The sequence below is a fragment of the Engystomops pustulosus genome, chromosome 2 (assembly GCF_040894005.1).
Source record: "Engystomops pustulosus chromosome 2, aEngPut4.maternal, whole genome shotgun sequence".
NCBI lineage: Eukaryota > Metazoa > Chordata > Amphibia > Anura > Leptodactylidae > Engystomops > Engystomops pustulosus.
The window spans coordinates 239,499,588-239,643,766 of record NC_092412.1 but is presented as its reverse complement, the minus strand read 5'-3'; the positions used below and the strand labels follow the sequence as shown (position 1 = coordinate 239,643,766).

Below are 144,179 nucleotides of genomic sequence, written 5' to 3'. Positions count from 1 at the left end.
TTCTCCTGCTCTATAACATGCTACCTGCAGATAGGACACTATGTACAGTATGCTAAGCTCCTAAGCTCCTCCTGCTCTATAATATGCTACCTGCAGATAGGACACTATGTACAATATGCTCAGCTCCTCCTGCTCTATAACATGCTACCTGCTGATAGGACACATTGTACAGTATGCTATGCTCCTAAGCTCCTCCTGCTCTATAATATGCTACCTGCAGATAGGATACTATGTACAATATGCTCAGCTCCTCCTGCTTTTTAACAAGCTGCCTGCAGATAGCACACTATGCACAATCTTCTCAGCCCTTCCTGCGCTATTACATGCTGCCTGCAGATAGGACCCTATGTACAATGTACTCAGCACCTCCTGATCTATAACATGCTGCCTGCAGATAGGACACTATGTACAATCTGTTCAGCTCCTCCTGCTCTATAACATGCTGCCTGCAGATAGGACACTATGTACAATCTGTTCAGCTCCTCCTGCTCTATAACATGCTGCCTGCAGATAGCACACTATGTACAATCTTCTCAGCCCTTCCTGCGCTATTACATGTTGCCTGCAGATAGGACCCTATGTACAATGTACTCAGCACCTCCTGATCTATAACATGCTGCCTGCAGATAGGACACTATGTGCAATCTTCTCAGCCCCTCCTGCGCTATTACATGTTGCCTGCAGATAGCACATTATGTACAATCTTCTCAGCCCTTCCTGCTCTATAACATGCTGCCTGCAGATAGGACACTATGTAGAATCTGTTCAGCTCCTCCTGCTCTATAACATGCTGCCTACAGATAGGATACTATGTACAATCTTCTCAGCCCTTCCTGCGCTATTACATGTTGCCTGCAGATGGGTATACAATGTGACTGTTTCCCTTTAATTTATGTTTTTTTGCACAACATTTCAGTGTAGGAGTTCCTTCTCTTGTAATAGTGTTTGTAACATGTAAATGGAGGAGACAACGTCTCAGTTATTAGGAAGAAACATGAAAGAGAAGCATATAATTAGGAGCAGTGAGTGCCCATCTCTAAAGAACCAATGCTTTTAAGAAAATGATTCCTCCTAAAAGAACAATAAAACATTAGTGAGAAGATTCATGGACAATCCCTCGTATCAGTTACAGGAACGGTCACTAATGTTTAGAAACTATTGGGAGAAGTAATGAGACCTCTGCCTGGAGCTATTACACAGAAATCTCCAAAACTGCTACATGTCATTCCAGGAGAGAACTAAACAGTAAGAGGTGAAGACCAACACGTTCTTCTCCATCTGATGTATTATGTGTTTCCATAGGGAGTTCCCAAGTACTCGAGGACCCTGAGGGCTTACAGGAGATGACTGAGATGTTACTTCAGGAATCGGAGACAATGTAGTCAAAGTAAAATGGAAAATACCAATACTGTCAAATAACAAGGTCAAGAACTGTATCAGACTACGGAAGATGAGGAACATGACTAACCAAGGTCCAGGACTGTATCAGACTACAGAAGATGAGGAATAGGACCAGATGGTGACAGACATAAAGTCAAACAGAGGTGAAGGTGGAGATCCCATGGACAGAACATCATATAGATGAAGTCTAGGTGGTTAGGACATGGGAGGAAGTTCACAAATCAGTCGTAATTAAGATATGTCTCGTCTGGTTTTGGAAACACTTAAGACAAATTCCAGATGGAATCCAAGTCAAAACAGGTTTTTTTTTTTACAAAAAGTTCATGTATTGTACGTTCTCTCAGTTTATGGCTATGGTAGATACATCTTCTCCACTTATTATCAAACAATTGTGTGTTATGATGGTTCACAAAGCGAGGGGGCTTGATGTAGACAAGTTCTTTCCGTAGTCTTATGAGGGTATTGAGAGTTCACAGAATGAGATCTTGATTATATTTTGGAGCCCCCTGTCATAAGTAACAGATGGTACCTGCTATGTTCTTCAAGACTAAATAAAAATCTATGGGCCACATTTATCACTTTTGTGCGCCTAAGTGTAGTAGTTGCACCTAAATTCTGGCGCACTGTTTTGCCAGAATTATCACAAGCTACAACCATCTGTGATAAGTATATTTTCTGCCTCTTATTAATCATTTTACTTTAAAACAGTTTTGGCACAATTTTGGCGCAGTTTTGGCGCAATGTTAGATTCGGGCACTTACATGTGATCCTGCTACAAGCTCCTCTCTGCTTCTCCCACAGCCCAGAATGAAGATAACACTCACAGCTGCACCCAGGTGTGTGACACCCAGCACCCAGTGACCTCCTCAGCAGAGGCTTCTCCTGGAGGGGATCCCCCAGTGCTGATCTCCTGCTGCACCCCTGTAATTCTGCACAGTATCCCCCGCAGATACAGGGGTGATACTGTGCAGAATTACGTGGGGGACACTTGTATGTCGTATCTGCAACATTCTGCAAACTTCTGCAAAGTTCTCTCCTGTCTTGCTCTGAGCTCAGGAGTTTGCAGAATGTTTTGTAAATAGAAGGTGATGAACTGTAAATAGAGTCTGCAGCTCCTGTCTGCAGTGTATCTAATGTATCTATTATCTGTTCCAGTGTCTGGCTGAGCTCTGCTGCTAGAAATGAGCTGTTCTGCACAGGGGCTCAGTGCTTTCATCTCAGATAACGCCACCTTCGGGCTGGAGTGTTTTTGCGCCCGTTTTTGCGGCAAAATGAAAACGTTGCAAGTGATGAATATCATTAGGCACAGCAAAACATCTGGATTGGTAAGATAGATGAGGGAAAGCTGGTTATTTTTGCTGCGCGGCTAGTTTGGCGTTTAATCGCAAAAATGGCGCAAAAACGGTGCGCCTGAATGAAAAGGCGCAAAAACAACAGAAAAAACGAGTGATACATGTGGCCCCCTATTTTCTAGTACATCTGTGTGGCCTGCCCTAGGCCATACATCACACAACATTAAGTATCATTATATTATTGGGTTCTGACCCTAACCAAAGTAATACAAAGTAATACTGGGCCTGGGTCCTGGAGAGGCCTAATTGAGACCTTTCACTAAGCCCTGCCCCCAAGTTTTAACTGTAATTGAGTGCATGCTCCATCTAACATGAGTTGTATTTCCCTCCAGTTTCCGTTGGACTTCCATGGTTTACCTTTACTGATTTACCATTTTTTTGTGAAAAACCTTCATACCGCCTTGTAGACCCACACTTAAAAAGGAAATTAGGAATCTACTTTCTGGTTTCCTGATTCCTTTGGGAATCTCTTTTCTGAAAGATTCCAACTTGTCATGCTTGATGGTAAGGGGACTTAAAGGAAACCTACCACTTTAAAATGACCCCTCTGACCCACAAATACCTTAAGCTAGCTCAGGATGAGCTGATGCCGGACCATATTTTCAATTAAACCAGAAACCGCTGTATTTGTAGAAACATTATTTTCTTGTGGTAGTAAAATCTCTCTTCGGCGCTTCTATAAGCGTCATACAGCGCGCACCCCGGACCCTGCTCCGCGATCACGCTGTCGTCAGCGCCGCTCCCGTCACTAATTTTGCTGTGCCCGAGAGCCGGTGACGTCACCGAGCTCTCGGGCACACTAGCGCATGCGCACCACCTCCTCCCGGCGCGTCGCGGCCGGATCCCATTGCGCATGGGCGAAGTCCCGAAGCCTCGTAGTATCGCGAGGCTTCGGAGAGAAGACCGAGAAGACCACCTCCACTATGCTCGCCGCTATACTTCGCCCATGCGCAATGGGATCCGGCCGCGACGCGCCAGGAGGAGGTGGTGCGCATGCGCTAGTGTGCCCGAGAGCTCGGTGACGTCACCGGCTCTCGGGCACAGCAAAATTAGTGACGGGAGCGGCGCTGACGACAGCGTGATCGCGGAGCAGGGTCCGGGGTGCGCGCTGTATGACGCTTATAGAAGCGCCGAAGAGAGATTTTACTACCACAAGAAAATAATGTTTCTACAAATACAGCGGTTTCTGGTTTAATTGAAAATATGGTCCGGCATCAGCTCATCCTGAGCTAGCTTAAGGTATTTGTGGGTCAGAGGGGTCATTTTAAAGTGGTAGGTTTCCTTTAAGGAGAGCTCATACTCCCTGAGCCTAGTGAATACTCAGCCAAACCAGTTCTCTGCACTGTTGTAAAGAGGTGAAACCACATTGGTTTGTCTACAGTTGGGAATTAGTTTCATCTCTAATCGATATACTGGTTTTGCTATAATCCTACATCATGCCTGAAAATGATGCTTGATGGTGAGGGCACTGCCTTAAAAGGTAGCAAAAGAGGCATGGGTTTTCTATGTCTCATCCTGGAAAATGTATCTGCATATTTTACAGAATCTCCTAGTGGAGCATCAATAGCTATAAGTCTCTACAAGCCTGCAAGGTGGCCTTAATTGGTAAAGTCTCCTTAAGGAGAGTTCATACTCCCTGAGCCTAGTGAATAGCCTCTTACTCAGCCAAACCAGTTCCCTACACTGTGCTAAAGAGGTAAAACCGCATTGAAACAGGTCTGTCTACAGATGGGAATCTATTTATAAACTAATTTTGCTATTGTTAGGGATTTTTATGCAGGGCCCCAACAGCCCTCTTGACTTTTGTAAGGTGAGTCCTAATTAACCCTTGATTGAACATAGAGACCAAGACATGTCAATCTCTTAGTCAAGATCTTCCCCTCTTTAATAATCAAAATGCATAATATATATCAGACAGAAGAGTCATCAAAGGGGTGTTGTATGAATGGAGATAAGGACTTAGATTCTATTGGCCATTATGTTTTTGTACCAGCACATTCTGGGAAAAATGACTAGACCTTGTTTACAGCCATGCTTATCTACACAATGGCTCCTAGAAGCTTCTTCATAACCAAAATAAATAACAAGAATACAGAGGCCCGAAGGACAGTAAGAAATGCCAAGGATATTGTGAAAAGGCAAACAACAGTTTAAATGAGAAAAATAGCTGAATTAAAACATTTAACTCTATAGGTTCTAAAAGGGAAGCATACCCCCCCCCCCAAGGTGGCCGCTGTATCTAAGATGGCGGACAGTAGTCAAGATGGCGTCCGAAACCAGTGCGACCTCCTTAACAATTCCCCCCTTTGAGCTTTGCTGGCCTGTAACTCCATCCTGAGCGACCTCCTCAAGCTCCAGGTACCCACAGGTAGGCTAAGCCCGTACCTGCTGGACTTGTTAACTCTTCACCAGATCCCCTGGAGGCCAGTCACTCAGGGGTTACAGGCCTGCATACTCAAATCACATCACTGAGTTCCCATAGTCCATAGGTTTGTAAACAGGCAGAATCATCCTCCGCTCCGGGCACTTCTCCTGTCGTGGTTCTTACCGCTTGGACGGCCATCTGGGACATGGTGGACTTGATGAGGGGGACTACACAACGCGCAATAAGTGACAAGAGCAAAATCACAATCCCCAATATTACCCCCACTTAAAGGAAACCCTTCCAATCCCCCAACCACAAAGTGAAGGACAAAGTGTCCACCCCAGAGTTTCTCTTGAGGTCCCTGGACAGTCCTTCAATCTTTTCACGAGCATGGGTAATGGATCCATAGGGGCGATGTCATCTGGGATGTATATGCGACAAGCCACTCCCACCATCTTACAGACTCCTCCCTTCTCAGCAAGGATCATGTCCAAAGCCATGCGGTTCTGGGAAGCATCTCGGATATAATTCACAAATCTCTGTTGATTACAATAAAAATAGTTAACCCAATCCAATCAACATCTTTGCTCATAGCTCTCTGGGGAATAATGGACTCTATACCTGCCCATATCTGATTGTGGGCCTTGTACTCATCTGGGACCCCCCTTGGTGCTCCCACTGTATCCATATAAACGTTGTCATCTAGGTGCTTCTCTCAGACCTCCAGAATCCTTTGGGATTCTCTACCTTTTCTTATGTGTCTGATCAACCTTATCCCTGGGGATCACGAGGAAGGAATACACAAGTGTTATCACAGTACACTCACCTTCCCAGCCTCTAGGCCTGACCTGACTCTCCTATCCCCACAAATCCAGTACACATCAGACACTGCTAATACAGGGCCACCTCTGCTGTCAATGTTAAAGAAGGTCATTGTCTTGTTGCACCAACCGTAGGTAAAGTCTCCTACCCTGGGGGCATCCTGGTCACCCCTATAGATACAGTGATAGTCATGGTTGGGGTGTCCCTGAGCATACAGTCAGTCAGAAGAGACCAGCTAGCAAGAAGAATAAGTAAGCATGGAATAGAAAGCGTGGAAGCGTGCTGACTTCCCTCTAGCTTCAAAGACGTGGCACTGGTCAGCAGGACTTGGAAAGGACCGTCGTAGCGAGGCTCCAGACTCCCTCTCTGGTCTCTTTACCACCCGTTGTCTCCAGGCTTCAGGTTATGCGTCCTGAGGTCTCTGTCTGGATCTGAAAAAGGAATCAGAAACACTTTTGCCGACCTTTTTCAAGGCCTGGCTCAACTGTATGGCGTGTTCCACCTGGTTTCCTGCCATCAGCTGCAGGGTCTGTGGGAAGTAGGGGCCTAGCCTGGGTGCACAGCCAAAAAGTACTTCAAAGGGGACAATCCCATCTTTCTGTTGGGTGTGGTCCTAACTGAGTAGTGGGCAGCAGGAAAGCCCTCGCACCATGGTTTCCCTGTTTCTTCCATGGCCTCCTGGCTCTCTAACTTAAGAGTGCAGTTTAGTCTTTCAATCCCACCACTAACTTGGGGATGCTGAGGGGTGTTCAGGGCCTGTTCTAGACCCAGGAGGGACAAGGTTTCAGGTCTTTACCTGTCCAGTGAAGTGGGTTCTGCGACCGGACTCTATGGTCTCTGGAAGTCCAAACCTGCAGAAAAAATCTCACTCACCAACTTCTTGTCTGCAGCTCTGGCAGTAGCCTTGGTCATGGGAGAAGCTTCTGGCCACCCTGGAAAGAGATCAATGCACACAAGCACGTACTCCTACGTACCACTTTTTGGTAGCTGGATAAAATCCATCTGCAGTCTCTGGAAGGGATACAGCAGCTTGGGTGTCACCTTCTGTGGGGTCTTTACCACCTTACCCGGCTGTGGCGGGCACAGACTATACAGGCTTTCACTACTCTAGTGACAGGGGTAGTAATGCCCGGGGCAAACCACTGGTGGTTTATGTGCACTAGCATGGCCATTTGGAATATGTGTGTGTGTCCGTGGGCTACTTGACTTACTGTCGGGTGCAGGGCTCTGGGCAGGCACACCCTCTCTCCCAGCATCCAGGTCCCATCGGCATCTGGGCTCCAGCTTTCCTCCACACTTCCTTCACTTCTGATGACACTCGGGCCACCAGGGACTGGAACACCTGTGTATCAAACTTTTAGCTCAGAACTCACCGCTGAGACTTCAGGACAGTCTCTGGGCTCCATCTGCGCAGCTGCCTTCGCCATCCCGTCATCCACATCCTTGCCCTTGGCTTGTGGAGTTACCAAATTGTGTGTGCTTTTACTTTTATTATCCTCACCTCTTATGGAAGTAAGAGAGCATCCATGAGCTCTTTAACCAGCGTGCCATGCTTATCGGGGGTCCCTGCAGAGGTGAGGAAAGCTTTAGCCTTCCATAAGGGTTCATAGTCATGTTTAGACCTCAAAACTATACCTTTAGTATAGATGTTTGCCCTTTTACCTTCCACCAGCTGTAGCGCTTCCCTGAGTGCCGTCACTTCACCTCCTGCGCTGACCTGTGTGGAGGGAGTGGTTCTGCTTGTACTACCTCATGTGCGCCACTGACCACTGTATATCCAGTGTAGAACCGTCTGTCTTCTCCTGCAGACCTGGAGCCATCTATGAGAAAAAACTCAACATCTGGGTTAATCACCCTTCTCTCCCCCCCTCTGAATCCTGGAAGACTGGTAACAGAACGGCAGGATTCAGAGCTGTGCACCTTATCAGTGTGTCCTGGGGCATCAGGAGTGCACACTGGAGTCTGAGCTGTCTGGCCTTGGCTCAGATGCTTGGGCTGTACTTGGGTGAGGACACTGTGCAAGGTATGTGGGGTTCGCACTGTAACTGAGTGATCTAGGGTCTCTTAGGATCAACTCACTGGCCTTGCTGAGCAGATTACTGGCTGCAGCTACTGACACATGAGGGTCTCCCCTCACGACTGAGTCTAACCGGGCCTAATAGTGGGCCACTGGCAAGGCCACCACGTTCCTGGGCTAAGACACCTGTCTCCTAGATACTCCGTGCAAAATAAAATAAAAGGTCTGGTTCAGTGGCATGTGCCTAGGGCCGGGGCAGACAGGATTTGCCAGCTTAGGGCTATGGAATGCATCAATTGCCTCCTGACTAAGGGCAAATGGGGAAGAGGCAATTCAGTCAGAAAGGGGCAGCATTGGGCTGGAGGTAGCAGACCTTATCCCAGGCTTGCAGGAGCTGGCCAGTGCTAGAAACATGTGAAGAGGCTTAGGGCCTCAGGGCAGGGGCATATTCTGGACTGCCAGCTTTCTTCCCTCTGTCAGGTATCTGCCTGTGGCTGAGGAGCAGTGGCCTAGGAAGACCACCTTCTCCTGGCAGTACCGGAGTTTGTCTCTGGGAACTTTGCAACCCTTCTGGAACAGAAAACACATAAGGTCAATAAATGCATCCTGGCAAACAAAACAGTAGGTCATCCGCATACTGAAAAGGAGAACATCCAGTAAGGGGCAGTCTGCCAGTCTATTCCCTGTAGGGCCGTGGGGTATTGGCTGGGTGAGTTTTACCCCCCCCCCCTTGTGGGAATCTACATCAGGTATACTGGAATACTGAACTGGTAAATGCAAATAGGTACTGGCAATCTTCATGCAGGGTCACAGAGAGGAAAACATTTGCCAAATCAATAACAGTGAATAATATGTCACTCTCAGGGACTGCTGCCAGTTTGGGCTAGGGACCACTGGGCTTCAGTGCACTCATTGGCAGCTTAGAGATCATGGACCATCCTACATGTATCCGGCTGTTCTTTCTGAGTCTTTTCTTGACCGGGAATGGGCTAAAATCATCATCGGACTAGCAGAGGAGAGTTCTACAATGAAAGGCGATAACTCTGTTTGGGGGGCTGTTCAGAAGGGGGACTGTTCTCGCTAACATCCTTGTCCGTAACCACCCCCCTTGTCTTGCCCTGTGGGGGCCGTCTCCGCCACTCACTACAGTAATGTCTCCTCCCCGCAACGCCCACTTGGGTTGGCCGGTTGAGACTTCCGGAGATGTTGTCAATCTCACTTCGGCGTGGTCTGTGAAACATCCTCTATTCCCTCTGTATGTCAATGTCAGAGTCCCTCCACCACATCTCCAGTCCAGTGTTCTGTGCTACCTATAAAGTTCTGTCCAGACTCCAACGTCTCAATAAAATCCAGGTACACTTAAGATGGTTTTTAATCAAAAAGGAACAAAAGTCAGTCATAGGTTCTGTAATACAGTTGGGGGGCTCGTTCTTGCTTAGTCTGTTCATGGGGTACACAGGAGGACATCACATCATACTGTATTCTTGTTCCACAATCAAATAAATTCCTTCAAGTCTTTTTTAGATTGTCAGGGAGAAGTCTAAACGCAGCGATCTACCCCTCCCAAATGTAAATGTTCTCACTAGCCTGTAAACCACGAGATAACAGAACACAGATTCCAAGCAACTCAATATGGAGAAATTCAGTTTTCTGTGAACATCAAGGTCACTATCGTCTCTCTCGTAGATAAGAAAGACACAGCATTCAGGCAAAGCCTTAGACTTACATGTCAGTCCTTTACAAAACAAAACGCAGCTCCAACAGCCCCCACCCTTTTGTTAACCCCTTTAATGCCAGAAAGCAGGTACCGGAGACATTGTAACACTTTTTCATAGTAATTTTTCTCTAATTGTCGGGATCAATAAATTTGAATAATACTCAAACAACCTCCATCCCTCACTCCAAGACCCCTAGCAGATGCCCCAAGCATGGTCAGCTGTTATCCTACAGAGCCCCACAACAGCTTTTATGGCTGCCAACAGCAATCAACTTTCATCGACTTGAAGGGAATATAACTTAAAATGGCCGCCACTGAGAAATAAACTGTCTTAAGATGGGCGCCACTGAAGAATGGTAGGGCGTGTCATCTTCTCTAACCACCAGATACAGGGGTGGAGTCTGCATTACAGGGGCCATTTTTCACTCCAAGGAAAATATAATAAAATCTCTTTTTCTCAAATTCTTTCCACATCAAAAACTTTGAAATGTCCCTTATCGCCTGTCTCTTTCTTAAACGGCACTCTGAAGGATCCCTGTCACTCTGTCCTGGTCCGTCCGTCAGTCAGAGTCTCTAAGTGTCTGTTTGCAAAGTTTTCTCACTTGTACAATCATCAGATCATCTGACACATCCCAAAACCTTCAAACCTTCAATACTTTTTACTTCAAAACTACCAGCCCTTATGTCCGATCATGTCAACTTGCACTTTTCCATCAGTTCTACTTAACTCAACAACCTTCTGTCTCTGTGCGTCTTTCCCCTCATTGTGGGACACAATCTGAGTAGCTTTTCTAGGTCCGCACCCTTGGCTTACTTTACTTTGCTTACTTCCCATCACAAATGTCTACAACTGCAACACTGCCAAACCTGTCCCCCACAGATACAACGAATCCGACACCTTGTGTGACCGACCCCAAAGAAACTAGATACCAGACTTCCACAGAGGACTCTTTACCAAGTCTCCCTTATTGACTCTTTACCAAATCAACTCTCTTTACTGAACTACTCTCTCATTGACTCTTTACCAAGTCAACTCTCTTACTGACTCTTTACCAAGTCACTACTAGTTCTTACAGTCATCCACAAAGTCGTTCAGACTCCAAAATGAAGCTAAACGCACACTTGATCAGAGTGGGTCTCCGCTGCACGTGCACAAATTGAGCTCTCTACCTCTATGGGCAACCTTATTGACACTAGTCAAACAGTACTATAGACACTATGATAATCTGACAATCACAACAAAGTATCTCCTACTTTAGCAGTGTGGACCTCTAAGTGTTACTCTTTCCCGTCCCACAGCTTCAGCTAACATCACAGACTGTCTGACCATCCGTCTCTGTCCAGTCTCTGTCCATCACCTTACAAAGTGGTTCTTTGCCAAAAACTATGAGCTTAGGTTACAGTGAACAACAGTGGCAAATACATAACACAGAGACAGTCTTACCCGGTCCGTCCAACCAGTGAACCAGAAGTGACATATCAAGGTAGACAAGAAAAAACAGCTTACCCTGAGAGCTCTCTGGTCAGTTCTGTTCACCAAGCCGGCGGGGACACTTCACGGAGGCTGTCTTGGTGTTGTTGTTGTTTACTCCTAAGCCCACCCAGGGACGCCAAATATTGTTAGGGATTTTTATGCAGGGCCCCAACAGCCCTCTTGACTTTTGTAAGGTGAGTCCTAATTAACCCTTGATTGAACATAGAGACCAAGACATGTCAATCTCTTAGTCAAGATCTTCCCCTCTTTAATAATCAAAATGCATAATATATATCAGACAGAAGAGTCATCAAAGGGGTGTTGTATGAATGGAGATAAGGACTTAGATTCTATTGGCCATTATGTTTTTGTACCAGCACATTCTGGGAAAAATGACTAGGCCTTGTTTACAGCCATGCTTATCTACACAATGGCTCCTAGAAGCTTCTTCATAACCAAAATAAATAACAAGAATACAGAGGCCCGAAGGACAGTAAGAAATGCCAAGGATATTGTGAAAAGGCAAACAACAGTTTAAATGAGAAAAATAGCTGAATTAAAACATTTAACTCTATAGGTTCTAAAAGGGAAGCATACCCCCCCCCCCCCCCAAGGTGGCCGCTGTATCTAAGATGGCGGACAGTAGTCAAGATGGCGTCCGAAACCAGTGCGACCTCCTTAACAGCTATAATCCTACATCATGCCTGAAAATGATGCTTGATGGTAAGGGGACTGCCTTAAAAGGTAGCAAAAGGCAATACTTTCCTTGTCCCATCCTGGAAAACCTATTTGTGTATTAACTTTGAACCCTGTAACAATAAGCCAATAATAAACTGCCCTACTGCTTCAGTCATCCACTCTAATCTATGGTGGAAACTGGTAGTAAATGTTCAATATCCCTGCAGCGCCCCCACAGGTGAAATTAAGTATTACATTTCTCTTTCAAATCAATTGATTTGTCTATGCAGGGTCGTCTCCAGATTTCAGTAGGCCCCTGGGCAACAGAACCTCAGTGGGCCCCTTTGGAGTGAACTCACGTGGCTGCATTAAAAATTCAGAGACTACAACAGTCTCCTGTTTTCTAAAATATTCCATAGTTTATCATCCCAAACAGCCCTGTCATGGATTATTTTATACAAAATAAAAGAAAAAAACAACACAGCACAACAAGGCTCCATACAAAACATATTAGGAAGTACTATAAGTCCAATGTTCCAGGTGATGGTGGTAAGGTATGATATTGCCATGTGTCCTGTGTCCTGGAATGTGTGATATGCCGGGATAAAAAAATATCAATCAATGGAGGTAAAAAACAGGACGTTAAACCGCGCTTCTCAACAGTGACAATTGTTTATTTCAGGAATATTGGTAAACGGACGACGCGTTTTGGGGGGTACGGCTCCCTTCTTCAGGTCCATGTGATGACACAGTGTTAATAAAAAGAAAAAAGAATACTAAAAAAATTGGTCCAGGAATATATGTAAAATAGACCAAGTACAACTTCATCATAGACCGAAGTCATTTCTATATAAATATAAGTACCACTTTCAGTTAATAAATAGTGAACAGTATGGCCGAAAAAATAATGATATTGTTACATTTCATAGTTCATATATTATAAAGGAAATAATGAATATAATAATCGTGCATACTCTATTTGATGCATAGTATAGAGATACTGGGGCAGATTTATCAAGCAGTCTGAAAGTCAGAATATTTCCAGTTGCCCATGGCAACCAATCACAGCTCAGCTTTCATTTCACCAGTTCTCATGAGTATTTTAAAGGGGAGCTGTGATTGGTTGCCATGGGCAATTGGAAATATTCTGACTTTCAGACTGCTTGATAAATCTGCCCCACTGACCCGGCGTTTTTAGGCTCTTTTGGGGAAAATGGAGGAGTGTAATGTCTGGATGTGAAGAATGAACAAAAGAAATATATATGTATACATATTTTTCAGGTGAAGAGACCAAATAGTTTGTGTCAAAATAGAACCAACCTACCCCGTTAGTGAAGGGGTCAAAGCTATCAAAGTCGTGCTTTGAAGGTATAGGTGATAAATTAGCTGTACCTGTATGAGGAGGTAATGAAATCCTCAGATCCTTCATTCCAATCGGATCTCGGTTACTTAATAGAGCTTGGAAAGAGCTTGGACATGGATTGTTTTATATGCAGCCCCCCTCATGGTTATTTTATATAAAGCCCCTTTATGGATTCCTTATGTACAGCCTTATGTGGGCCCCCCTAGCAGCCCAGGGGCCCGGTACTTGCCCGGGTTTGCCCAGTGCTGGCGTCTGCCCTTTGTCTATGTAATACAGTCAAAGAGATAGACTGAAATATCTACCTGAACATCTAATCCTATAATAAATAGTATTAAGATTGTAAGCTCCTCTGGTTCAGGAATGATTAAGCATTCTCCATCATGCTGTATAGGATATATTGGCTCTATATAGATATTGACCAATAGATATATTTCCGTTAACCAGTTCTATTGATTTAGATGATCTAAAAAAAATCTCCTAAAGTAAAGAGGAGTCTCATTAAGCAAACAAATCCTTCCTGACTCATTGGTTTCTTCCCTTCAATATATGGATGAGTCTGTCGTGGAGCGTAGCCGCGCTGCTCTCTGGCCTCTGGAACCATATATTTGGCTAACATGAAGTGTAAGTGGAAAGACGAATCCTCCGCTTCCTTCTCACTGAACCTGACGTGAGAATTGTTAAAGCAGATTCTCTTTTCCGTATCGCAAACAGCGACCGCATCCTCCCCAGATTTCCGTCTCGCAGCTCGTTAGACGTGTACAAGCTTCCTCTTTCTTCTACCAGAATGTCACTTCATTCCTGGAAAAAGTAACAACGATCCATCTGTAAAATTCACTACGGCAGCGTCAAGGTATCGGGTTATGAATGAATAACCATATGAGGCCGGGATGCATCACTATTATATATTACATGCGTATTGTATAGTTATCACAGAACCTTCTATTACACACTTGCCAGCTTCCTTTGTAGTGTCCAGAAGATTCTGGAAAATGAAGAGACCTCCCAGAATTTAGAAGTGAACATACGTCTGTTTCAAAGATGTCTGTTCCATTTTTGAACTAACCCTAACCCCATGCTTCAAATATGTAAAGATATGATCGAGGAAGAGAAGTTTTGTGAGACATTTTGTGAGGGGGTCATTTAATTAAGGATTCTTTCTTTTTTCTCATCTATTTGCAACTATTTTTGGCTCATTTGCCCCTTAGAAGGCTTGGGCCCCGGGCTACCGCCCAAACCGCCTGTATTATAGTCCACTACTGCCAAGGAATGTGATCATTGTGCAATCGCAAGATCATTGAGGTCACCAACTCTCTGCGCACTCTCGACGGTGCCAAGCAGGTGGACGCATGACCAGAGGACGTGCAGGACCAGGGGCGTGCAGGACCAGGGGCGTGCATAAAATGAATCACGGCAGAGCCAACACTGAATCTGTTGGTAGATGTCCATTAATGACAAGTTGTATTTTACAAAATTTGCCCAGAGCAAGCGGAAAAGATTCAGATTTGGATTTGGTGCCTGAAAAATGGAAAATTCAGGGTTCGAATAGATGGTGGAACCATGACTCCTCCTTGATGCAGTTGTGATTCGGTTGGCTGCATCATTTAAGAAACTGTGACAATAATTCATAACAAAATTATTATATAGTGGCAAATTTCATGTGAACAGTACATGAAACTGTCACTAAATAATAATTTTGTTATGGATTATCGGCACAATTCCTTAAATGATGTGGCCGGCCCCATCATAGCTGCATGACCGCTGCGTCATTACCACCCTGTTTATTCACACCCTCAGTGAAAATATACTAACCAATTTGTATATTTCACAGAATCTCCTAGTGAAGCATCAATGACTATAAGTCTCCACATGCCTGCAAGGAGGTCTTAATTGGTAAAGTCTCCTCAAGGAGAGCTCCCTGACTCTAGGCAGGAATCTACTTTCTGGTTTCCTGGTCTTTGGGAATCTCTGTTCTGAAAGATTCCAACTTGTCATGCTTGATGGTAAGGGGACTGCCTTAAAAGGTAGCAAAAGAGGCATGGTTTTCTATGTCCCATCCTGGAAAACTTATTTGCATATTTCACAGAATCTCCTAGTGGAGCATCAATGGCTATAAGTCTCCATATGCCTGTAAGGAGATCTTAATTGGTAAAGTCTCCTTAAGGAGAGCTCATACTCCCTGAGCCTAGTCAATAGCCTCTCAAACTCAGACAAGGCAGTTCCCTACACTGTGCTGGAGAGATGAAACCACGCTGAAACAGGTCTGTCAGTTTCAACGTAGACATTACATTAAAAATATGTTCTGTGCTCAGACCAAAAACCTTAAATCTGTGGTCTCTATATCATCAGTGTAGTTATAAATATGCTAATTAGGAAGTGCACATTACCGTTCAAATGCAGCCTCCCTCTGTATTTCAGTAGGCCCTGCTGGCAGGGTGCCAGGTAAACTTCACCTGTGAATATTACAACAACTATAGACCACTAAGGTATGATAAGACCATGTCTGCTATCCATATTACTGTGTCTACGGGAACCTGTCCCCACCGAAATATAGACTTCTGGTGACAGGTTCCCTTTAAATATTGCTGTTTCAAAGCATGAACCCTGGCCTGCCGCTAACATCATGGGACTCACCTGTGAATATTACAACAACTATAGACCACTAAGTTATGATAAGACCATGTCTGCTATCTACATTACAGTGTCTATGGGAACCTGTGCTCACTGAAATATAGACTTCTGGCAACATATTCCCTTTAAATATTGCTGTTTCAAAGCGTGAACCCTGGCCTGTCGCTAACATCATGGGACTCCATTTGACCATTTTTGCGAGAATCCATTGCCACACAAATACTTCAGGATTGCCCCAGGGGGAACCCTATTGCGGCGTCCCCCTCTTTTTCCATCCCCCACTGGTATTTACAGGCATGGACAAGGCTTGTTTCTATGGACCAAGTCACCATGACAAAATCCTGGCGCTAGACCGCACTACAGCCAGCCACTTCGGTCCCTGGGAATCCAGCTGCCCCAAAACTGCAGTCAGGCCCCGGTGGGATAATGATGCACAAATAACAACCACAGGCAGGAATAGGACCTGCTCTGAGCTCTACAGCCTCCTCGCGGATCCATGAAAATTAGCACATGCACAAAAACAAAGTTCATGTCCATAAAGCCTTTAGCCAGCGACACCACAACTAATACTTTTTATACATCTGCCCCATAGAGATGGATGATTCTCTCCTGGATGTCTCTTTAATTCCAGCTACGAGCATTTGTGCTGTCGCCAATATTTACATGAGCTCCAGTTGCCGCTCTAAAGAACGTATCGCTGTGGTATTTAATGCTCTGCATTATTTACCATCTTCTTGTTTTTTAGTGACTATAGAGTACATTATAGATAAAGCAAATGGAAAGGTGCGTAGAAACGTGCAGAAATGCAGACAGGCCGCACATTGCTGAATAAATTATCCTTTCATGTGCAAATTTTTGTTTATCAGAGAGAAGACTTTCATTTAGGCGCAGGTTTCTACTGACTGTCCTCATTCCCTCAATGTTTTGAAGAAAATGTTACTTTTAAAATAACATGAATTCATGAGATTAGAGCGGTGGTCGGCAACCTGCAGCTTGTCAAATGCTTCAGAAAATACTGTACATTTATACATTATGTTACTTTTTCAACGGGTACAATCTTACATGGATTAAGATTGATTAGGAATATTTGCCTTCCTGAAGCCAGCACTAGAGGGAGCTAGTAGAGTTCTGTGTATGCAGTAAGCTCTTTAGCTCCCTCTAGTGCAGTGATGGCGAACCTTTTAGAGACCGAGTGCCGAAACTTCAACCAAAATCCACTTATTTACCGTGAAGTGCCAACATGGAATTTTAAACAGTAACTTATTGCTCCCTGTTCTTCCACATATTTCAATTGTATTGGCTGCCTAAGGCCAAAAGTACAGTTGACAGAAGGAGTTCAAATTCAAACTATCATTGCTGCTTCTCTCCAGGGTCTCTCTATACAGGAAGAATGGTGGTCCAGCAGGAAAACCTCCAAAGATAATGCAGTTCTGTCAACACCTTCTTACTTTCCCTGCAGTTCCAAACAGCCAATTAAGTGTTGCTTTAAAATACCACTGAGAGCAGCATCTCATAAGTTGTCTGGGACTGTAGGAAGATTCAGTGTTTGGTGAACTCTGTCCTTGGATGATGGCCTGAGTGCCCACAGAAAGGGCTCTGAGTGCCACCTCTGGCACCCGTGCCATAGGTTCGCCACCACTGCTCTAGTGCTAAGGAACAATGGAAATGAAAGGAAACAAGGGAGATTTATGGAACCCACTAGATATGCACTAAATATCCGATATGCCGTAAATGGATCTGTCAGACACTAGACCGTGTAACCAAAGAACTTGGACAAAAAGAACAATGTATGTTGTATTACTAAGGATATTTATTAACATATACATAATTACAGTTTGGTATACTAATAAAACAGCAGAAATATAAAAAATGTGTGCCCAGAAATTAAAGGCAGAGATTACGTAAAAGGTTGGAAAAGTACCCCATATACTACAATATAATATGTGATGGTAGAGTGAGATTGTCACTTAGATCCTAATATATAGTAGAAACATATGTAATCAGGGCATGGAATAGGAGCATAGAAGGGGATACATCAATAGCATACCAAAACCTGGATTGCACACTGAATACCCTGACACCTATAGATACACTGATGGTGCTTCCTCTGGGGGAGTGCCTGATAAATGTTAACAATTTCCCTTATATACAAAAGCCTGACCAATAATAGAACTAGCAGAAATAACTGCACCTGATCCTATGATGACACGTAACACGCCGGAGCAGTCACAAACAACATGGCTATGAATTGAGCTACCGCGCATGTGCAGGATTTCGATGTATTGTGTTATATATCGCTTAAGCCGGGACGGGGATTCAATGTCAGCGCATGCGTCAGAAAATAGAAAAAGCGCTGGATACATTGAAAAGACACAGCAGCGTCTTGTGGTAGGATCCAATAGCCGAAAGATTATGATGGGACATAAGTGTAAACATCAAACATTATAATGCCCTGAACATGATAAAGTATACTATTGCACATACCCATGTAAATTAGTCCCATATGTAAATCAAATGACCCAATATATTGCTGATCTTATAAGAATAATTACCTATGACAATAAAGTGCCAATAGACCATGGCTGAGCCCCAGTCAAATACAGACTGTAATTTGTGGTCTCCTTTTGAAGAAAAGGTGCACGAATGGATAAATGAGTCACAAAAGAAGAGGGAGGAGGATTTATGGGAGGATAAGGGCAAAAAATGGGGGACCTGGTAGGGTTACCCCTTAATTCTAAGCTGGATTTGAGCCATGTTACAGCCTTTTTGACAGATTTGTGAACCCCTAATCATCAGGGTCTTTTTGGTATTTAGTAAAGGGGGCAAAGTGGCAGCCACTTGCCCCCAGACACCAGCTGCTACAGAGTCTGTGGGAAGCGGCCTGATACAATATGCCTTCGGCTAATGAATAATGTTTGACAGAAGTTTTCTGCACCTTGGGGGAGCTCAGGGCAAACATGATTTTCTAAATTTCCCTCTAGTATTGTTACACAGAGGTGGGGGTCCATAATAAGTCAAAATAATAGACCCTATGAGCTCTGTATAAGCCTCTGCTTCGGCACCTTCCAATAGTGCAAAGGTTTTTGCTACAGCCTAAAACAGTGGTGGCGAACCTATGGCACGGGTGCCAAAGGTGGCACTCAGAGCCCTCTCTGTGGGCACCCGGGCCATCGCCCCAGCACACCAGACAGGACTCAAAGAATCTTCCTGCAGTTCCAAGCAACTTAAAAGATGCTGCTTTCAGTGATATTTTGATACTGAATAGACAGGGCCGAATTATCTTTGGAGGATCTTCTGTGGCCCCACGATTCTCTGTGTACAGAGGATCACTGGAAAGAAGCTAAAATGATGCAAATTTTCCTAATTTATACTATGTTACTGTTCTCAGGAGGCCAATATGATTGTTGAAGAACAGGGAGCAATAAGTTACTGCTTTAATTTTTGGTTGGCACCTCGCGATAAATAAGGGGGATTTGGGGTTACTTTTTGCACACTCGGCTGCTAAAAGGTTCGCCATCACTGGCCTAAAAGCTCACCACTAATATGCGCCAATGCAGTCTAGCGCCCTCTCAGGGTTTGTCATGTGAATCATTATTATGTAGAATCACTTAAGTTTTCTAGTAACTGTGCAAAGAGCCATAAATTCTCTTTACCACAGACAAGAAGTCTCCATGGACCATGGATGAAATAGTGATGCACAAGAAAGGGTCTCACACAAATAAACAGGTTTCTGACAAATTAATTTACTTTTGAGACTCTTCCTATTTGCTAAAGCTCAGAATTTACTGTATTTAATAGACAATTTGATGCAAGACTTTACAATAATCTCGGCTCCTGTGAACCTTTCCCTTCCTGCCTGACCTCCCCAATATAACGCACATCAAGCATCTGACCCTTTTCAATAATTTACCAACAATAAGTGGAAAAGTCTGTCCAGAATAACTGGAATAGAGTAGATTTCTGTGTGGAATGGAAGACTGCTTAATTCAACTATTATGTTGGGAAGAGCTAAAATAATATATTATATAAAACAGGTATAAAAATGAGCTGGAAATCTAGAAGAACTTGTCCAGAACACAAGGGGGGTAATTTATTTAAATCAGTCTTAAAATTCATCCCATTTGTTTTAATGCAATGTGAACCAAACATACCTTGAGAATGCTACACTGATGCAGAAATATATCTTGTCTGAGCTGAGTGTTTTTGCTGAAAAAACAATTTTAAAATTCTGATAATGAGGTCCTGATGCTCCTGTGGCTGCCCCAGCACTTCTCCTCATACCCAAAGTATGCAGTGCTCCAGAGAATGATGTAATCACTGTGTTGTCCCTGAGAGGCAGAAGTAATCAATCACCGCACCATCCCCTAGCTGCTGTGTATGAGTCATCCTTCTCAGGTTGATCAGTCCTGTCTGGACAGTTTAGGAAGCTCCATGTGTAATGTGTTTTATGCACCGCAGGCAGGGCACCCAGTTTTCCCAAGGCCCTGAATTTTGATACTAGCAAAAATACACATATCCACCTCCAAGTCTATCTGACTATACACAGGTGAGAAAAAGGAGTTGACAATCCCTAGAAAAATTCCAAAATTTTATAAGAGCCTTTATCTTGCATATTGATATGTTGCTTCAAGACTATGACATCGACGACCTGCACTTAACCCAGCACCTCCATGGATGAGCTCTTGTACTGCGCTCCGTCTTTTATAGTGGCTGTGTCAGGTATTGCAGTGCAGTCCCACGTCATGGGTCTCTGAAGATGAAGGACTACTCATAGTGGTACCAATACAAAAAGGTGGTCGTGGGCCCTCTGTGTATCTGATTCCCCACTGATATGGATTAGATCTATATTATAATCCCCAAAAAGTTTTTCAAGGATGAGTCCATGTGGAATGTTGCTGATGGAGTGTAGTCATAACACGGCTATAGATTATAGCTGCCCCCCGGGGTCATGTGACGAGTTGTGGCCGTGATAATTCGGATTCTATTAAGTCTTACAAAGCAAACCCTTACGATACACCGGCAATGCAGTGGAATGGCGTCAGGTTTTTGTGACAGTTCAGGCTCGTGTTCTCGGGTTACTTTCTTATAATAGAATTATTTCAGATCTGAAATGCACCAACAGATGGTGGAACACTTGAGGTACACGATCTATCACATTTCCCTATTGCTGCCAGTTCAATCACAGATGTTTTTGTCTGACTCCCCGGTACGGCATCCATGACAGATTTGGAGTTGATTATTTAGCCTCGGGGGTTGTTAGTATACTTTCAGATGCTATTTTAGAACTTTTCCGTCTCTTGGCGCATTATTATGTGAGCTGTGAACATTGTTAGAGAGCGGCGGCGCAGGATAAGGTATTAGAAAAGACAGAAATACAAAGTATACAGTATACACTCTAGAATGGGATTGTAGCGAATAGTCAGACGGGATTCTGTGCACTTACCTTCTTATACTGTGATCAGAACAACCTGAGGTCCAATTTAAAGGTTTGTCCATGACTTATGATTAATTTAGTAGCTTCTTGTACAGAGTCAGAAGGTGACAGCGCCACACACACTGCAGTGGACAAGTTGTGCTATTGCTCTTCTTCCACTTATTTGAATAGTAGCTGAGTTGCAGTACCACAGCTTGGCCACTTGATACAGTGACTGCTCCATACATGCAAATAATACAGCTGATGGGTGCAGTACATTCAGCCCTTTGTAGATATCTGGTTACATCGTTAGTATAAATGATAAAACACATATGTCAATCAAGATCAAACGGCAGACAAGGGACCGGGGTTAGGGATGTAGAGGGGACAAAATTCTGATATTATAATATAACCATCAATGTTATTCTGCTGTTAGACGGCATCTAGATTATTTTTGAAGCTCTCTTCTGTCCTTGCTGTGCTCTGCCCCTGAGCTCAGCTATTCCCACAGATTCATAAGTGACTGAGAGAAGAACTGTTCTAGCTGCCTATGGCAACCAATCAGATCTCAGATTGCATTTATAAAATTAAAGCTGAGCACTGATTGATTGTCATATTTCCCACCCCTTCTACATGCCAAATGGGTGTGCCGGAGCTCAGTGGGCGGTTTGAGGTGTTCCTGCCCCATACCTGTGCACTGCCTATTGTGGAAATGTATGGGGCAATTCTATGCTATGCTGGACAGCTGTCCTTCTGGATTTATCAGGAGACCGGAGCCTGTGATGGATTTGCCGATTGCTAGGGGATGGGGGCACCATCATACACGGGCAACATATGATAATTGCGCCCCTAAATCTTTTTTTATCCGGATGGAGAGAATTGTCTTTTGAGCTGATTTCACATTAAATAACTTTTCAGCTATTTTTTTAGTACGAGCCGTTCATATTATAACCTGTGCCCCTCTCTTGCCCCGGCTGCTTTAGTAAATGCTGGAAATATATGAATTGTGGAGCATCTTCTCTGTGCGTTTCTCTGTTATTACTCCTAGAAATTAATGAATAAATTGGCAGGGGGGTAGGCATTGCTCTTGTCTGCAGACGCAGCATGATACAGTAACGGCTAAGTGCGAGGCATTTATCCAGATCCCATCTGTGCGCCATGTACAAAAAATCATGTTCCTTTTCCTCTGCACAATGCAGGAAGCAGATGATTTGGGCCGGGTATTGCTTGTGAAGTGGCTGCAGAATTACCTCTGCGTGGGTTAGGACTGTAACTTGCCAATTCCACCCAATTATTGTTCTTTCGTTGTAACTAATTGTATGGTTTGGTCGCTGTCATCTTGCATCACCCAGCGACTCTTATCTTGAGATCATGAAATCTACAGTTGAAATCAAACATAACCCTAAACCACTTACTCATGGATCCAGGCACTGTGACTTATATTTGTTATCCATGGCCTTATCAGAGCTTCTCCAGTAGCATACTGCAGCTTCGTGGGATGTTACACTGTCCCCCCTCCCCCCCCCCCTGCTCCCTCAGTATTTTCCCCCTCTGTCTTCTGTAATCTCTGGGCAGCAGAGAGTTTCAGCACATAGTGGGAGGGGGAGGTGCTCCTGCACAGTGTAACAGCCTGTTAGCATAATTTAAAATGTTGATTTTAAAAGGAAGGCCATGGATAAGAAATAGAAGAAGATTACCACAGTCACGGTGCCTGGATCTATGAGTAATGTCCTGGGATTATCATGATGGATTTCGGTTTTTTAAAAGGGTTTTCTGGGCCTAAGCTATTAATGGGCAATCCATGGCAGATGTCACTGATCGGTGATTGGTGATCGATGGGAGTGAGACACCCAGCACCCCCAATAACCTACACTATGAGGCAGATTTATCTTAATTTTTTCTATTTTGCTGGGGGGGGTTTAAGCTAAAATGTCTCTATTTTGCGCCATACTTGTCTAATGTCAAAATTTGCTTAGATAGATGTGATCATGTGGTTCTGCTGGCAACATACTGTACAATCAACATACTTCAGACTAATCATTATTTTATTTTCAGCACCAAACAACGATCTCACGAAGTGCTCGAGCTGTGACGTCTGCCGTTCGCTGACATCATAGTGTGTGCACACACATAGTGGTGACATATTGATCACACACACATATTTATACCAAAATGGAAGACATCACATGACTTAAGGCTCCGCCCACAGAATACAGAAAACTGTGCAATAAAGTGACAATCCATGTAAAAAATACCATCTTTATACATATACCCGTAATAAAGCGTATATAGTAGTATTAATCAATGATTATATGTGAAATTCATAAGACATAAAAAAAATATATTAGGTTGTTGGTAAAAAATCAAGTTACAGACAAGTCAATATATAGTAAAACCGTATCCACAAGGGGTCATAGATAGATAGATAGATAGATAGATAGATAGATAGATATATGATTGATAGATAGATAGATAGATAGATAGATAGATAGATAGATATATGATTGATTGATAGATAGATAGATAGATAGATAGATAGATATATGATTGATTGATAGATAGATAGATAGATAGATAGATAGATAGATAGATATGAGATAGATAGATAGATAGATAGATATGGGATAGATAGATAGATAGATAGATAGATAGATAGATAGATAGATAGATAGATAGATACATAGATACATAGATAGATAGATAGATAGATAGATAGATAGATAGATATGGGATAGATAGATAGATAGATAGATAGATAGATAGGAGATAGATAGATATGGGATAGATAGATAGATAGATAGATAGATAGATAGATAGATAGATAGATAGGGGAGGAGGTGGTAAGAGCTCCCCAGCTTGACTTCAGTGTTGAACTCTCCACCTCCTTGACTTTATACAACCAATTTACATCTCACTTTAAAGTTGATTTTCTGGGTGATTCAACCACACTGGGTCATACAAGAAACAATAATTAGAAGGTGTTACACTGCTTGACTTTATATTGGTAGTGGTTTATTAGGACAATTTCTGATGACAAGTTCCCTTTAATCAATGCAAATTTCTCCCAATAAGCAAGAAGCAAGTCACACCCCATGTATCCAATATGAAATAATCTTTTTAATGCTTATGACAATTCTGATGACACAAATCACACTTAAGTTATAACAAGTACAATCTTTGCGCCCAATTCCTCCAGATTTCACTTATTATTTTCAGGGTGAAGCATTTACAAGACCGAAAATAGCAATTTGTAAATATAATTTGATATTGTCTAGAGCTCTCCCCTCTCTTCTCTCCCATTATCTCCTATTGACAATCCCCCGGCTGGAGAAAGCTAATGCGGCGCATTCTGCATACTCATTACTGAATTACTTAAACACCGATCAAAATCCTTCCAATTTCGGAATAAAAAAATGCATTAAGGTAAAATCGCTGCAGAGAGGTTTCCGGGGTCTTGGGCAAATTGATCCCTAAAAGCTTATTTTATTGTTATTTATGACTTTATTATTTCATTGCATTTCCTGGACAGGCGGAGGGGTAATTTTTTTTTTGGGGGGGTGTAATTTTCTTCTCTACATTGATGTTTTGATTGCTTGATTCTCCCATGGAGCTTTCACTATAGACGTCCAGGTAGATGCAGCATGAATCACTGATCTGACCTGACAGCAGATTGATCCATTCCCCCCCCCCCCCCCCCCAGACAGGATGGATATTACTCCGCCGTTGTGATAAGGATGTTCCCAAATCCAACTCCCTGTCATTGAGGGAGTCGTCTCCGGTGAGATTGGCCATGTCCGACCGGTAGAAAGCAAATCGAAAACAGCCTTGTTACCGCTCGCCCCTTTTACTTATTTATGTTACTTGTTTGTAACTAAACATTGCTGGAACAACAGGAGCCTTGTGTAGCCTTGTAGCTACAGCGCCAATCCCTTATCTGTAGCATGATTTACAAGGATGAGGCATCACTGCCCCCTAGTGGCTGCTTCTAAAGTTACATAAATTGAGTTGAGTTCTAGGTTATGACGTTGAGTAATCAGGCTATTATTTCTATGTACTATACGTCACTCCTTTAAGGGATAGGGTGCTGGGGGTAGGGGTACCACCCCAATTCAACCAAGTCACAATAACCCAGCACTCCAAATTGTCTTGCAAAGAAATATTCTGATTAATTGTTAAACCGAAATATTTCTTTGCAACACAATTCGGAGTGCACAGGGCTATGATATGTGCCAGGTTTGGAAGAAGGGAGGTCAACATGAATTTCCCTTTCGTCTACTTTGAGCTAAACCAATTTAATTCTTTAACTCCCTTTACTATATTGTAAAATGTTATCATATTTTATTTATTCTGCGGCGAATAAATTATAAATAGAAGCAGTAAGAAGGAAAGTTTTGGTGGAGAAATTTGTATCGGGAAGAACAAATGAGGCGACTCCTATCAATTCTAACATCCTGCATAATAACATACTGACACATTCTGAATAACTAGAGAGGCATTCCTAATCTGACCTCTGTCTGAGGACCCTGATAAAGGGTGGGAGGTCCAATTCTGCTTCAGAGGTGAGTGAGGGTACATCAATCAGTCACATGACTACTTTGCAGTCGGTCAGTCGCATTTAATGGGATTTTATAGTCTGGGTATTGACCTTTAATTTAATTCACTAATTTAATACGCCATATAGATACAATTCTTCTATTGGATGTTATTTAAAAAAGTCATGATGACCCTTAGAAATGAGATTGTTGTCCTTGGATACGACCTCCGCTTCTGCAGTGATTGCACAAAGAAACTAATAGTTTTTGCATATGAAATGTCCAGGAGTTACTACATGACCCACAGCCATCCTGTGGTAATGAACACTGAATCCAGGTGGTCGGGCACCTCAATAGCACATGTGTGGCCACCGCTGCCAGGGTGCAGAGATGGTCGTATCCAAAGACAACTATCTTGTTTCTAAGGGATATCATGACTACATTTATGAGAAATAATCTTCACACAGGTATTTTTTATAGCATCCAATTGAAGAAATGTATTTAAAATTAAATGTGGATACCCAAATGGTTGAATGATGCTGAGCTGCAATACCAAGCATAGCCACAATGCCATTTACGGCGCTGTGCTTTAAAGGGTGAAAAGAATGCCAACAATTCATCAGCAAGAGTGTCAGGTGTCAGAAGTTTTCTGGCCACATATTAATTACCTGTCCTAATAAAAAGTAAAAAAAATACTGGAGAACCCACATTAAATATCTTTCTTAGGGGGTCAAGGCTTGAACCAGAAACAGGAGTTAATGGAATCAATAGTTATGAGAGGACCTAGCACATCCATGGATTGCACATGCAGCCAGTTGATTTTAATAAACACCATGCAATGCTTCATTTACCCTGCGGAGGCAGTGCAGGCAAATTATACATAAGATTCCAGGTTCAGAGATTACAGATGATCGCTGGGGGTCCAATCAGGAAGACATCCCAAATGTAGAAGGAAGCGGCATCATTAGAGAAAGGTCAGAATGAGAGTCCTAAAGAGGAGGGCACTCAATCACTGGGTTATGGTAAGGTTGGGAGTGATCGTTCAGGACAGGGTGTTGGTGTTATATCCTGCAGATATCGACTAGTTTCTGATACAGATCCTTACACAATTCTGCATCAGACTTGACATTACAATGATTGATTTTAACACAATGATCGCCAGCAATCAGTGTGTCACTTATTTGGTGCAAATTAAATTTTATATTGCATTCATACTACAATACTGCTGTATTACACTTCAGATTTTTTGTACGGCAAATCGTAAGATGATCCATACAAAATTTCCTTATGATGCCTAAACACGTTGGCCCAGATTTATTAAAGCCCCTGCACCAGTTTTTGTCTGACTTTACACATTCTTTTATTTGCAAACTGTTTTTACAGGTAGGGCAGGTGCTAGGCTACATATATACTGGGGGGTGCTGGCCTTGGCTACCTATATACTGGGGACATGTGCTGGCCTTGGCTACCTACATCCCGGGGCATGGGCTGGCCTTAGCTTCCTATATACTGGGGACATGTCCTGGCCTTGGCTACCTATATCCCGGGGCATGGGCTGGCCTGAGCTACCTATATACTGGGGTCATGTCCTGGCCTTGGCTACCTATATCCCGGGGCATGGGCTGGCCTGAGCTACCTATATACTGGGGTCATGTCCTGGCCCTGGCTACCTATATCCTTGGGCATAGGCTGGCCTGAGCTACTTATATACTGGGGTCATGTGCTGGCCTTGGCTACCTATATCTTCGGGCATAGGCTGGCCTGAGCTACCTATATACTGGGGTCATGTGCTGGCCTTGGCTACCTATATCCCAGGGCTTGGGCTGGCCTGAGCTAGCTATATACTGGGGACATGTGCTGGCCTTGGCTACCTATATCCCAGGGCTTGGGCTGGCCTGAGCTACCTATATACTGTGGACATGTGCTGGCCTTTCCTACCTATATCCTGGGGCATAGGCTGGCCTGAGCTACTTATATACTGGGGTCATGTGCTGGCCTTGGCTACCTATATCTTCGGGCATAGGCTGGCCTGAGCTACCTATATACTGGGGTCATGTGCTGGCCTTGGCTACCTATATCCCAGGGCTTGGGCTGGCCTGAGCTAGCTATATACTGGGGACATGTGCTGGCCTTGGCTACCTATATCCCAGGGCTTGGGCTGGCCTGAGCTACCTATATACTGTGGACATGTGCTGGCCTTTCCTACCTATATCCTGGGGCATGGGCTGTCCTGAGCGAAATATATACTGGGGGAATGTGCTGGTCTTGGCTATCTATATACTGCGTACATGTGCTGACTTACATACATACTGGGGGAATGTGCTGGGATACATTTATGCTGGGTATGTACTAACGGGATAGCTGTGCTGTTTAACTTTACAGGAAGGTGCTGGAGTTAGCCCCTTGCCGACATGTGTTGTATGCTGCCACCACCATGTCTCTCTGTTGGGATTGTATTCGGCAGGTGATGAGCTGTGTCTGGTTTTCTCCACATGTACCGGTTAGAATAAGCAACAAAAAGTTGAATCTTCATCTTATCAGACCACAAAAATTTTTTTATTTCTTGTGTCTTGAACTGAGAAGAGGCTTCCATCGGCAGACTCTGCCATAAAGCCCTGACTGGTGGAGGCTGCAGTGATAGTTGACTTTGTGGGACTGATTCCTATCTCCCTACTGTATCTCTGAAGCTCCGCCACATTGATCTTGGGGCTATGCTTTACCTCTCTCACCAAGGTTCTTCTCCCACAATTGTGTAGTTAGGCTGGACGGCCAAGGTCAAGAAAGAGTTGTGGTCGTCCCAAACTTCTTCCATTTGAGGATTATGAAGGCCACTGTGCTCTTAGGAGCCTTGAGTACTGCAGAAATTCTGTGAAGATCTGTGACTTGCCAGAATAATGTCTCTGAGCTTCTTGGGCAGTTCTTTAGACCTCTTAATTTTCTCATGTGCTCTGACATGTGCTGTGAGCTGTGAGGTCTTATATAGACAGGTGTGTGCCTTTCCTAATCGAGACTAATCCATTTATTTAAACATAGATGGACTCCGATGAAGGATTGCAACCATCTCAAGGAGGATCAGAAGGAAATATTAAGTGTACATTAATGAGCAAAAATAAGACTTTTTTTGATTTTACCAATTGGCTGCAATGAAACAAATAGTGAAAAATTTAACGAAGTCTGAATACTTTCCATACCCACTGTATCTTTATGCGTGAAGTATTTACATTATTGGTATATACAGTATTTATGTGTGCAGGATATTTTTGTGTATTCATTGTCGATAAATATTTATGTTTGTGGCATAGTCATTGGCATCTATGGGGCAGATTTACTTACCCGGTCCAATCGCGATCCAGCGACGCGTTCTCTGCTGTGGATTCGGGTCCGGCCGGGATTCACTAAGGCAGTTCCTCCGACGTCCACCAGGTGTTGCTGCTGCGCCGAATGCACTGGAGTTCACCAAGCCGGGCCGAGTGAAGATAAGCGCGTGTCCAGCGACACTTTTTTAAAAAAAATGCGTTGGTTTTTCTGAATCCGCCGGGTTTTTTTACGCCCCCCCGATTTCCGTCGCGTGCATGCCGGCGCCAATGCGACACAATCCGATCGCGTGCGCCAAAATCCCAAGGCAATTGAGGGAAAATCGGTGCAAAACGGAAAAATTTGCGTAACCCGCTGGAAAAACGCGAATCGGGCCCTTAGTAAATAACCCCTTTGTGTTTGGTATATTCATTTCTCAATACACATGTACACAAGAGCCATTTCAGGACCTTAGAAGGTCTTCCAAAGGTCTTCCGCCTCTCTTTGTCCTAGACTGTCCCTCTCAATGTCTTCCGTCTGCTGGAGGTTGAGCATACTGGGCTCTCACTATACATGGACCCCATTGTTACAGTGGATTTGACCTTCATCAGGATAAAGAATATAATATAATATCTTACAGCAGCTTCCAATATAAACATGTATAAAATGTTCACAGGACAATCTAACACTCCTCACTTGATAATCCCAGTTGTCTAGTGCAGAGCAGTTATAGAGCAGATGTGCTACGGCCATGAATGACCTCCGAAGCCTTCCAGCAGATGCGATGTACATGGGCTGCTGAGATTTGCTGATCATTTGATGGAAGTCAGCACCCGGTGGTAAAATGATGCGCTGTCAATAACTGAGTAACGTTTTATCATTAGTTCTAAGGATAATGCAGGGAGCAGGGCTAAATCAAGAGATTTAAGTCTCTGGATGTGAATGTAACTGTTCTTATACAGTAGAAAATTGAAAATCTGTGAGGAATCAAAGCTCAAATTATATTATTTAATTGTATATCAGTTCAAGATAAAATATTCTCATTTTAAAGGGTATTGAAGTAACTAAAATCCCACCAACTTGTCACATTTGAAACATGGTCCTGTCTGCAGGCAGCATGTTATAGAGCAGGAGGAGCTGAGCAGATTGTACACAGTGTCCTATATGCAGGTAGCATGTTATACAGCAGGAGAAGCTAAGCAGCTTGTAGATAGTGTCCTATCTGCAGGCAACATCCTATAGAGCAGGATGAGCTGAGGAGATTGTACATAGTGTCCTATCTTTAGGCAGCATGTTATAGAGCAGGAGGAGCTGAGCAGCTTGTACACAGTGTCCTATCTGCAGGCAGCATGTTATAGAGCAGAAGAACCTGAGCAGATTGTTTATAGTGTCCTATCTGCAGGCAGCATGTTATAGAGCAGGAGGAGCCGAGCAGATTGTACACAGTGTCCTGTCTGCAGGCAACATGTTACAGAGCAGGAGAAGCTGAGCAGATTGTACATAGTGTCCTATCTGCAGGCAGCAAGTTATAGAGCAGGAGAAGCTAAGCAGCTTGTAGATAGTGTCCTATCTGCAGGCAACATGCTATAGAGCAGGATGAGCTGAGAAGATTGTACATTGTGTCCTATCTGCAGACAGCATGTTATAGAGCAGGAGGAGCTGAGCAGATTGTACATAGTGTCCTATCTGCAGGCAGCATGTTATAGAGCAGGAGGAGCTGAGCAGATTGTACATAGTGTCCTATCTGCAGGCAGCATGTTATAGAACAGGAGGAGCTGAGCATCTGGTAGCAGATACAGTACAGAGAAATATGTACATTTGCTCAGCTCCTTCTGCTTTATAGCATACTGTCCGGTCTTGTTTGATAAGTTTTCTTCCTTCTCCTATTTGCACATAAACACTACCCAGCCAACCTAAAGTGTTTCATGTATGGGAGTAGTATAAGGGCCCAAAAAGCCTCTCAAAATGATCATTTTCATCTTTACTCATCCTAGTGACTGAGTTACAGTAGGGAATGGCCTTGACTGTATAATAATGTGTATTTGGAAGCTTCTACAAGGCTCTATTCACACCAACACTTTTCTATTTGTGGGATTTGTCTTTATTTTTCTTTGTGTTTTCAGACAAAGAAATAAATCGCACGGGTATCGCAATCTGCATCTTATGTCCATGTGAACAGAAATGTCTGTGAAAGGAAGATGTCACTTGAGCCACACACCACCAGGGGGCAGCAGGTGGTCAGAGATCATTATACAGGAGAATACAGAGGAAGGAGAGGACACAGGACAAAGCCTGAGAAATAAAAATACATTCATCTCATGTGGAGAAGCTCAGATGTATCTACACAGCCTGTCATCTGCAAAACTAGAGAACAGGACTGTCTGGAAGTCTAGGTGGAAAATATTTAGCAAGGGTTATGTGAGACTTAGTGATCATACAATGTGAAATTATTTCATTGGGATATATTGGGGCACATTTAGTAAGGGTCGCGGATCGCACTTTCGTCGGACTGTTCCCGATTTCTGTGATTTTGCAGCTTTGACAGGTATTTAACAGGTGTCTGCGCTGGGATTGTGTCGCATGTGATCGGATTGTGGTGCAGCTGTGCTGGCTTTCATGCGACAGAAATTGCGGGGTGTGCCGTTGGACTACCCGACTGATTCGGACTGAGCGCGGGATTTAAGTTTCAAATTGTGGCGCAAGACAATGCACTCACACCGGGAAGAAGAAGGTGAACTCCACCGGACGTGAGCGGGGAAGTGACACATGCAGGATATCGGGCGCACAATCTTAGTGAATCGCGGCAGATGGGCATTCCGGCGGACAATGCACTTTCAGTGAACTCCTCGGATCGGGTAAGGAAATGTGCCCCTGTATGTCGATAAATGTGGGATTTATAGATGCAAGAATGATAGATGGATTGTAGATTGATAGAAACCTTCACTGGACCCATCCAATGCTACTAACTACAGACCAGTTTCTAACCTCCATTTCATCTCCAAACTCCTGGAACACCTGGTCTATTCTCGACTAACCCGATATCCGCTCTATGCACTCCACTGAAACTGCTCTTCAATGATCTCCTCTCTACTAAATTCAAAGGTGACTATTCTCTCCTCATTCTCCTGGATCTATCGGCAGCGTTTGATACTGTGGACCACCAGCTCCTCCTCAGGGGCTTTGCTCCATTGGCCTAAAGGACACGGCACTCTCTTGGTTTTCTTCCTATCTCTCTGACCGCACTTTCAGTGTCTCCTTTTCTGGATCTTTCTCTTCTCATCTTCCTCTCAGTGTCGGGGTTCCTCAGGGCTCAGTCCTAGGTCCTCTCCTCTCAGTGTCGGGGTTCCTCAGGGCTCAGTCCTAGGTCCTCTCCTCTTCTCTCTCTATACTGCCCCCATTGGACAAACCATCAGCAGATTTGGTTTCCAGTATCATCTTTATGCTGATGACATCCAGCTGTATACCTCAGCACGTAACATCACTCCTGCCTTACTCCAGAACACTAGTGACTCTCTCCCTGCTGTCTCTAACATCATGTCCTCTCTCTTCTTTAAACTTAAAGGGTTTTGTCCATGAAAGAAAGTTACCAAATTTTTAACCCCTTACTTTACAATTTTACTCAGTTTTATTGGTGTTTTAGCTCAGTGATTGTCGGTGTAAGATTCCAGAGTGTGTGCGGGCACTCTAAGCAGACACTTCATGATTCCTCTATGCTATGAGATGCTGTGTGCTGACAATGTGCTTAGATTATAGGGGTCCAGGTTTATCTACACTTTAACTTACCTTCTGAACATTCTACTAGTATCTGATACATAGAAAAAGAGAGATGAGACAGATCAGAGATGAGAGATGAGATCCATGAGATGGATATAACACACAATGACATTCTCCAGCTTCGCTACATCTGAGCTATAACACACACAGGAAACTTCTATGTGTGTAAGATCATCTGGTACTGGAGAGGGGAGACAGACAGGAGAAGAATCTGCCCAGCCGGACCATACTCAGAAGATTTACAGTTGGATCCTGGGACAACCAAACTTGTATACACCAGGACTGATAGAGACAGGTTGGAATTATATCTGTGAAATGCTGTATTTTTGTTAATAACAGTGCATTAGAGAATGAGGTATTTTGTTATCCTGAGTATATTTAAGAATCTTGTCTTGTGGGAATACCCCTTTAATTTTTCTAAGACTCAAATTCTTGCCATTCCACCATCTACTAACTGTGTCTATCTTGACCTCTGCATCTTAGTCTGTGGGATCACTATAGCACCGCAGCTGCAGTCCCGCTGTCTTGGGGTTGTGCTGGACTCTGACCTCTCCTTTGCAACGTATATTCAAGCTCTTGCCGCAAGCATGTCAGAAACATCTCCAGAATCCACCCATTCCTTACAATTTAAAACTAAAATGCTAATTGTTGCTCTGATTCACTCTCAAGTAGACTACTGTAATTCTCTACTAATCGGTCTTCCATTCACTAAACTCTCTCCTCTACATTCTATTCTTAATGCAGCAGGCCAGGCTTGTCTTTCACTCCAGCTTGCGCCAGTCACTGCACTGGCTGCCTGTCTCCTTCCGAATACAGTTTAAAATAATAACCCCCATCCACAAAGCTCTGCACAATGCTGCACTTCCCTACCTCTCTTCTCTCATCTCAGTCTATCACCCAACCTGTGCTCTTTGATCTGCCAGTGATGTTAGATTGATCTCTACCTTAATTTGAACCGTCACATTTACAATTACCAAATTTTGCACAGTTGTTGCCTGTGACTCAGGGAACGTCTAAGACCACGTTTTGAGCCAAAATTTTCACCCCACACTTTCTAAAATCCACTTATTACCCACCATATACAGAAGCCATTGGGGCAGATTTACTTACCCGGTCCATTCGCGATCCACCAGCGAGTTCTCTACGGTGGATTCAGGTCTTCTGGCGATTCACTAAGTGTTCACGATCCTATTCCTGGTGAAGGTAAGCGCGTGTCCAGCGACACTTTTTTTTTTAACGCAGCGGTTTCTCCGAATCCGTCTGGTTTTCGTTCGGCCACGCCCCCCGATTTCCGTCGCTTGCATGCCGGAAATATTCCGGTAACACGTCAGGAAAACGCGAATCGGGCCCTTAGTAAATGACCCTCATTGTCTGCTGCTGCTGTGGCAGTTAGAAGCTGAGCCGTGATTGGTTGCTGTTCTGCCACAGGTCATTAATATGAGCACTGAGCTGTGATTGGTTACTACAGGCAATGAGTATAATGCAGCTTAGGTGGGAGGTAAGCTGGATAGGGATACAGAGATAGTGGGAGATTTATCAGAAATGTCTGAGGTAAAACTGTTCCAGGTGCCCATGGAAACCAATCAGAGATCAGCTCTAATTTTATAAACAGCTGTGCAAAAATGAAACCTGTGTTCTGATTGGTTGCCATGGGCAACTAGAGCAGTTCTGCTCTCAGATACTTCTGATAAATCTCTCCATAGACAAAGTGACAGTCAGAGACACAGACACTGGAATGACAGTGCTTAAGACAGACAGTCGCTGGAATGAGTGCCCGATACCGACGGTCACTGGAATGAGAGTGCCCAAGAAAAACAGTCACTGGAATGAGAGTGCCCGAGACAGACAGTCGCTGGAATGAGAGTGCCCAAGATAGACAGTCACTGGAATGAGAGTGCCAGAGACAGACAGTCACTGGAATGAGAGTGCCTGAGACAGACAGTCGCTGGAATGAGAGTGCCAGAGACAGACAGTCACTGGAATGAGAGTGCCAGGGACAGACAGTCACTGGAATGAGAGTGCCCGGGACAGACAGTCACTGGAATGAGAGTGCCCAAGATAGACAGTCACTGGAATGAGAGTGCCCGACACAGACAGTAACTGGAATGAAAGTGCCCGAGACAGATAGTCACTGGATTGAGGGTGCCTGAGACAGACAGTCACTGGAATGAGAGTGCCTGAGACAGACAGTCAATAGAAAGAGTTTGCCAGAGACGGATAGTCACTGAAAGAAACTGCTAGAGACAGTCACTGAAAGAGACTGCCAGAGTCAGACAGTGTCAGTGACAGAGAAGGTCGGTGACAGAAACAGTCTGAGACCATCTATAGATACATATAAAATATTTTTTGTCAACCCATTCTATTTTTTATAGCTAAGAGCAGTTATTTACTATCCCAGGGAATGCTGGGAGCTACAGCTAGTCTAATTTATAAAGCTGAGTGTATGTATGTATGTATGTCTGCTAAAGGAATCTGCACTGTCACATTTACAATCGCCAAATTTTGCACAGCCGCTCTCTGGGAATCAGGGAACGTCATAGACTCGGTTTTGAGTCGAAATTTTCATCTTGTGCTTTCAAAAATACACTAAATAACCACCATATACAGGAGCCATTGTCTGCTGGTGCTGTGGCAGTTAGCAACCAATCACAACTTATCTTCTATTTTGCCAAAGGTCATAAATATGAGCTCTGAGCTTTGATTGGTTGCTAAAGGCAATGAGTATAAGATGCTTATGTGTGAGGTAAGATGGAGAGAGATAGAGACAGACAGATAGAGACAGAGAGAGATCTAGAGACAGAGAGAGCCAAACAGAGACACACACAAACAGAGAGGGAAAGACATAGAGATGGACAGAGACAGAGAGATATAGATAGATAGACAGACAAACAGACAGGGACTAAGAGAAACAGACTGACAAAGAGAGACAGACAGAGAGAGAGAGAGACAGACAGAGATAGCTATAACAAAAATATTTTATATCTAAGAGCTGTTATTTTCTATCCCGGAGAACACTGAGGGATACAGCTAGTACATTTATATAAGAAGGCTTGTGACAACTCAATTGGAAACAGAAAAAAAACATCTGAAATGTAAAACATTTGAAATACAATTCTGGTTTAACATGGGCATTCTTTATGTTCTATATATTAATATATAACTACACATGATGTAGTACAGTACTAATGGTCATTGCTACACACGTGTGCACTGAGGAAGCAGGAGCTATAGGACCCTGAGATGTTATAGGAGCTGCTATAGGACCTCTTATGGCTTCACCTAAATTCAGTAATAATCTTCCCTTGGATCTTACTGTAGCTACGCAATGGCTAGAACATATATGTAACCTTATGACACAGTTCTCTGTAGACTAAAGCAAGTACAATACAAGAGGTATAATACAACCATAAGCTATATATAGATGTTTTCTTCAGATGTCTGAAGGCTTTAGATATTTTCCTTCTTCCAGGAGTGGGTTTTGATGTTACTTGTGACAATGGAGGTCATGTTTTCCCGCATTGTAACAATTCAGGATAACTCTCACATTTATTCTTTGTTACTAAATGTATTCCTCTCCATTCATATTAAAAGTTGAATTGAAAATGCTACACTTTACTGATACCAGAGCATACTGCAGCATACAAACATGAAACTAGCCTTAAAGCGTTACCCCAAAAATATTTTAATCTTTCAAAGCAATAGTTTTTGCAAAGTAGGACAACTTCCCTATTACTTTTATTACCTATGTCCAGCATTTTATTTGCTATCATCCTCAGCTTAGCCTTTCTCTGTAGTAGCTGTTTCCTCTAGGTGTGCTCCTTGTCTCTGTGCCATCCTCCTCAGCTTGGCCTATTAGTACCGTACCTGCCCCCCCCCCCCCTATGTGTGCTGAGTGTCTCTGTGCTATCCTCCTCAGAATAGCCTGTCCCTACAATAGATATCTCCCATTGGTGTGCTGCTTGTCACTGTGCTATCCTCCACAGCTTTCTTGCAGTAGTTATCTCCACAGTATGTTATGCTTGTTTCTGTGCTATCCTCCTCAGCCTAGCCTGCCCCTGTAGTATCCATCTCCCCTGGGTGTGCTCCTTGTCTCTGTGCTATCCTCAGCTTAGCCTGTCCCTGTAGTAGCTGTTTCCCCTGGGTGTGCTGCTTGTCTCTGTGCTATCCTCAGCTTTGCCTGTTCCTGTAGTAGCTGTTTCCCCTGGGTGTGCTGCTTGTCTCTGTGCTATCCTAGGCTTAGCCTGTCCCTGTAGTAGCTGTTTCCTCTGGGTGTGCTGCTTGTCTCTGTGCTATCCTAGGCTTAGCCTGTCCCTGTAGTAGCTGTTTCCCCTGGGTGTGCTCCTTGTCTCTGTGCTATCCTCAGCTTAGCCTGTCCCTGTAGTAGCTGTTTCCCCTGGGTGTGCTGCTTGTCTCTGTGCTATCCTAGGCTTAGCCTGTCCCTGTAGTAGCTGTTTCCCCTGGGTGTGCTGCTTGTCTCTGTGCTATCCTAGGCTTAGCCTGTCCCTGTAGTAGCTGTTTCCCCTGGGTGTGCTGCTTGTCTCTGTGCTATCCTCAGCTTTGCCTGTTCCTGTAGTAGCTGTTTCCCCTGGGTGTGCTGCTTGTCTCTGTGCTATCCTAGGCTTAGCCTGTCCCTGTAGTAGCTGTTTCCCCTGGGTGTGCTGCTTGTCTCTGTGCTATCCTAGGCTTAGCCTGTCCCTGTAGTAGCTGTTTCCTCTGGGTGTGCTGCTTGTCTCTGTGCTATCCTAGGCTTAGCCTGTCCCTGTAGTAGCTGTTTCCTCTGGGTGTGCTGCTTGTCTCTGTGCTATCCTAGGCTTAGCCTGTCCCTGTAGTAGCTGTCTTTCCTCAGTGTGCTACTTGGGTCACACCCCTCCCAGGCCGAGGATCTCTATTAAACGGGGGAAGAGGGCCACCACATCCAGTGCTCAAAAGGGGAAAGGAATAGTTTGTGATGCCAGTCGGGATGTTCAACCGAGATCCGGTCAATCGCTGCCTTGGGCCCCTGGGAGATAGGGCAGCCTTCTGAGATCTCCTGCAGTTCCAATGGCGCTGGCGCGCTTAAAGAATTGACTTGTACACTTGTAATTGAACTTCTTCAATTTCAGGGACACCTTGGGAAGCTGACCCTCTTAAATATCAGGTTGTTCGCTATCTTTCTCTTCAATGTGTACTCACAGCTGCTGGGGCACAGGTACACTGTTTAAGCTGTTAGGCTTTAAGGTCCTGGAGCTGAATATTCTCCCTAAACTTCCTTTTCAACCTAGCCATAATAGTGCTGCTGTAGGTTATCTAGTATCTGTAGGAGTTTTACTCCTCTCCTTGGTTCCTCTCACACTTTTCAGAACTGTCCTTCTTGATTGTCTTCCTCTCCCTCATTCTCTCCTAACTTCAACTTTCTTCTTCCCAGAATCCCCTGTCCTGCACTGGTTACCTTGGTAGCTGGTTCCCTTCTTCTATTAAACACAAAACAATTAAAGGTATATACACAGTACATTGCCATGCTGTAGGACCCGACAGTTTACACAAAGTGGAGGGTGCTACATTTTTTCTCTGTGCTATCCTCCTCAGTTTAGCCTGTCCCTGCAGTGGCTGTCTCCCCTGGGTGTGCTGTTTGTCTTCGTGCTATCCTCAGCTTAGCCTGTCTCTGCAATAGCTGTCTTTCTCAGGTGTGCTGCTTGTCCCTGTGATGTACCCGTCTCCCCTGGGAGTGCTACTTGTTTCTGTGCTATCCTCCTCAGTATAGACTGTATCTGTAGTACCTGTCTTCCCTGAGTGTGCTTCTTGTCTCTGTGCTATCCTTCTCAGCTTAGACAGTCCGAGCAGTAGATGTGTCACCTGGGTGTGCTGCTTGTCTCTGTGCTTTCCTCCTCAGCTTTGCCTGCAAAAGTTGTCTTCCCTGTCTGTGCTGCTTGTCTCGGTGTTATTCTCCTCAGCTTGGCCTGACCCTGGAGTAGCTGTCTTCTCTGGATGCTCTGCTTGTTTCTGTTCTAACCTCCTCATTTTAGCTTGTCCCTGCAGTAGCTGTGTCTACTATGTGGACTGCTTGTCTCTGTGTTATCCTCCTCAGTTTAGCCTGTACCAACAATATCTGTTTACCCTGGGAGTGCTGATTGGCTTTGTGAAACCGTAGGTATTTTACTAAATAAATTCTATGGTTCTATCTGGAAATGGAGCTGCTCCCTGATCACATGGAGGGATAAATCATGTGATACCACTCTGTGTAGCTAGCAGGAGAGCTATGTGACTGAATGCAGAAGTCTCTTTGCACAATTTACTCCTGACTTTGCTTTAAGGCAATCTCAACCACCCATTAACAAAATCTGTCAGCCGGGACAGGTCTCGAGTAGGCAACTGCAGTATTTTCTTCGCCAGTGCTGATCACAAGAGCAGGGCTGGGGCTCCGGCTGTCAAACTCAGCCAGAGACCCTGGGGAGAAGGCAGAAGTGGTTTATTACTGCTTCTGCTTTCTCGTTTCTTCACTGCATTGCACCAAAATTGCACAAAAGTATGTAGCACGAATGCTGAATCACTTGATGAACATTCAGGGATTATCCACAAGGCAGTAAGGGCACATGGGCAGCTTATGTAAAAGAGTGGCCAATCCCTTTATTTATCTTTAGGACCACAGGGGAGTTATAGAGGCAGATATACTTACCTATCTTGGCGCGATCCCCGAGGTGCGTTCCCCGACGAGAATGAACAGCTGCCGCAATTCACTACCAGCGTGCGCCCGATATCCTGCATATTTTGCTTCCCCGCCCAGGTCCGCCGGAGTTCACCTTCTTCTTCCCGGTGCATGTAAGTGCTTGGCTTGCAACGCAATTTTAAATGTTAAATCCCTTGCGTTGTCCGAATCAGTCGGATCGTCCGTCAGCCCACCCCCCGATTTGTGTCGCGTGAAAGCCAGCGCAATTGGGACACGATCCAATCGCGTGCAACACAATCCCCTCTGCGATCCCCGAAAACGTCGGAAAACCCAACAGAAATGCGGCCGCATGACCTTAGTAAAGAAGCCCCATAGTGTTAGGATTTTGGGATTCCTAAAAATCTCATTCACACTCAGTCCAGCTTCGGCCACAGCAAATCGGGGCATAAACCAGATGAATTTGGCTGCTTTTTTCTGGGTACAGAACCTCAGGATGTGTCCAGTTATCCCAAGAAAACCCAACCCTCCAGTAGCGGCAGTTGATCCTAGAACGCTTTTATTACTTTCCATTATTTTGTTCTCCATAGAAGACCCTCATGTGTATACGCTGTATCCTGCGCAGAGACTGGTTATTAAGTACATCTCACACATGACTCTGGATGTATCGGCTCCTCACAGAATTTAATCACCAGTCATTTGGGTCACATTGTCGGGCTCCCAGCGACACGCACCATTAACTCAAATTTCAGTAACACGATTTATCTCCATGGATATTCATTACTTCATCATCAGCATGTATGGAAAGAGATGTTTTCTTCACGGATAGATTACAATCACTCACTATGAAGTGTATGAGAAGAGACCCAGTCACATCCATTGTGGACCCCAGGGCTGATCACCAGGACCCCCACGCAGGGGTAGCGCCTGCTCCTGAAGGACACATTTATCAGAGGGTGTAAGAGAATATAATTACTCATTTATTTGTCATTATCATCATTGTTGCTGTTCTGTTCTGCCCATAACCATCGTACAAGGGCACAGAACATTACAATTACGGTGTAACCCATATAATTATACCAACCCCATAGAAGTAATTGTATCAGAACCATCATAATCTTCCTAGTTCTCACATTAAAAATGCAGCCTGAATATTATTCTTATATTGTTGTGATGCTGTTTATCATCTCTATAATGTGACATCACTTTCTGTATTATCCATAATATGGGAACTACATGACCAAATGATACTTATATTATAATATTAACTCTAAATACTATACTTGTACTATGACATCACTGTGTGTATTATCCCTGTACTATGACATCACTGTGTGTATTATCCCTGTACTGTGACATTACTGTGTGTATTATCTCTGTACTGTGACATCACTGTGTGTATTATCTCTATACTGTGACATCACTGTGTGTATTATCCCTGTACTGTGACATCACTGTGTGTATTATCCCCATACTGTGACATCACTGTGTGTATTATTCCTGTACTGTGACATCACTGTGTGTATTATGGCTGTACTGTGACATCACTGTGTGTATTATCCCTGTACTGTGACATCACTGTGTGTATTATCCCTGTACTATGACATCACTATGTGTATTATCCCTGTACTGTGACATCACTGTGTGTATTATCCCTGTACTGTGACATCACTGTATGTATTATCTATGTGCAGTGTCACCACTGTGTGCATTATCATTGTACTGTGACAGTACTGTGTGTATTATCCCTGTACTGTGATATCACTGTGTGTATTATCTCTGTACTGTGACATCAATGTGTGCATTATCCCTGTACTGTGACATCACTGTGTGTATTATCCCTGTACTGTGACATCACTGTATGTATTATCTCTGTGCAGTGTCACCACTGTGTGCATTATCATTGTACTGTGACATCACTGTGTGTATTATCCGTGTACTGTGACATCGCTGTGTGTATTATCTCTATACTGTGACATCACTGTGTGTATTATCCCTGTACTGTGACATCACTGTGTGTATTATCTCTATACTGTGACATCACTGTGTGTATTATCTCTATACTGTGACATCACTGTGTGTATTATCTCTGTACTGGGACATCCCTGTGTGTATTATCTCTGTACTGTGACATCACTGTGTGTATTATCCCTGTACTGTGACATCCCTGTGTGTATTATCCCTGTACTGTGACATCACTGTGTGTATTATCCCTGTACTGTGACATCACTGTGTGTATTATCCCTGTACTGTGACATCGCTGTGTGTATTATCCCTGTACTGTGACATCACTGTGTGTATTACCCCTGTACTGTGACATCACTGTGTGTATTATCTAAGTGACGCCTGTCCCCTTTCCCGGTGGGCTCGGTACCTTCCGCTATCCGGTAGTCAGGCCCAGCTATATTTGCAGCTCCTCTCCCTCTGAGGTTATTATCACATCTCTAAGACTCCCACATTAAAATCCATAAAAAGTAAATTTTATGTTCAAAAACATTTTTTTTTTCCTAATTAAAGGTTAAACAAATAATCCAAATCACCCCCCGTGGAGCCGGCAGACGCTCTCCATTATCTGGAAAGAACATCAAATCACAGTTGACTACTTTATGCCAACGACCTAATTTCTTCGAGATGGATTAATTTACGGTTTTAGTAGCGATCCGTAATATTTTAGAGGAGATTGGCAGGTGGTATTTTGCATTTATTTAAATGTAGTGCATTTCATTAAGCCATTTACATAAATCCAAAGAAGATTATTCACTAAGTAGAAACTGTTAAGCACCAAATGGATCATGTGAAAAAGTAAATGACTGAACTTCAGTGACATAAATAAACTACTGAGTGCTGCCACGACTAAAGCTCTCACTTCCGAAAGCCCCATTCACATGAGCCTGCAATATAGACTGTATGAAAGATGGGTTTCCTAGATTGAGCACTGCGCAAGGACCTGACCGACAGTATCCGGTATCATAGTCCTACCTCCCAGCTCCAAAACCGCAGTCCAACAGGAAGGCAAGTACTCCTAACATGATGCTAGGAGTCTGAGTCCCAGGTTAGTGTTTATTCTGGGTATTGCCAAATTATAGAGGAGGGCTCCTAGGGTGCGCACCCCAGGGCCCCCACCACTTTGCTCATTCTGCATGCAGAGCATGAGAGAGCAGAGCTGCATCCAGACACAACTGACTTCCCCTTATCCAAATTCCTAACACTAGGTGGATGAACTGCCTGCTAGCCACATGCTAGCCAATCAGTCTTAGCTTCACTTGTTCACCTATCACTTGGTCCACCTTCCCCCCGCCCACTGAGTGATCTGTGAGAGAAAGAAACAGATTACAGGTGTGTGGGACTAGTCAAGAGTGGAATCAGGACGTTAGTAATTGTTCGGTCAGTACTGCTAGGTCATGCCACTGTGCCAAGCCAGCAGCAGGCTACAGCTTGCCTTGAGCTAGCATGTAAGTATGAGGTGTTAATTAGAGACTCATCTGTGTATATATGCAATATATATGTATTTGAAGGCACACCTGAAGACTGTTTAAATGATTGCCTACGGTTATAACATTTGGTTCTGCATCAATCTTGGGTCTCAGATTTTCTGATGGTGTCCCAAGGATCCACATCTACATGAGAAAGACAGAAGTAAGCTGGTGGAAAATTTTATTTTACAACCACAGTCCACAATCCTTGTAGGAGCTGCATGGTTGGTCACCCCCAGAGGTGGATCTTCAAGCTGTTTGGCCCCCTTGCAAAACAGGGCTTCTAACCATAATATTGTTTGGAGTCTAGGTCTTCTCATATGAGATGAAGACTCCTTAAAGCAGTGATGGCGAACCTTTTAGAGACCAAGTGCCCAACACAGAAATGTAATTTTTGATTTACACTCCCTGTTCTGTCACAGCTTTCATTCATATCAGCACCCTGAGGACACCAATAAAGCAGAAAAAAGAAGAAATTTGGATAATCATTGTAGCTTCCCTCCAGGGTCCCATAAACAGGAAGAATTTATGGGAGCCACATAACGATAATCCAGATTTGTCTCCACCTTCCCACCCCTCCAGTAGTCCCAGGTAGTCCTGACACTTTAAAATAGCTCTGTGCACAGCAAGTCCTGGGCTGTTTGGGACTGTAGGAAGATATCTGGAGTCCTTTCTGGTGATGGCCAGGGTGCCCATAGAAAGGGCTCTGAGTGCCACCTATGGCACCCGTGCCATAGGTTCGCCACCACTGCCTTAAAGGGTTCCTAATGAGGCCCAGGTGTGACCACATACTGTAGGTTCATACTGTACGTTCTGCACAATGCAACATTGCTTGTTGTTGGTCTTCATCTCCATCTCCATTATGAGTTTTCTCTCGTATAACTTGGAGTTGAGTTGAGGATAAGTCCTCTGACATATAAGATTGGCCACGGCAATGGTTAATCTTCGCCGTCATTATTGTACAGAGTTATATAACAAGTATTTTATCAACTCCAAAGGGGAAAAAAAACATTTATAAAGTCATCTGTTTGTCCCAAAATTTATCGTTACAACATCTTTTCTTTGACCAAACCAATAAATGTGTCTCTGACACGCGGCGAAGAAACAGAAGCTCGAGACTTGGACCATCAATTTCATTATTCCCGTTAGCAGCGATGACATTTGCATAAAAATCAGAAGGTCGTGACCTACATCGTTTTTATCTCCTGGAAGGAAAATGAGTTTTCATCCAGTCCCATAAATATTCAGGTGTTTTATTAGGAGGAAAGTTTAGGAAATAAAGCTCGTAGGGTTCTCTGTGCTTTAATCTGGCAGAAAATAGATGAGTTTTGTCTAAACTCTATAAATAAGAAAGTTCCTGGGACAGAATTACATGAAATATTTAGCATGGAAATAACTTGACGGAGGACGGCCCCACGAGCTGCCATTGTATAATGGATGGATAAGTCGCCTCCAAACTATTAGGCAAATTAATATTTATTGGTAATAGTCTGAAACGTGCAACAAAAAACTCATAGCGGAACGTGGAAAATAGATAAATCAGGGGAATAATTATTGCCCCAGGAATTAAAGTGGTATTGTAGCCATGAGACCATGTATATGCCCCCGATATGCCATCAATTACTGTGTGTGGTGTCTGCTCACACCACTAACAAGTACCTATTATTAATGGTGTCAGCGGAGCTCCAGACAGTGTAATTTATATCCCCGGGGAGCTGCTTAATCCCACATTTGTATGTGCTGTAAGTAGCACCAGGATTTTGAACAATTTACTGTCATTGCAAGGCTGCAGCTCTACAAGTGCTATCTGGGGAGGAGCTTCCTCCTGAAGAGCTGTCTGCTCCCTACACTGAGCAGCTCATCGGTCCTTTGCCCCTGCTCTTAGTGACAGCTGCAGTATAGGATCAAGAGCCTGCTACAGCTGTCACTCAAAACAATGGCTTGTTAACTCCTTACTTGTACGGAGGTGTGGAGGCTGTAAGAAGATGGTTCACGGGCTGAGCCCTCTTCATACAGAGGTGGGGTTTGCTACATATTGCAGCAAACACCCACCGCTAATAACCGCAATTGGTGCTAGCACCGATCATGGGTATTAACCCTTCTGATTTCGCTGCCAGCATTTAAAAGACAATGGTGCGTGGTGCCGCCATTTTTGTTCAGATCATAACTCCCCGGGATATCATCGGGAAGCAGCGATTGGTTGCCATGACAGCCTTGGGTCTTTTACTGTCCAAAAATGCCATATACTTCAATAGTATTTCAGTATATACACTGGAGATCAAAATTAGAGAACAATGTAGGGTCACTTTATTTTTCCAGAAATAATGTAATCAATGAACATTTGCTATTTTTTTAAGGGGTCACCAAGCCACTAGAAAAGTTTTTTAAAAAAATTTGCAAAAAATGTAATGATAAGGGCAGCATGGTGGCTTAGTGGTTAGCATTACAGACTTGCAGCAGTGGGGGTTGAAGTCCCAGGGTCAACACCTTCAAAGAGTTTTGTATGTTCTCTCCGTGTTTGCATGGGTTTCCTCCAGGTCCTCCGGTTTCCTCCCACATTCCAAAACATGCTGCTAGGTTGATTAGACTGGGGACAGGGAGCAATTTGGCAAACTCTGTGCAGTGCTGCGTAATCCATATAAATAAAGGAATTATTATGATCATAATTAGAGAACAGCAATGACTGTTTTTTTTCAGATAAGAAAATTAGCACCAGATACCTGAATAACACCAATAACTTTGTGTTCTCTCATTTTGATCAGTGTTGTTATACAATTATCTGATTTACATTTTTATTCTGTGCTTTAGAATGTATATACAATGTATGAAATAAGCAAAAATACCTCTATTTTACTCATGTTAGGACATATTCACATAGGACTACACAATGACCTTGACATTTAGAAAATTGTGTACCGTCCATTGATTATAAAGAGGTGTATCTACAATATTTGTTCTTGGTTATTATAGGAGTTAAGTTAAATTATAGGGTTGTTCTCAATGGGTATCAGTAGCCTTCAGGCAAACTGGAATTATGGTAATCGTTTATAACCCTGACAACACTATCATTTTGGAAATAATGTTTTTAAAGTTTGCTGTTTAACCATTATCTAAGGCATAACTTGAAGCTTTTTGACCCCAATGGAAAATCTGTATCAACCCCTCAACCCTTAACCCCAGGGCTCCTGGAACCAGGTAAAACCACACCCTCTGCCCACCCATGTATAAGACCCCTGACCACAATACAGCAGTAATAAAAGATTACAATGTGGACAGCCAGGCTAAATAGTAACACCATTCTAAGCGAATAATCCCTTATTTCTATCACTTATCCTTGCTCTACCCTTGCAGCTAATTGAAATTTAATCAAGGATTTGTGACATCCGCCATCCATTAAGTTGGCAGCAGTTTTGTTTTTCATAACAAAGACAAAGAGGTTCACAAAACCCCAAACCTGCCGGTATCATCACCAGAGTAAGAAATTTATATCTATCTATACATTATGTATCTATCTACAGTATCTATCATGTATCTATCTATCTATCTATCTACAGTATCTATCATGTATCTATCTATCTATCTATCTCTCTCATATCTATCTATCTATCTCATATCTATCTATCTATCTATCATCTATCTACAGCATCTATCTATCTATCTATCTACAGTATCTATCATGTATATGTCTATCTATCTATCTATCTATCATATATCTACAGCATCCATCTATCTATCTATCTATCTATCTATCATGTATCAAAATACTTCTGGTCTTAAAGTTTTTTTTTGGGGGGGGGGGGGATTTTCTACCAGTTTTCCTCTCCCCAGCCTCTTTCTGTAATTTGATGTACATTCTGCCCTGCTGGGAGGAGACCTCGCTGATGTGACTCACTTGTACTCCTCCCCTCTGCATGTAATTTCACAACTCGTTGACCTTCTGTTTGTCTGGCTAGCAAGATGGAATTCAGATTCAGGTTATTAGAAGGATTTACCTATAAAGCAACCCAAACCAATTATTGGGTCTGGGAGATAAGCTACACTGACATCTGAGGCCTATACTGGACATCTGAGGCCTACACTGACATCTGAGACCTACACAGGACATCTGAGGAATACATAGGACATCTGAGGCCTACACTGAAATCTGAGACCTACACAGGACATCTGAGACCTACACAGGACATCTGAGGCCTACACTGACATCTGAGGCCTACACTGACATCTGAGACCTACACAGGACATCTGAGACCTACACAGGACATCTGAGACCTACACAGGACATCTGAGACCTACACAGGACATCTGAGACCTACACAGGACATCTGAGGCCTACACTGACATCTGAGGCCTACACTGACATCTGAGGCCTACACTGACATCTGAGGCCTACACTGACATCTGAGACCTACACTGACATCTGAGGCCTACACTGACATCTGAGACCTACACAGGACATCTGAGACCTACACAGGACATCTGAGACCTACACAGGACATCTGAGACCTACACAGGACATCTGAGACCTACACAGGACATCTGAGACCTACACTGACATCTGAGGCCTACACTGACATCTGAGGCCTACACTGACATCTGAGACCTACACAGGACATCTGAGGCCTACACTGACATCTGAGGCCTACACTGACATCTGAGGCCTACACTGACATCTGAGGCCTACACTGACATCTGAAGCCTACACTGGGCAGTAATATGCCAAGCAGAACACGGTGTAATAGACTCATAGCCCATGTAAGTGTGGCCCCCCAGACTGAACTTTGCTTGGGGCCCTGGAAATACCAAATCTGCCCTGATCACCATCGTTCACTATACTATTCCTGGAGGAAACCAGGGGCGGGATGCCATTCTAGTATGGAGGTAACCAGACTTGGCAGGAGATTGCTATCAAGCAGATGGGCACAGTGGGCATTTTGTAAAATGTTGGACAAAACCTTTGATTAAATACATAATAATTACCGCTTTATTACTCGCCCATCAGGTTGGATCATAGTAAATCTGATGACTAGTACTCGCTAAAGGATCAGACACCCCCCCCCCCCCATGTCATGGCTACCACCAGGCGGGCACATTCATCAAAGCTCCAGGGAACTTTATTGAGATTTAATGGCCACATTCTTTCTGCTAAAACCTCTCAAGCTCAACTAACAAGACTAAAACCCCAGTAAACCTGTTGTATTCATGCACACAGTAGGACCAGGTCAGTCTCGGTTCGGCTGCCAGTCTCCATTAGGCTATGTTGTTCTCATTTGTGAGATGAATCATTAGTTTATATTAACGATTAAGGATCAAATGTCACAAAAAAAAAGCCTTTTGTGGACTTGCCAAATTATTTATTGGGTTTAATCTAAAAATCCATGCGAAACCTACCATAAGTGCATTGAACAAAAAACATTACCGTTTTGTTCATGTTTCCATGGTTACCCAAAAGGCAGCAGATTGTACAAATGAGTTCATTTGGCTTATAGCAGCGAGTTTATCAATATAAATACAAGGCGGCTGAAAAACTGATCACTAGTGTGTTACAGGACTATGGGTAATTTTTTAGAGAGTCTCATGAGAAATGAGATGTTATTCTGGATAAAGTTTTATTTTTCAAAAATTCATTCCACATTCAGGGGCGTCACTACAGTGATAGCAACTGCTATGGGGCCCAAAGTGTGAGGGGGCCCCGGACCAAGTTACAAAGCTACTATGAGGCCTTGCCTTTTCTACATCCACTCAAATTGCTTACATCACGGTTTCTATAGAATTTGGCACATTTTATTTTTTGTAGCATTTAAGAATTTCTAAAAACATTTTCCAGATTCCTGAGTCTGCGGTGGAAAAAAATTAAAAAGTATAATTACCCTGGTTTGTCTCCACAGTCGATCTAGTATTTCCGCTATTGCATGAGGGAGGAGGTCACAGGAGGTCATGTGACATAACTTCCATTGGCCATGTAAGGTCCCTCCTCTGTTATCCTTCCGAACCTTTAGGACGCGCTAAGCAACAAAAAGCGGAAGTTCAAGAGCAACATTGGAGTCGGGCAGGGTAAATATGCTTTCTTTTTCTCCACCTCCATCATAAAAGGGGTTTCTATATATAGGAAACCTCTATTAAGCAGCTCTCTCTTCCCCTCTCACAGCAGCAAATTCCAGCAAGCCTTGTAATGGTAAACGAAGATGGGAAGGAATGTACTGATTATGATGGATAGTACTTTTATGCCCAAATGTAGGCATATTGGAATTAGTTTCCATTTCTTTTATAAGGGAAAATTTGCAAAGGGCAACTGAACAGTAAACCATTATATGAGTTAGTGAATCTGCATCATATTGGTACTGTAACACAGACCACCAACCGCCAACGCCACCCTCCTTCTGGTGGTCATAACGTTGAAGTTACTCACAGCCATTAGTGCCTCCATCATCTCTGTTATGTAAAGATCCAGTGTATCATAACCTCCAACTTCAGGGACAACTTTGAGCAGTGGAAACCCTGTCATCTTCTTGCATGAAGTCAAGCGATGGTATGTTGGCAATGTGGATCCACATTTCTGTTATAATTAATGAATACAAATACTCATGTTGCTTTACTAGCTGAATCGTGGGTGTTGATCCATCACTATTGGGTAGGACACTGTTTTTCAGTTTGGGTTGCCACACCTATTATTAGGTTGGCTATCTACCAACTTGATTGTTGCACCACCCTAGATAATATCTTTGTCATGTTATTGCTTGTATGTGTTCATAGACTTTATCTATTCCGGCCCAAACAGATATTTGTTGTTAAATTACACTAGAAAAGTATCTACAAATGACTTTGACCCCTTAACGCCGCAGCCCTTTTTTGTTTTTACGTTTTTATTTTTCACTCCCCACCTTCAAAAATCTATAACTTTTTTTATTTTCCCATGTACAGAGCTGTGTTATGGCTTATTTTCTGGGAAAAAAATTACACTTCAAAATGAAGCGTATGAGAACGCTGGAGAGAGGAGACACGGAGGCATCTGGAAATGCTGGAGGAACACGGAGGCGCCTGGAAACGCTGGAAAAAAGGAGCGTCTGGGAACGCTGGTGGGCAATCACTTTAACAGGAACCGCTGTGGGAAGCGAGGTGTGGAAACGTTAGAAGTTCCATAGAATGCTGAAAATCCGGCCAGGAAGGACGGGAGGTGGCGGATTATAAAGGGTGAGCCGGATTCGCCAGTGCCAATCAGGAGGATGCTTGCCCTTTAAATCTTGAGAAGTCCATGCACACAAGCCCTAGCAGCGGGAGCGTGTGGCCTGCAGGGAAGGAGGCATGTGGACTACATGCCGGGACCCGGAGCACAGGCAGGAGCCAGGAGAGGTAAGTGCAGGCAGGGGGACAGGGACAGGCACACAGCAGAGCACGGGTGTACCCGCGATCCGCGACAGCACCCGTGACACCTAGAAGAATTGTTCATATTATGGTTCATGTAGGAACATGTCATGATTTCTTGACCTACAGATTTCCATTAAATCTGCAAAAAACACATTAATATTCACTATTGTATATCTCTACAATCACAGAATATTATCTTATTTTTATATAACCCTATGAAAAGAACATTTACTGTAATGTATGGACTAGGTTAAGGGAAGACAAACAGACCTGTGAGCCCTAAAACTGAAGTCCCCCAAAAGGCCCTGCCTGCTTACTAGAAAACAGCCTAAATGGTACAAACACGTAACAAGACAGAAAACACAAACAGAGAAGAATAGTCAACAAGCCGGGTCACAACAGAGATAGGTATCAGTACCAATTCACAAAAGCAGAACAGTCTGAACAGGAGACAAGATTGGAATACCAGAAATACAGCAGCAGAGTTTTTCTCACAACCAATGGAGTGGGTCAAGATGACATTTAACTAGCATCAAACTGAATGTGATCGGGATATTTATGTGAAGCTACAGAGCCTCTGCCCCAGGTTAACTATTGCTGGATGAGAGCAGAGCTGCAGAGGAGATGGATGTGGTGCAATTAGATCAATCATATCAACAAGGCAGCTAAACACATGTTCACACACAGTAGTCCCAGAGACTCAATCAGCGCCTCCTCAGCCGCACACCACAGACATGGGATATTACATGGATATTAACCATAATACCAGAGACAGAAAATGATACTTACTCAACTAATTTTGTGCTGAATAGACATGCAATGAAATATTACATGTAATCATATTGGGTGATATTTATCAGGACCTCTGCGCACCGATTATTTGCCCCGATTCCCCACCTTCACACCAGAGAGGAGAGCACGGCCGGACGGGAGTGGGCCGGCGCGGGGCGTTACTGTCCCCGCGCCTGCGCATTTGCTGCTGCCGGCGACTTTTCATATGTGAAAAGTCACTGGTTGTTTTTTTTTCTACGCCAGGCAGAAGCCTCTTGATGTATCGGGTTGCAAATTTGCAGCGGCGGGGCTAGAGCGCCAGCGTATGATAAATATCCCCCATTGGGTCTATGTGATGGCACATGGAGTGCCTATGGGTACATACGTTGAAGATCTTGGGGCAGACGTCTTACAGCCACCATCAATGACCTGCTCCCATCCCGTCATGGCCTCCGACGCTCAGAAGGCAGTCTTTTACTTTTCACCCCAATTTTTAACTTACCTCTTCTATAGAATCCAAAGCAAAACTTCAAAGCAATTCTCTGAACGTAAATATGAACTGCACTCTACATGCAACTAGTCTGCCCCAGGGGCCCCCTCTAATACATTAGCTTAAATTAGGGAAGAAATGTAACTTTTGTTTCTCAATGAATGTCAGAACAGCCCCTTTAACACGGCCTGATGTATATACATTGTAATTACACTTGATTATACAGTGCAGGGACGTCTCTCTGGCGCGCTCCTTCCCACCAGGACTATAGAAACGCTCGTTGTCACGTGTAATTGCTGCTGTGTCACCAAACATACTACAATGTGTATGAAGCCTCAATTGCTGCTTTCACAGAGACCCCTCAGAACAAAGTACTCAGGCACAGCAGTGTCAAAACAGCCGTCTGTGCAGAACACTGGCGCCGCGTTCTACCGATGTGACGGGTTCTGTTATCATGAATCAGCAGATGGAGTAGATTATATTACAGAATGACCCCAGCCCAGGCTTCATTCTATAGAACTGGGTATATATGGGAAAATCCAGAGATGAGAGAATCCTGCAAGATTTGAATAATTAAATTTTGTACATTTCCCGGCATTTAAATGTCTCACAATTGTCTCAGCTGACGATTTCACTTTCTTTTTGCAACGACAGATTTATGAAATGCAACTTTTCTACAAGTCACAAATTTAGACCCAAATTCACACGAATCCCCTCCTGGCGTAAGAAAAACTTACTGTTGCAAAAAAATTGGTGATTTTTTACCAAAACATCTCAAATTCAAAGCCAAGATGATTCCTCATATGCCACATTCAAGCAGTCTAAGACACAATGATGAATCTAATACACAAAAAGCTCCTAAGACAGACAAAAAACTGGGACAAGAAGATTGCCTTGTGTTAAATGAAAGTCTTGTCTGACTGTCCCCTTAAAGGGATTGTCCAAAGAATCTCCAATATTTTCCTCTTACACATGCTCAGCTCCGACCAAAATGCATGTGTATAAGAATTCAAGGCAATATCTGTTGACAAATTTAGTGTTTAACTTGTTGGAGCTCCGCGTCCAATATATCGGACGCAGAGCTGATGCCGGCCCAGCTCGAGATCTGAGTCTGTTCGGCATCGGGATAGCTGACACCGCAGCGTAACATCCATGGTCGGAGTGGGCTCCGATCGCGCGTGTTTAACCCGTGCAACCGCGGCATTTAAACTGCCTTCAGGGGGTCTTTCCCCCACAATCGTCCCCCGAGCGCCATCTTCGGGCAGGCACCGATCATTGCTATGGCAGCCCCAAGGTCCGATCAGGACCCCAGGGCTGCCTGCAGGCGGTGCCATTAAGATGGTGTCTATGATGTCATCTTAAAGGCACAGTGTCAGCCTGTGCATGTGCACTGCTAATACCCTGCAATACATCAGTATTGCAGAGTATGATCATGAACAAGCAATCAGATGATTGCTTGTTCATGTCCCATGGTGGAAACTAGTAAAAAAGTTTTTTAAAAAAATGTTATTCAATAAAAAATAAATAAATAATCAATAAAAATGCCCATAAGCCCCATAACATATAACGAAACATATAATGCACAAAAAAGTCATATCACATAACACACCGGCTACCGATGTGTGAGACGCGGGGACTCACATTACACCGGCCCCCGATGTAAGAGAGGTGGGGAATCACATTACACCGGCCCCCGATGTAAGAGAGGTGGGGACTCACATTACACCGGCCCCCGATGTAAGAGAGGTGGGGACTCACATTACACCCGCACCGATGTGTGAGAGGTGGGGACTCACATGACACCAGCCCCCTATGTGTGAGAGGCAGAGACTCACATTACACCAGCCCCCTATGTGTGAGAGGTGGGGGCTCACATTACACCAGCCCCTGATGTGTGAGAGGCGGGGACACACATTACACCAGCCCCCGATGTGGGAGAGGTGGGGACTCACATTACTCTAGCCCCCGATGTGTGAGAGGCGGAGACTCACATTACACTAGCCCCCGATGTGTAAGAGGTGGGGACTCACATTAGACCAGCCCCTGATATGTGAGAGGTGAGGACTCACATTACACCAGCACCCGATGTGTGAGAGGCGGGGACACATATTACACCAGCCCCGATGTGTGAGAGGCAGGGACTCACATTACACCAGCCCCCGATGTGTGAGAGGTGGGGACTCACATTACACCAGCCCCCGATGTGTGAGAGGCAGGGACTCACATTACACCAGCCCCCGATGTGTGAGAGGCGGGGACACATATTACACCAGCCCCCGATGTGTGAGAGGCAGGGACTCACATTACACCAGCCTCTGATGTGTAAGAGGCAGAGACTCACATTACACCAGCCCCTGATGTGTGAGAGGTGGAGACTCACATTACTCTAGCCCCTGATGTGTGAGAGGCGGAGACTCACATTACACCAGGCCCCGATGTGTGAGAGGTGGGGATTCATATTACACTAGCCCCCGATGTGTAAGAGGTGGGGACTCACATTACACCAGCCCCTGATGTGTGAGAGGTGGGGACTCATATTACACCAGCCCCCGATGTGTGAGAGGCGGGGACTCACATTACACCAGCACCCGATGTGCGAGAGGTGGGGACTCACATTACACCAGCCCCCGATGTGTGAGAGGCAGGGACTCACATTACACCAGTCCCCGATGTGTGAGAGGTGGGAACTCACATTACACCCGCCGCTGATATGTGAGAGGTGGGGACTCACATTACACCAGCCCCCGATGTGTGAGAGGCAGGGACTCACATTACACCAGCCCCCGATGTGTGAGAGGCAGGGACTCACATTACACCAGCCCCCCATGTGTGAGAGGCGGACACTCACATTATACCGGCCGCTGATGTGTGAGAGGTGGGGACTCACATTACACCAGCCCCCGATGTGTGAGAGGTGGGGATTCACATTACACCAGCCCCCCGATGTGTGAGAGGTGGGCACACACATTACACCAGCCCCCAATGTGTGAGAGGCAGGGACTCACATTACACCAGCCCCCGATGTGTGAGAGGTGGGGACACACATTACACCAGCCCCCGATGTGTGAGAGGTGGGGATTCACATTACACCATCACCCGATGTGTGAGAGGTGGGGACTCATATTACACCAGCCCCCGATGTGGGAGAGGTGGGGACACACATTACACCAGCCCCCGATGTGTGAGAGGCGGGGACTCACATTACACCAGCCCCCGATGTGTGAGAGGTGGGGATTCACATTACACCAGCCCCCCAATGTGTGAGAGGTGGGCACACACATTACACCAGCCCCCAATGTGTGAGAGGCAGGGACTCACATTACACCAGCCCCCGATGTGTGAGAGGTGGGGACACACATTACACCAGCCCCCGATGTGTGAGAGGTGGGGATTCACATTACACCATCACCCGATGTGTGAGAGGTGGGGACTCATATTACACCAGCCCCCGATGTGGGAGAGGTGGGGACACACATTACACCAGCCCCCGATGTGTGAGAGGCGGGGACTCACATTACACCAGCCCCCAATGTGTGAGAGGTGGGGACTAACATTACACCAGCACCCGATGTGTGAGAGGAGGAGACTCACATTACACCACCCCCCGATGTGTGAGAGGCGGGGACTCACATTACTCCAGCCCCCAATTTTTTTTTTGATCCGATGTGCATTTCTTGAGATATCCCCATTTTTAACACATTTTTACTCATCTAGGTTTTCAGTGATTACAGCGCCACCTGTCAATGGAAATGACTTGAATCATAGATTGAAGTGAATGTAATTTTTCCTGGAGAATCCAAATCTGCTAAAATAAAAAAAATTAGGGTTTCCATTTAAGAATTTAAAGTTGCCCGGAGTTGGGGCAGAAGGGTGAGTTTGGTATCATTGGATAGATTGTTGAAAAATATTCCACACATAAATTTTAAGTTTTTCCATCCATCCAATGTGAATTTTGCTAAATATACTACAAACTCCTAACCTTTTTGTTACACACTGTTATGTATGATTTGCCTTTCAGTATAAACTATAATACTATGATACCATTAAAGCAGTTTAAATACAGAGTACATACAAACTCTATGGAAGAAAGGTTTTCTCCTAAAACTTTGGTGATCTCTGTTTTTCCAAAAAGTGACTTCACTATAACTTTAAACCTCTAGACCCCATGGAAAATCTGTGAAGGGCACCTAAGTGTGATGTTCCATGGGTGTTAGCTTCCCCCTTAGGCACTAACACTTGGGTGTGGCTGCTGCCTCTTCAATCCCTTAGGCAGGGGCAGATAAAGACCCTGGGATGTATGAATATTATAGCCTCTACAATTCTGGAATCACTTCCTACATATGATACTAGAATGAAGTTTTTTGGGGAATGGAGGATGCGTCCCTTCTGCCGGCTTTCAATCTGCAGTTTCAGAACCTTTGGAGGACCTTTTAAGGTTCTGAAATGACTCTTGTGTTCATGTGCACTGAGAGCAAGAGGAGATATAGAAGGATATACCTTCTAGGTTTAAAATTTGGTAGGTGGCTTTGGAGACCATGGGCCCCCTAGAAGGCATGGGCCCCAATGGTACTGCCCAATCTGCCTTTATTATACCCACTACTTATGGATCTTTCACTTGGTGTCTGTGTTGTACCCGCATCTTTAATTTTCCTGTATATTAAAATAGTATGCTGTTTATAGATACTGGGTTCAGTGCCGCCATGTGCTGTCCGTGCATATAGAGCACAACTAATTTATGCTGTCGTGTGCATCTGCCGTTAGCCGCATTAAATGTGTTCTAGTAATTGAATATTACAATTATTATTTCCATAATTGGAAACTGTCACATTGAATTGGTGCAGGTTGGTTGCTCCTTGAGTCATAACGACAAGCAGTTTGTTACAGAATAGGTATAGATAAGCAAATTGTACATTGTCCTATTTGCAGGCAGCATGTTATAGAGCAGGATGAGCTGAGCAGATTGTACATGGAGTCCTATATGCAGACAGCATGTTATAGAGCAGGGAGAGCTGAGCAGATTGTATATAGTATCTTATCTGCAGGCAGCATGTTATAGAGCAGGAGGAGCTCATCAAGTTGTACACAGTGTCCTATCTCTATGCAGCATGTTATAAAGTAGGAGGAACTGAGAAGATTATATGTAGTGTCATATCTCCAGGTCATATGTTATAGAGCAGGAGAAGCTGAGCAGATTGTGCATGTTGTTCTATCTGCAGGCAGCATGTTATAGAGCAGCAGACAATGAGCAGATTGTACATAGTGTCCTATCTTCAGGCAAAATGTTATAGAGCAGGAGGGGCTGAGCAGATTGTACATAGTGCCCTTCTTCAGGCAGCATGTTATAGAGCAGGAGGAGCAGAGTAGAGTGCACACAAAGCAGTGTCCTGCCGGCAGGCAGTATTTTTCAGATAAAAATATGTCTGAAATTTCAGCAGAGAATTTTTCAGTGTTTTCAGTATTTTGTAGAGCAGGAGGAGCTGAGCAGAATGTACATGGAGTCCTATCTGCTGGCAGCACGTTATAGAGCAGGAAGAGCTGAGCAGATTGTACATTGTGTCCTATCTGCAGGCAGCATGTTATAGAGCAGGAGGAGCTGAGCAGATTGTACATAGTGTCCTATCTGCAGGCTGCATGTTATAGAGCAGGAGGAGCTGAGCAGATTGTACATAGTGTCCTATCTGCAAGCAGCATCTAAAAATCTATCAATCATTGACTAGCACCACCGACTAGACATCTTAGATGGGAATAAATCCGGATTTCAATGAATACAATTCAAGCTATACTGAAAATATATACCTCAATCAGTCCACGGTGACAGGTTCCCTTTAAGAAAATGCTTTCTGTGATAAGCCCCTTAAGTGTCTGTCCTGGAATCAGGTTATTGAGTAGAGATTCATAAGAATAGAAGAGTTTCCACCACTGTGGATTATACATCATGTCAATTATTTCTCAGCTTCAATCCACCGGAGAACCACTCAGGGGAGTTTTATGGCTGATTAAATCCATACATCTGCTATCACTTTATGGTGAAGTTCTTAGTAAAAACAGGTCAAATTTATACTAAAACGGGGGCAGATAATTTGCAGGAAATCACTAGACACAAAATTTGCTTCATTTTAGGAAAGACTGCAAATAGCAATATATAGGATATGTTTACTGCCATAACCTATAGAACTTGTAATATAATAACCTATACAGGTTTCAATGCCCCTTCCCTGATTCCCTATAATTACTTTGTTCATCCTGATCCTCCTGGTCCATGTACAGAAGGAAAAAATTAACTAATAAACTAATGTAAGCTTAGTCATTCACATAAGTACAAATATATTAACAAACTCCTCTTATATACATGCATGCTTGGCTTGGAAAAGCATGCATCTGTACTGTAAAGAACAGGGGGAAAGCCACTGCCAGGATGAATTAGTATGGAAAATGTAATCCATTTTGCAACCTGTAGGTTATTCCCTTCTCTCTAATAGGACACACGCACACCTAGCTGTTATTTATAGATGTCCAGTGAAGACTTATAATTGGTGAGATCGGTGTGGTTCTAAATACTCAGAATCCCCAGCAATAACTTGATTCCTGCTGAATCAAAACAGAGAAGAGAGTTGGAAAACCAGCTCCATTGTCTGTGTAGTGGTCAGGGACTGTAACTGCAGCTGCAGATAAGTAATAGGGAGCTGTAAGGCCCCTTCCACACTAGCGAGTGTGATGCGATGAACTCGCATCACACTCGCAACGCAAGCTGCCGGGAACGCACGGCCCGAACGCTGCACCGCGGGAGTGAACTGACATGCTGAGTTCACTCCCGCGGTGCAGCGTTCGGGCCGTGCGTTCCCGGCACTTGCGTTGCGAGTGTGATGCGAGTTCATCGCATCACACTCCATACCTCCCAACTTTTGTGGAGGAGAAAGAGGGACAAAATGGCGGCGCGCGAAGCGCGCCGCGGCGATTTTTTTACCCACAGAAGCCACACCCTAGCCACGCCCCCTAACCACACCCCCTGGCCACGCCACTGCTCATACCTTCAACGCATCCACTGGCACCAATGTATATTTATGTATATAATTGGGGGGCATATTCCACTCCCCCTAGACAACGAGCATGTCCCCCCCCCAGACAACGAGCATGCCCTCCTAGACAACGAGCATGCCCCCCCCAGACAACGAGCATGCCCTCCTAGACAACGAGCATGTCCTCCCCTAGACAACGAGCATGCCCCCCCCAGACAACGAGCATGTCCTCCCCTAGACAACGAGCATGTCCCCCCCTAGACAACGAGCATGTCCCCCCCAGACAACGGGCATGTCCGCCCCCAGACAACGAGCATGCCCCCCCCCTAGACAACGAGCATGCCCCCCCCTAGACAACGAGCATGTCCCCCCCAGACAACGAGCATGTCCCCCCCAGACAACGGGCATGTCCGCCCCCAGACAACGAGCATGCCCCCCCTAGACAACGAGCATGTCCCCCCCAGACAACGAGCATGCCCCCCCTAGACAACGAGCATGCCCCCCCTAGACAACGAGCATGTCCCCCCCTAAACAACGAGCATGTACCCCCACCTAGACAACGAGAATGTACCCCCACCTAGACAACGAGAATGTCCCCCACCTAGACAACGAGCCTGTCCCCCCCTGTGGCTGCGTGCCCTTTTTTGTGTGTTTGTGTTATTTTTGTCTTCCAGGACCGTGCCTGCTGTGGACTGCTTCGGATTCGAAGGATTACATCGATGACCGACAGTTCTAACAAATAAAATGGTCAACGAGGGTGTGTCTGCGTTTTTTGTTCAATAAAATTTTCTGAAAACGGTGTGATTATTTTTTTGCGACACTCTTCATAGTTTGCCGTAGTAGTGGTGCCGGCTAGGTGACGGTGCTCATTACTAAGGGCTGGCCTTAGTGTTTGCACTACACCAACGCCCATACCATTACCCCGGTACCCACCACCACCAGGGGTGCTGGGAAGAGCCGGGTACAAACCAGTACCTGACCGTCTATAGATGGTCAGGTGTTGGGGCGGCCGCAGGCTGTTATTGTTGCGCTGGAATAGCCCCCTAACAGTGGCCTATCCCAGCTCAGTAATGGCGGCTGCTGCTGCTTTTTTGTATCAGGCTGATTTGAAAAATAGGGGGAGCCCCATGCCGTTTTTTCTTCAAATTTTTGACAAAAATATGCGTGGGGTCCCCCCTTTAAAGGGGGCTCCCAGGCTGTTTCCCCCATTTTTACAAAAAAATGGGGGGGAAAAACGGCATGGGGCTCCCCCTATTGTTCAAATCAGCCTGATACAATAAAGCAGCAGCAGCCTGCCATTACTGAGCTGGGATAGGCCACTGTTAGGGGGCTATTCCAGCGCAACAATAACAGCCTGCAGCCGCCCCAGCGCCTGACCATCTATAGACGGTCAGGTACTGGTTTGTACCCGGCTCTTCCCAGCACCCCTGGTGGTGGTGGGTACCGGGGTAATGGTATGGGCGTTAGTGTAAATTTGCCAAAAAAATTAAGGCAAACACTAAGGCCAGCCCTTAGTAATGAGCACCGTCACCTAGCCGGCACCACTACTACGGCAAACTATGAAGAGTGTCGCAAAAATATAAATAATCACACCGTTTTCAGAAAATTTTATTGAACAAAAGACGCAGACACACCCTCGTTGACCATTTTATTTGTTAGAAATGTCGGTCATAGACGTAATCCTTCGAATCCGAAGCAGTCCACAGCAGGCACGGTCCTGGAAGACAAAAATAACACAAACACACAAAAAAGGGCACGCAGCCACAGGGGGGGGAAATGCTCGTTGTCTAGGGGTCAGGGGTAGACATGCTCGTTGTCTAGGGGGGGGGGGGGAAATGCTCGTTGTCTAGGGGGGGGACATGCTCGTTGTCTAGGAGTCGGGGGGAGACATGCTCGTTGTCTAGGGGGGGGGAATGCTCGTTGTCTGGGGGGGGGGACATGCTCGTTGTCTAGGGGGGGGGACATGCTCGTTGTCTAGGGGGGGGGACATGCTCGTTGTCTAGGGGTCAGGGGGAGACATGCTCGTTGTCTAGCAGGGGGAAATGCTCGTTGTCTAGGGGGGGGAGACATGCTCGTTGTCGCAGTAAAGGGGAGGGGTCCTATGGAGCGCAGTAAAGGGGAGGGGTCCTATGGAGCGCAGTAAAGGGGAGGGGTCCTATGGAGCGCAGTAAAGGGGAGGGGTCCTATGGAGCGCAGTAAAGGGGAGGGGTCCTATGGAGCGCAGTAAAGGGGAGGGGTCCTATGGAGCGCAGTAAAGGGGAGGAGTCCTATTGAGCGCGCAGTGAAAGCCATAAAAAACACATTTGATATTTTCCTTCCCGCTTCCCAGTACAGGGCCTGGAATATTTAATACTGTCACTAGGAAGTATAATTTGTTACGCAGAAACAGGCCGCACAGCTCTGTACGTGGAAAAATAAAAAAGTTATTGATTTTTGAAAGTGGGGAGTGAAATATGGAAACGCAAAAATCGCTCCGTCAGAGTAATGGAGCAGACGGCCGTGTATGACCATTCTGCTCCATTACTGTCATAGAGCGATGACATGTACCTTATGTGGACCCCAACAGACCCCTCGTTTTCATGATCTATGGGGGTCACATCACTGAAACCCCCACACATCAGCAGGTTAAGCCCTGTCCTATGGATAGGGCCTAACTTGTATTTGTGGGAAAACCCCTTTAACCCCTTAACGCTCTGTGTCGTAGCTCTACGGCGCAGAGGTACAAGGGATGTATGAAGAGGGCTCACGGGCTGAGTCCTCTTCATACAAGGTGGGGGGTTTTGCATGTTGCAGAAAACCCCCACCGCTAATAACCGCAGTCGGTCATTGTCGCCGGCAAAGTCTTTTTTACGATCGCTGTGCCCCCGAACGTCATCGGGGGCGGCGATCGTTTGCCGTGGTAGCCTCGGGTCTTCTTTTGACACGAGGCTACATGGCTTCTGCAGGTTCGTTACAATGAGCCAGAAGTATTGCAGTATATGGTAGGAGCGATCTGACCATCTAGGGTTAATGTACCCTAGATGGTCTAAGAAATAGTGGAAAAAAAAGAAAAAACAGGTTTTAAAAATAAAAAAAATTTATAAAATATTAAAAATTCTAATCACCCCCCTTTCCCTAGAACGGATATAAAACATAATAAACAGTAAAAATCACAAACATATTAGGTATCGCCGCGTCCCAAAATGCCCGATCTATCAAAATATAAAAACGGTTACGGGCGGCGGTGACCTCCGAGACGGGAAATGGCGCCCAAATGTCCGAAATGCGACTTTTACACCTTTTTACATAACATAAAAAATGAAATAAAAAATGATCAAAATGTCGCACAGACCTCAAAATGGTAGCAATGAAAACGTCGGCTCATTTTGCCAAAAATGACCCCACCCCCAGCTCCGTGCACCAAAATATGAAAAAGTTATTAGCGTCAGAAGATGGCAAAAAAATTTTTATTTTTTTTTTTTGTACACATTCGTTTAATTTTTGAAAATGTATTAAAACACAATAAAACCTATAAATCCGGTATCACCGCGATCGCACCAAACCAAAGAATAAAGCTGAGGTGTTATTTTGAGTGCACAGTCAAAGTCGAAAAAACTGAGCCCACAAGAACGTGACACGTGCGTTTTTTTAAAAAAAAATTTCCACATTTGGAATTTTTTGCAGCTTCGCAGTACACGCCATGTTAAAATAAATAACATTACGTGAAAGTAAAATTTGTTACGCACAAAATAAGCCCTCACACAGGTCTGTGCACGGAAAAATGAAAAAGTTATGGATTTTTGAAGTTGGAGAGCGAGAAATGAGCCGGAAAACCCTCCGTCCTTAAGGGGTTAAGGGATTAAGTATATGGTACAATAAAAGCAGAATAGAAGGCACTGGGGGGGGATTAGGGATGGGGGCAGGGGGTCTATGGAGGAAAGTGAAGTGTTTAACCCTTTGCTGCCTGCAGTCACTGTAGAGTACCTGTTATCACACTGCAGCAGCTGCACACACTCGGCTCTGCTTCATCAGACGAACTTCAGTGAGGAGCAGGAGGAGGAGGTGGGGGCAGGGAGCCATTGATGTAGCAGAGCTGGAGAGCTCCTGCCTGCACGGAGGCTGATCCCCTGGGGCTGCTGTGCAGGGGCAGTGCAGAGAACATGACACTCTGCACTGCTCCATCCATCCATCCATCCATGTGCCGAGTGGCAGCCTGAGGACAGGGAGGGCTCTGCCTCCCAGGGGAGGGGATGGGGGAGGTGCCGGCTCTGCAGCAGACAGCCCGGGAGCTGGAGAGGAGGAGGACGCTGCACCCCGCCCCCTGGCTTCTCTGTATCCTGAGCAGGACGGGGGCGGGACTCGAGGGCGGGACTCGGGGGGGGCGGGACTCGGGGCGGGACAAAACGGAAAAATCCGTGAAAACGCAAAAAAACCGGGACTTTCACTTAACGGTCCGTGCAGGCGGGACAAGGGTTAAAAAACGGGACTGTCCCGCCCAAAACGGGACGGTTGGGAGGTATGCACACTCGCTAGTGTGGAAGGGGCCTAAAGCCCCTCAACCAATGATCCGAGAGCACAGCTCCAAGCTCAGTGTAGAATCTGCTGCCCAAAGTAATTTTTGGGGATCCTGAGTTTCAAATCTCAAAATTAAGCAGCAAGTGGGCCCTCATCCAAACACTGGGACAATTATGACTTGAAGTGATTGGCTTTGAAGTCTCCAGCGTTGAACATGATTTTCCGTGCGGTTGAATGACAAGCATCAGCCTGGTTCCACCTCATTTCCTTATATCCAATTTTATGCAATTTACTGTTTGACATTTTGCAGTGATAAATCACGTCAAATGTTGTTGGATTCTTTCGTTTAGTGAATTCCAATCGTGTGCTTTATCACATATTACTCTGCAAGTATAGAATTCATGTAAGAAATGTAAGGACTACTGTATTATTTCTAGGTCCTACAAGAGTTAAATAACAAAGTAAAAACTGAGGACGGTTTAGATCACTCATTTCCAGTAATTTTTTTATGTAACATCCCATTAATGGCCTTTATGTGCTTGACTTCTGCATTAAAGGGAACCTGTCGGGGATGGCCTGACTGTGCATGTCCAATAGGGAGGACCTCACTACGCACATGCCATAGGTACAGCTTCACTGAGCAGGTGCCATAGGTTCAGCCTCACTGCGCATGATACCTCCCAACTTCTCCCAACCGCGCTACCGGTGCCCCTTATCCAAGCCCTTTAGTGTTCCCACACAGTATAATACCTAGATTTATGGCTCTTGCACTGTATATTCTCACCCTGTACAATGCACTATTCCCCATTCCCTCTTATAGTGGTCCCTTTCTCTGCTCCACCTCTTATTATGAACCAGTCTTGGCTCCCCCTCCCCTTCCATTGGTCCCCATTTCTCTTCCTTTCCTTATTATGTCCCTTATCTGTTCCCCCTTCTTGTGCCCCCTCTCTCTGCTCCCTCTCTTATTGTGCCACCTCTCTGCTCCACTTCTTATCACGGTCCCAACTTCTGCTTCTCCCTATTATTGCGCATATTCATCTGTGCCCCTGCTTTATTGTGCCTCCTTCGTTGCTCACGTTCTTATGGCCCCTCTTTTGTTGAATAAGAATAAAGTGTACCCACCTTTTCCTCGTTCCCTCGTCATCCTGTCTCTTCTAGTGATGTGTCTGTGAACCATAGGAGCCGGCTCCTGTCAGTGAGCCGATTGCTCACTTAATCCCGCCCCTAACCGGCTCACCATGCCCCCTTTAACCCGATACAATCGGGTTAAAAGTGGAGTGGTGCCGGGTGACTGGCCTGCGGCTCACTATTATGTATTTAATAGGGAGCCAGAAGAGCCGACTCTTCTCAGTGTGTGGAGACTAATGAGCCAGCTCACTAAGAAGAGCCGTAATTCCCATCACTAGTCTCTTCCTCCACTGTGTCAGTACTACAACAGCGCCCAGCAGGCGCGTTGTGATGATGTCACTTCACCTGTCAGGCTTTGCTGTGTACAGACACGGCAGAAACCCGGCAGTGATGCAGAAAGCTGATTGCTCTCCAGATCACTATAGCATCATCATCCATTTATCCACAGTGTCAATGTCCTGCGCCATACCTCCCGCCAGGCAGGACAGAGACGAAATCCAGGACTGTCCTGCTGGGAGGTACGGCCTTAATGCGCATGAGCTATAGATATAGTGCATGTGTAACAAAGCTCGGGTGTACAATGCTGTGTTCACCTAAGCACCGCACAGAGATATGTCCAGTGGGGAAGATTTATCAAGACTTGTGTCAAGTTCTGCCTCTGTCCACACAACCTCAGGTTCTCTAATGACTAATAAAATTCACAGAGTGAGCTCAAAGAAATCACACCAAAAAAAAGTATGGTATAATATCTCATTCTGTGCGGAGCAGCGCTGCCATGAGAGGCTAGGCAGCAGTGAGATGCTTTATTTGCTTCACAAAGGATTAGACAGAACTTTCAGTGAGGCAGGACCTGGGCTTGGTTAGTTACAGATAAGAAGTAATGTCCATAGTTCATTTGTTAGTAATTATCACATGGGCATCGCAGAAACAAAAACACTGTTCTCCTTGGAGTGGGCACATGAGCGTGTTATCACACTGTTATCAATCTTCATCCACAGTATATAAATATAAAAGCATTTTCATTAAATACATAATAACAATAATTCACACCACTAATTGCAACTATATTCCCCTTCACGCCAAGGGGCCGCAGCCAGTGGCAAAATGTTTCTGCCCTGCGCACTCTCTACTGCCTGCAAACATGCACTATTTGAACCCCAATGTCAGTATAAAACACCCCTTCCTCTCTGGAACCTCTCTAATGCTGCTTCCTAATAATATGTACAGGCAGTCCCCGGGTTACATACAAGATAGGTTCTGGAGGTTTGTTCTTAAGTTGAATTTGTATGTAAGTCGAAACTGTATATTTTATAATGGAAGTTCTAGACCATTTTTTTTCTTTTGCCCCAGTGGCAATAGGAGTTTCAAAATTTTTGGTGTAATTGGACCAAGAATTATCAATAAAGCTTCATTACAGGCATCTTACAGCTGATCATTGGAGTCTGGGACTATAGTAAAGCATCCAGAGAGCTTCACCAGAGGTCACAGTGGGCAGAGGGGTCCGTCTGTAACTATGGGTTGTCTGTAAGTCGGGTGTCCTTAAGTAGGGGACCGCCTGTAGTGTACTACACAGTCATGTGATCATGTAGCATAACAGTGTAGTAATATTATATAATAACAGAACAGCATTTATAAAATGTTTTTTTTCTTTTTAAAAGTCACATGGTCCTTAAAAGTTAACGTGGAAAGTCTTCTTAAAGCGCTAAAAAATGATACTATTTCCATTGTACTATACAGTACTCTTACTATAGAGCTACACGCGGGTGGGACGTGGTAAACAAAAAAAAAAGACAAACAAAGACGTCAAAAATCTAGCTGAAAACGCGCGCGCGTGGGCACGCAACACGCATCCAGAGCGCGCTGCAGAACTCATTGGAAAGGGGCGGGGCTATGACGCAATTCTACTACGACCGCCACATCCAATCGGAATCCAGAGGCGTGGCCACGCGGGTTCCCTGTTTTCATTGTCTCTTTCCGTTGCGCTCCACAACGTCTCTCTCTATGACGTAGAGAGCAGCGTGTACTTTCCTCGGGAATATACACAGGCGGACTGTACCACCTGCCATGGACGATACGGGATGCTCAGCGAGGTAAACCACTACACCCCGTGACACTGACACAACTCTATAGAGATTTTTTAAATATTTACTTCTTGTTAATCGAGTTCATATTTCCAGTACTGTACGGACTTATCACTTTACCCCCCCCTCTTTATAATGGTTTCGTCTTTCACGGGCATCTGTGACGGTGTAGCCTTGGGCTATACCAAAACCTTTCAAGAGTAGGGGGGGCTAGTATGTGCGTTTCTACTTTTATAAAGTTCCTCGCAGTTTATTCGCCTCGTTTAACTTTGTCTTCGCCATCGTAACGAGCAGTGACATAAGTCTGAGCTTAGTTGCGGTCATCATAAACGGTGGTGTCCAGTCAAGTTTTGAAAGACGTTGGTATGATCCAGTAGAGTGAGTGGGTGACTTGATCGGGGATGTCCATGCTGCTGTAGTTCAAGGTAGGACCACTGTAAGAAGGGGAGCTGGTATCTTCCTCAGATCCTACAGAACTACAGCTTACTGTAAGTAGATTGGGTGCTCCTTGTTGTGTCTTCTGCTCTTTATAAGTAGATCTCATTATGTGTCTCCTGTATTTATATAGATTTTCTTCTATTATTGTGTCCAATATTAGCAATTTTTACATTATTGTATCTCCTGTGGTGTAATAATCCCTCATTCCATTATATCTGACCTCAACATACCAAGTAATGGTCAGATATTATCTGTAATTGTACATTATTACCTATTATACTGCTTTATAACACTAGATACAAGTAGTAACAAGTTTCCAGTTTTGTTACATTGTTTCTCACCTTCTTTTGTTGTCACCATGGGGGGTGGATGGGGGGGGGTTAGTAAGAAGCATAGCCCCAGGGCTCTAAATCTGCCCATCAACATGAAAGGTTTTTTTTTTTTTTGTTTTTTATACTTTGGTAACATGTGTTTTTTGCTATTTTAGTGTTTTGACTTAGTTTCTTTTGTTGTATCACAAGAGGGATAGTAAATATAGCATAAAACTTGACGGTTTCTTTAAGAAGTCACCCTCTCGGACTAACAAAGGATTAGATGATGGGCGCACTGAGGGTTTGGGACTTCCTGATGTTGCTTCAGGCGCACAATAAGTTTTATGCTATTGTTATATACATGAGACTTTTCTTCTTGCGGAAATAACTCGTAATCTGTACTTCAGGTCCCCATATCTATGAGTTATGACGATCACATGTGGTCACCTGTAAGATCTGTAGATGTTCCTCAAAGTCATGACTAAGAGGTTTCTGTTTGTCTAATGCGTGGACCCGATTTGTTATGTCTATGTATAGTAATACTATGGGGCCGGATTATCAGATTTTGTGGATTACAGGGCAATCTGGTTACAGTGCTAAATCTAGGAGGAGATTGAAAATAGAGTAATAGTAGGGACCGTCCCGGTGACCTACATCTGGTGTCTGTATTTAAATGCTGCTAAACCTCAGTCCCTATGCATGGTCATCAGAAGCGGGAGAATATCAGGTCATGGATTAAATCTAAATCTGGCTCCACACTTGTTTTCCTGACAGCTGTTCCCCATCCCCCAATATACACATTAGACGGCCTGGTCACATTGTAGGGTCCCCCATATGTAGTAGGACTCTAGAGATAGCTAATCTTACCTTAAATCTGGGGGCTCCTACATGTGTACTGTGCGGAGCGGTGGTCAGAACCTCTCTTGCAAATGGGTTTATTTCCACCCAAAATTAATTAACCAGCAATGCTTCTGAGGGTGTTACCAGAACTCATCTGGGCTGTAGATTCAAAGGCTGTTACACTTTCACCTCCCACTGTGTGTGAGACTACAGCAGGCGGAGGGAGAGGGGGTGCTAAGGGAGCAGGGGGAGGGAGCACAAGTGTAACTGCTTGTGAAGCTATAGTTTAGATGGGTTCTGGTAACACCCCCATCCTACCCCCTTCAGGGTCATTAGAATAATTTTTAAAGGGACGGAGGCCATGGATAACATATATAAGGTTACCACTTTTAAGGTGCCTGGCTCTATGAGCAAATGTCCCTGGTTTATCATGATAGATTTTCATGTTAGATTTCATTTTGATTTAAGCCATTCCAGTCTATGGTAGTATTTTATTTTAATCTCTGACAACCCCTTTAACTACTTATCCACCAAAAGTTTAACAAACTGAACACAATTGAACCTTCTTTACTCAACAATTAAAGGTTTTGTCCTGTGGATGAAAATCATGGCTGCTTTCTTCTAAAAACAGCGCCACACCTGACCATGGCTGGCGCTGGTATTGCAGCTCGGCTGCATATAAATGAATGAAGCTTGGCTGCAATACCATGCTTTACCTTGGTCAGGAGAGGAGTTGGTTTTTGAAGAAAGAATCCATGTTTTTTAATCCCCTGGCAACCCCTTTTAGACATCTAGACATCCCCTTTAAGTGAGAGCTTTATGTTATTATTGCAATTGATTGCTATGAAGTTCTCTTTGTTCAGTGCTCTTTGCTGAGATATTTGTGCTATAACATGTGACTTCTGATCCTAATTGCTGTCATAACGTTACATCCTAATAGGATGTGTCAGTATGTCTGCAGCCTCGCATTGTATTCTTACATCATGTCATCTCTGAGTCAAATGAAAAGCATGTGCAGCGACTGGTGATCACACATGTATATACTGTCCTCGGCGTGCATAACATACTGTACATTGCTACTACAACCCCCAGCATACTCTGGGATGTTCGGTGGATGTGGAGTGTAGAGGCCTCGTGCTGGCTTCTGTACATACACCACATGCTGGATTCTTCTGTGTTCACCCACCATAAAAGTCATTGCTCCCCTCCAGTGTTTGGGTCAGGGTTCCTCTCTGCGGACGTGTTGGAGGCTGGATCAGCACCGCCAGCGCTTTCCACTTGATTATTTCTCCAATGAACTGTTTGAACTTGCAAATTATACCCCAGCGCTGCCATCACCGGGCGCCGCTCCTCTGCCTGATGCCAGTGATTCTCTTCATATTATACATTTACAGTCTCTGAGCCACTGGATCCAAACTTAAAGGGGTTGTCTAAGTTAAAGGGGTTTTCCGGGAACCTAGAAAACCCCCTGGGGAAGGTATAGGTAAAAAAATAGAAAGCTAACTTACCTTGCCCTGGTTCTGGTGTCGCTCCAGTACTTCTGGATTTTAACTCTGTATTCGGCCTAAAGTTTTTGCGGGGGGGGGGGGGGGGGTTAAGGGTTATGAAATTCGTTGTAGCCGATAAATGGCCTCCACAGATCCGGAAGTGACATCTCTCAGTCTGAGGAGGTCAGTCATTAGCCCAAAGCGGGTCCAGTGAGGTGTTTATGGGGTAGGGAGGTAAATGATTGAGAGGAGAAGGCTGAGAATATGTTATCCATTTATTATTTATTAGTCATTATTGTTTGTTTCTGCATATGTTTAGGTCTAATAGACATCGCTGTTCCATGCAAGGACATGGAGGCCCACAGGGCAGGGTAGGGTCATAACACGTAGCTATAGGACCTTATACCGACACTGGACTTATTCCTCCATATCCAGCTACTGCAATTAGTGCAGAACATAAAAAGCTTATGACTAATTTTGTAATGTCACAGTCCAGGGAACGTACATGTACTGCTTTTGTTATCACAATGGTAAGAAAATTCACACTTTGATGATAGAATACCGAGATAATGGGGGAGATTTATCGGACATTTCTGAGGTAAAACTGTTCTAGATGCCTATAGAAACCAATCAGAGCTCAGCTTTCATATTCCCACAGTGTTTTATAAAATGAAAGCTGAGCTCTGATTGGTTTCTATGGGCAACTAGAACAGTTTTACCTCAGAAATGTATGATAAATCTCCCCCATTATGTCCGTATTCTATCAGACATTTCTGAGGTAAAACTGTTCTAGTTGCCCATAGAAACCAATCAGAGCTCGGCTTTCATTTTATAAACCGCTGTGGGAAAATGAAAGCTGAGCTCTGATTGGTTGCCATGGACAATTAGACCAGTTCTGCTCTTAGACACTTATGATGCATCTCCCCCAATATGTAGATAATTGGCACAGTAATGTCACAGCGTGGGGATAATGCACACGGTGATAACACAGTAGTGAGATATTTGGCATAGTGACGTTACAATATAGGGATAAATGCACACAGTGACGTAGCGGTGCAGGGATAACGCACATGGACATAATCTACCCTGACGTTACTGGAATACTCTATAGTGGTAACTCACGAGGTCATCGTGAAATGGAGGAAGCAAAAAACACATTACAAAGCTAGATGTGTAATCTGTGACATCACAGGAACGAAAAACAATGATGTCACTATGGAGGTATATTATACGCCTCTTTTAATATTTTTGGGCGTTGCCAATGCCTTTTTGCTTGAACACGTGGTAGGTATCATGTGAGACATAAACACCTTTGGTGACCCTGGTACATCACAGCATCACCCATGGGGATTACATTTTATGTTCTGGATTAGGATGATTTTATGACACGGTGTCAATCCACATGTGATGACATGACGCCACCGTGGCCGCCCCATTTACTACTACTTTTAAAAATAGCTCCGTAACTTTCTAACCACTGAAAGCCGCGCTCGGTCAGAGGAGAGTTTTTAGTGTCTTAAAGGGACGGGACAAACATGTTGCATGAAAGTGCTGAGCTATACATCTGTAGGCTGTGGCTCAGGCCAGTATAAAAATGCTGAATAACGTAAATTTGCCTTGCTAGGGTTCCCAGATTTATAACTCTTATGTCTGGGCCTGAAGTGTGGGAGGTCAGGGGACGGCTGTGGTGAACTTATGGGACCACGGTGACATGAAACAAGTGGTATTATAGGCCAAGGTAAGTAAACTGTTCTGTGTTCCTGCATTACACTACTTGTGTCTTATCCCTAAGTCATTACTAAAGATGCAGGACCATCAATTACAGTGAAGGGGCTTTCTGGGGAGGAGAGAGAGATTGACTTCAGTTTTAAAATCTCCGCCTCCTTGACTTTGTACAACCAGTTTACATCTCACTTTAAAGTTGATTTTCTGGATGATGCCACCACACTGGGTCATGAAAGAAATACGATCTGGAAGGTGTTCAGCTGCTTGACAACATACTGGTAATGGTTTATTAGGTCATTTTCTGCTGACAGGTTCCCTTTAAATAAAAGCCCCATATTTTGTGGTACATACAGTCGCTGTATGCGCTTCTAGTTATCAGTCCTCCATCACTTTTGTGCATCTTATGGATGAATCATCTGTCAACTTTACAAAAACCTACTTCTGGCCCCCACACTTTTTGTATCTTTCTATCTATTGTATTGTGTGTGTCCTTGTTGTATTTTGTATGACTGACACTTTGTGGTTGTGTAAGAGCCCAGACTTTGACATCTGCCTATACAGGCAGTCCCCGGGTTACATACAAGATAGGGTCTGGAGGTTTGTTCTTAAGTTGAATTTGTATGTAAGTCGAAACTGTATATTTTATAATGGAAGTTTTAGACAATTTTTTTTTTCTTTTGCCCCAGTGACAATTGGAGTTTCAAAATTTTTGGTGTAATTGGACCAAGAATTATCAATAAAGCTTCATTACAGACATCTTACAGCTGATCATTGCAGTTTGAGACTATAGTAAAGCATCCAGAGAGCTTCACCAGAGGTCACATGGGGCAGAGGGGTCCGTCTGTAACTATGGGTTGTCTGTAAGTCGGGTGTCCTTAAGTAGGGGACCGCCTGTACAAATACATGTGCACACTGCTCCAAATATTCTCACAAATTTTGCCATGGGGGATGGATTGTTTATGTCCTTGTGACTACAGATGGAGGTTCTTGAGGACTATACAGAGCACCTGTGCCCATAAACAAATGCAGCACCTACCAGCACCCAGCAATATAGCACCTACCTGTGACTTATCCCATGTATTACTTATTTCTACTTAACCACAGAAACAGAAAAAACTCCTGTAGGCCCTATGCACTTATATACAGGCAGTCCTTGGGTTACATACAAGATAGGTTACATAGGTTTGTTCTTAAGTTGAATTTGTATGTAAGAGGGAACTGTATATTTTATAATTGAAGCTCCAGACAAAAAAAAATTGTCCCAATTGGCATTTGACAATTGGAATTTGTAAATTGTTTTATTTTAATTAGACCAAGAATTATCAATATAACTTCAATACAGACACCTTACAGCTGATCATTGCTGTCTGGGACTATAGTAACATCCAGAGAGCTTCACCAGAGGTCCAGGGGGTCCGTCTGTAACTAGGGGTCGTCTGTAAGTCGAGTGCCCTTTAGTAGGGGACCTCCTGTATTGTGTGACCAATTTATAACCTGTTTTTATTTTGTATAGTTTTTCATTTTCAGGTCCTCTGGTTTGTGCCACAAGGCAAAGGTCAATGTCTCTGACCCATGGGACATTTATGGGATATGGATATAGTCATAAATCGCTCTGTAATGTCATAGTAGTGAGTAGCAGAGTCCTACGGCTCAATATGCTACGAGTGATACGCCTGAATGGACATCCCTGTAAATGTAGCAGTGATTATTTATTGGACATAACCTTGTAAAGGGCGGCTTTGGTTGATGGTTAATCCTCTGTTCTGTCTCAGGGGCACCATGACTGAAGAGGAGCAGTTTGTGAACATTGACTTGAATGACGACAATGTCTGCAGCATCTGCAAGCTGGGCACTGACATCGAGACCCTGTCATTCTGCCACATCTGCTTCGAGCTCAGCATCGAGGGTAAGGCGGACTTGTCCGATTTGGTTTGCATGATGGGGATTTGTCTTTTTCAACTTGGCTACATTGCGAAGGACGGATTCTGTATAATGTGTGTAGTTTATACTTGCGCACTTTTTATATAGTTGTGAGGATGGTTTTATACATGTGTAACAATTCATAAGATCAGTATTGGAGTGACATATATGTTCTGATATAAAAATACATATAAATTATTGGGAATGTTTCCATCTGAGAAAGCAAAGACATGTAGTCTTTAAGGGTCTAACATCCGGGACCACCACTACTGAAAACGAATGGCTGTAGTGCTGGGCAAGCACAAAGTTTTCCCTGATTTTGTCCGTGTGGTATGAGTTAAAGGGGATGTCCCGCTTAAGGAAGTTATCCCCAATCCACAGAATAATGGATAACTTCCTAATTGGTAAGGGTCCATAAGCTGGGTCCCCCAATGATCATGAGAATGGGACCCCCCAGCAATTAGGAGAATAAGGATCCTTTTCTTGCTAATGGGTGGATCGTCGGTGCAAGCAAGTCCCCTGCTGATCTGTTCAATTCTCGACCAATGCTCCACTATCTCTGGCCAATTCTCCCCCCCCCCCCCCCCTCATTGGTGAAAATGAGTCCTCGCCCCCCCCCCCCCTTCATACTAATAATAAGTGGATATCCCAGGGGTCGGACCCTCGCCGATTAGTACATTATTCCCTATCCTATGGATTGGGGATAACTTCCTAAGAGGGGACAACATCTATAATCGTGATGGACCACTGCACGTGAATGTGTATTTCAAGGATGCGTTTGGAGGCTGCCAGTGTTTGAAGAACAGGCCTTCCCATAGAGGAGTATGGGAACATGAAAAATAGATGACACTGTGGCCACCAGCAGCTCTGCTCCTATTCACTCAATTTGGAGTTCAACCGCAGTTCCCTGCACTGACCACTGTACACAGACTGGCGCTGTAGTTCTAGGAAATTCTTGTTCTCTTTCTTTTTTTCTATTCCTGGAAACTTGTTATTGATGTCTTCTTGAAGCGAACAGCCTATACATATGCAACCTTATCAAGCATATAGGGGCTTATTATGAAGGATACGCTGATAAGTTAGTCTATAAATGGTTAAATAGAAGCAGGTATGGGCCTGCATTGAGAATAATGCACAGGGCTCCACAAGTCCTGGGCACAGAAGTTGTTTACATACTTTGGGACTAGAATGTTCTTTTGCTTTCATCCTGATCTCCAGAGATTTTTGTTTTTGTACACAGACATCCTGTCCTTCATACAATTCACACCCAGTCTCCTACTGACGGCTGCCTCCAGTTTTATACTTTTTTGCTTGTTGTATGAGGCATAATGTTTATACGGATTACACACAGTCACAGCAATGACTATAAGAAATCCTTGTGCCGCTCCTGGCTAGTCAGCAGATTGTATCACTAATAGTCCGATCTACGGAGACTAGGAGAAGCCTCCATTGGGAGAACCTAGAATCTGACCAAGTTTCTTGTTTCTAATTATAAAAATTGGCACAAGGGGTGACCTTGATTTTCCTCCATGTCCTTGTTATAAGATCCTTCTTGGGTCCAGTACTGAGAATTATTGCCTAGGAGGGCCCCTTGTCCTGGAAGACCCATTGCTTTGGTTTTAAGGAAAAATACCACATGGATGCAATATTGTTCGCCACTTGTGTGGTGGTTTGTGCCTCCTCTAATAGCTTCGTTTTTGAGATAAACTGTTTTCATTATGCAAATGAGCCTCAGGGGCTCCTGGCTACATCACACTTCGTGTCTCTTCTGTCAACTGCTAAGTATTTGTACCTCGATTCAAGGTTTACACCAGCCTCCTCCCTGCCGAATTTAGATGTGATCATTTAGCAGACGACCAAGTCAGAAGGGGATTCTGTGAAGTAGCCTGGAGCCCCTGAGGCTCATTTGCATAATTGTAAAAGACAGGTTTTTCATAAAGCAAAAATAACAAATCCATGTTTCAGGGGGAACAAGCTAGTATCTAAGCGTTCTTGGTTTGGAAGTACTGCACCCATGTGGTAGATCCATAGGCACTGCTCAATATCACCTTAAAGGGTGAATATTTTTATTGATCGCGGCTTCTTGCTTCACAACCGCTTCTGCTGTATTGATAAAATCTGTTTGTCAAAGTGCGGGTTAAAGGTCCTACCTAATATTCGGCCTGAACAGGAACGAGCACCTTTCCTCCAGTACTCGCAATGTCTCGGGATAGTTTACTTTCTGAGCTGTAAATTCTTTGGTGGTGAGACACAAAGCCTGTTGTAGGGTAACTGAGGGCCATGGATAATCACCTCAAATACCACAATCTGGACAAACATACAAAATGGGATCTATCAATATTGACCCGTGTTTGTGTGTGGCCTTCGAATATATAAGGGTCCTGGTATGTTAGCCTGGAGCAGATGTTCATAGGAAGGTTCCATTCCCTGCTTTTTAGACAGGTCTTTAATTATGAAGAACTTCAGCAAGTTTCTGATACTTTGTGGCATCTGGGTATGTTTATGTGTTAGCTGGTGGACCAGCAAGGACCAATTGGAGTCTTGTTCTCCACGCTGTGGTAGCTGCATGAAAATCCCAATTGGAGTGTGGTCCTTGATTTGCCCATTTGCGGTTTCCCTTTTGAGGGCTCTCTGTGTTGGTGGCTTTGCATGCATTTCTGAGCCATATTGGAAACCTGAAGCTGATTCCACCCCAATACCTACAAGTGTGAACCTAGCCCAAGCCGTTCTTCTTCCCTCTTCAGCTGATCTCATGTAAATATTCAATCCGGCTGTGTTAATATTTTATAGTTCCTTGGTCTTTGTTCCTGTACTATAGATCTACATCGCTGCCGTTCTGGATCTTATTTCACACGTTCCTTAGATGAGGATGATCTTTGCAGAAGCTGTGCATGCAGGAAAGCTGCGTCTGATGGGACGACCCGCTTTGACTTTGGTTGTGATCCCATTGTGGAAACCAAGTTAAGGTTTTCTGGTGGCTTTTTTTTTTTTTCCAAAAAAAAATTAAAAAATCTGATTGTAAGACCGCGGGGTTCATCAGGCTGTGGTGTTACCTGTTTTACGACTGATCTGACATTAGATAGGAACTATTTTTATAATTTTATTCCTTTTACCAAACCAGTGGTCTCCAACCTATGAATGTCCAGCTGTTGCTAGCTGTCAGGAGATGCTGAGAGTTGTAGTTCTACAACAGCTGTAGAGCTAAAGGTCAGAGATTTTCTGGAATGATTGAAGCAAAATACTGTGCTGACAACACACAGACGCGTTTCGCAGGAGCTGCTCATGTTTGTCCACCCCATGTAATTCATTGTTGCTGCAGGTGGTTTCTTATTGATCCATATAAACAAAAGATCAGATCAATTACCAGCACAGTATATACAAGTACACGTTCACCTCTACCATAGGATGTAGCCTCATACCAGTATGTTGTACCCTCTAGGGTCTTGCCTCTAATGCATGTGTTATGGCTTCCGTCCTCCTTGTGAGGACAATAGTATTGTTCCATTCCCTTGCCTCCTCTTTTCCAATGTCGGCTAATGGCTCTAAATATCCTTCCTGGAGGATAAGGCTAAAATGTCATCACACAGTAATATACAGGAGACTATGAAACAATTGAACCAGCGCTTCGGGAGGTATCCAGTAAAATTTCTTTATTTCTTTATCCAAAACTTTTAAAAGTACATATCACGGCAAGGTGCACAGATATACATAGGAACACCAGGGCAAAAAACCATGGTATCATGATTAAGCTCCTGTGAGCGAAACGCGTAGGTTTTTGCCCTGGTGTTCCTATGTATATCTGTGCACCTTGCCGTGATATGTACTTTTAAAAGTTTTGGATAAAGAAATAAAGAAATTTTACTGGATACCTCCCGAAGCGCTGGTTCAATTGTTTTGTACTTCTGCCTTGGAGTCCGTGGGGATCTTGCTGCCGTGCGCTGGGATTAAATCCAAGAACACATTTTGAGGTGAGCTGGTTTAAGCTTTTTTTCTTCTACAGGAGACTATGAACATTAGAGGTTAACGTTGAGCTATTATGTTACATTTTTCAATGTTTCCTTATATAACAGTGAATTATAATCATATTTACATAAAAAGGGCTCATATTTCACACTGATCACAGCCATCAATCAGCTCAAGGTGATAGAGGAAACTGTCAAGGGTTTCTGTTTTCCTGCAGCGACACCGCAGGCAGGATGGAGCATTGCACCGTGCCCTTTGAAGTGAATAGGTGCAGAATCTCAGAGAGACACTATTTGCATGAAAGGCGGACTGTATAAAATGAGTAAAACTACTAAACTGAAGCCCATAGGTGCTTCCCTTTCTCCTATATTCACGCACAGTGAATGCCGGTGAGGGACCCGATTACCCCACCCAAGAACAGTGATTGACAGGTTTCACTGTATCAGTCTGCGTAAAATATTGGCCATCACTATGTGTGGATGGGGAAATCTGGAGGGCTCTCGTTGTTTCTCTTACGAATCTTGTCAGGCTTTACTCCTAAAATTTAATAAAAACGGGTATCTCATAGCTCGGCCACTAACGATGATCACCCAATGTATAAATCGGTTGCTTTTCGTAGTGGTAATGGTTTGATGCTCCTGAGTAGAGTGTTGCTTTTCTCACATCTACTACGTGAATAAGCGGCTCTGTGGTTATGTATACAGCTGATGGACGCTCTGCCTATTGTCAGTCAGTAGAGTGTAAGGCCTGTACGCCCAGTATTCGACTTTCATGCTGTCTCCAGTCAATGTGCCGTTTACCAGATCCTTGCCTTGAAAATATTCAGAAGTTCTTTCTTGCCCCCATTACTTTCAGGCTCGGTGACCTCTCCCGTTTTGTTACAATGTTGTAGTTAGAAAGGGAACTCGTAATGCGGCGTTTCACCGTCCTCTACCACATGATCCCCCCCTTCCAGATCCTGCGTAATCAAGTTGTATAATGGGAAATTAACGGAGAGAGGGACGTTTTGCTGAGCAGACCTAATGATCTGCGAGAAGTTCACCCAGTGGAAATGAAGGCGCTTTTATCTGGTGAATATACAGCGGCCGTGTTGTTCTGTCTCGGAGATAACATTTACCATCGCACATTAGGCGCTCTAATGTTTCCACAGTCAGGGCTTTATGTTTCGCTTGGCTCAGATGTTTACTTTGTGGTGGTTGTTTTTTTTTTTTGTTTTTTTTTTTTGTTTTTTTTTGGGAGAGGGGAAATTTTTCCATTTTCAACAAAAAGGTGCAGTCTTGGAGTTCTGCTACTTTATATTATTATTATTATTATTATTATTATAGAAAACAGATTAAAATTTTAATAAAGTTGTATATTTTATAGCTTTGTCCTGAATTGGAGAAACGTTGCACGTTAAAGTTTAGGATTGACCACTCTATAATTGTGTTGGGGTTTTGGAACCCCCATGCGGATCGGTTAATGTCAGGAGTAGCTGGTGCCGTACACTCTAATGGTGCAACTGTGCTACTAGAGCTCAGGTCAGATATAACACATCAACTGCAAAGTGCATGGAGATGTCGGCTTTGGGTCTGTTGATGATTATCATCTGAAATAAAGGGTTGAGGATTGAACCCAATCGCTTGCTGTAGATAATCACCTATTCTAAGTATAGACCATCATTTATAAGTCTGTAGCTCGGGCCACATTTAACACGTCAACTGCAAATGGTATGAAGACATCAGTTTCTGGCTCTTTATCCCAACAATGGTTGTCATCTGAAGTTGAGCATCTAACCAAGCGCTCTCTAACTAATTACCTATTTTAAGAATAGACCATCAATTATCAGTCTAGCTGATGGCTATTCCTCTCTGCTCTCCCTTACCCATGTATGTTCGATTAGGCAATATATACACATGATTTCACCTGAGATTTGGGAATGAACTACTGGCATTCATTGTTTCCGTGGCTTTTGGATACTTTACTCTGACGTATAGTTGGACGGCATCGTAATCTTCAGATGTCTATCTGGGCCTTGAAGCCTTTAGATATATCTCACCCTGGTGGCATGAAGGATGAAGTCATGGCTTCTGATTTTTAGAACTTGACCAACTTTCAAGGATTGGCAAAGTTTTGCAATCAGGTGGTAGGAATATGAGATTGTAGCAGGCAAATATATGGTTAAGAACAGTATAGACCCAGCATTCAACTCTCTGTTTGGGACCCCCCGTGGAGAATTCCTCATTAGATTTCCGTGGTGTGATAAACACTGAGCCTTTTTTTATACTCTTCTGTAACAGACTTCTCTCCGAATACTATGTGAGAAGTCGTATCGTCTTCCTCATCCGCGAGGGCAGATTAAGAAGTAAATGTGAGCACAGAGGGGAGCAGCCTTGGGGAACTGAGTCTCGACTCCCCAACCCAGGACTTTTAGATGTAACAAGGAGATAAAAGCGGCTTGAGAAAGTTTGTTTTATTGCATCATAAGAGTTTTATTATGTGCTTTTAGGCGGCTTGGCTGTGCACAGATGCCGGCTCCTCACCTGAGTGCTCATGTGTCCCCGAGGACGACAACACTCAGGCTGCTCATTTATAGCAAGTGACAAGAGACTCATCAAGACAAACATCGAAAGCTACACTAAAGATCTTACCAGAGGAGCTTCAATGTTTCATTTTATACAGGCGGTCCCCTACTTAAGAACACCCGACTTACAGATGACCCTTGTACGTAATCCGGGGGGCTGCCTGTATATATTACAGGTACATAGGGAAAATTTACCAAAATTTGTCTACTTGACATAATTGGCAAATGCACTGCTAGGGAAAAATATTAGCGGAGGGGTTTCAGTTATGAATAAATAAGGTTTAAGTGGCTTTCTGAAATATGGGTGAAATTAAAAAAAAAAAAAATCAAAAAATAAGTTTGGAAGGCGCTTTGAGTATCACTCATGAAAAGGCTAAATGAGTAGACTCGCCATGGAGAAGTCACTGACCCTGTATAAGTTCTCTATTTTGGTAGATCCATTCTCCCTGATGCTGGTCCAATTACACTGTTTAGCAAAAAAAAAAAAAAAAAAAAATCTTTGGAGGCCACACCCCCATCTAAACCCCGCCTCTGCAGAGCACAGAACATTGGAGCCATACATTTCTGTTCTAAATAGACTTGTAACACGTAGTGGAATTTTGTCATTTATATTTTTTTGCATTCTGCTAAGTTATTTGTACTTTTTTGTTTTTGCCTTTTTAACTGTTCCTCACTTTACTGTTAATACCTAACTAAACTAGATTAAAAAGTTTGCAGAGCCATGAGACCTGGGGAGCTGTGGGTCCCCTGCCTGTGATTTTAAGGGCCCTGGCAGCTGCAAAGCCTCTGCTGAATAAATGTCACTTGATGGAGCGGAAAGACTTAAACTCGCTCCCAACAGCTTACAATGTGAAATGCACAAACATAATAGAGGTTAAGCAAGCAGCCGACCGCTTGCTGATTCCTACTTGTTAAAGTGACATTTGTTGGTGTAAATGACGAAGGAGTCTTCACGCTCAAAAGCCTCCCCTCTGAGAGCGGCGTTGTTTATGCGCGTGTGTCTGGGTGACGGGAATCCGCTTTATGCTCCTGTGGAGGCGTCTGACTTGTGTGTAATATTGTATTGATTGCCGCACAAAAGGACCAAATAGTGGAACGTGCAACCTTCATTTCCCCTATAATACATGAGCATTTAGATTGGTACACAGTGGTAATGGAAGACGTTGTCCTAATGTGAATTTATGGTGGGGCCTTCCTTGTAGGAGCTGCCAGTATTTCTTCGTGTTGGAGGTTTTGTAGGGTTAGGATATGTTCACATGTTCAGATTTTGGTCAGATTTTCTAGAGCTGGTATCAAAAAGTGCTGTATGTCTAGAGCTGGTTTCCCACAAGTGATTTAGGTTTGAGAACAACGCTTCATGCTCGTATCACTGGACTGAACTTGGCATGTCCGTCCAGTCCATGAATTTGCTTGGGGGCAACTGGTCTTTAGGTAGACTTTCAGAGCTGGCCTTGGCTTAAAAATTTGATGTATTTTTAATAAGTTCCAAACCTCTTTTAAGGTAATCTCTTGTATACTTTAGTAGAGCTACCAGATCCAACCCATGGACAGGGATCCCCCTTAACACATTCGATATAGTGCTACGGGGAACTTGATCGGGACACAGTGATGAATTTAACATGGTGGAGTCCTCATTGCTGACATCAGTAAGGGGCTGATGGGATGTGTTCATACTTGGCAAAAAGTTAGCAAACATCTGGGATCCCAGTTCTACAGACATTTTGAGGCCACTGTTTGGATAAGCGTGCCCCCTGTAGCAGCAAGACCCGCCCCTTTTTCGTGACATTCACATATTCATTGACTATTCATCCCTTCAGAGCATGGGTGTAGGATTCCCTCGAGCCCCGGAGATTTAGCCACCTGGGCATTGCAGAAGACTTTACTGAGGATACTTATCACTGCCTGATTACTACTTCCTATGAATTGGCAGTAATTGAAGCACAAGAGTCATTTTCCCGGACGGACTGATTCAGCTCCTTTCTGTGGTACAATGTGTCTTTAAGGAGTTTAGTCTGGGATTATCCCTGTCAGGAGATCAGTCACAAAGCGGCCTCTATACTGTGCTGAACACATGACTATCCATCCATGTTGATTTGTTAAGCCAATACTATGTACAAGGCTCCATATTACACAGTCATGGTGGTCAGATGATGCATTCCCTTTGTTACGTCCTGCGTAATCGGTTGTATAAAGCTGCCTTTTGGTATCTGGTGATGTGGCCAACTTTAAGAGGACCCTAAGTCTGTGTGATGGAGAGGTTGCGTGAATTTATCAGGTTCTACCTTCTCAGCTTCTCCATACTTCAACTTGGACAAATTCAATGGGTCACATTTACTTACCTGGTCCTGTCGCATTCCAGCGGCGCGTTCTCCATCAAGGATTCGGGTCTTCCAGCGATTGACTATGGTAGTGCGTCCGATTTCCGCCGCATGCATGCCGCCGCCGATGCGCCACAATCAGATCGCGTGCGCCAAAAACCCGGGGCAATTCGGGGAAAGACGGCTCAAATCGGTAATATTCGGGAAACCTGACGGAAAATAGTGATTCGGGCCCTTAGTAAATGACCTCCAATATGTCCAATATTTCCAATCTTTAGTCACCCAACATCATCCCTTTTAAGATACTTTAGATGTTTTACATCTAATAGGCTACGGAAGGAGGGGGAGGCCAGATCACAGCTGGCCCCTGCTCTGCAGATTTGTCCGCTATCCACATAAGGATAAACCAAGCCTGAAGAGTTGTATTTCAGCAATATGCTATGAGCCGGAGATGCACATTCCAAGCCCGAGGCTTAATCCTACACTCAAGCGAGAAATTCCTTCTTTTCAACCCCCTCATCCTCCTCCTCCAATTTGCAGCATAAGTTTTTTATCACAGCTGACCGGTTTAGTGACAAATCTACCGTCTGCCTGTCTGTTTCAATATGCGATTACAACCTTTATAGAATGTTTCTCCCTAAAATAGAAAGCAGAAAGCCTGGGCGTAGAAATCCCACGGTTGTGTGATGTCTAGTTGTACGGCAGTAGCTGAATTTGTAAATGTGATGACCACTAGTGAGCCCAGAGAGGCAGGATCCTATCCAACTTTTTATTTATTTAGCTATCCAACAAAATGATCTACAGCCTCACGGACTGTATTCTAGTCGGTGCAATCTTTTGACCTTCATTGGTGGCCACCGATTTGGACACGTCATGCTCAGACCAATGAGTATTTGAAAACTTTGGCGTTCCACTAATGAAAAAACTAAGGTGCTCCTATCTTGGTGGGACTGACAAAACCTCACATGCATATGATGCCTTCTGGCTCTCAACCGATTGCAAATATTGCGGGAAATCGGGATCAGGCAGTTGGATGCTAACAAGCTCAATACCTCCACAAATTTCATGTGTATATGGCGCCTTAGGAGGAAAATCTGTTGGTTTAACAGGTTTCTTAACAACACACCATAAGACCAAATTAAAGGCATTGTTGGGCCACATGAGCAAGAACTTGTCCTATTTTTGGGCCACACACAGTGGAGCCATATGTTTGCAAAAACGGTACGTATGTTATCGGTATTTCATCCATGTTTGAGGATCCGCAAGAACTGAAAATGGAAGACTGTGATGGCTTTCGAGCTTAAATCCTCATGTTAGGGTTGCTTTAAGACGGGACAATGATGAGCGTCCTACTAGAATGAAGACTTTGGTAGACAACAACGTTCTTTCACATTGACCTAATTTTACTCTCCCTTCAGACGTTTCGTGTCCATAACCCCTCTCAAGAATTTCAGCTTCTTTGCAAAAATCTGCTAATAAGCATGAAATTAAAACCTTCTCAATCCTATCTCGGCTCTGCAGTCCTTACCTGCTCTCAGTACAAGCCGGCTGTTCAGGGAAAAGTCTTTCAAGATTTTCAAAATATTCTTATTTTAAGTCCCAAAACTGGAGCTTTTTTTTCTTACGCAAGTGGGGGAATTGGCGTCCAGAGCTCGAGGTTGTCTAAGAACATTTACCTCTAATCTTCAGGAAGAATTGAGGCTTGAAGTTTAAACTTCAAATTGTGGGATGTCCTCAGGAGGAACTTCAGTGCGATCTCTTTACACGTGGCCGCTATATGAAAGGACGTTACATCTCTTATATATAAGATAAGACTCTAATATGGTGAATATAGACAAGAACACTTACCTGGCTGATTTCTTGGAGCTAAAATGTGAAATATAAGCAATTCTTATACTAAATGGTGGCCACAGTCAATGGGGTTCCTATTGATTTACATACATTGAAATGGTTCCAATTATGCATTAAACATCTCAGTATTTAGCATCATGACAGATTACCCCTTTAAAAAGATAAATTGTACTGTGATCATCTGATCGACATCTCTCTTCCTCTTAAGGAGGTTATCTATTCTGCTACAGTGGCCACTACAGGAGAAATGTTGTATTGCATGCAGCCATTCAATATATGGATGGACTGAGTCCCCAAGAGTCAGTCAAAGGTTGATCCTGAGAGGGAGACTTTTTTTTTTGGGGGGGGAATGGATTATACAGATGGAAAGAGTGAATGGATTTTAGCCTTTTTAGGGCTGAAAGTACAGGTCACCTGTAAGAACAGTCTTGGTGCTTTCATGGAAGCGCCAGCAACTTCTTCTCCAAGTTTATTCTGGTTCCATTGTCCTGTTGAGCCAATCCTCTGTTTGTTCCTTCTGAATATTTATTGACAACAAGGTGTTAGCATTCCCCCTTATTAAAAGGGTCTGTCCCCCTTTATACAGTCAGCTGTAATTGGTCAGTGTTAAACTGTATAGGGACACACCCACAACTAGAAACGCCCAGGTGTCAATTAATAGATTGCATTGTGTCATTTCTCCAAGAGTTATAGAAGATGCTTCAGTTACATAGATCTGTTAGCTCTCCTTGCATGTACAATGCCTTAGAATATCTACTTTTGGGAGGAACCAATTTTAAAATTACCAGGTAGATTGACAAAAGGATTTTGTTGCCATCCCCCTTCTAGCTTGTAGATCCGGTTTAGTCTGTTAATAATCGGGGCATTCCTGGATAAAGTAGGATTTTGTTCGAGCTACACTTGCTGCAGAGCTTACAAGCCCGAACAAAACTGTGCGTGTTCAGGGCGGTTATGTCAGACCACACACTATTATACGTTAAAGGGACAAACCACACGCGATACCCGTGTAGAAGTCTTTATACATGGGATTAGAGCCACCATTCTGCTAAAAAAAAAAATGTTGATTTCCTCTGTTCCAGTCATGGAGGCGGGGAGCTGCAGTATAGAGTCTGTATACTCCGCCTCCTCGCTGATCCTGACACTGCTTGAGATTGATTTATCTTTTCAGCCCCTACCTTTCTGACTAGTAGGACTAGTTAAAGGGAACCTGTCACGCGGTTTCCCAAGGGTGGAAGGGAACTCCTACTCTATAGCCACTCCCAGGTGACCGATCTACGTCCAACTTTTTTTCCATGGGGTTTTAAAATGCTGTCCTTTTGCACCCCAAGGAAATCTACAACCAGGATGAAGGATTGTAAGCCAAGCACACTGACATACTGGTGTGTGCCTCCTCTGCCGGGATCTGCCCTTCTTTTAGCGTCTAATGCCTTTTTTTTTTTTTTTTTTTTTTTTACCAAATTTTTTTTATTATGCAAATTAGGCTGCATTGACATCTATGGAGCTGGAGACCCTCAGGCTCAATTGCATAATTTTTTAAACAGTATTTTTTTTTAATTAAAAAAAAAACAGCTTAAGAAGCTAAAAGAAGAGCGGATCCTGCCAGAGGGGACACACACCAGTATGTCAGTGTGCTTGGTTTACAATCCTTCATCCTGGTGGTATAGATGTCGTTTTAAATAAAAATTGTCTGTCTTGTGTATTTTTCTTAATATTATTATTTTCTGTATTTTTAGGAATCGGAAAGTCGGACCTTCTTCACACCAGATCGCTGCGGGGTCACAAGGACTGTTTTGAGAAATACCACCAGATAGCAAACCAAGACTGTTCCCGGTCCAAGCTTACCAAGAGTCCGTACGAGGAAGTAAAAACTATTCTCGGCAAAAAAATAAACTGGATCGTCCAATACGCACAAAATAAGGATTTATATTCTGATTCGGATCGTTCCAAAGCTGCTCAACATAAGCTTTACAAATTCAGACATCTGAATGACCGTAGTCTGATACCCCAACACGACTCGCAGGTTCCCAGGTATTCCGAAAAGTGGTTGGACACTGGAGCTGGAGGCATAGCCACGTATGGAAAGGGGAACGACAGGGATTTCAGCACGACCTTCTGTCATGGACAACTGTGGTCTAATCCTTGTACGGATCGGAAGTCTGATGACCACTCTAACCAGCCGCCCGGACAGAGTGATCGGAGGAGACACCAGCATTACAGCAAGGAACAATGTATGTGTTCACTTCCTAACATCCTGGTGTTATTTTAAAGAGTCTATAAATGCATAAGGGAGAGAATATTGTGTTTGGTCTGTGCTAGAAGTGGCTTTGATGTAGAAATTTAGCACAAAAAGATGCACCATAAAATATTTGCAATACTTGAAATTACAGGCGATGTTCTGCAGAGTTCAGAGTGGCTGGGTAGTAATAACGATGGCTTATCCATGCTCATGTTGGTGCTATCCCTGCATCTGCAGCTCCCAGGTCATAGGCGAGTGAGCAGAGAAGAGACACTTTCCCCTTCATCACGACGGCACCACCAGGGAGAGATAGGGATCCGCCCTCCAAGGACAGGAAACCTGAGCATAAAAAGAGGCTCCTCCTACTCCACCTCAGTTTGGTTTCCTGTCCTTGGAAGGAGACCTGAGCACGCCATGATGAAGGTGTCCCTGCGGTGTCTCACTTACCCTTCTCCATGAAAGGAGTGTGGGACGCCGGCAGTTCTATCCTCCGGTGTGGGGATGAGGTTGTGCCGTTTTTTCCTCCCTCCGGCTGTGCAGGACCGCGGTCTGAACGGAGCTGATAGGAACCTGCGGCTGCCGGCAACGGGGGTGAGTGATTAAGCGCGCACCGGAAGTGACGCATAGTCACTTCCGGTTTCAGCTACGAGCGCCCGAAGTGGCGCTCGGAACAAACAGTAAAGCGCGCCGCATGTCTTCAAGAGCGGTGAGGCGCACAATTTTTAGTCAATCAAAAGGAAAGCGTGTTCTTTTTGTGTTTCATCATCTTTTGATATTTTTTCTCGCCGCTGGCAGCCTGACCAGGAAGTAGGTCAGAGGCCACGCCTACTTGGCGGGAGGTTTAAATAGGATAAGGTGGAAACTGCTGAGTGCTGGTTACAAGTCAGTAGTGCAGCATGGCAGACAAACGTGATCTTGCAGATACACCCAGGACTCCAGCCCCGGTAACTATACTGCAGGGCGGTGAGTGTTTTTTACTTCTTTGTGCTGATCTTATAACAGGTGTTATTGTTTGTCTATCTTAGGGAGAAGAGGGGCCTAAAAAGGCTACCCGTAAGACGCACCATAGAGAGTGTAAAATTTGCGCCCATAAACTCCCTTCCAGTTATGAAAAAGCCACCTGTAACACCTGTATTGGCAAAATCGTAACTGAGGAATCTGCCGTTTGGATGGAATCATTAAGGAGCGTGGTTAGAGAGGAAGTCCAAAAGGCCAGAGAGTTGTCAAACCCACCCCCACTCACTCAGGATCAGCCAGGCACCTCCGCGGTATATGTTGCAGAAGGGTCAGGATCGGAGGAAGAAGGTGTAGCCTCAGTCAGCGATTCAGGTTCCCTGGCCTCTGAAGTAGAACATGCAGGGCGTCCTCTGTTTAATATTGACGACTCGGATTGTCTTCTTAAATTGGTCAGGATGACTATGGACATTGAGGACAAGAAGCAACCTAAATCCGTTCAGGATATTATGTTCGAAGGGCTTAAAGAAAGACATAAATTATCTTTTCCCCTTCATGAGACAGTGTCATCCCTAATACAGAAGGAATGGGAGAAGCCAGATAGGAAATCGTATATTCCTAGATCAGTGAAGAGGAAGTATCCCTTTGACTCAGAGGTATCCAATACATGGGGCTCTGCTCCTAAAGTGGATGCGTCTGTAGCAAAGGTCAGTCGCAGGTCTTCTCTCCCGTTTGAAGATTTAGGTTCCCTAAGAGATCCTATGGATAAGAAAATTGAAAGTTTTCTTAAAAGATCTTGGGATTCGGCTACCTCGGCTTTTAAGCCTAATATTGCAGCCGCTTGTGTTTCCCGTTCTATGATGTTTTGGTTAGATCAGCTAGAAACAGATATTCAAAATAAGGTGCCAAGGGATGCTTTAGCCTTGTCAATTTCTAATGTGCAGAAGGGGGCCGCCTAGGAGAGCCCTCTGGCTAAAAAATTGGCCAGGGGATATAGGGTCGAGGAACAGACTATGTGGAATCCCTTGTGACGGAAAATTGTTATTCGGGAAGGTGTTAGAGGAATTATTGGAGAATGCAGGGAGTAGAGTAAAATCTTTTCCCTCTACCCAGGGTAGTTCCTTTCGTCCCTTTCGGAGGCCGAGATCTCAAAGAAGGGGGACAGAAAGGAATCAGAATTTCAGACCCTTTCAAAAAAACAGAGGACTCCTGTTCAATCAGCCCAGAGACCCAAAGCGTCAGAGACCAAATGCTTTATGACGCCAGGCTCCCCGTAGGGGGAAGACTAGCCCACTTTTTCGAAGCCTGGTCGGAGATATCAGGCAGCAAGTGGGTGCTTCAGACAGTTCAAAAGGGCGTCTCGATGGATTTTCTATCTCTTCCTCCCTCTCGATTAGCCATCACGTATCCCGCTTCCAGAGAAAACAGAGAAGCGATGTTTACAGAAGTCCGGACCCTGATCCAGAAAAAGGTACTGTGTCAAGTTCCGCTTGCCGAACAGGGCCAGGGATTTTATTCAAATCTGTTTCTGGTAAAGAAACCGGGGGGTTCATTAAGAGTCATTTTAAATCTAAAGCCCCTAAACAGATTCCTGATGGTCCCAAAATTCAAGATGGAAACCCTGAAATCAGCGGTAAACCTGTTGTTTCATGGCCTCAATAGATCTAGCCGATGCGTATTACCACATCCCCATACATCAGGACTTTCAGAAATACTTAAGGGTGGCTATTCAGGTAGACTCGGAGGTTCATCATTATCAATACAGAGCACTACCATTCGGGATTGCTATTGCCCCAAGAATCTTTACGAAAATAGTGTCAGAAATGGCAGCCCACATACGAGAAACACAGGGGTTGTTCATTCCATATCTGGACGATTTCCTACTAGTCATCAAGTCAGGAAGTACAAACTCAACTATCCAGGGTTCTTCAGATATTAAAGAAATTAGGGTGGCTGATAAAGAAAAATCATCTATGGTTCCCACAACAAGAAAGCTCTTTTTAGGGACATGGTTAGATTCACAGAGGCAGAGGACCTTTCTTCCAGTAGAAAAGGTAGAGAAGATAAGACTGCTTGTGCTAGAGGTAAAACAAAATCCCCTGATTTCCTTAAGAAAGGGTATGTCTCTTCTAGGTCTTTTTTCAGCCGCCATCCCTGCTGTTCCTTGGGCTCAGTTCCACTCAAGGAGTCTACAGAATTTTCTTCTAGAGAAGAGGGACAGGGATCAGGCCTCCTTAGAAGTAAAAATTCTCCTCCCCAAAAGAATCTTAAACTCCCTAGATTGGTGGTTAAATGTAACAAATCTAGAGGTTGGTCTTCCCTGGAACCCCAGTCAGGACAGGTTAATCACTACGGATGCCAGTCCGTGGGGGTGGGGGGCCCACATGGAGAATCAGTATTTTCAAGGCATTTGGGAGGTGACAGAAAGGGACCTGTCATCAAACAAAAAAGAACTCTTAGCAGTCTTAAAAGCCCTCACACAAGCACTTCCTCTGTTACAGGGACATGGGGTGGCCGTGATGTCAGACAACACTACTACCATTGCCTATATCAACAGACAGGGCGGCACAAGAAGTTCAGGCCTCATGCTCTTAGCCACTCAGATCCTAACCCTGGCAGAGACCTTTTTTACATCTCTAAAAGGAATTCACATAAGAGGTGTAGAAAATGTTTCGGCAGATTTTTTAAGTCGAGAGACCCTATATCAAGGGGAATGGGAGCTGAATCAGTCAGTATTCCAAAAGATAGTCAGGCTCTGGGGGATGCCTCTGATAGATCTTTTCGCCACAAGGAAAAATCGCAAGGTAGAAAGATTTTTTTCCCTCAACAGAGCAGACCTTCCCTTAGCTGTGGACGCCTTTTCTCAAAAGTGGGACAGTCCTCTTCTTTATGCCTTCCCCCCCCCATGATCCTCCTGCCCAGGATTATCAGAAAGATAAGACAGGACAGGGCAAAAGTAATTTTGATAGCTCCCTTTTGGCCTCGTCGGGCATGGTTCTCAAGTCTAAGGGAGCTGTCAGTAGCCGATCCCTGGGTGCTTCCGGAATCCAGGAAATTATTGTCGCAGGGCCCGATCCTCCATCCAGAGATAAAAGCTCTGCATCTGACGGCATGGCTATTGAGAGGATGATCCTCCAAAAGCAAGGTTTGTCTCGTGAGGTGATTTCCACTCTACAGAAGAGTAGGAAACCAGTTACATATAGGATCTATCATAGGATCTGGAAGGCTTACTTTTCCTTCTCTGGTCAGGACCCAGAGCGGTTGGCTCAGCCTAATGTTAGTAAGATTCTTGAGTTCCTGCAGAAAGGATTAGAGAAGGGTCTCAAGCCGGCTACTCTTAAGGTTCAGGTGTCAGCTCTAGGAGTAAGTTGCCTCCCTGGGATTTGTCTATGGTCCTCAAGGCTTTGTCAGGCCCTCCCTTTGAGCCATTAGATAGTATTTCTATTAAGCTTCTCACTTTTAAGACGGTTTTTCTTACAGCCATTACCTCAGCCAGAAGGGTAGGCGAAATGGCAGCTCTGTCCTATAAACAGCCATATTGTAGAGTCTTGGATGACAGGGTTATCCTTAGACCAGACCCAGGGTTCCTGCCTAAGGTAGTATCTGATTTCCATAGATCTCAAGACATCATCCTTCCATCATTCTGTAGTAATCCTAAGACAGAGAAAGAGAGTGCTTTTCATTGTCTTGATGTTAGACGGAGTATTGTACAGTATTTGGATTCCACTTCTAGTTGGAGGAAATCAGATAGCTTGTTCATTTTCTTTTCAGGAAAGAATAAGGGGAATAAAGCATCTTCCACAGCCATCGCTAGATGGATTAAAGTGACTATTCAGATGGCCTATGAGATTGCGGAACTTCCTGTCCCGGTCGGCATCCGTGCCCATTCAACTAGATCATTAGCTACATCATGGGCCGAGTGTAGGGATGCTACGCTGGAACAGATCTGCCAGGCGGCCACTTGGTCTACCCCGCACACTTTCCTAAAACACTATAGGGTGGATGTGATGGGTTCTTCCTCTTTCATTTGGAAGAAAAGTCTTATCCTCTATTATCCCCCCCTAATTGTTTGTATTTTCTCTGCAATTCTCTCTGGTGGTGCCGTCGTGATGAAGGGGAAAACAATGAATTACTCTTACCGGTAATGTTGTTTCCTCAAGTCACGACGGCACCTGGTATTCCCACCCGGGTGTTACTTTTTTATGTGGTTTGATTCACGGGTGTCGCAAAAAAAAAAAAAAAAAAAAAAAAAAGACACATGAAGAAGATTATATATATATATATATATATATATATATATATATATATATATATATATATATATATATATATATGCCGGATGAATATGTGTATATGTTTTGTCTACTAACTAAACGGCTCTTCCAAGAAATTCTCTGTAACCTAACTGAGGTGGAGTAGGAGGAGCCTCTTTTTATGCTCAGGTTTCCTGTCCTTGGAGGGCGGATCCCTATCTCTCCCTGGTGGTGCCGTCGTGACTTGAGGAAACAACATTACCGGTAAGAGTAATTCATTGTTTTTCCGGTTTGAGAAAAGTCTTTTAAATGGGCCTTCAGATGCCCCAATTCTGGTTCAGTGGCATCTAGGAGCATGCTGCTAGTGTGGTTTTAAAGATAATTTCTCTACTTCTATATAACATGCAACCACAGACCATTAAAGCTATAGTTGGGTATGTGAGCTGCCTGTATCTTCAGTTCTGTAGCACACAAAATCCCATTCCTGATGCATCTTAAAAGCTGAAATTCTCCTCTTTAAAATGACCCAAGGACTGTGTTGTAGAGCCCAGATTGTGGGTGTCTTAAAAGACACACCTCTTCCGGCCTATCCGTGTGACATCCTGGGTATAAAGTGATTATTTTTGGCTCCATTGTGTACATTTTCTATAGGTAAAATAGACATGTTTTAACATAAGGTGTGGCTAAAAAATTGTGTATACTACATACTATAGATCCATGGCTTACTGGTGATGGGATCCCTTTAAGTTTCTTCTGAAGGGATCACTTGTAGTGGTGGTCGCCTCCTAACACCTAGAAGCTCTGAGTCTCATCTGCTCTATAGTCTCGTGGCAGAGTTGCCTGCAAGATAAAATCTAAAATATCATCCATTGGGTGTAAGGTTACTGTATTCGGGCACAAGTAAAGTATTGTCATTCCGCTTCTGTCTTGTTAATGAACACTGCCCTCCGCAAGTACAACCCAAGGTCGCATCTGCTGCAGAGCATCGCAACCTTCTGAGCTGCCCCGGATGTTTGCTGTAGAAGCTGTGATGGACATGAAGATTAACAGACAGTGACTTGTTTTTCGGAGAATTTATGCAGATTTGGGATAGATTTGTGGAGTAGTGCTGGCAGATTAGTTAAAGTAGAGGCGATTATGGTATATATAATGTCATGTGTAAGGTCTCCAATGTCTGGGGCTCGTAGGTTCATAATTTGTAGGGTTTTAATGGATAGGATTATAGTGGACTCCGTGCATTTGTGCTGGGCAATGTTGGCCACACATATTAGATAAATGTGAACCAAATGTGGCGATTTAAAGGAAATCTATCAAAATCCATCATGATAAACCAGGGAGATTACTCAACTTTTTAAATTATGCTTATTAATCAGAAAGGTTCTGGGGGTGTTACTAGAAGCCCTCTATGTAGTAGATTCACAGGCTGTTACATTGTCTCGCCCTACCCCTTGCTTCTTCATAACTTCTGCCCCCACCCATTGCCTGATGTAATCTCACTTATCTCTCACAGTGTAACTAGTATCAGACTGGGGTTCCTTGGGCCCACCAGAGAAATTATGCTGGGGGCCCAACTTCCATCAGCTTGTAGAAAAACAGACTCTAGTAGCCTCCAAATTTGGTTGTATTCTGCTGTACCTCACGGGTTCAGTAGTGGTTTAGAGCCTGGGCCCACAGGAGGATCCTCTGGTACTCTGGTGGGCCAGTCCAACACGGAGTGTAACCACCTGTAAAGCTACAACACGCATTGACTCTGGTAACTCCCCCAGAGCCCTTCTAGTGCATTACCATAATTTTAAAAGTTGATTCTATAAGGAAGGAGGCCATGGATAACAAATATAAGAAGATTACCACAGTCCCGGTGCCTGGATCTATGAGTAAGTGTCCCTGGTTTATCAGGATGGATTTTGATGGCAGATTTCCTTTAAGTTGGGGGGAGATTTACATATCTTATGAGAATATGACCCGAGCAGAAATTGGTGACGAGGATGCTCCTTCTGAACAACATGATCAATTATTTTATTACTAGCGTTACGGAGTTATTCCCCTCATATATTGGGAACTTGTGCTGAGACAGTCGTCTACAGCCAGTCATTGGAGGAGCTTAGTAGCAAGCGTTTTTAGTTCCCTACAGCACCCCCTGCAGGGTAAATGAAGTGTTACACTGTGTCCATAAAATCAATTATATGTGTAATGCATTTCTAGTTTCCCCTCTTGGCTCTGGCCAGTAGATAGAAAATTTTCTCTAATTTTTGACCAATGCTATTAATGCAAAATCCCCACCCAAAAAAGCCAAGGACATGGCTCTAAGCAAGAGCTCCCGGCTTTTAGCTTCCGTCTCTTAGGCCCTATTTGTTGTCTCTGTTTCTGTTGTCTCTTCCCGATCGGAGACTTTATTATAAGCTCTTTTTTTTATGTTTTCAATTACTTGGATTGCTGTGGTGACTGTAATTGATTTTTGTCTGTCTCTCCCCTCGCTTCTAGTGAGCTCGATGAGCAGAGAAGAACTTGGACGTGTAAATGAACATCTCCTCCGGCAACTGCAGGGTAAGACTCTATGGCTAATGACTGGCGCGTCCTCCGGAGGTCCTGCTCTGTGCGGTGTAACATCCCGTCTATCCGTGTGCCTCCACCTTCCAGAGGACATGAATTTAGCAGATATGTGAAGGGTTTTTTTTGTTATGTTTTTAATAATAGCTCTTTTCTCCCCGCTGCTTTAAAAAAAAAATCCTTGGCATGAAATCAATATGTCAGGCGAGTGCAGATGTTGTGTAATCCAAGCTGCGGGCTAAGTATAGGTTACAGTACAGCTTATCAGCGCCTGATCCTATTACTGACTTATATTTAGACTCCCTTTACCAGCTCACATAGATGTTATCAGCATTAAGTGGCATATTTTACGTGACCCGATCCTTTCCTAAAACGGACGACCATTCACAAATACATCCAATCGCGTGTCCAGATATAGCGCAAAAACCTAACATAGGAGCTTACTCTTGTCACACATCGACTGGGGTGGTTCTTCCTTCCTATTATAAGTGTCGGTCTTCATTTTAATTTACAGTATTAACATATTTATTAAAGGGATTTTCCATACTATAACTGTAAACTATCTATAGAATGAACTCTTAAAGGGGTTACATGAACCACTTGTTATCCCCTATCCACAGGATAAGGTTATAGGTGAGGGTTCCGACTGCAGAGACACCCAGCAATCTGAAGAATTAGGGTTTCCGGCTATCTCCTTAGGTTGCACGCACGGCTACGGCCGGACGGGCACACATAGGACGCACTGGGAAAGAGGAGAAGTGAGAGCTGCTTGCCCCTCCCATCTCCATAGAGAATAGAGGCGCACGGACGAAAAAAAGAGCATGCTCCATCTTATTTGCGGGCACGGTGCAGTGAGCCCGGGCGCATTAGACAATTACGGGGAACGTATATACGGCAGTCATGCGTTTATTTGCATGCACCCTTATTCTCATAGATGGTGAATAGGAGTAACAGAGATGCCTCACAAGTGAGTGGAGTAGCGGGAAGCATGCTCAACCTGCCGCTCCATTAATTAGTTCTGGTGCAGGACGTCAAAGCTTGACAGGCTGCATGTCCTTCACGGTTCTGCATTGTCTTCCAGACTTTTAGTGGAGAGAAATGTGGCAGCACTTTATGTACATGCTCAGTAGTAATGCTTTTCAGATAGTAGTGAGACCAGTTTACTGCAGATCAGCCTCCATTGCTTTGGTGACTTGGCATGGCCACTACACAAAGAAGGGAGTGGGTGTGGGATTCCTACTTGTTAGATATTGGTCAGATATCCTTAGGATAGGATATTGATCTTTTTATGTGGTTAGTGCCCTACTTTACCCATTTAGATCCATATAATACATAAACATGTCCAGAGTATGTGTGCATACATAGAAACAGTGTCCCCAAAGTCCAACTCTATCCATACACCATTGTTTGCCCATGGTATCACCATCCATGCCATGGGGCTGTACTTGTACCATACAAAGGCATACAGTGCCCTCATTAGGGCTAGACATCTTCTTCTTGGTCAGAACATGTCCAGATTCTGGTTGTCTTTTACATTAGGATGTACGTGTTGGCTTTTTGCCAATTTAGCTTTATACCGTTACGACAAGAATTTCTTTATTGTAAGTTTATGTAAGGGCTTCAAAAATAGTTTTCATCCATTTCGCAGTCACTGATAGTATCTTGGCTTCTTATAGAGTTGGGTAAAGTCTACATTTCTATGCGGTTTCCTACTTTTGTCCAAGCAGCCCAAACTCTGGTTAGGATAGAACATGATCGCTACAGAACCGAACAGAAGCTTATTTGCCCATTTTAAGACCAGTAAAGTTCTTTGTATTCGAGTCCATGGAAAGTGAAATTTTCTAATTATTATTTTTTTTATTATTATTTTCTTCTCCAGATGTTTTTGAAAACCTCAGTTGTGTCCTCCAGGAGAAGGATGCCCTTTCCTCAGAGCTCCACGTCCGTCACGTCGCCATAGAACAGCTGCTAAAAAACTGCTCAAAACTGCCGTGTCTCCAGATGGGACGGGCGGGGATGAAGGTGAACATGACAATCAATAACTAGTTGACGTGGCTCCAACCAGCACAAGGAGCGCCACGTCGGCATCATTGCGCAGCTGTCTTTTTACACTCCCGAAGACTTATCTCCGAGGATGAACTCCGACTCTTGTTGGGTTGGTGGTTTTCCTCGTTCTATTGTAATAAAGCCATTCTAGTGGGGGGGAACGTAAAATCGGCTTATCGTTTTGGTGACCTTGACCAATTCCGCCTGGAATCGCTTGAAACTACGTCTACACCATGTAGTATGAGGAAGACCAACCCGTCACAATACAGAGATATCTTATTTCAGGAGGGCTGTGCCCGTTTCCTCACCAGCCAGTGTTGTCGACAGAAGTCCTCTTTTGGGTCCACCGTCAAAAAAGACCATTTGTCTTACCAAATCCTGCACATCAAGGCAATACTTCCACCTTTTTTTGCTATTTGGGGTGGAAAAAAACTTAAACTATTTTTAAATATTTTCTAAAACTGGTCAGTATTGTGACAAATCATGAAGCTATTGTGCCTATTTGTAAAAAAAAAAAAATTGTTTGGACTAGGGACCACGGTTGAGACGATGCGTAATTTCTACCGCATTTTACTATTGTATATTGTTCTTCCAAGAAGCGGTCGCTGTCTTTGTGTTCCCTTTTTTAAGATTTCTCGCAACGTGCAGACCCTGGACTGTTTCATTCTTGCAGAAAAAAAAAAATAGAAGAAAAAAACTTAAGGGGAAAAAAAAAAAAAGGAAACCAAAAGTCCCTCTTGCTTGAAATGCTTAAGTTGTATTACTAGGAACTTTTTAAGATGTTTACAAGAAGCCTTTTTATGACCTACTGTGTTTTTTACAAAGAAATATTTTGGGTACTTTTTAATAATAGTTCTATATAAAAAAAAAAATGCTTTGTGTGTTGTGTGCATTGCACATAGTATTGCTATAGGGGATATATTGTTACTTTTGGGGGGGGGAGTTTGATGTTTTTGTTTTTCGGATGGGATTTTTTTATATGCACTGGTGACTAATGTTCAGTTCAGTGGAGGTGGCATTTAAGGGGTTTCTGGTGTTATCGACTTCCACGTTAATATGCACACTCTGGGTGAGAGTGGATGTGTTGTGTATAAAGGGAGGAGCTTGAAGGGGATGGCCACTTATAGAAAACTTTAATGGGGTAAAGTTTGCCACCAGTAGCAGCAAGTCATGTGACCTCCCAGGCAGCAGGGTTCAGGCCTTCCTGAGACATCCTCTGTCCTGCTGGTTTGCATACAAATTCAACTTAAAGGAAACCTACCATTTGATTTGATGCATTATGAAGCAAACATACCTTGAGAATGCTGTAGCTACACTGATGCAGGGTCATATCTTGGTTAATCCCTGAGCTGAGTGGTTTTGCTGAAGAAACAATTATAACATTTAGGACCTTGGAAAAGCTGGGTCAGGCTGGCTGCTTACATAAACACATTACACACAGAGCTTTACATTACACATGGAGCTTAGTAAAGACATGATTAATCAACCTGAGCTGGATCACTCGTACACAGCAGCTGGGGGATGGTGCAGCAATTGATTATTCTGCCTTCAGGCACAAACCAGGGATTACATCATCCTGTGAACCAGTGAATTACTAACGTGCTAGGAGAAGCACTGAACCAGCCACAGACCGTTTCATTATCATAATTTTATAATTGATTTATCAGCAAAACCACTCAGCTCAGGGATTAACCAAGATATGATCCTGCATCAGTGTGGCTACAGCATTCTCAAGGTATGTTTGCTTCATAATGCATCAAATGGTAGATTTCCTTTAAGAACAGACCTAACCTATCCTGGATGTAATCCAGGGACTGCCTGCATTGGGACATGCAGAAAGTTCTCTTGATGAATATCCATAACCTTCCTCCTTTTCTGAGGAACGAGAAAACACGCCCGCAATATGTCTCAAAACATATGAAGCTATTCTGATAGTTTTAGTCCCTCTTCAAGGAGACGGATGACCAGACTATAGAGTCCATAGAGTCCCCGGAGCCGTTCTACATTTTTGACACCCTGGGGCAAATTTTTGGAACTGTAAAATGATCTTTGTTGCCCATCAACCAATCGGTGCTTTAATTTTTAAACTGCTGTTGAACTGTTATTGGGTGCGGATCTTTGATTGGTTCCGCAGTTTTGGAAATTTGCGGCCCATTGTGTGCAGTTATGGGCGTAATTTTTGGGGATGGCTTATGTCCCAATCTATAAACAAAAATGCTATACTTGCATATTGGTGCTTTAGATCTGAATTGTGATGACGTCATCATGATATTTTGTATTTATGATAAGTAAGTGTTGCTATGCAATATGTTATCCATCACCATGTGCACTGACGGATGCAGTGTTACCGGAATATTAAAAAAAAAAAAAAAAAGTAAAATTGTTACATTTCGGTGTGGAATAAAGATTTGATATTCTATTACAAGCAGTATATATGTATAAAAAATGTAATCATTGCCCCTCAAGTCTTGGCCACAGGGTAGTAATATCGTCTGACCGATTTATCGGTAACTGAAATTTTTTTAATTTTATTCTTGATATTTTCATCACTGCCAAAGGAAAGTAGTTCACATTACACTTTTGTTATTTAATTTTTTTTTTTCCTGGTGTGAATCTAGTATTTTTAGTATTTTTTATTTATTTATTTTTTTTTTTTGCATGTTTTTGTTTTATACAGTTTTTCTTATTTCAGAGCAATAGAACCTTTATTTCAAAAACGTCAAGTGTCTGGAGCTAATAAAGAAGCTGCAAATTGTAACGTGTAATACATTGGCCGATTCAACAGTTACAAGACGTGATAATAAAACAGTTTGGCCCACGTTTTTGAAAAGTAGGGGGCGTGGCCAACTGTAACCAGTCAATCGCTTTCCTTTTGCCTTGATTTGATTGGTTTCTACAGGCCACGCCTCTTCCCTTTCTTCTGCACTAGGTAACTGGGCCCTGAGTGTTATTTCCTCTGTATATATTGTCACTGTAAGATCTCTACACTGGTAAAAGCTGTGCTTTTTTGAAAGCGGCGAAAGCAAACTGATTTTACTTTAAAAAAGTGAAACTTTATTAACTAGTTTTTTTAAATTCCCCTCCTTTTGAATGTATTTAAGTTTCTTTTGCTTTGTGTTGCAATGTATGCTTTCTTTTCAGTTTTTTTTTTTTTTTTTCCAATTTTGGAATAAAAAAAATTTAATATTGATTGTGTCTTAATTTATTGGGAGGGGCTGGATATTTAAATTGGTATATAATATGATGGGCAGTAAATATTTGGTATTGGGACGTATCATCAGTAGCCCTACAAGATAATAAACTAACTACAGCTCCTTATAGAACTTTGTTCACAATAAAGGACAACTGCCTTTGGATCAACAAGGTTTTGTTCCTCTTAAATCCTCAAAATTCAAATAAAGCAAAAACTGCCTGTGATAGGAACATTTAAAAGTGTAAATCTTTATTCATTACTAATATAAAAACTCGGCCAATAGCCAAAAAATCTTTGCATTATAGCATGCATCAACAGGCTTGGGTATCTCATCTAGGACCAGGACATCTATCAATGTTATGTCTAGAGGGTCGGAGGGTATATATTAAATTGTCCCCTCTTCGTTCAATCACCCTCATTAGGAAACAGAGAGCCAGAATGTCACTCGGTCTATTTGTTTTGGGGTATGAACCCCTTAGAGGACCCACTAGCGTGCTTGGGTGAAAGGTCACGGATAGGGTGGTTGCTCCCCAAGTGTAGACCTATGACTTCCACCCAAAAATAAATCAGAGTGCCGTGTAGCAGTGACGAACAGCTGCACGGTCACTTAAAAACACCTATGCACCTAACGCGTTTCCCTGCCACTATTTCATGTGGCAGTTCATCAGAGGTGTGCAGAGTATCTACCAGGAGTATAGCACGTACAGAGCGGGTAATGGCATGTCATCTCACATTTATTCACACCATAACCCGTCTGGATATAATTGACGTGCTATTAAAGTTATCAGGGTCAGTGGTTCTCACTGTATCATGCAGCCATAACGCCAGTTAGTCTTCAAAATCGCTTAGATTACTCTCTTTCTGGCTAATATTTCTTTGCACACAGCACTGACTGACTACCTGAATCAAAACGCCGGCACTAGTTTGGCCGCACGTCACACGTGCACGCGCGGCTATATATAGTCTATGCCTGGCGATGGGCGGAGCATAGGCTATATATTTTTATATTTTAATCCTTTTAACCCCCTTAATTTACAATTTTACCTGGTGTTATTGCTGTTTTAGCTCTTATCAGTCAGTGATGGTCAGTGTAATATTCCAGAGTGTGGTTGGGGACTCTCTAAGCAGACACTTCATGATTCCTCTGTGCTATGAAATTCTGTGAGCTGACAATGTGCTTATATTATCAGGGTACAAGGTTTAGCAACACTTGTATTTACCTACTGAACATTCTAGTATCTGACATATAGAAAAAGAGAGAAGAGACAGATGAGAGATGATGAGATCCATCTGATGGATATAACACACAATGAGATTTTCAGCTCTACTAACTCACATATAAAACACAGTCAGTTCTTCTATACGCCTCCTTCCCCTGCTATAAAGATGTTCTCTTACCTGTAGCTTGTAGAGTAAGTCTCTGTGCACTGCTTGCCTGCAGGAAGTGTCTGTGTATGAGCTGGTCTTGTAATGGAGGGTCAGAGATCACACTTCAACATGCAATTCATGGGATGTATCTGCCCTGCCCGACCATAGAAGATTTATGGTCGGATCCTGGGAAAACCAAAATTGTGTACACCAGCACTGATAAAGACAGGTTGAAATTATATCTGTGAAATGCTGTGTTTTTGGTAATAACAGTGATTTGGAGAATATTTTATTTTGTTATTCTGAGTATATTTAAGAATCTTGTCTTCATGGAAATACCCTTTTTAATACATGTACAGGCAGTCCCCCGGTTACGTACAAGATAGGGACCGGGGGTTTGTTCTTAAGTTGAATTTGTATGCAAGTCGAAACTGTATATTTTATAATTGAAGTTCTAGACAACTTTTTTTTTTTGCCCCAGTGACAATTGGAGTTTCAAAATTTTTGCTGTAATTGGACCAAGGATTATCAATAAAGCTTCATTACAGACACCTTACAGCTGATCGTTGCAGTCTGGGACTATTAGTAAAGCATCCAGAGAGCTTCACCAGAGGTCATAGGGGGCAGAGGGGTCCGTCTGTAACTATGGGTTGTCTGTAAGTGGGGTGTCCTTAAGTAGGGGACCGCCTGTATATTGGTAATTTGCTTAATATCCTGCCCTCCACACTTACACATTACAAAAGACATGTAGAAAAGCGGCCAAACCTTATAAGAACCAACCTCCAGAACCTGTATGTCACCCGGGGACTTCCTTTATAAGATACTAAATACAATACAAAGTGTCTATGGTATTACGAGTACACACTCATCATCATCATCAGCACACACATCCATGGTGTTACATTTAGTCATTTCTTCAGATTTCCTCCATGACGGCTCCGGATTTATCCTGCTCTACCCCAGGCCTTTTATCTCTATGATAATCATGCAGTCCAGTCTAATCCGTGATGGGTTTAACATGTAATTATGTCTGTGCCGTCCTCTTCCTGCCAGTCCCATTATTTCATTCTTCCTTATACCAAATAATTAGCACTTTCCTCATGTAGTCATTTTTCTTTTCCGAATTTCAGGTTTCTTCCCTAACAAATGTTATGATTATTATTAGAATCGGGCTGGAACAATTTTGGAGGCCGTTGAGTCGGTCTTTCATCTGATGAGGCCGGGGATTACGCTTCTCTCTGCTGAGTTCAGTCTTAACCACTGAAGATCATCTTACAGACGAGAGGATTATATATACGTGACAAAATATGCTTTGTTTTGGCTACAGCTCAGAATTCTGGGTATTAGTAATGGAGGATTATACTTGAAGACTTCTCTTGCGTTTTTATGGAAATGCATTTAACAAATTGTAACGTTAACTTTTAGTCAAACTTTACATGAATAACAAGTAGTTGTGTGTACGTGACCATTCAATGACTTCTGTTCTGCATTGTTGGAAGTTTTTTTTTCATGTTTTTTATAGTTGGACGGTGGAGACTAGCTGCTATGATGTCTCTCTTACGCTGCATGCTGAAAGTCGAGGATGATCTGCTCCGTAATTCTGTTCATTTCGGCCCACATGCACACAAACTTTTTTTTGGGGGGGGGGGCGGGTGTACAACTACTTACCAACGGTGATAGGAAGAGCCAAGCCCAAGCTGAAGACACAGATTGATGAGTTTGAGCACAAGCTCGGTGTTTGTCACAACAAAGGCTTGGAGAACCTGGACATCGCCAGAGAAGAAATTCAGAATGGAGATGTCCCACCGTCAGCTCGGAAGAAAAATCCTGCTGATAAGAGACATCCTCTGAAATCTGTGAATTAGGCCCCAAAAGCCTCTGAAGAAACTGAATTCCAGACTCCTCGTTTACCCACGGAAAATCTAAGGTGACAGTGATGTTATCCAGTGATGAAGTCTGTCAGATATAATTTGTGTACAGGCGGTCCCCTACTTAAGGACACCCGACTTACAGACAACCCATAGTTACAGACGGACCCCTCTGCCCACTGTGACCTCTGGTGAAGCTCTCTGGATGCTTTAAAATAGTCCCAGATTGCAATAATCAGCTTAAAATTGTCTGCAATGAAGCTTTATTGATAATTCTTGGTCCTATTACAGCAAAAAAATTTGAAACTCCAATTATCACTGGGGCAAAAAAAAAAAATTGTCGGGAACTACAATGATAAAATATACAGTTTCGACTTACATACAAATTCAACTTAAGAACAAACCTACAGTCCCTATCTTGTATGTAACCCGGGGACTGCCTGTAGTCGCAAAAACAGATGACATAAGCAGAATCATGTAGTACATCATAGATAAGTACTGACTTGTACAAAGGTGAATAAAGCACTTGGGGTAAAATAGAAACCTATTCTTAGCTCCAACTTTTCACTTTTCCCCTGGTATACTTGGCTATAGACCTATAGGGGATGGATGCAGCATATTGCCCCTGTTCTTGTGAGAAATGGGGGTCCCTTGCATTAGAACCTTTAAAGGAAACCTGTCACCACATATTACACAAATACAGTTAGTGGCAGGTTCCCATAGAGCCCTAGTAACTAACTGACACCCATATATATTTCCATATATTCAACTTCTTACCTGGTGTCCAAGCATCTCTATAGCGAAGCGAGGTGGGCGTGGCCTCAGGCTGAATCCCGCAGCTTCTCCCCATGCTTTCTCTCCATGCAGCATGTCATTTGACCAGGGTGACATCTTTGCTGGTCCTTTAGCCTGCTAACATAAGTAAACTGTACACCAAGCATGATCTTATGAAATCAAAGCATATCATGAATTCACAGCAGTCTGCATGGAGAGGAGTAGAAATCCATCCAGACTGCTGTGATTGTTGATGGGCACAACAAGTTCCTGACACCTAGTGCTTTGCCTTTAAGCCTCAGAAGATCTTTAGTTCTGGTATGATTATCATGCACCAGGAGGCACAGGATGAGCAGGGGGGTGTTCCAGTCTATAGACGAGTTGCATAAATATTATAAGCAATGTATCTGTAATTTATTGAATCCATACGGAATGTTATTTTAGTGGAATCTCCAATGTATCTCACACTCCGTCTATGATATCACTGCCGGAGACTTCTGTACTTCACCGACTTGTTGGTAAATAATATTTTTCCCGTCTGTTTATATTGGGATTGACTCGGAGCTTTGCCTTTCCTCACATGTCAGTGTGTAAGTCCTCGGCAGTGACAGGAATCATAATAATTGGATAGAAGGTCATCGTCCTCTCATCGCTGCCAGACATCTCCAGATTGATTACTGGACAGATATTCTTCTCCCGGAGTCCTGCAACAGCCCCCGACACTCATCCGCGGATCTGGATCAACGCAGATGGAGATATCCGAGTGACAGATTATTCCTAAATACATTCCACTTCACTACCTAAGGAAATTAAAGGGGAAGGGACACTAGAAAATACTTATCCTGGACAGCGATATAGAATATATGTACAACAATTTGTAGGTGAACATTATATTCAAATGTTAGGTCTGTATACAGAATGTTGATACACAATTGTAGCCAAGAATATTTGCCAAGAAAATTCAGCAGTAGGTAGTTCCACATAGCTCATGAATACATCAGCCTCAAACATCATTTGTGGCACCCAGCACAGTGAAGCAAAGATGTAATGGGCCTGTGACTTTCTAGACTCCACAAGGTCAATTCGTTATTGTTTTTCATCGACACTTCCCTAAAGGGCTATTCCCACGAAGACAAGATTCTTAAATATTCTCAGGATAACAAAATAACACATTCTCTAATTCACTGTTATTATAAAAAATGCAGCATTTCACAGATATAATTCCAAACTGTCTCTATCAGTCCTGGTGTACACAATTTTGGTTGTCCCTAGATCCGACTGTGAATCTTCTGACTATGGTCGGAAAATTTTCTCTAGCTTATCTTGCATTGCAGGAGGCAGACGGCACTACAGACACAAGGACTTCTTGGTTTAGCTGTGCTTCTACAGCCGCATGGAGAGGACACAGGAGCAGCTGCTCAGCAAACAAGATAAGCTCCGGATCCCAGGGGAGGAGGGGACATAGCAGAGCTGTTTTATTGATTAGGTGAGTGTGTTTTATAACCATCTCTGACTCTGATCTGTCTCATCTCTCTTTTCTATGTGTCAGATACTATTACAATGTTCAGAACCTAAATAATAGTGTAGCTAAACCCTGTACCCTGATAATCTAAGCACATTGTCAGCACACATTTTACACTGACTAATAGGAGCTAAAAAAAAACAATAAACCAGGTAAAGTTGTAAAGTAATTGGTTAAAAATTATCTTTATTGTATATTATCCCCTTTAACGAACAGGTTCCGGGTGGCACAGGAAGTGAAATAGAGTTGTCCACGCAACCTCCAATTCAGCACAACACTTGACCACAATCCTGAATGGCCAACAAAACCCTTTCACTCACCTCAGTGAAACAGAGCCCTCTCAGCACAGTAGTTCAGCCACAAACCGTTACATTTAGGCCATAACAGAATTATATTGGGCCAGAAGTCAGCTCAGGTAGCATACATATAACCAAGATATGGGCGTGGGATAAACGCAGGTGAAAATTCTATATTTAATTGCCTTACGGGGCACACTAGACAGAACAAATAGAAAGTTGTTATGATATATAAAGCTGTTCCAGAGATATACAAAAATTTAAAGAAGAGCAGAACAGAACTGCAAAAATTGACCGGGACATTCAAATGCCAATGTCCCTTGGTCAGCAAAGGGTGACAATTTCTCAAATGAGACGTGACAATAGCCATTGGAGCCCCCGGTGACATATTTAGGTGGTATCTGGGGGTCTTTGGACTGGTCCCACTACATCTGGGTACATCATACTGTAGTCTTCTGTCCGCACTGTTGATGCTTTAATAGACTAAGACTTTCGGTGAAGACGTCTGTGATGGAAATCGAACATTAGAAGGGCGAACCAGACTGCCGGGAGATCAGTGTGAGACCACCAGGGTCCCTAAGTTATAAACAAGAGCCGCGCCATGTGTAGGAATGAAGGGGAAAACAACATGGGGAGCCATTATTAAGCAATTTGATGTGAAGTTACTGCTAAACAGCTCGTCTCAAGTGTTTGTATCCCTCTTATCCCACCGAGGAGCGACAGATGGTAAATAAGATGCAAATCACCTTCAACAATGTCTTCTCCACTGGATGTTAATTTATTCTATTTCCAAACATTTTTTTATCTGTCTTTTTTTACTGTAAATTCTAATCCTAACCCCTCCAGCCCTCAGCAGCCCTCCCTCCCCGCCAACATATGTCTCGCTGTCTCGCTACTTTCGTGTTGACAACTTAGACAAGTATCTGGATGTGTCCTAAAAAACATCTCTTCTTCTACTCCTCATCCAATTTATCTTGAGCGGATCGAGTCTCTAGGTGTGTACAGAAGTTCAGTTATACTTCCTCGAAAAAGTTCTGCTCTAATAACATATCCCATGATGCCTTGTGATATCCGATCACATTTATGAGATGCTACAGAGGTATGGATCATACAAAATTGTAGGAGGGGAGACAAAGACGACAGATGAAAAGGCACAGGAGGGGCTGTCACGGACTGTGTATAATCTCCAGCCCACTGTAGGACCAGGTAGAATCTGGTTGTGAGTGGATGGTCACAACATATACACTCACCGGCCACGTTATTAGGTACACCTGTCCATCTGCTCGTTAACACTTAATTTCTAATCAGCCAATCACATGGCGGCAACTCAGTGCATTTAGGCATGTAGACATGGTCAAGACAATCTCCTGCAGTTCAAACCGAGCATCAGTATGGGGAAGAAAGGTGATTTGAGGACCTTTGAACGTGGCATGGTTGTTGGTGCCAGAAGGGCTGGTCTGAGTATTTCAGAAACTGCTGATCTACTGGGATTTTCACGCACAACCATCTCTAGGGTTTACAGAGAATGGTCCGAAAAAGAAAAAACATCCAGTGAGCGGCAGTTCAGTGGGCGGAAATGCCTTGTTGATGCCAGAGGTCAGAGGAGAATGGGCAGACTGGTTCAAGCTGATAGAAAGGCAACAGTGACTTAAATCACCACCCATTAGGCAGTAGGCAGAAGAGCATCTCTGAACGCACAGTACGTCCAACTTTGAGGCAGATGGGCTACAGCAGCAGAAGACCACACCGGGTGCCACTCCTTTCAGCTAAGAACAGGAAACTGAGGCTACAATTTGCACAAGCTCATCGAAATTGGACAGTAGAAGATTGGAAAACGTTGCCTGGTCTGATGAGTCTCGATTTCTGCTGCGACATTCGGATGGTAGGGTCAGAATTTGGCGTCAACAACATGAAAGCATGGATCCATCCTGCCTTGTATCAACGGTTCAGGCTGGTGGTGGTGGTGTCATGGTGTGGGGAATATTTTCTTGGCACTCTTTGGGCCCCTTGGTACCAATTGAGCATCGTTGCAACGCCACAGCCTACCTGAGTATTGTTGCTGACCATGTCGATCCCTTTATGACCACAATGTACCCTGTAACATCTAATGGCTACTTTCAGCAGGATAATGCGCCATGTCATAAAGCTGGAATCATCTCAGACGGGTTTCTTGAACATGACAATGAGTTCACTGTACTCAAATGGCCTCCACAGTCACCAGATCTCAATCCAATAGAGCATCTTTGGGATGTGGTGGAACGGGAGATTTGCATCATGGATGTGCAGCCGACAAATCTGCGGCAACTGTGTGATGCCATAATGTCAATATGGACCAGAATCTCTGAGGAGCTTCCAGCACCTTGTTGTATCTATGCCACGAAGAATTGAGGCAGTTCTGAAGGCAAAAGGGGGTCCAACCCGTTACTAGCATGGTGTACCTAATAAAGTGGCCAGTGAGTGTATATCTACAATTTCGGCTTTGCAAAATTGCAGACCGTGCTAGGTATTGCACCTAGAGATATGTGTAACCATACCATCGTATGTGATGTTAGTAGCAGCAAGAATGTAAAAATTGCATTTATAATTCAGGATTGTAACTGGACTAGGGGAGTGTCCTCACACTGCTGTGCTCTTAGCTCTCTGAACTGAACTGCTGCACAGCCTGACCCCCCTGAGTGATGTATTATTCAACCAGAAGATTTGTACAGCAGTGACCAAGAAAGAAGAGGAGCTGTGGAGCAGTTCAATGCAGGGAGGATACTCTTCCAGGTCTGCAAGTCCAGCTACAACCCTTAAATATAAATAACATTTTTCACATAAACAAAGGAAGAGAAGAGCAAATCCAGATTCTTTAGCTAAAAGGTACTGTGAAAACCTCTATTTATTAGAGAAAATTTATAAACAGGTAGGCACCATGAGTCTGAGCTTCACAGTCCTGCTGCTACTAACGACACGCAAAGGTATGGCTACACAGATCTGAAGGCACAACACTGGCTGCAGCATTGTATGGTGAAAGCAGTGGAGACACTAATTTGATCCAAACAATAGGTCACTGTCTGATTACTGTCACTTACTCATAGATCCAGGCCCTGCTCATTGTAACAGCTTGTGAATCTGCAGCACTAAGGGGCTCTGGTAATGCGATTTTAGAAGGAAGGAGGCCATGGATAACAAATATAAGAAGATTACCACAGTCCCGGTGCCTGGATCTAGGAGTAAGTGTCCCTGGTTTGATGGATTTTGATGGTAGATTTCCTTTAAATCCTAAGAACTTAGTAAATTTGCGACTTCTCTGAAACTATCCATAAACTGCAATTGCATCATTTTTCAGTGATAGAGCATGAATCCATCAGTATCCGCCGTGGACAGATCGCGGTGCGCCCCGCGTGGTCTCCTTACAGCTGGGGATTTGGATGTGATTCCTATAATTCCTCGGCTGTCGTCTTATAATTGATGGGAAGCGTCTTGTGCTCGGCAGCCCGGGCCTCGCTATTGTGTCTTCCTGCCATTCCCAATACGCCCATTCACCTACTTGTTTTGACAATGATTCTTCAGGCGACACACTGAGCAATTATCAGGGATTATACTAAGCCTAATGATATGTTGGGCCTGAGTGGGGATATTTATTACATCTTCATGTTCTGTCCATGGACTTGTTGAGGGATAAGGAGGTGGGAGGATTCATATCTGAGACAGATCCTAATAATATTGTCAGCCCCCGTCTCCTGCCATCCGTTCCCCACCGATAGATAATACAATGTGCAGCCGCTTGATAGATGAGATCCTCTTAGCGCTGATGTTTGGCAATTAGCATCCAATTAATCAACAACCCCCTCTTGTGGTAAATTGTGCTAATGACAGATAGAGCTGCAGTCCTATAATTAAGAATCATTTAATCAGCCCAGATCCCCGGTGGATTAGTAATACTCTTGTTTTTGTGCTGAGAAAGAGATTTAATGGGATTTTATGTCCTCTCGATATTTATCCATATGCCACCTGCTCCTGCTGCACTTATTGTAGTTGAAGTTTGGCTCTTAAAGGGATTATCCAGAGGTTAAAAAACATTGCTGCTTTCTTCCAAAAACAAATAATCTCCAGGATATTACATAATACGGCAACTAAGTTCTATTCATTTCTATACATTTTGAGCTGCAATACCAACTATGGTCAGGTGTGGCGCTGTTTTGGAGAAAGATACCGGGGGTCATTTACTAAGGACGTTGTGTTACCCGAATATTTCCGATTTGCGCCGATTTCCCCTGAATTGCCCCGGGATTTTGGCGCACGCGATCGGATTGTGGCGCATCGGCGCTGGCATTCACGCGACGGAAATCGGGGGGCGTGGCCGAATGAAAACCCGACGGATTCGGAAAAACCGCCGCATTTAAAACAAAAAATCTGTCGCAGAGCTTGCACTTACCATCACTCAGCCCGGCTCGGTGTATTCCAGTGTGTTCCGGGGAACTTCAGCGCAGCAGCACCACCTGGTGGACAGGGGAGGAACTAGCTTAATAAATCCCGGGCCGGACCCGAATCCAGCGCAGAGAATGCGCCGCTGGATCGCGAATGGACCGGGTAAGTAAATCTGCCCCTATATGTTTTTCAACCTCCCCTTTAAAGTAATCTTATTTCAGGGTGTGTTCACACGTGGTATTACCGCATGCGTTTTCATGCATGACTTAACACATGTGTTAACATCACATTAATGCATATGTTTTGTAAACGCAATGTTGACAGCTATAAAATGAGTCAAATCTCCTCTTATCAGCTCTGGTGATGAGTTTGAACATGCATGCGATAACGCCACGTGTGACCTCACCCGGAAAAAAAATCTACCACCAGTATCAAGAATGTGTGTGTGCCCCTTCTGGCAGGATCTGCTCTTCTTTTAGCTTCTTATGCCCTTGTTTTTAGAAAAAAAAAAAAAAGCTTTAAATATTATGCAAATGAGCCTGAGGAGCTCCAGGTTCCATAGCTGTTAATTGAGCCCGGAGCCCCTCAGACTCATTTGCATAATATTTAAAGCTTTTTTTTTGTAAAAACAAAGGCATAAGAGGCTAAAAGAAGAGCGGATCCTACCAAAGGGGGCACACACCGGCATGGAAGTGTTCTTGGTTTATTATCCTTTATCCTGGTGGTAGATTTAGGACCTCTCTCCTGCCTCACATGCTTATATTTCCCTATAAAATCACAATACTAGAGAACATTTTTGCAGAACTCTGTGCCGTGCCATTCCTCTGTTATTCCTCTGAATAAATTGACAGCCAGATGTTATCATATTTCTATACATACTGTCCAAATAGTGTAAAAAACTTTTTTTGTTGCGTTTTTGACGCATTCCAAAGGCTTCAGCCTTGATCACATGCTAAGGTTACATTGTGTTTCCACTGCATTTGCTAAAACGCAATGTAACCTCAGCACGTGATCAAGGCTGAAGCCTTTGGAATGCGTAAAAAAAAACGCATGAAAAAACGTGACGCAACGCATGGTGTGAACGTGCCCTCAGGCTTTGTAGGGACACACCACTGGTAACTCCCAGTTGTTGATGGAGGCTTTGAAGACTTTACTCTGTATACACATATTTGCTGCTTGCTTGTAGTTATTTAAAAACGTGATACATTTTTTTTTTTTTTTAAAGGTTTCTAGGAAGAGCACAATGTAGAATCTAGGAGAACTATGATATTGTTGTGAATACAAAGTTTTACCAACACAAACTTGCCGGGGAGGGGACAAAAATTAAACAGTCACCAACTTGTTAACAAACTTTACATAAGTCAGGAAACTTTTAGTTATATGTTATCAGAGGAAAAGCTTCTATCTCTGATAACTTTGGCTCTTAAAGGGGTTTTCCCACGAACAAAAGTTTGGCCCTATCCACGGGATGGGGCCTAACTTGCTGATCAGTGGGGGTCTCAGCGCTGAGACCCCACAGATTGTGGAAACGAGGGGTCTGTCAGACTAATGGAGCAGACGGCCGCGCACGACCATTCTGCTCCATTTATCTCTATGGAGCTGACGGAAATTGCTGAGCGCAGCGCTCACAGATCTCGGTCAGCTCCATAGAGATGGAGCAGAATGGTCATGCGTGGCCGTTTGCTCCATTAGTCTGCCAGACCCCTCGTTTTCACAATCTGTGGGGGTCTCAGCGCTGAGACCCCCCACTGATCAGCAAGTTGGGCCATGGAAGGAGATCCATCATGATGCTTCTAAATTACCAACCATATTACACGTTCTTTTTAGGGTGGATTCACACTGGCTTGTGTGTTGGACATCCATTGCATGTTGTTTATGTTTTGCTTCCGTTTTTCATCTGAATTGCTTACGTTTTTTCATGTCCGCACAAAAAAAGTGTGAAAGTGACTGGATTCTGTGGTATATTAGAGAACAGAATAAAAAAAGATTTAATTTCTGCAAATTCTAACCCTACGCTCTGGTTTCTCTTCAAAATGTAAAATTTTTGTAAAACTCTGGCGTATTATACTGCCCCCGTGTCTTCCCTAACATGCCCCTTTAAGATGGTGTGAATCATATCTTACTTGACCTTATTTGTTCTCGCAGTGAATCTTAATCTTGTCTTTGTAGATTCCAAGTTTCTCCTTATCTGCAAATCTTCTCGTGATGAGTCGCGGCTGCCCTCGCTCCCACATCGGATAACCATCATTATTAATGAACAATTGTTCGCTGCCAGCGCTAAATATACAGGCGGCGTACTCTGCTCCCTGCACAGAATAATAAAGATGCTGCATTCAGGATTTTGGAGGAAGATTATCTGCATGTTTGTGCTTAATTCAGCTACACATTACATTTTCAGCTTAGGTAGGTGATGCATCCCGCTCCCTGCACTCACTGCACCTCCCTCCCAGGGTCTTATATTTCCCCCAATACATCAGAGGGGGGATTATTACTGTATTTTCTGTCCCTGTACAAAGGCGCCATCTTGTGGCTGAAAATGAGTAAACAGACAGTAGGTCCAAAGTCCAATTTACAACTGAACCCACAATTTTTTTCCCTCTGCTGTGAACTGGATTAGGTCTGTAAAACTTTTTTTAACCCCTATAAATAGATAGGAATGTTTCCATTCTCTGACAGCAAGCAGAGATTGAGAAAATGGAGAAAAATTAAACATAACAATGTGTGGTTTAGGTACAGGGGGTATGATTAGCTCCAAAAAATCTCACAGCACATGTTATGTGCCGACCCCCATAATGGTCACTAGTGAAATTCGCTAAAGGGAACCTGTCAGGGGGGTTTTACAATTGCATATTAATGAAATCCCCAACTCCCTCCCTTGAAGGTGTGAGGACTTACGACCTTCAGGCTGCATTCACTAGTGGCTTTTACATTGCATTTTGAAACAATTAAGGAGAAGAGATTTGCCTAATTACTTTGTTTTTAACATTTGCATATTGTAAACACAATGTTTACAGAAAATTAACATAACAGCAAGTTAATTAGGCAAATCCCCTCTCCTCATCTGTTGTATTGCAATTCAAAATTCAATGTAAACAGCACATGTCATACGGTCATCATCCTAAATCACAACCTGTGAAGCGTGATCCACTTGTCTTTAAATATCTGACATTACCCTGGTGTCACCTGAAATCCAGATCTTAAGGATTTATGGAGGACATATATTTTGCTATTTCTCCCCTTACTTAACAGTAGAGAAAGGGATCCCAGTACATTTACACTTCATGGCAGTTTCCTCCAGGCCCCATTATGCCTTGCAAGTACCTCCTTTAAATTTGTCCGGGGCTATGGGTCTCATTGATGTGTGCAGTCTCCTTCCATCTTACTTTAGTATACAACATCCTATATACAGTGAACCCGATCTCCAGGCAGCTACATCAGGATAGATACAGCAGAACAGTGAGCTCTGCTGAGAATGTCTAACACAAACAGCCTCACTAGAGTAACATACAGAGACCCAGCCGGGGGCGTTGATCAGTTTGTGTTTGCTATATACAGTATATGGTGGAAAATTTTTATTAAAGAAAATCTACCATCAAAATCCATCATGATAAACCAGGGACATTACTCATAGATCCAGGCACCGTGACTGTGATAATCTTCTTATATTTGTTATCCATGTCCTCCTTCCTTCTAAAATCAACTTTTAAAATTATAGGAATGAGCCAGAAGTTCTATGGGGGGGGGAGGCACCTGAGCCCCTCTGTGCTGTAGCTTCATAGGCTGTTACACTGTCTCTCCCTCCCCTTGCTCCCTCCATCTGTGTGATAAGTTTCAGCACACAGCAGGAAGTTTCCTGTGCAGTGTAACAGCCTGTGAAGCTACAGCATGGAGTGGCTCTGGTAACACTACCCAAAGCCCATCAGGCTGATTAGCATAATTTTAAAATGTCAGGAGTCTGAGACACAGACTAGTGCAGCTGCCCTCACTTGACACCTCTCCACCACGCTCTACACAGCTCTTGTTTTTCTATTAAAATAAGTAGCAACATTTTGGATGAATTGCTAAAGTTGGGGACCCATATATTACACGGATTACTGACTATACTATGTCATATATGAATTGGGGGGTGCGCACACTGTATACAAATTATTGGGTGCAAAAAATTATTGGGGAAAATGTATATAAAATAAATTACTAAGACTTTCTCTAATGCATTAATAACTTCAATTAATGACTTCAACTATTACTAAGGGGGGCTCTGACTTTTAATAAATTACTAAGAGGAGACCCTGTCTGATCAATTACTGAGGGAAAGGTTGCCTTCTAATGAATTGCTAATGGGGTATCCTGTCTTCTAATCAATTACTAAGAGGGAGCCCTGCCTTCTAATCAATTGCAAAGGAGGGGGGCTGCCTTCTAATCCATAATCAATTACTAAGAGGGGTCCCTGCCTTCTAATGAATTACTAATAGAGGACCCTACCTTCTAATCAATTGCTAAGGGGGGGGGGGGGTAGGCTGCCTCTAATCAATAATCAATTACTAAGGGGGGCGCTGGCTTCTAATCAATTACCAAGGGGGGCCCTGCCCTCCTTAGCATTTGATTATAAGGCAGGGCCCCCCTTGGTAATTGATTAGAAGCCAGCACCCCTACTTAATTCCTGGGGGGGGACCTGCCTTCTAATTGCTAAAGTTGGGGACCCATATAATACATGGATTACTGACTGCGAGGTTCTATGTCATATATGAATTGCACATTCCCTACATTGTATCCATTTCCAAGGACTACTTATCAATAATAACATTCTCCAAGTATTTTGAAATGAACAAAATGACAGGTGATCGCACTACACCTGACAACCGGAAGTGGTCACCTGTGAAGATGATCATCTACCAGACACTATAAATCTGACACTCATCCCATACACAATTTATGAACCAGAGGAAGCGCTCAGTTCGAGCGTGAAACGCGTAGTTCTATTTATTTATTTATTTTATTCTATTTTATCTAATTTTTAAATTGTTACAACTATGTACCAATAAATTATATATATCTTTTAAACTGAGCAATTATAGCTTCCTAGCGCCTACAAACGCTCATTATGCATCATAGATGCACAAACCGCAACATTTTCTGAACCTTGGAGTTTTTTCCCATGGAAAAAGAATAAACCCCAGGAGCGTGGCTGCAAGGTGACGCTAACGGAAAAAAACACTAAACGCTGTTCAGAGTTGTGCCTGTCAGCACAACTAGACAAGGTTAGTAGCCTTATCATTATCTATTTTGAAACCAACCTGAGGATACTACACCATAGGAGCGCCCCTTCTTCCTTACTATTGTTTCATATATGAATTGCGGGGTGCTCACACTGTATACAAATTATTGGGTGCTGTGTATAATTCTAAGGAAAAAAGTATCTAATATAAATAGGGGCAGTTTATGTAATTCAGTGGAGCTGTATGCTTTGGATATGGGGAAATAAAAATGAAATAATCCAATTGTAAGTTCTGACTTACATACAAATTCAACTTAAGAACAAACCTACAGAACCGATCTTGTACATAACCCGGGGACTGCCTATACTATACCCTGGCACAGTGTGGTCAGTTGTGGGGTGAGGGGTCTATATGATATATGGGGGGCACAGTGAGATCAGTCATGGTGTGAGCAGTATGTATGGTATATAGGGAGGCACAGTGTGGTCAGGTGTAAGGGGTATATAGGTGATACTAACCATGTCTGTTTTACAAACCTGCAGGGAGGTGTCGTGGCTGGAAGACGTCTCCGGGAAGATCAGACAGAAGGGAAGACACAACATAAGGGGTTTTCACCTGTAAGTTATTGGATAAGGCTGCATTTACACTGATGAATGCCCACGGAGAAAGCAATGCCTTGGGTACAGGCTGTAACATGGCGAAAGATAGGACATGCGTGCAGCACCATAACGCTCCATTTGACCATTGCCATCTATGGGGGACTCTCAGCCTTCTAGTGTAGTGGACCCTCTGGACCACTGCGGTCGAAGACACAAGCCGACACCTGGGACCAGAATTTCAGTGGCACCCGGTCTTCACCAGAGCCTGCGGCAAAGCAGGTTGGTCTTGCTGCGCCGTGGTACCCGCAGGTCATTCCACAGGAGCAACCTGTCCGCGGTGGCAGCCAAGTTCGAGGTACAAAGTCAGCAGGCAGGTTTGTGGTCCGGGACAGGCTGGAGGTCAAGACAGGCGGCAAAGCTTCAGGGTCAGAGGCAGACCAGGAGGTCAGGGCTGGCAGCGGAGGAGCATAAACGGGAACAGGTCCGGGGTCACAACGGGAGGTCAATACACGGGAATAGAGCACAGGGAACAGCTTCCTCTTAGGCATTAAGCACGAAGATCCAGCGGGGGATGCTGGGAAAAGCCGGCTTTTAACCAATTCCGGGAAGTGGCCACCGCCAATCAGCGGTGCGCTGGCCCTTTAAATTTATGAGTGTTGGCGCGCGCACATCCCTGTCCCCTAGGGCAGCTGGGACGGGAGCGGGACCAAGGAGAGGTGAGTGACATCGGGGAGATCGGGTACCGCCAAGAGGGGCACATACTGTGACTAACAAACCCCATCAGTGCTGGTACCGATCGTGGGTTTCACCCCAATAAATACCTCCTCTGCTGCCATTTTAACAGAGATTGTCGCTCCCCAAGATGTCATCGCAACATCCCCCTCCGGGCCTAGCCTTTTCTTGGGGCCTGGAGGCAGAATAATGGCCCAGAATAATGGAGTCGCTGACTATTGCGGCCTAGGCACGCTGATGTCATGGTGCTTGGTATGGGGACCGGAGGGCTGTCCTACAGCCTGGCAGGTCTCCAGTAGGTGGTGTATGCAAGAAATATGGAGGGAGAGGCTGATGTACTTTTTCCCCCTCGGGCAACCCCTGAGTGTCTATAAGATATGTCGCTGGGTAATGGATGGGGAGCACGTGGTGGTAACAGCTGTATCCAGGGATCAGACAGAGGCAACGTTGTGCAAATCAACTCACGGTTCTTTATTGATCAACAGGTAGCAGGCAACGGGCCAGAATGGCCAAACAGCAGATCTGGATTCCGGTACTAGAGTGGTCTTGGAGAGGAGTAATGCACCAGTCTGGTTGTAGATGCAGGCTGGGATAATTAAGACTTTGGATTAGAGTCTCCTGACTCAGTTCCTGGGTTTGGTATCTGTGGCAGTACTAAAGGTGTACTCCACACTCTATCTCTCTCTTTACTCTGACACTCCACTCTGTGGAAAGACCGTGAGGTCAGACAAACCAGCTAAGACTAGACTAAGACCATGTGCTCCCCCTGCACAGGGGTTTTATCCTCCTGGTCAGGTGATAGCACCTCTCCAATCACACTCCAGTTTACAATACAGCCACATAATTGGATAACATCTTACACCCACTTAACTATTGCCTTTCCAGGCAGAATCTACAGCTGCTATTACATAATGATCAGGTTCTAGAACAGTGGTGGCGAACCTATGGCACGGGTGCCAGAGGCGGCATTCAGAGCCCTTTTTCAGGACTCAAAGAATCTTCCTGCAGTTCGAGGTAACTTAAAAGATGCTGCTTTCAGTCATATATTAAAGTGATACTTACTTCGCTACTTGGGTATGTAGGAAGAGGGAGAATGAGTAGACAGGGCCGAATTATCTCTGGAGGACCTTCTGCTGGAACCACGATTCTCTGAGGGATACTGGAAAGAAGCTAAAATTATGCAAATTTCCCATCTTGTCCAATATGATCGAACGCTGTTGAGGAACAGGGAGCAGGCACTCAGCCGCTAAAAGGTTCGCCATCAATGTTCTAAAACCTTCATAGCGGGTTCGCGACTCCCCCTAACAGCTCCTGACCTGGAGAGGGCGCTATTCGCAACTATCAGCCTGCCTATGTAGTGGCAGGGGTGTTGCATTATCATGGAGCTAAATATGACTCAGTGACAACCTGGAGTCAATATGAGACTCCAGGACCTGTCATTTATGCAGATCTGTAACAGCGTGCTGGGGGTAGCAAATTAAGTAAATGAAAAAGAATTAAATGTTTAAATCCCTTTCCCTAGAACTGATAGAAAAATAAACCAAAAAAATTACAAACTTGTTAGGTAATGCCAGGGTCGGCTCCAGGTTTCAGTTGGCCCCTGGGTGACAGGGCCTCAGTAGGCCCCTTTGCAGTGAACTCACATGGTGGCATTCAAATTTCTGAAAGTATTATTACCTATATGGCCCCCTCCCCATTGTTCTATTATATACATCCCCTCCCCCCTCACCAGATGCTGCCAGGCTGAGATTTGGGCCCTGTTGGCCCCCTCAGCATCTGGGCCCCGACACGTGCCCTGGTATGCCTGGAGCTGGTGCCGGCCCTGGGTATTGCTGTGTCCCAAAAGTCCCAGTCTATCAAAATCTAAAAATGTTTTCAATTTTAATACAAGTGAAAAAGAGGCATGAGCAGGTGGACATTTAGTGGGGAATTTTGTCACACTTTCCCTTCATGAAAATTTTGTAGGTATGTACAAAAATACATATAATCATATCTCTGTATAGGAGCTGCCATCTTAAATCCTGTCAGGTGTCTGCACTACGGTGCCATATCGGACATCATAATGGAAATCTGAATGAACCATGGGATATGATGATCACTAGTGATGGGTCATTTGCGAACGACCTGGCACAAAGAGTCGGCTCATCCGCATGAACAACCTGAGCCGGCTCACCAAACTCCGCCCCTAAAAGGCTCACCATACCCCCTTTAACCCGATAAAATCAGGTTAAAAGTGGAGTGGTGTGGGGTGATTAACTTGCCTGTATTATATATTTGATAGGGAGCCGTTCCAGAGCCAGAAGAGCCGGCTCTTCTTAGTGTGCGGAGCCTAATGAGCCAGATCACTAAGAAGATCCGGACTTCCCATCATTAATGAGCACCACTGCTATCAGAAAAATTAAAAAAAAGATTCTCCTGACTATGAATAAAGTCTTATTGAGACAGGATAACAACTGTTGGGTTTTAGCTGTGACTCTTGGTACAAAGGCGATTTCTGCCATACAATGACATAAAGAAAAGAAATTAAAATTGAATCACAGTATTAAAAAGATATATCTCTGCACTTCAGCCTGGTTTACTAGAGAAGTCATTAGAACCGTAGTAGTTACTTTATAACACATAACGTCATGCCCTATACTTTGCCCACAACAAAAATGGCGGCAACGGTATTCATTTCCTCATGGAGCTGATTGGATGGACAAATGTGGCGCCGCAGCGGCATCTAGCGGTGGGAAAGTAAAACCGCAGAGGAATGCGACCCGGATGGCGGCTGACGTCAGAGAGCGGCAGAGCGGGCGGGAGCTTCTCCCCGGAGCATCACCTCTTCCCGGGTCAGCAACAGCGGCGGCAGCAGCAGCAGCACAGCCGGGATCCCATGAAGACTCTGCGGGGTAAGAGAAGCTGAATGTGCCCTCCTGGGGGGCAGCTGCGGAGTCACCACTGGACACTGATACTTTGTATCTCTCCTGGGTGTAACATGGGGCTCATCCTCTAAACCCGGGGCTCAGATGATCGGAACCAATGACAATTGTTGTTTGTGATGACAACATCTTCCACTAATTGTAACGATTTTGATCATTGGGTGCGTCACATTTTATTATAGTGTTACTGTATAGAATTATAACGCGAAAAACTTTAAACTTTTAAACTTTTTGTGTATTTTGGGCACTTTAAGGGGATGTCCCAAGATTCCATGTAATCCCCCACCCATTACTGTTTATAAGGTGGGGGTCCTGTGCCCACTAATGGTCCAACAGGTGTAGCACGGCCCCCCATTCATTGTGTAGGGCACTGCCAGACATGGGGGACACAGTGTGATACTTATATCATCCTGCGGAGGTGCTGCAGGGGAGCACAGATTTCTTCATGGATCACCTACCTCTAGGACCCATTGTACTCCACCACATTCCCCAAGATGGAGTAATGTACCAGCGATGTGTTTTCCAGGGAATTGGAAACCTGGAAGTACAATGTTCTGTCCTCCCCATCTCGTGTAGGGCTGTGTTCACACTAATAGTTGCCGGCAGAGTATAAACACATTTGAGAAGCGATTTTGTAGTTTTCATTTTCTTGCTTACTGCAATGTCGCAGACCATGGTGTGACTGTTACATGAAAATGGGGACGGGGCAGCTACATGAAGGGTTATAGGGGGTATAATAGGGCGGCAGGCAGACACTCGTCATTTGGTTGTGTGTAGTCGACTCCTGGGGGGGCACTTGGGGTTGCTCATGGAGTGAGGGGGCGTGCACGTGTTCCAAAGTAGGGAATTTTTTTTTTTTGGGGGGGGGGGGGGGGGGCGGTGTTGGCATGTGCGTGGTCCGTGTAGGAGCTCTTTAGGGGGTGCGCGCATTTTCCATGCTGGGGACTCCTCTCTCTGGGGAGGGTGAGCGTGTTCCATTGTAGGGAACTATTTTGGAGGGAGTGCGTGTGTCCCCTTAGGGGACTTTCTGGGTGAGTGCCTCTTCTTTTGGGGGACTCTCTGGGGGATGCAGGTGTTTCTTTAGGAGACTCTCTGTGGGGGGATATAGGAGTGTGTTCTGTGTAGGGTTCTTATCTATGCATGTATCTTGCATATTGCTGTCTATGTGGCACAGATCAGGCAGGAGGCCTGGCGCTCAGCCCTGTCTTTACCACATAACGCTCCATATATCCGGTTACTTCTGTTCTGAATATAATTGACCCTTAGAAGATTTTCCCGAAAAACCCATTTTTGCAGATCTGTGTTGTCTTGTCTGGTTATGTGCCAGGGGTCTCCGGCTCCTGTGGTCAGATGGGGGGGGGGGGGGGTAGATTCGTACAAGGCTGCGGCCTCCTGCTCGGCAGTGACATGATCTGATGGCGCAGGGGTTGTGTATTTCCAGGAGGAGTGACAGAGGTGTAAGGATGATGTAGTGATGGGGGGATTCCTGTGTAGGCCGCAGCCAGGCCGGAGTGAAGCACATAGTCTCCTCCTGTGGTGATGGCCTCTCCTGAGCACTGTCCTCCATGGTGGAGCTACAAGCCTTGTACTCGTATGTGGTGACGCCCGAGACTCCTGACAACACAAACACCGCGGCCTCCGGCTCCTGTCAGCCGAAATGTAATCCCTGAAAACCAGTTTGGGACGCGGCGTCCTGTAACCTTAGTGACATCACCAACACTGACTCATTACACATCTAGTGTTGTAGTGGTTATCCAGGTACAGACAGACAAACCTGTTTTATTCTTAAAGGCATTGTACCAATTATCATTATCTGTCCACAACCTGATTAGTGGGGGCCTAACTGCTGGGCCCCCTCCAATCACCACAATCATGGGGTCTCATTCTTACTAATTTTCAGAGCCAATTGAGCCACTCTATTCACTAGTATGGAAATTACTGAGCACAGCGCTGTGTATTTACCAATCGCTCCCACAGTGTTTGATGGATGTGCAGGAAACATCCGTGACCAACCGTTTCATTGGCAACTGATAAACAAACCGCAGTTCTTGTCATCAGTGGGAATCTGTTCACGTTAAGGCTTCATTCACACTGGTGTTTTTCTCATCCATTATTCAGTGATTTTTACAGAATTCGTTACTGAACTGTTCTTTTCAATGGGTGTTTCCACATTTCAGTTGTTTCAGACTGATCTGTTGTCAGGGATAAAAATTTTAAAACCTGTTCTAACTTGGCCTAACTTGCTGAGACCCCTGCAGATCGCGAAAACTAGGGCTCCAACCGACCCCTCGCCGCTCCGGCAGACTAATGACGCAGCCGGCTGAGCATGACCGTTCTGCTCCATTAATCTCTATGGAGCTGGCGGAAATTGCCGAGCGCAGCGCTCACAGATCTCCGTCAGCTCCATAGGGATTAATGGAGGAGAACGGTCATGCTCAGCCGTCTGCTTCATTAGTCTGACGAAGCGGCGAGGGGTCGCTCGGACCTCTCGTTTTCGTGATCAGCGGGGATCTCAGCACGGAGACCCCCACTGATCAGCAAGTTAGGCCCTATCCCGTGGATAGGGCCTAACTTGTCTTCATGGGAAAACCCCTTTAAGGACGCAGTGTTTTTTCGGTAATTTTTCACTCTCCACCTTCAGTTTTCTGTGTACAGAGCTGTGCGAGGGCTTATTTTCTGCGTGAAAAATGTTACTTCTCAGTGACCTTATATTTTATTCCATGCAATGTACTGGGAAGCTGGAAAAAAATTACTAATGTGGTGAAATTTGTGTCACTTTCTAGTGGGCTCAGTTTTTACGACTTTCACTGTGCGCTCCAAATAACAACTCTACTTTGTTCAGTACATATGATCACTGTGATGCCAAACTTATACAGGTTTTATTGTGTTTTAATATATTTTCAAAAATTAAAGGAATGTGTAGGATAACTTGTTTCATCTTCTGACGGTAATAACTTTTTGGCTATGGCTATATGGTGTATAGAGCTGTGCGAGGTGTCAGTTTTTGCTAAATGAGCTGACGTTTTCATTGCTACCGAAAGGGTTAATGCCCCGCGATCAGAGCTGGCACTGATCACGGATATTAGCAGTGGGTGTTTGCTGCAATATGCAGCAACCCCCACCTCTGTATGAAAAGGGCTCACCCCATGAGATGGAGTCATCTGTGAGTCATCTGTGAGTCATCTGTGAGTCATCTGTGAGTCATCTGTGAGTCATCTGTGAGTCATCTGTGAGTCATCTGTGAGTCATCTGTGAGTCATCTGTGAGTCATCTGTGAGTCTCATTATGTGACCACTGAAGATCGAAATTGGAGAACGCACAATTTCCCTAATGTCAAGGTTATTTTTTAGCCCTTTATGAACATGAGTATAATAACAGTATTTTAAGCTTATTTTCATAAATTGTATGTATTCTAGAGCACAGAAAAATAGAATAACAATGTAAATGAGATTTGAAAAAATAACACTGATCAAAATCAGAGAACACTTTCGGGGTGCGGTCACATGTTCTGTTTTTCAGATGTAGTTTTTGAAGCCAAAACAGGCTAGGATCATAATGGGTGAGAATGTATCATTGAATAAAACTGTATCTGAAAACCTGGACGTGTGAATGCACCCCCACATTCCTGTAAGTTATTGTAGATGATCTGGCATCTGGTGCTAATTTCCTAAATTATCTGACACCCTATTTTACCGGCACCTAACTTTCCAGAAAAATATTGTGCTGTTCCAAAGTGACTGAGGGGGGTGTTGGTTGGTCCAAGTTTTATTTCTAAAATATTCCATCTTTACAACATCATTAACTCATTAAAGTCATCCTGGAAAGAGAAATGCAAGAGAGGAAAGAATAATGTAGAGAATCTCCATGGGTAATTGTTTCAACAATGGGATTGCTCACCAGTTCTGGGGGAGGAAGGGGGGCTGGAATGAGATTGGGGAATAAGAACAAAAGGAATACGGACAGGGAAAACCATATAAAGTGCATGTACACAAATGCCAGAAGCCTCACAAACACAATGGAGGAACTGGAACTCTTGGTGTTGGAGCGGAAATATGATATAGTGGGTATCAGCGAGACATGGCTGGACAGTAGCTATGACTGGGCTGTTACTATAGATGGTTATAGTCTTTTTAGAAAGGATCGTATAAATAAAAAAGGGGGAGGGGTTTGTTTATATGTGAATTCTTGCCTCAAGCCCGTCCTGCGAGATGACATCAGTAACGCAAATGTGGAGTCCCTATGGGTGGAGATAAGGGGAGGGAAAAAGAATAATAAAATATTACTAGGGGTTTGTTATAAGGCTCCAAATATAATGGAGGCAACAGAGGAAATGCTGATAAGTGAAATGGATGCGGCTTCAAAGCATGGTGAAGTACTTATCATGGGGGACTTCAATTACCCAGATATCGACTGGGGGGCAGAAACCTGCAGGTCCTTCAAAGGCAGCAGGTTCTTGTTAACAACAAAAGACAATTACCTGTCGCAACTAGTCCTGGAGCCAACAAGAAGGGGGGCACTGCTGGACCTTATCCTTACCAACAGACCTGATAGGGCAGTGGTGGCGAACCTATGGCACAGGTGCCAGAGGTGGCACTCAGAGCCCTTTCTGTGGGCACCCAGGCCTTTACCCCAACACAGAGTTCCTGCTCTGGGTCCCCTGATTCTTCCTCTTCAGGGGAACCTGGAGGGAAGCTTCAATCCACATTTCTCCATCTTTCTATTGTATTGGTGAACTCATGATGCCAATACGATTGAAACCTGTGATACAGCAGAGATCAATAAGTTACAGCTTAAATTGTCATGTTGGCACTTTGCAACACATACGTGGGTTTTGGTTGTACTTTGGGCACTCTATCTCCAAAAGGTTGTCCATCACTGTGATAGGGTATCAAAACTACAGGTTGGAGGGAACCTGGGGAATAGTGATCATAATATCATTGATTTTGTATTACGCTTTACTAAGAGCGTTAGGGAAGGGGCAACCAACACGCTAAACTTCAGGAGGGCAAACTTTCAGCAACTAAGGGAAGACCTTAAAGGCATAGACTGGGATAATGTTCTCAAAGACAAAAGCCCCCCCCCAAAAATGGGACTTTTTCTCATATATTCTAAAAAAAGTCCTGTGAGAAACACATACCTTATGGGAAAAAGCATAAGAGGAACAAGAAATACCCTATGTGGCTAACTAGTCTTGTAAGGAAAGCAATAAGCGAGAAAGATAAGGCGTATAAGGTGCTAAAACGTGAAGGTAGCGATGAGGCATTACAGGATTATCGAGAGAAAAATAAATCCTGTAAAAAGCAGATAAAGGCCGCAAAAATAGAGACTGAGAGAAATTTTGTCAGGGAAAGCAAAAATAATCCCAAATTATTTTTCAAGTATATAAATGAGAAGAAACTAAAAACAGAGAGTGTGGGTCCCCTTAGAAATAACATGGGGGTCATGGTGGAAGGAGATGAGGAAAGGGCCAATCTACTGAATGTCGCCTTCTCAACTGTCTTTACCCAGGAAAATCCCCTGGTGGAAGACACAATGAGGAATAATGTAAATTCTTTTTGGAATGTCAACAGTTTAACCCAGGAAGAGGTACGGCGCCGCCTCGCAACCACTAAGATAGATAAATCACCTGGGCCAGATGGCATACACCCCCGGGTTCTGCATGAACTATGTACCGTGATAGACAGACTGTTATTTTTAATATTTGAAGGACTGGTTATGTTCCACAGGACTGGCGCATAGCAAATGTGGTACCAATATACAAAAAAGGATCAAATAGCGATCCTGGAAACTACAGACCTGTGAGTCTTACTTCTGTGGTGGGGAAAATATTTGAGGGGTTTGTTAGAGATGCTATCCTGGAGTATCTCACTGTGCACAACCTTATAACCCAGCGTCAGCATGGGTTTATGAGAGATCGGTCCTGTCAGACTAATCTGATTGGTTTCTACGAGGAGGTAAGTTCAAGACTGGATCTGGGGGATGCTGTGGATGTTGTATATCTGGACTTTTCAAAGGCATTTGACACAGTGCCACATAAAAGGTTGGTATATAAAATGAGACTGCTGGGAATAGGAGAAAATCTGTGTATTTGGGTAAGTAATTGGCTTGGTGATAGAAAACAGAGGGTGGTCATTAATGGCACATTCTCAGATTGGGTTGATATTACCAGTGGAGTGCCACAGGGGTCAGTATTGGGGCCACTTCTTTTAATATTTTTATTAATGACCTTGTAGTGGGTTTACACAGTCAAGTTTCAATATTTGCAGATGATACTAAGCTGTGTAAAGTAATAAATACTGAGGTCGATAGTTTAGCATTACAGAGGGATTTGTGGAAGCTTGAGGGATGGGCAGAGAAATGGATGATGAGGTTTAATGTAGATAAATGTAAAGTTATGCACTTGGGCCATGGAAACAAAAAGTATAATTATGTTCTAAACGGTCAATTACTTAGTAAAACTGAAGCTGAAAAGGACTTGGGCGTATTGGTGGATGGTAAACTTAATTTTAGTGACCAGAGCCAGGCGGCTGCTGCTAAAGCAAATAAAATTATGGGATGTATCAAGAGAGGAATAGATTCTCATGATAAAGACATAGTTTTGCCCTTATACAAATCCCTGGTCAGACCACACATGGAATATTGTGGACAGTTTTGGGCACCAGTGTATAAAAAGGATATAGTAGAGCTGAAACGGGTGCAAAGGAGAGCAACCAGGATTATTAGGGGAATGGGGGGACTAGAATACAAAGACAGATTACAAAATTTGGGATTATTCAGTTTAGAAAAAAGACAACTGAGGGGAGACCTCATTACAATGTACAAATACCTGAACGGACAGTACAAGGATCTCTCCAAAGATCTTTTTATACCTCGGCCTGTGACCAGGACAAGGGGGCATCCTCTACGCCTAGAGGAGAGGCGATTCTACCATCAACATAGACAGGGGGCATCCTCTACACCAGTGGTTCTCAACCTGGGGGTCGGACGACCAAAACCGGGCGTCGCCTTAAGCCATCGGAGCCGAAATTTTACTGTGTTTTTACTGCGAGTTGCATGGTTTGGGGTCACCACAGCATGAGGAACTGTATTGCGGGGTCACAGCATTAGAAAGGTTGAGAACCACTGCTCTACACCTAGAGGAGAGGCGATTCTACCGTCAACATAGACAGGGGACATCCTCTACACCTAGAGGAGAGGAGGTTCTACCATCACCATAGACAGGGGGCATCCTCTACACCTAGAGGAGAGGAGGTTCTACCATCACCATAGACAGGGGGCATCCTCTACACCTAGAGGAGAGGAGGTTCTACCATCACCATAGACAGGGGCATCCTCTACACCTAGAGGAGAGGAGGTTCTACCATCACTATAAACAGGGGGCATCCTCTACACCTAGAGGAGAGGCGGTTCTACCATCCCCATAGACAGGGGGCATCCTCTACACCTAGAGGAGAGGAGGTTCTACCATCACCATAGACAGGAGGCATCCTCTACTCCTGGGGGAGAGGTGGTTCTACCATCACTATAAACAGGGGGCATCCTCTACACCTAGAGGAGAGGAGGTTCTACCATCACCATAGACAGGAGGCATCTTCTACACCTAGAGGAGAGGCGGTTCTACCATCACCATAGACAGGGGCATCCTCTACACCTAGAGAAGAGATGGCGCTACCATCACTGTAGACAAGGGGCATCCTCTACACCTAGAGGAGAGGAGGTTCTACCATCACTATAAACAGGGGGCATCCTCTACACCTAGAGGCCAGGTAGTTCTACCATCGTCATAGACAGGGGGCATCCTCTACTCCTGGGGGAGAGGTGGTTCTACCATCACTATAAACAGGGGGCATCCTCTACACCTAGAGGAGAGGCGGTTCCATCATCCCCATAGACAGGGGGCATCCTCTACACCTAGAGGAGAGGAGGTTCTACCATCACCATAGACAGGAGGCATCCTCTACACCTAGAGGAGAGGAGGTTCTACCATCACCATAGACAGGAGGCATCCTCTACACCTAGAGGAGAGGAGGTTCTACCATCACCATAGACAGGAGGCATCTTCTACACCTAGAGGAGAGGCGGTTCTACCATCACCATAGACAGGGGCATCCTCTACACCTAGAGGAGAGGAGGTTCTACCATCACCATAGACAGGAGGCATCTTCTACACCTAGAGGAGAGGCGGTTCTACCATCACCATAGACAGGGGCATCCTCTACACCTAGAGGAGAGGAGGTTCTACCATCACCATAGACAGGAGGCATCCTCTACACCTAGAGGAGAGGAGGTTCTACCATCACCATAGACAGGAGGCATCCTCTACACCTAGAGGAGAGGAGGTTCTACCATCACCATAGACAGGAGGCATCTTCTACACCTAGAGGAGAGGCGGTTCTACCATCACCATAGACAGGGGCATCCTCTACACCTAGAGGAGAGGAGGTTCTACCATCACCATAGACAGGAGGCATCTTCTACACCTAGAGGAGAGGCGGTTCTACCATCACCTTAGACAGGGGCATCCTCTACACCTAGAGGAGAGGAGGTTCTACCATCACCATAGACAGGAGGCATCCTCTACACCTAGAGGAGAGGAGGTTCTACCATCACTATAAACAGGGGGCATCCTCTACACCTAGAGGCCAGGTAGTTCTACCATCGTCATAGACAGGGGGCATCCTCTACTCCTGGGGGAGAGGTGGTTCTACCATCACTATAAACAGGGGGCATCCTCTACACCTAGAGGAGAGGCGGTTCTACCATCCCCATAGACAGGGGGCATCTACTACACCTAGAGGAGAGGCGGTTCTACCATCCCCATAGACAGGGGGCATCTACTACACCTAGAGGAGAGGAGGTTCTACCATCACCATAGACAGGAGGCATCCTCTACACCTAGAGGAGAGGAGGTTCTACCATCACCATAGACAGGGGGCAACCTCTACACCTAGAGGAGAGGAGGTTCTACCATCACCATAGACAGGAGGCATCTTCTACACCTAGAGGAGAGGCGGTTCTACCATCACCATAGACAGGGGCATCCTCTACACCTAGAGGAGAGGAGGTTCTACCATCACCATAGACAGGAGGCATCTTCTACACCTAGAGGAGAGGCGGTTCTACCATCACCATAGACAGGGGCATCCTCTACACCTAGAGGAGAGGAGGTTCTACCATCACCATAGACAGGAGGCATCTTCTACACCTAGAGGAGAGGCGGTTCTACCATCACCATAGACAGGGGGCATCCTCTACACCTAGAGAAGAGATGGCTCTACCATCACTGTAGACAAGGGGCATCCTCTACACCTAGAGGAGAGGAGGTTCTACCATCACTATAAACAGGGGGCATCCTCTACACCTAGAGGCCAGGTAGTTCTACCATCGTCATAGACAGGGGGCATCCTCTACACCTAGAGGAGAGGAGGTTCTACCATCACCATAGACTGGGGGCATCCTCTACACCTAGAGGAGAGGAGGTTCTACCATCACCATAGACAGGGGGCATCCTCTACACCTAGAGGAGAAGCGATTCTACCATCACCATAGACAGGGGACATCCTCTACACCTAGAGGAGAGGAGGTTCTACCATCACCATAGACAGGGGGCATCCTCTACACCTAGAGGAGAGGAGGTTCTACCATCACCATAGACAGGGGGCATCCTCTACATCTAGAGGAGAGGCGGTTCTACCATCATCATAGACAGGGGACATCCTCTACACCTAGAGGAGAGGCGGTTCTACCATCATCATAGACAGGGGACATCCTCTACACCTAGAGGAGAGGCGGTTCTACCATCATCATAGACAGGGGACATCCTCTACACCTAGAGGAGAGGCGGTTCTACCATCATCATAGACAGGGGACATCCTCTACACCTAGAGGAGAGGCGGTTCTACCATCACCATAGACAGGGGCATCCTCTACACCTAGAGAAGAGATGGCGCTACCATCACTGTAGACAAGGGGCATCCTCTACACCTAGAGGAGAGGAGGTTCTACCATCACTATAAACAGGGGGCATCCTCTACACCTAGAGGCCAGGTAGTTCTACCATCGTCATAGACAGGGGGCATCCTCTACTCCTGGGGGAGAGGTGGTTCTACCATCACTATAAACAGGGGGCATCCTCTACACCTAGAGGCCAGGTAGTTCTACCATCGTCATAGACAGGGGGCATCCTCTACTCCTGGGGGAGAGGTGGTTCTACCATCACTATAAACAGGGGGCATCCTCTACACCTAGAGGAGAGGCGGTTCTATCATCCCCATAGACAGGGGGCATCCTCTACACCTAGAGGAGAGGAGGTTCTACCATCACCATAGACAGGAGGCATCCTCTACACCTAGAGGAGAGGAGGTTCTACCATCACCATAGACAGGAGGCATCCTCTACACCTAGAGGAGAGGAGGTTCTACCATCACCATAGACAGGAGGCATCTTCTACACCTAGAGGAGAGGCGGTTCTACCATCACCATAGACAGGGGCATCCTCTACACCTAGAGGAGAGGAGGTTCTACCATCACCATAGACAGGAGGCATCTTCTACACCTAGAGGAGAGGCGGTTCTACCATCACCATAGACAGGGGCATCCTCTACACCTAGAGGAGAGGAGGTTCTACCATCACCATAGACAGGAGGCATCCTCTACACCTAGAGGAGAGGAGGTTCTACCATCACCATAGACACGGGACATCTTCTACACCTAGAGGAGAGGCGGTTCTACCATCACCATAGACAGGGGCATCCTCTACACCTAGAGGAGAGGAGGTTCTACCATCACCATAGACAGGAGGCATCTTCTACACCTAGAGGAGAGGCGGTTCTACCATCACCATAGACAGGGGCATCCTCTACACCTAGAGAAGAGATGGCGCTACCATCACTGTAGACAAGGGGCATCCTCTACACCTAGAGGAGAGGAGGTTCTACCATCACCATAGACAGGAGGCATCTTCTACACCTAGAGGAGAGGCGGTTCTACCATCACCATAGACAGGGGCATCCTCTACACCTAGAGGAGAGGAGGTTCTACCATCACCATAGACAGGAGGCATCTTCTACACCTAGAGGAGAGGCGGTTCTACCATCACCATAGACAGGGGCATCCTCTACACCTAGAGGAGAGGAGGTTCTACCATCACCATAGACAGGAGGCATCCTCTACACCTAGAGGAGAGGAGGTTCTACCATCACTATAAACAGGGGGCATCCTCTACACCTAGAGGCCAGGTAGTTCTACCATCGTCATAGACAGGGGGCATCCTCTACTCCTGGGGGAGAGGTGGTTCTACCATCACTATAAACAGGGGGCATCCTCTACACCTAGAGGAGAGGCGGTTCTACCATCCCCATAGACAGGGGGCATCTACTACACCTAGAGGAGAGGAGGTTCTACCATCACCATAGACAGGAGGCATCCTCTACACCTAGAGGAGAGGAGGTTCTACCATCACCATAGACAGGGGGCATCCTCTACACCTAGAGGAGAGGAGGTTCTACCATCACCATAGACAGGAGGCATCCTCTACACCTAGAGGAGAGGAGGTTCTACCATCACCATAGACAGGAGGCATCTTCTACACCTAGAGGAGAGGAGGTTCTACCATCACCATAGACAGGAGGCATCTTCTACACCTAGAGGAGAGGCGGTTCTACCATCACCATAGACAGGGGGCATCCTCTACACCTAGAGAAGAGATGGCTCTACCATCACTGTAGACAAGGGGCATCCTCTACACCTAGAGGAGAGGAGGTTCTACCATCACTATAAACAGGGGGCATCCTCTACACCTAGAGGCCAGGTAGTTCTACCATCGTCATAGACAGGGGGCATCCTCTACACCTAGAGGAGAGGAGGTTCTACCATCACCATAGACTGGGGGCATCCTCTACACCTAGAGGAGAGGAGGTTCTACCATCACTATAAACAGGGGGCATCCTCTACACCTAGAGGCCAGGTAGTTCTACCATCGTCATAGACAGGGGGCATCCTCTACACCTAGAGGAGAGGAGGTTCTACCATCACCATAGACTGGGGGCATCCTCTACACCTAGAGGAGAGGAGGTTCTACCATCACCATAGACAGGGGGCATCCTCTACATCTAGAGGAGAGGCGGTTCTACCATCATCATAGACAGGGGACATCCTCTACACCTAGAGGAGAGGCGGTTCTACCATCCCCATAGACAGGGGCATCCTCTGCGCCTAGAGGAGAGGAGGTTCTACCATTACCATAGACAAAGGTTCTTACTGTAAGAGCAGTGAGACTGTGGAACTCTCTGCCGCAGGAGGTTGTTATGGCGGACTCTATGTACATGTTCAAGAGAGGCCTGGATGTCTTTCTGGAGAGAAAAAATATCATGGGTTATGGGGATAAAACATTTATTTAATTCTTAATTGTTGGACTTGATGGATTTGTGTCTTTTTCCAGCATTATATACTATGATACTGAACAGGGTAAGGATCTTTCTCCTCATCCAGTGGCACAACATCCTTATGGACCTGTGGTTCAGTGTCCAAAATTGCCCTGTTTGATTTTTTTTTTTATTACCCCTAAGTGAGTAAAAATCAAACTAAATCCTCACATTGTCCCTCGTTCCCTTGGCACTTACGTGTTCCGTTAAGTGAATTACACCCCAGCTTCACTGCACAAGAGCTGTGGCCCCAGCTTCAATTCCCACATCACGAAAGAGAAGGCGCCAGTGCGGAATCTTCTGATGTACCTCATTGCATTCCCATCCAGGTAAGTATCAAAGTTTTATTTAAAAAAATATATATATATGTTTTGTTTTTTTTTTTGTTTTTTTACATATAAAGACTTTTAGAAAAGGTTGATTCGACCTGACAAGTCTTTAAGAGCATTGGGGCTGAAAGTCCACTCTGCAGTGACCAAACCTCTCATTAGCAGAAAGTATAAAAAAGCTGGACTTTCCTTTCCTGAGGAGCATGTTGTGTGCACAGAGGAGATGTCCACAGCTCCTTTTAGTGATAAAAGCAAGTTTAATTTGGATCTGATTGGAAACATTATGTTCGTCGACAAACTGGGAAAAGACGGAACACAAAGTGTGTAAAACATCAGTGAAAGTTGGCGGAGGAAGTGTCATGGTTTGGGGAATGTCTTCTTTAGCTTTATGTGGGCCTATTGTACAGCTACACGGCAGTGTGAATGCAAGTGTTTATCAGAGCCTTCTTCAACTCGTGGTTTCATCCTTGAGTCCTTCTCTCAATCATCCAGAAATTTTCATGCGGGACATTGCCACCTGTTAGTTCCTTAAAACAAAGTTCCTTAAAAAAGAAACAATCTGTATAACACCATATGATGATTCCATAGTTGTAGAGACGTATACAGTGCAGTGATGGTTATCTAGAAGCCAGTGGTGTATTATACACGTGTTAGGCTCCAGCAGATGTGTAATTCCATGTAATCTTTTTCTTTTTCAGATCCTTACATCCGTCCTACGTTTTCTATTTTTTTTATACTTTTTTTTTTTTTTCATTTTTAATAAATAAACCTCCCGTGCAATAGAAGATGAAGAACGAAATTTCTGCAGTTGTGTTTTTTGTCTCAAGACTGCTGCAAAATAACAAGAGGCTGAGGAGGGAGGAGATTGAGATGTTTTCTGAAGAGCTGAGCAGGATTCTCCACGACAAGTACCTCAATCACTGGTACCCCCAGACCCCGAGCAAAGGACAAGCCTACAGGTAGCAGACCCCCTTCTCTGTTATGGGTTCTCTGGGGGTGATGCACATTACGCTCCTTGGCCCGGTGTCTTGCAGCAGAAGAGAAAATCTGTGACCTGAATGCAGACAAATCTTCTTTTATTTGTAAATAAGTATTTCGGTGCACAATGGGCGTGGCCAAGAGGTCCAGTGCACCCATGTTTGCCTAGTTTTACCACCCAGTACCTACTGTTCAGCCTTCTGCTCGCCTTACAAAACCAGACAATTGAGGGTGCACCGGACCTAGCCACCAGACCCATGATGCTAGAGGTAGGTACTTGGGAGAAGAGTTACAAGTCGTTGACCTGGCTAAGGGTTATCGGGGGGCCTGTAGAATGACAATTCCTTGATGAACCTGCGGGGGGCGCTCTATATCCTCCCTATAATCTCCATCTATTTTCAGATGTATCCGTGTAAACCGATATCACGGAGCGGATCCGGACCTCCAGAAAGCTTGTTTCAACTGTGGCCTTATGTATGAAGATTTAGGATTGCCTCTGGAAATGACCTTGTGGGTAGATCCCTGTGAAGTGTGCTGCAGGTAGGTGTATGAGGACGACGACTCCTCTGTGCCGATCAACAGGAACTTTGTACTGAAGCTGAAACGTGATTCAAGCGCAGCCGGGAGGAGCTGCTCCCGGACAAAGATGGATTGAGGTCGAAACACTTGCACTTGGGAACGAGTGATACGTGTTTTACATTGTTTAGCGGCAAAATTTGTTCCTGAACTATAGCGTGCAGGTCTAAAATCATCCGAGTTTGGGATTAGCTCCTCCTTGAATCGTGTTTCTGCATTCCAATGCAACTTGTGAACACGGCCAAAAGCGTTGCGCGTTCCCATCTCAAGTCCTCTTGTACCTCTTGATAAGTTCCCAGTTGTTCTCCAACAATACGTTCATCGGTATAAATGGGGATATTTGTAGGGACTTTTCCTGGATGGAGAAAGTCATAGCCGCCTCTTCACCAGTACAAGAGCTTCTCTGCAGGTTCTGAAGTTTCTACACCCTTATGATTAGGCTGTGGGGTCGGAGTCGTGATAAAATGGACCAACAATATATAACAAATTATGAAATTTCCTTTAAATGTCTGTCCTGATCTAGATTTAGGCCGGGGGGTGAACAGCACAACATTGTTGTATCACTTAACATTAAGGGGGCTGCACCAGTAACCAGATAATCCACAACCAGCAATTAATTCGGCCTAGAAACCAATTCCTGTATTCGGAGCAGACAATAATCGCAGAGACTACAGCGAACATCATGGAGTTGGACGTTTGTCTTACTGACTTCTGTTCCCCAGACCCTCCAAATTTCTTGGAGAAGCGGAACTGGGATTTCACTTTTCCGCTCCAGAGACTCATTGTGTATGAAGATTTCGTGGGCATGTAGGTGCTGGTGCATAACCTGGTGGCTGGTGGTGAGAAGCGGGCATGTTGGTGCTAGGTGCTGGTGAATAACCTGACGTGTGGTGGTACAGGAGGGAATGCAGGTGCTAGGAGCTGGTGATTGCCCTGGATGATGCAAGTGGTGGTACATAGCGGGCATGAAGGCGCTAGGAGCTTGTGGATGGTGGTACATAGCGGGCATGAAGGCGCTAGGAGCTTGTGGATGGTGGTACATAGCGGGCATGAAGGCGCTAGGAGCTGATGGATGGTGGAACATAGCGGGCATGAGGGTGCTAGCAGCTCAGCCGGTGGATGGTGGTATGTAGCGGGCATGAGGGTGCTAGGAGCTGGTGGATGTTGGTACATATTGGGCATGAGGGTGCTAGGAGCCGGTGGATGGTGGTGTGGAGCGGGCATGAGGGTGCTAGGAGCTGGTGGATGGTGGTGTGGAGCAGGCATGAGGGTGCTAGGAGCTGGTGGGCATGAGGGTGCTAGGAGCAGGTGGATGGTGGTGTGGAGCAGGCATGAGGGTGCTAGGAGCTGGTGGGCATGAGGGTGCTAGGAGCAGGTGGATGGTGGGACGTAGCGGGCATCAGGGTGCTAGGAGCCTGGTAGATGACTTACAGGCGGGCATGCGGGTGCTAGGAGCCTGGGGGATGGTGGTACGTAGCGGGTGCTAGGAGCTGGTGGATGGTGGTGCGTAGCGGGTGCTAGGAGCTGGTGGATGGTGGTGCGTAGCGGGTGCTAGGAGCTGGTGGATGGTGGTATGTAGGGGGCATGCAGGTGCCAGACGCTGGTGAATCCCCTGATCCTATTTCCAAGTCATTGACCACATAGACGAGACAAATCCCCTGCAATCCGGAGATTTAACACAATAAACCCCCCCCCCCCCCACAGCGTCTCCAGAACTTTGCATCTTATTGTCCTGATATCAGAGCAGACCACGCGGAGGTCACATTAATATCCGTCCCTCTGAATGTTGTGTAGCGAGGGGGCGAGTATGTGGTTACACGCCCTGTGCCCTCCAGCGCCCGCTTCTCTCTGTCATTGGCAGATTAGAGAATTTTCCATAGAAGAGAAGAAGCCAAGTGCGGGGATTACAGAGTGTAATAATTGTAAGATTAGAGCAGCGGAAGAAAAATGTAAAACCTTCAGGAATATATTTGGCAGTCGTGTAACGGAGTCCAGGTACAATGCGGGGGTTAACCAAGGTGGTAGGTCATTCATTTATTACCCGTGACTTGTATGGCTCCAACATATGCAGGAGCGCAGTACACAGTCTGTTGTAAATGTCATTGTACGTTACCGGTAGTTGTGTCTGGTGAGCAGCAGGTGGCGCTGTGTGCTGGAAAGTCACAGAACTACAAGCAGATCTGCAGGTAGCGACTGATTCCAGCAGGGGGCGCTGTGTGCGGTGTATACAGGGAAAAACTATGGCGTTTTATATCATCAGGACCTTGTAGTCAATGTCAGGTGCTATTACCTATGGCCAATAAGGGTGAAAGCGTGCCCCTAGAAGTCTTTATTTAATTGATTTTAATGCAGTTTTCTCCTAATACCCTTCCATTAGATATGGAGAGAAGAATCCTTCATTTGTGGTGGCGAGCTTCCAGAGCACGGACGAAAAGATGGAGATCTCCCGGAAAGTGAGCTACGCCATGGAAAAGGTGACCTCCGATTATCACTCGGGCTCCTCCTCGGATGATGAAGTCTATGTCAATAAGAAGATTCCTTCCCCTCCGCTCCTCCTCAGGGCAGTGGACTCCTATCAGGTATTTGGAGTTGTCATGGACATTGTGGATTCCTTCCATTACACGGCTGTGGATCATGATGTCATGGCGTCCTGTACGTAGTGACATCATCACTGGTAATGGGCGCAGTTACTGTGTACACAGGAGAAGGGGGTGACGTCCTCCATAGCGATGTACATATCTGTGTATGGTAGGTTCACTTATAGCCCCCCAAAACCTGTGTAGGACCCAATAACACTGGTATATTTGGGTCTGATCGTGGAACATCTCGGAGCTCCGGGATCTCATGTAAAAATCTCAGGATCAGGTGATGCAGGGACCATATGCAGGCTTCACTGCCCAAATATGGCTCTAATAGGGGCTGTAAAAATGTGACCCTTAAAAATGAATGCAATGTACTCCCTCTTTTTGCAGTTCAGTTTTTACAGTCAACAAGTAGATTTATTTTCTGGTTTTATGGGATAAATCTGTAAAATAGATCACACCATAACCCTGACCCTAAAGCCTCACCCAGTTTATACCCAGGGGACAATTTACATTTTTCCAATCTACTCTTTGGTACATTATCTCACAGATTTCTAGATCACTGCTTGCTGTCCTTCTATAGGAAATTTCATTGATTAGTTCCTGTGGATAAGAACCAGTCTCTGGTCATGTGATGTCACACAGATGCACGGCTCGTTATATATCCCTGGTCATGTGATGTCACACAGGTGTATGGCTCGTTATATATCCCTGGTCATGTGATGTCACACAGGTGCACGGCTCGTTATATATCCCTGGTCATGTGATATCACACAGGTGCACAGCTGGTTATATCCCTGGTTATGTGATGTCACACAGGTGCACGGCTCGTTATATATCCCTGGTCATGTGATATCACACAGGTGCACGGCTCGTTATATATCCCTGGTCATGTGATATCACACAGGTGCACGGCTCGTTATATATCCTTGGTCATGTGATATCACACAGGTGCACAGCTGGTTATATCCCTGGTTATGTGATGTCACACAGGTGCACGGCTCGTTATATATCCCTGGTCATGTGATATCACACAGGTGCACGGCTGGTTATATCCCTGGTTATGTGATGTCACACAGGTGCACGGCTCGTTATATATCCCTGGTCATGTGATATCACACAGGTGCACGGCTCGTTATATATCCCTGGTCATGTGATATCACACAGGTGCACGGCTCGTTATATATCCCTGGTCATGTGATATCACACAGGTGCACGGCTCGTTATATATCCTTGGTCATGTGATATCACACAGGTGCACAGCTGGTTATATCCCTGGTTATGTGATGTCACACAGGTGCACGGCTCGTTATATATCCCTGGTCATGTGATATCACACAGGTGCACAGCTGGTTATATCCCTGGTTATGTGATGTCACACAGGTGCACGGCTCGTTATATATCCCTGGTCATGTGATATCACACAGGTGCACGGCTCGTTATATATCCCTGGTCATGTGATATCACACAGGTGCACGGCTCGTTATATATCCTTGGTCATGTGATGTCACACAGGTGTACGGCTCGTTATGTATCCTTGGTCATGTGGTGTCACACAGGTGTACGGCTCGTTATATATCCCTGGTCATGTGATGTCACACAGGTGCACGGCTCGTTATATATCCCTGGTCATGTGATGTCACACAGGTGCACCGCTCGTTATATATCCCTGGTCATGTGGTGTCACACAGGTGTACGGCTCGTTATATATCCTTGGTCATGTGATGTCATACAGGTGCACTGCTTTTTGTAACAGAGAGGATATTTGGAGAACCTGCGTGACATCACATGACAAGGAAGTAAAGAATGAAGCTTGAATGACAGCAAGCAGAGATCTAGTAAACTGTGAGTAATTGATCTAGAAAGTGTATTGAAACATTGTATAACTTTTCATAACACAAACAATATTTATTTGCTGAAGTAGAACAGACCCTTTAACCCCTTAATGACCGCCCTATCGGGATTCTACGGCGGTCATTAAGGGTACTTCTTCTGACGCAACGCCTTTCTACGGCGCCGCGTCAGAAGAAGATTTCGGTACATCGGGTCAGTATAGTGCCGGTGTCGGGCTGTGATATCACAGCCCAGACCCGGCTAATACCCGGGATCAGAAAAACTCCGATCCCGGGTGTTTAACCCCTTGCATGCTTGACCGCGGCGTGCAAGTGTGTCCCCCGTGGATCGGACCCCCCCCCCCGGTGTGCTTACCGGGGGATCCGATCCCTCCTGCCGCTGCCCCGGGTCCCGACGAGTGACCCGAGGCTGTCGGCTCCTCTTCTTGCCGGGTCCTGCCTTCCTGGCAGGACCCGGCTGTAAGTAACTGAGCATGCGCAGCATGCTCAGTTACTTACACTTTACACTGCAATACAAGTGTATTGCAGTGTAAAGGCTTGAATAAGTGATCGGATGATCGCTTGTTCAAGCCAAAAGGCGGAAAATGTAAAAAAGTTATTAATTTTTTTTTTTTTTTTTTTCTTTTTATAATATAATTAAATAAATAAATAAAATAAAAGTCCCATAATCTCCCCAGTAACACATAAAATGCAAATACAGTAAATAAAACACAAAAACATACATATTTGGTATCACCGCGTCCGTATTAATCTGTACAATAAATCTAAATCAATATTGAACCCGCTCGGTGAACTACGTAAAAAAAAAACTCGAAAAACTTCCCATAATATACAATTTTTCATCAAACACCATCACAAAAAATGTTCTAAAAAGTGATAAAAAAAAGTTACGTTCCCTAATATGATACGACTGAAAAGAACAACTGTTTTCGCAAAAAATAAGCCCTCAACCAGATCTGACAACAGAAAAATACAGAAGTTATGGCCCTGAAAAGTTGTCAATAGTAAAAACAATGCGATTTTCTCCAATATTGGTTTTGCTCAGGAAAATTAAGCAAAAATAAGAAAAACTATATAAATGAGGTATCACCGCAATCGTAGTGAACCAGAGAATAAAGATAAAATATTATTTTTACGTTACGGTGAGCGGGGGGGGGGGTGGAAATGCTCACAATCCAAAATAAAAATTGATGATTTTGTTTGTGTCCCCCTTGAAATAGTTAATAAAATCTCAAGAATAAGCTTTAGACTCCCAAAATAAATTATCTATACATTGTATCTCATCCCGTACATAATGAGCCCTCATATGTTCGCATTACCCAAAAAAATAGAAATTTATAGGTCGTACAATGTGACAATACAAATCTGCTGTGAATGGCGCCTCCATTCATTCTATACTCGGCCGTGCGCCCGTGCAGCAGTCACCACCACATATGTGGTATCAGTAAACTCGGGAGGAATTGGGCATCAAGCGTTGCAGTGCGTTTCATCATTTAATTTATTCTGAAAATTTCAGTTTTGGCCTAAATGAATGTATTTTCCAAAAAAATTCAATAGTTTCTAAATCGCAGGTCCATATTTTTTAACCCATGTGAAACACTTAAAGGGTTAATGGACTTAATAGAAGTTGTTTTACATACGTTGAGGGGTGAAGTTTCTATAGTGGGGTAATTTATGGGGTTTTACTATTATTTAGGCCTTACAAAGTCACTTGGAAGCTGAGTTGTCCCTCAAAATGTGAGTTTTGGCAATTTTCATGAAAATAAGAAAAATCGCACCTAAAGTTCTGCGCCTCATAACATCCTAGAAAAATAACCGGAAGCATAAAATATCATCCCAACATAAAGCAGATATTCTGTAAATGTTAATTATCAAACTTTTTGGGTAGTTTTACATCTTGTCTGGAAAGCAGAACATTTCAAACTTGGAAAATGAAGAATTTTTACAAACTTTTGCCAAATTTTCACTTTTTTTCAGAACGAATCGCAAAACTTATCACTTAAATTTTATAACTAACATGAAGTACAATGTGTCACAAGAAAACATTCTCAAAATCCCCGGGATATGTTAAAGCGTTCCGAAGTTATAACCAATTATCGTGAGACTTGTCAGATTTGAAAAATCGAGTCTGATCATTGAGCTGAAAACTAGTGTCGGTGATAAGGGGTTAAGGATTGGACATGTTGAAATCCTACTGCCTGATCCTAATCTCCCCTGTCTGGTGGTCCCTGTACTCATTAGTGAATTCTTATCTTTTGTCTTTGGTTTCTCAGGTGCCAGAATTCAGACCTCAACCAATTCCTTCCTGGAACAAGATTCCAAAGAGGAAGCCGGGGGCTCATTACCCGCAGCAGCAGCCGCGCTTCACTTCCGGTTACCAGCAGGGAAGGAACAAGAACTATGGTCGCCCCCCATGGCTGCCGCCGCCGCAGGTCCTGCAGATGGAGCGCAACCAGTGGCACAATCTCCATATGATGGGCACCGGGCACCAGTGTCTGGTCTAAGGCAGCGAGATCCGTCATGTTACTGGACCAAATCCTAGAAGCATCCTTGTTTATGTTTTGTTTTGTTTTTTTTCTATTAGTATTTTTTTTTTTTTTTTATGGTTATTTAACTCAAACTTTGTTGCACTTTTTTGTACATTTACTAGAAGTTTCGGAAACACTTTTTTTTTTTTTTTTTGAATAGGGTTAATAGTTAAGTGCCTGAGTAAAAAAAAAAAAAAAAAAATTTTTTTAATATTTATATCCTACGAATTGCACAGAATCAATGTTAATCGCCGGCTATTCTGGAACGTTTTCAAATACCAAATGTATTTATTTTGCAAGAAAAAAAATTTTGATGTGGTATTTTATATATAGAAGACTAATAAATGATCTTTTATTAATAATTATATAATAATAAATATATATTGTATGACCGGAGGATCAGGTTACATTGTGATGAGGATGGACTGATGTTACTTGTAATAATGTTATGATGAAATATTACTAAAATAATAATAATAATGCACATTTTTTGGGGGTCTTTGTCGTTTTATGTCGGCGCTGTTTCTGCTATAATTTTGCAAAATGACGGGACGGCACACAAGGAATCCGGGGTCGCGCGAGGAAGCATCTCTTGGGCCGGATCATTGATGATCCGAAAAATTATCTCACGATCTCGTCCCAAGCTCTAGAAATTCCAGAATAACAATTAGGTAGCATGGCGGGCGCACGGGTGAGGAGGAGGGGGTGAGCACTGCTACCGGGAACCGGACGGTGCTAGACAGTATACACGCCCCCCCAACGGTCGTATGGATATAGCCTTATACGAATGATATACGTCTGCTGACCGCGCCTTTCTATAGAAGTCAATGGGAATGCGAAAAATACAAACTTAATCAGGAATAGGACCTACTTTTGTTTTTTCTAGTGCCCACGCAGCTCTGCGATAAACACTTCATCATCTACATGAGTTCATTCATATTAAAGGGGTTGGCCAGTGATTGAAAAAACATGGTTTCTTTAAAAAAAAAAACGGCACCATACCTGACGATGGTGGTTTGTACCGAGATTGCAGCTCAGCTGTATAGAAACGAATGGAACGTTGTTGCAATATCACAGAATGCCTATGGTCATGTGTGGCAATGTTTTTGGAAGAAAGAGAAGGGAACCTGTCACCACATTTTTTTTTTTTTTTTTTCACAAATACGGCTAGTGACGGGTTCATAGTGCCCTATTAGCCACCCTTATTTGCAAAATCTACCCCACGTATGCATCTGATCACCTGAAATCCCAGCAGCCGCCATGGAGGTGCAGTAGATGTCAATGGAGGCTGCTGTAGAGACATTACTTATAGATCCAGGCACCGTGACTGTGTTAATCTTATATTTGTTATCAATTGCCTCCTTTATTCTAAAATCAACTTTTAGAATTGTGCTAAGGAGCCAGAAGAGTTCTATGGGGTGTTACCAGAGCACCTCTGTGCTGTAGCTTCAAAGGATGTTACACTGTAAAAGAGCATATTTCACTGTCCCTATGAATCTGCAGTATGAAGGGGCTCTAGTAAAGCCCCCTAGAGCACTTCTAGCTCATTAGCATAATTTTACGAAGAAGGCCATGGATAATATTAGATGATTACTAAATATCCCTGGTTTATCATGATGGATTTTGAGAGTTGATTTCCTTTAATAAAAAGATTAAACATAACGTTTCCTGACCAAGCTTAACATTGGTGACTTCTAGAAGGGGAAAGTAACACATCCCCCTCCAGTACTCTGTACAATGCTGTAATTCTTCCACGGTGACAGGCGGAGCGATTGTTCTCTGTATCTGTCTCCATGAACCTTTCCCACACTGATAAGACTTGGCATAATAATCCATCATCCAGGTAGTTCTCACCTTCCCGTACACTGCTGCTCTGTAGATGTGGCTGTGACTCCTCTAGCAGCGCGGGGTACATTACGCAGCAGGAAGAGCCATGTGATGTAGGACGAAATAATCCAATGTCTGGTGTTCCATATTTCTGCTGACGGCTCCATAGAGAAGAGTGAAGTATCTGTAGTTCCAGCAGGAATACTATTGCGAATATCTCCCACCACCTTCTATCCCTCCCTCCTATCCAACATTACCACTATTCTAATAAGTGTTTTCTCTTTGCAGTTCTGCTAAATATATATATATACACAAAATCAATTCCCCATCTTAAGTTTTTTGTATTTCCCCACTTTTTCTTTTTCTGCAATCAATCCCATGATGCGTGAACACAGAATCACATGACCAATCATAGACAACCATGTCTAGTAGGCAGGGATTATCCTCCACACCATAAGGATACAGTCAGGGAGGCTGAAATGTGAGCTCCTCATTCATAACTGTGTGAGGGAAACTTGTCTGATGATTATTAGTAACTGTGATAGATCTATGTGATGTGTGACATATAGCACCATGGAAACTGTGAAATAAAACATCTTTATTCGTATTTACATAGAGTACACAGGCCGACATCACAATCCGTACACGTTGTAAGAAGGTTCTATCAATCCGGCTGATGGGAGGATCCACAGTTGGGTACTGGAGCAGATCATGTGATATTGTGCTACTCCTACCCTTCTATATCCCATAATGCCCTACACCGTCATGGTCAGACCACCATTTTTAATCCGGGTGGGTTTCTCTTTGATTAAAAGGCTCAGTGGTATCAGAAAGTTCTAGACTATTATAAAACGTTGCAGCCCTTTGAATTTGGGAAGTGGATATTGGGGTATGAAAACCCCCATTTGGCCAATAACATTTGGATATAGCTGCAGTACAGGTGACCACAAGAAACTTATCAGATCCGATAAAAATGCCTCTTTCTCCACTTACCTGACTCCTCTCTTGCTCCCTATTTATCTGAAAGAACCGAGTTTCACTCTGGAAACTCTACTAAATTCTGTCTCGCTACTAAGAGGAATTGAAACTCACTGAGGAGTCAGATTATGTAGAAGTCTATGCAGAGGGGAGGGGGAGGAGTCACAGCAGCTAGGTCTCCATCCACCAGCTCCGGGAGAACTCAATACAGGGGCAAAAGGGAAAACTACTAGAATACAAATCATATAATGGTCAGAAAACTATTTCTCATGTACAATACTGGACTACGGAGACTACAGGTACCAAAAAATTGTCCAAAAAGTAATTGATAAAAGTAAGAAAAAATAACCACAGGATCTTGTGGTGCTCCTATTATCACTGAAGGCAAATAATGTCTTAAAGGGTATTTACACAGCCTTAATTTATTTTATTTATTTTCTTTTATGTATTATTGTATCTTTTCTGCTAATTTTTAAGTTGTCCCTAATCTAGTATTACTCAATAATAGATCACTCAATAATGGTAATAGCTGCGGCCTAGTAAGCAATAAGAATCCTCATGTTTATGAGCACAAAATAGAGGCCAATAGAATTTAGAGACGGATCATGAAGTCCCCGCCCCCGAGGAGCTTATATTCTGATTTCTCTTAGAAGGTGGAGCTAAGGGAGCAGAACATTTAACACAACTATGATCCCAGAAAAACGCATCGCCACTAGATATAGCAGAACCTCTAATCTCCGATTCTCTATCATAATTGATCCTCGGTTTTATGGAAGTCATTGTCCCTGTGTTTGTAAACCGCACTGTTTCTCACGTGTTTAGGCACGTTTCGTAGCAAGCAAATTTGCAGAAATGTAAGTAAAACTTTACATGTTGATTTAGTCCAGTAAAATCCTTTAATCCGGCAACCAATAGTCCAGAAGATACACCGTGAGGAGGCTCTTCAGTGTTGTTGTTGTTTTCATGGTTGTCATCTTAGCGATTGGTTAAACTTTTTCGGACCAGCTGATAATACGGAACATTTGATCGTCTGGAATGTCTATTGACATAGTGGTATCAGAAACATCCCCCTTCCCCACAACTACAACATATTATATTCGGATTGTTGTTTTGGGTACCTGGTGTTAAGTATTGAAATGAAAATTCCACAATTTCTGGGTTAGTTATAAAATTAGAAAAAATTATTAAGAGTAGCAGAGACAGACCTAACCAGAAAGTCTTAAAGGGATTGGTCAGCAGTATAGGCCATGTAAAGTTGCCAGACAGTGTTAAGTATTGTCCCTGGAGAGATGTGTAATCATACCTTTTGTGTTTGTTGTAAGTAGCAGCAGGACTGTGAAAAAATAAATTTATTTTCCAGGATTGTATCTCCTCCACCAGCACTGGGAAGCGTGTCCTCACACTGCTGTGCATTGACCTTTTTTTCTTAGAGCTGCTCCACAGTCCTTACACCTCTTCTCTGAGTAT

General features: G+C 44.2%; 2 protein-coding genes and 1 long non-coding RNA gene across 5 annotated transcripts; all 3 read left to right on the top strand.

Annotated features, from left to right (window-relative positions):
- Positions 1 to 66,137: 66,137 nt before the first annotated feature.
- Positions 66,138 to 96,491, top strand: C2H21orf91 (chromosome 2 C21orf91 homolog). Of its 2 annotated transcripts, none has more exons than XM_072138580.1 (5): positions 66,138 to 66,294; positions 72,859 to 72,992; positions 85,435 to 85,929; positions 93,626 to 93,688; positions 95,571 to 96,491. In XM_072138580.1, the coding sequence occupies exons 1-5, from the start codon at positions 66,269 to 66,271 to the stop codon at positions 95,735 to 95,737; spliced, it is 885 nt and encodes a 294-aa protein (XP_071994681.1). In that variant the 5' UTR covers positions 66,138 to 66,268; the 3' UTR covers positions 95,738 to 96,491. The 2 variants fall into 2 exon arrangements, with proteins under 2 accessions (XP_071994681.1, XP_071994682.1); XM_072138581.1 differs by lacking the exon at positions 66,138 to 66,294 and adding an exon at positions 66,626 to 66,773.
- Positions 96,492 to 103,315: 6,824 nt separating this feature from the next.
- LOC140116775 (uncharacterized) lies at positions 103,316 to 111,512 on the top strand. Of its 2 annotated transcripts, none has more exons than XR_011852955.1 (3): positions 103,316 to 103,821; positions 104,275 to 104,426; positions 111,341 to 111,512. It is a non-coding gene; the product is annotated as an uncharacterized lncRNA (long non-coding RNA). The 2 variants fall into 2 exon arrangements; XR_011852954.1 differs by having other exon boundaries at positions 103,320 to 103,817.
- Positions 111,513 to 118,472: 6,960 nt separating this feature from the next.
- Positions 118,473 to 140,387, top strand: BTG3 (BTG anti-proliferation factor 3). The gene is made up of 5 exons (XM_072138579.1): positions 118,473 to 118,609; positions 132,089 to 132,349; positions 132,771 to 132,908; positions 135,322 to 135,523; positions 139,653 to 140,387. Exons 2-5 carry the CDS (start codon positions 132,177 to 132,179, stop codon positions 139,881 to 139,883), a joined length of 744 nt encoding a protein of 247 aa, XP_071994680.1. The 5' UTR covers positions 118,473 to 118,609; positions 132,089 to 132,176; the 3' UTR covers positions 139,884 to 140,387.
- The last annotated feature ends 3,792 nt before the right edge of the window (positions 140,388 to 144,179 follow it).

Excerpts from the sequence above, each read along its gene's own strand:
- BTG3 (XM_072138579.1), top strand. The coding sequence starts at position 132,177 with ATGAAGAACGAAATTTCTGCAGTTGTGTTTTTTGTCTCAAGACTGCTG. Across the intron at positions 132,909-135,321 it reads CCCTGTGAAGTGTGCTGCAG|ATATGGAGAGAAGAATCCTT; the intron begins GTAGGTGTATGA and ends CCCTTCCATTAG. Across the intron at positions 135,524-139,652 it reads GGGCAGTGGACTCCTATCAG|GTGCCAGAATTCAGACCTCA; the intron begins GTATTTGGAGTT and ends TTGGTTTCTCAG.
- C2H21orf91 (XM_072138580.1), top strand. The coding sequence starts at position 66,269 with ATGGACGATACGGGATGCTCAGCGAG. Across the intron at positions 72,993-85,434 it reads CTTCGAGCTCAGCATCGAGG|GAATCGGAAAGTCGGACCTT; the intron begins GTAAGGCGGACT and ends CTGTATTTTTAG. Across the intron at positions 85,930-93,625 it reads GCATTACAGCAAGGAACAAT|TGAGCTCGATGAGCAGAGAA; the intron begins GTATGTGTTCAC and ends CCTCGCTTCTAG.